Consider the following 121896-nt stretch of genomic DNA (forward strand, 5'->3'; position numbering starts at 1 on the left):
TCACATGCTTGTAATCCCAGTAGTTAGGAGGTTGAGATGGGAGGATTGTACAGGTTCGAAGCCAGCCTCATCTACTTAGTGAGGCTCTCAGTAACTTAGTGAGACCCTGTTTCCAAATAACATATAAAATAGGTCGGCGCTATAGCCCAGAGGTAGAAAGCCCCTGTGTTCCATCCCCAGTAACACACACACACACACACACACACACACACACGACTGGATCCAGTAGTAGACAAGTGTGGTGGAGCACGATAGTAATCCCAGTACTTGGGAGGCTGAGACAGGGGGATTGCAGGTTTGCGGCCAGCTTCAGCACTTAGTGAGGCCCTCTGCAACCTAGTGAGGCCCTGTTTCAAAATACAGAATAAAAAGAAAGGCTGGAGGTATAGCTCAGAGGTAGAATGTCCCTGGGTTCAATCTTTAGTACCTCAAAAATAAAAAAATGTGGGTCCCAGAGATGCAGACCCATGCAAAAGAAAGTAGGGTAATGACCTTCCTTGAATCGCACATTGCACCTAGCTCTACTTTGGGAATAAATGTTTGCATAGCTGGAAAATTCAGGGTCTATAAAAGAGCTGAAGAAGTAATTTCTTTTTCACAGTTGCTAAATTCAAATGTGAAGTCAACAAGCACCTCTCAAAAAAAAAAAAGTGTCTTGGAGGGTTTTTTTTTTTTTTTTTTTTTTTTTTTTGCAGGTCTGGGGATGAAACCCAGAGGCATTTGACCTCCGAGCTACACCCCCTGCCTTATTTTTTATTCTTTATTTTGAAACAGGGTCTCACTGAGTTACAAAGAGCCTCAAAGTAGCTGAGGCTGTCCGCAAACCGTGATCCTCCAGTCTCAGCCTCCCAAATGCTGGGATTACAAGCGTGCGCCACCATGCCCGGCTCAAGGGGGAGGGTACATTTTTTAAATGAACCACTGTCAATTATTAATTTCCCCTCTCAGAGTCTCACTCTCTTTCTTCTCTCTCTTCTTTTCTTTCTTTCCTTCTTTTTATCTTTCCTTCTTTCTGTACTGGGGAATGAACCCAGGGGCATCCTATCTCTGAGTTACACCCCCAGCCCTTTTATTATTTTCTTTGAAACGGTCACAGTAATTTGCAGAGTCTGGCCCCCAACCTGTAATACCACAATTCTCCTGGCTCAGCCCCCTAAGTATTGGGATTGTAGCTTCTTTTTAAATTTTATTTTAAGACGGGGTCTCCAGAAGTGTCCAGGCTGGCTTCAACTTGCCCTTGTCTTGCCTCAGCCTCCTAAATAGCTGGGATTATAGGCATGTGCCACCACACCTGGCTTTTTCCCGAGGTTTTCATAAGACTTCAAGCTATAATAAAAAATAAACTGTAACTAGAGTATACCTTTTCTTTTTCCAGGTCTGGGGATGGAACCCAGGGGCATTTGCCCTCCGAGCTACACCCCCTGCCCTATTTTTTATTCTTTATTTTGAAATAGGGTCTCACTAAGTTATGGGGGGGCTCACTAAGTAGCTGAGGCTGTCCACGAACCGCTATCCTCCTGTCTCAGCCTCCCGAATGCTGGGATTACAAGTGTGTGCCACCATGCCTAGCTAGAGTACACCTTTTCTACCAGTCAAGTAACCTTAAAAAGAAAATGATATATGAGCTAGGCGTGGTGGCGCACACTTGTAATCCCAGCATTTGGTACGCTGAGACAGGAGGATCCCAGTTCGCGAACAGCCTCAGCTACTACTTGGTGAGGCCCTCTGCAATTTAGTGAGACCCTGTTTCAAAATAAAGAATAAAAAATAGGGCTGGGGGTGTGTAGCTTGGAGTACCGCAAAAATAAATAAATAAATAAATAAATAAATAATAAAAAATAGGTCCAGAGAGCCGGGCGTGGTGGCACACGCTTGTAATCCCAGCATTCGGGAGGCTGAGACCAGAGGATCGCGGTTCGCAGACAGCCTCAGCTACTTAGTGAGGCCCTCTGCAACTCAGTGAGACCCGGTTTCAAAATAAAGAATAAAAAATAGGGCTGGGGGTGTAGCTCGGAGGTTGAATGTCGCTAAGTTCCATCCCCAGACCTGCAAAAAATAATAATAAAAATTAAAAAAAAGGTCCAGAGGTGTAGCTCAGAAGTCAAATGCCCCTGAGTTCAATCTCCAGTCACACACACACACACACACACACACACACACACACACTCACAAAAGAACATTACATAGTTCTTTAGGTCTTTGGTTTTCCAATGTGTAAAATAAAATGGCTGAATTAGACCATTTTTGTATGGCTCTTTATGATTTCTAGGGGGTGGTACTTGGCGCCTTATGATTTCTGGGGGCGGTACCAGGGGCATTCTACCTCTGAGTTACACCCTCAGCTCTATTTTATTTTTTAGTTCGAAACAGGCTCTTACTAGGTTTCTGAGAATCTAAGTTTCTGAGAATGTCCTTCAACCTGTGGTCCTCCTGTCTCAAGTACTGTAATCTCAGGTGTACACTACAATACCAGCCTCTCTTTTGATTTTAAAAGAATTAGAAGTAATCAAATTACTGGTTTATAGCTATAAACCTGTCTGAGAAAAGATACAACTAATTACTTCATACACACAAAAGTTATAAAGAAGACTATAAACTGGGCATGGGTAGACCTGTAATTTCAGTATTTGAGAGGCTGAGACAGGAGGATGCAGGTTTGAGGACAGCTTCAGCAAGTAGGGCTATTACAGTTGTAACAGTGCAGTGGGGTCTTTTCCTTGATTCAAATAGATATATGTTGAATCTGGACATTAATTAAAGAACTAATAGTTCAATTGCAGCTTCAATAAATCTTTATTACAAAGCCAATAGGAAATAGAAAGGGAAAAGAAGAAAGACAGTGTGCCTGAGAGACAACCTGGAGTTATCGAAAATGGAGCCCTGCCTCCCCTCTCCAACCCTGGCCTTTAAATAGTTTTCTTATTGGTACCAAGACACACAGGCTAGCAACTCCTTTTAGGCAGGGGTATTGTCTTGTCTCTGGTCAGTATACTTGTGAAGTGCATGTGGGTCTTTTTCTACCTTGACTATATGGATTTCCCACTATTAGGGCTTTGAAAGCAACATATGGAGCTTTCATCCTGCATATCGATGCCGGGTCACAGAAAAAAGGAGGAAAACAGGCACTGATTGCAGCCAGTGGAACTGTGTGTAATCTCCCAGAGAAAAGCGTAAGGCTCTTGCTATCTTTGTAGCTTTCAAGATGTGCCTGGCAGAGCTACTTGTGATCTTAGGAATTTTAATTGTGTGTATATGTATATATATATATATATGGCTAAAGGTTTTAATTGCCTCTACATTCTTACTATGGGTTAACATTATGGCAAGAGGGAGGGGGAGTCCTGAAACGTAACAGGAAAAGCTGTTGTTTTTTTTTATCCTGAGTGATAACCCAGCACCCAGGTTCTGACTACCTTTTACATTTTTATTGGGAACCAATATCAGGGAAATTTCCCAAGACTGGCACAATGAGACTCTCATCAACCTAGTGGCACTCTCTTTCAAAATAAAAATAAAAGTGCCACAAAAGAAAGAAAAGAAAAGAAGGCAGGTGTAGCGGCACATGCTTGTACTCCCGGTACCTGGGAGGCTGAGACAGGAGTATTGCAGGTTCACAGCCAGCCTCAGCTACTTAGTGAGGCCCTCTTCCACAACTTAGTGAGACCCTGTTTCAAAATAAAGAATAAAAAATAGGGCTGATGGTCTATCTCAGAGGGAGACTGACTGCTCCCAGGTTCAACCCTCAGTACCCCCCCCCCAGAAAAGAATAATATAACCTAGAAAGGCAGTGTATCTTTTGTCCATTTCTGCTATATTGAATTGTCTTTCTTTCTTTCTTTCTTTCTTTCTTTTTTCTTTCTTTTTGTGGTACTGGGAACCCAGGGGCATTTTACCAGCCCTATTTTTTAGTCTTTTTTTAATTTTTGAAATGGTCTCACTGAATTGTGAAGGGCCTCGCTAAGTACAGCGATCCTCCTGAATGCTGGGATTACAAGCATGTGCCACCACGTCCGGCTGCCAGACATCTTTTAGTGAAGTAAAATTCATTAATTAATTCTTCATGTTTTGTGACTGTGTGTGTGTGTGTGTGTGTGTGTATGTGTGTGTGTGTAGGAGGCACTGGGAATGAACTCAGGGTCCCTCTACCACTGACCTACATCTCCCATCTCCATTCCTCCAGTCCTTTTTTTTTTATTTTTTATTTTTTGGTGGTACTAGGGTTCCTGGAAGCCCTCTACCACCGGGCTACACTCCCAGACCTATTTTATATTTTTATTTGGAAACAGGGTCTCTTAAGCCAGCGCGATCCTCCTGTCTCCGCCTCCCAAGTGCGGGGATTACAAGCGTGAGCTACCACGCCCGGCACTTTATTTATTTATTTATTTATTTATTTATTTATTTATTTAACATTTGAGACAGGGTCTGCCAGATTGCCTTGGCTGGCCTTGACTTACTGTAAAAGGCAGCTACTGGGTGTGGTAGCACATGTCTGTAATAGCTGTACTTGAGAGGCTGAGACATCACAGGTTTCCAGCCAGCCTAAGCAACTTAGTGAGGTCCTCTGCAACTTAGTGAGGTCCTGTTTCAAAAACGGAGAGGGGGTACGGGGGAGAGGAAGGAGGGGAGGGCTGAGGATGTAGCTCAGGAGTAGAATGTTCCTGGGTTCAATCCCCAGTACCAAAACAAAACCCTGTATAACATTCCATATTAAGAGTAAGCCATAATTTATATAGCCATATATGTCAGGTCCAACTAAAATGTCATTAGTCAGAACTCTTTGCATCCCCGATTTTTTTTTTTTGGGGGGGGGGGACAAGTTCTTAAAAGTGGCACTGCTGAACCAAAACGATCGCTCCGAACACAGTTAAGGGTGGAATTAGGGGAACGCAACATCAACTAACAAAGATCCTTTAGTGTCCCATTCAAGGCTCTGCTGTGTGTAGTTCTTCACCCAGCTCCATTTGCAGAAAGAGGTGTGTAAGTTAAAGACGGCTGAGAAAGGCAAGCACAGCCAGCGCCGCGATCAATACCAGTTCTCCGCTGGTGTTCAGCTTTCCTGCTCCGGCCCAGGAGGGCTTCTGCCCCAGGGTCACTGCCGGTGACCTCCTCCGGGGTCTGCGCCGAGTTAAGTTACCTGGACCCCTTCTGGAGACCGACAACCGATCTCACTACCCCCAGCCCCACTCCCTTCGCCCAGTTTTTGCGCAACAGTTCAACCCAACAGCTTCAGAACAGCATATTTTTATTCTCTCTCAGACTATTTTTTGCCCTGTTCTTGGGTGAGTTTTAGCATTGATGTCCACTCTTATCTACAGTAAAATAGGACCTAAGTTTCTACACAGATCCAAGAAGCCTACCTACTAATGAGTACTAGGCACATAAATATCTTGCAGTTTTTAATTAGCTGGCAAGACTAGTGGAAGGGGCAGTTTGTGGTTCTGCTTTTCTTCTGTTTGAATTTCGAATTTGGGTGTTTAAAGCAATTTCGCAAAATGTAGGTTAGAAGCGACTGTACACGGTTGCTTATTCTTATGTAAGAGACTGTAGAAGAAGCCACTTCCTGTGAGAGCCCGGATAGCTCAGTCGGTAGAGCATCAGACTTTTAATCTGAGGGTCCAGGGTTCAAGTCCCTGTTCGGGCGCTCTAATTTTTCATTTCATGCTTCAGTAACAAAGACAAATCTGTGTTTACACCTCCACTTAACTAATTGCATACACATTTATCGTGGTGAAAACAAAGGATGATCTCTTTTAACACCCCCAATCCAAATCCCGCGGTTAACATATCCTTCCTTGCGAAGACCCACGGATCAAATCCTCGAGTATATTGATTTCTCAGTCATTCTTTCTTTCCCACCCTGAGAATAATTTGATCTAGCATATACTGAAATCAATGAAAATTGAGCCGAATGAGATTTAAATTAAAAGTACTTTCCTAAAGTGGAGCAAAACTTTTTTTTAGACGCCCGAACAGGGACTTGAACCCTGGACCCTCAGATTAAAAGTCTGATGCTCTACCGACTGAGCTATCCGGGCTCCCATGGTGAGCCCTTATTTTCTGTTTACTTGATATAATGTTCACGTGTTGTTTCACATGTTGAATTAAATTTAGGTTATGGTTAGATTTCAAGTTCGTGTCTTTATTATTTTCTTATTAGTGAAATCATTTGCTCCACTTACTTTGACATGTATTCTTAACAATTTTTATATTTTATGTTTCATAAATAATGGTAGGAAATTAAGAAGTGCAGCAAAAAAAAAAAAAAAAGGTGAATATTTAAGATCAATACAAGCTCCCGCTGCTGTGGTGCCTGTAGTTCAGACATAAGGTTATAACCTCTTTTTATTACACTTTTTCTCTCCTCTATCACTTCCCTGATAGAACCTCTTAATTTTAGTTATTCTGTTGAACCAGGTTATAGCAATCCTTTTCATTAATTAAAATAAATATTTGAATTCACCAGATGACATAGGTGTTAGAATAAGTATTCCTCAGCACAAAAGAAAAGAAACCGGTGATTCATAAAAAGAGGAGCTAACATTATGGGAAAACAGAAGTGAATGTGGGCATGGTGGGTCTGAATTTAGAATTTTAATTTAGATTTTTTGAGGAGTGCACTGGGGATTGAATTTAGGGGCATTCTACCTCTGGGCTACACTGTCACTTCTATTTTTTATGTTAAGACAGGGTCTTATTGAATTGCTGAGGGCCTAGCTAAATTACTGAAGCTGCCTTCAAATCTGCCATCCTGCACGCTTGTAATCCCCGCACTTAGGAGACTGAGACAGGAGGATTGCACAGGTTCAAAGCCAGCCTCAGCTACTTAGTGAGGCTCTCAGCAACTTAGTGAGACCCTGTTTCCAAATAAAATATAAAATAGGTCTGGGAGTATAGCCCAGAAGTAGAAAGCCTCTGAGTTCCACCCCCAGTACCACCAAAAAACAAAACAAAAACAAACAAATAAACAAAAATCTGCCATCCCCCGTACTGGAATTATAGGCCTGAGCTATCAGGCCCAGTTTAATTTATATATATATGTATAAATTTTTTTTGGGGGGGTGGTACTGGGGATTGAACCCGCAGGCATTCTACAAGAAGCATCCCCAACACTTTTTTTTTTTTTTTTTTGCGGGTTTGGATACGGAACCCAGGGATATTCGACTTCCAAGCTACACCCCCTGCACTATTTTTTATTCTTTATTTTGAAACAGGGTCTCACTGAGTTGCAAAGGGCCTCCCTTAGTAGCTGAGGCTGGCTGTGAACCGCTATCCTCCCGTCTCAGCCTCCCAAATACTGGGATTACAAGCATGGGCCACCACACTTAATTTAGATTTTGATTGAGTATTTCTTTTCCTTTCCTTCCAGGCAAATTGAAGTTTTTAAGATAGGCTCAAAAGATAAATTATTTCAGCTGGGCGTGGTGGCTCACACTTGTAAAATCTCAGCGTTTGAGAGGCTGACAAGAGGATCTCAGTTCCAGGACTAAGTGAGGCCTTTTGCAACTCAGTGAGACCATGTTTCAAAATAAAGAATAAAAAATAGGGCTTGGGGTGTGGCTTGGAGGTAGAATGCCCCTGGGTTCCATCCTAGTACCAATAAATAAATAAATAAATAAATCTTCTCACAGTAATATTTGTAGCCAGACGTGGAGGCATACTCTTATAATCCCATTACTTGGGAAGCTGAGACAGGAGAATCTCAGGTTTGCCATAAGCCTTAGCAACTTAGTGAGGCCCTCTGCAATTTAGTGAGACTGACACTAAAAAAAAAAAAAAAGTCCGGGCTGAGAGTGTGGCTCAGAGTTAGAATATCCCTGGAGTCAATCCCAGTGTCACACACACAAAAACCAGTACTATTTGTGTGTACCAAGGAAAGCAACCTGGATGTGGAGTACGAGGAATAAAAATCTGCCCATCAGCTGGGCGGCGGGAGGGTGGGGGGGTGCACCCTTGTAATCCCAGTATTTGAGAGGCTGAGACAGGAGGATCTGGGTTCACAGCCAGCCTCAGCTACTTAGTGAGGCCCTTTGCAACTCAGTGAGACCCTGTTTCAAAATAAAGAATAAAAATAGGGCTGGGGTTGTATCTTGGAGGTAAAATGCCTCTGGGTTCCATCTCCAGTGCCGCAAAAGAGAAAAAAATCTGCCCATCAGCCTAGTTTTTTGTAAAATCAGTTCATCAGTCCTGATGTGTAGGGTGTGGAACACAGAATTGTGAAATTTCAAGAGTGATAAGGGAATTCATTTTTGCTTCTGGGAACTTGAGCCTTCTGAACTCAATGAACAACAAAATAGCTCAGCCTCAGTGGGAGGAATTTTTCTTTCCTAGAATTGTCTGGTTCTTTTAGAACAAAGACCAACAGATTGTGTGATCCTGAATAGGCCTGAGTTTCCATGTATAAAATGGAAAATGATTAGATGACCTCAAAGATAACTTCTGAACCTAACCTTTTGCCGTTCTGTTACTTGTTCCATTGTGGATAAAATTAGAAGGAGCAAGGTCAAAATGTACCAAGAAGGCCAGGTGTGGTGGTTCATTGCTATAATTCTAGTAGTTAGAACAGAGGGATCACAGGTTTAAGCCAGCCTAAAAAAGATACCACGTTCCTTTTGCTTCAAGGCAATAAAGCCACGTGTTTAAAGTTAAATAGACAGCTGGGCATGGTGGTGCATGCTTGTAAGCTCAGTACTTGGGAGGCTGAGATAGGAGGATCACAGGTTTGAAGTCAGCTTCGGCAACTTAGTGAGCCCTCTGCAACTTAGTGAGACCCTGTTTCAAAATAAGAAATAACATTGGGTTGGAGGGAGAATGCCATCCCCAGTACCAAATAAATGAATAAAATTAAATAGACAAAATGGGACTGACTGATCAACACATTGCTTACTGAGTATCTACTACTTCTATGTGTGTGTGTGCATGTGCGTGCGTGCGTGTGTGTGTGTGCGTGCGTGCGTGTGTGTGTGTGTGTATGTGTGTGTGGGACTGGGGATTAAACCCAGGGGCATTCTATCTCCAGGCTACATCCCCAGCCTGATTTTATTTCTTATTTGGAGCCAGGATCTCACTGAGTTGCAGAGGGCCTTGCTAAGTTGCTAAGGCTGACTTCAGACCTGTGATCCTCTTGTCTCAGCTTCTCAAGTCCTGGGATTACAAGCGTGCACCACCACGCCCAGCTTAGTACCTACTATTTCTATGGGGGTGAGCTAACTAGGCACAAGAAGGGGGGAAAGAGTAAATCTGGAAGCAGTGTGCAGAGTGCTGGGTACATTTAGAAGATGATGAATTACTTGATTTGACCAGATTTCCACTAGGCTGTGGAGAATAATTTTATCTGACCGTCAATGGTGATCTAGTGAAAGTGTGGCTTGTTAACATTGTGAAATTTGCTGAAACTAGAATGAAATGCATCTGTTTCACCTATTTTATATTAAAAACCTATGTTATATGAAAAACCTATGTTCACCTATGTTATATGAAGAACCACCACAGGTGTCATCTTGTACCTTATTTAACATAAAATCTTCCTGGCGTGCATCTGGAAACTTACTTTACACAGATGTTGGACTTCATTTTCCCACTAGAGGGCAGGCTTAACCCACAAATTTTATATTTGGGTATTCCATGTCTTTGTGTGTGTGTGTGTGTGTGTGTGTGTGTGTGTGTGTGTGTGTGTGCTTACAGGGGATTGAACTCAAGGGATTCTACCTCTGAGCTACACCCTCAGCTTTTTTTTCTTTCTCTGAAACTGGGTCTCACTAGGTGCAGAGAGTCTTACTACTTGCTGAGATTGTTCTTGTGATCCTCCTGTCTCAGCCTCCCATGAACTGGGATTACAGGCATGTGCCACCATGCCTGGCTCCCCTAATACTGTGTGTGTTTTTGTGTGTGTGCATGTGTGAGTGCGTGTGTGTGTGTGTTGTTGGAGATAGAACCCAGGAGCATTCTACCTGTGAGCTACACTCTATATTAGTATTTTGAAGAACCTTCATACAGTTTTCCATAATGGCTGTATTAACTACATTTCCAGAAACAGTGTTCTGCACATCCTCACCAGTATTTCATTCTTTCTTTTTCTTCCCTCCTTCCATCTTTCTTTCCTTCCTTCCTTCCTTCGCAGTACTGGGGATGGATTCTACCTCTGAGCTACACTCCCAACCCTAGTTTTTTTGTTTTTTTTTTTTTTGGTGGTCCTGGGGTTCCTGGAAGCCCTTCTACCTCCGGGCTACACTCCCAGACCTATTTTTACATTTTTATTTTTGGAAACAGGGTCTCCTAAGCCAGTGCGCGGCTGGCTTCGAACCTGCGGGATCCTCCTGTCTCTGCCTCCCAAGCGTGGGGATTACAAGCCTGCTGCCACCACGCCCGGCCCAACCCTAGTTTTTATTCTATACTTTGAAACAAGGTAACAAGGTCTCACTAAATTGCAGTCTCACTAAGTAGCTGAGGCTGTACAGGAACCGCCATCCTCCTGTCTCAGCCTTCCAAGTACCGGGATTAAAAGCTTGCATCACCACGCCCTGCTTAGCCAGTATTTCTTGAAGAAAAGGTGTACTCAGATCTTTTCCCACCCTTACCCTTGGAGTACCCAGGATTGAACTCAGGGTCTCACATATGTTGGCAAGCACTCTACCACTGAACTACATACTCAGCCCTTTTCCTTCCTTCCTTCCTTCCTTCCTTCCTTCCTTCCTTCCTTCCTTCTCTCTCTTGAAATATTTTATTTTGAAATAGAGTCTTGCTAAGTTGCTCAGGCTGGCCTCAAATCTGCAATCCTGCCTCAGCCACTTGAGTTACTAGAATTACAAGAGTGAACCAGTGAGCCTGGAACCCACTTTTTTTTCTTTTCTTTTCTTTTCTTTTCTTTTCTTTTCTTTTTTTTTTTTCTTTTTTTTTTTTTTTTTTTTTTTTGCTACTGGGAATGGAACCAACCCTTCTACCTCCGGGCTACACTCCCAGACCTATTTTATATTTTTTATTTGGAAACAGGGTCTCTTAAGCCAGCGAGGCTGGCTTCGAACCAGCATGATCCTCCTGTCTCCCAAGTGCGGGGATTACAAGCGTGGACCACCATGCCCAGCGAACCCACTTATTTTTAAAGAGATGGTTTTTATTCTCCTATTCATTAGGCTTATCTGGTTGGGGGAAAAAATTACATCCAGCCATGGTAGCATGTGCATGTAATCCCAGTACATAGGAGGCTGAGATAGAAGGATCTTAGGTTCGAAGTCAGCCTCTACAATTTAGTGAGACTCTGTTTCAAAATAAAAAAATAAAATTTGGTTGGGGCTGTAGATCAGAGGTCGAACATCCCTGGGTTCAATCCTCATCACCACAAGTGATGGTGCGGAAGAGGCTCATCTTTGTGGTCCTCACACCCTTGTTGCCTCTCAGTGGCTCTACTGGTTGTCTGGATCATCACAGGGTACCCTCTGCCAGCTGGCAAGCATTGGCTTAAGTGGTGGCACCTTGGAGCAGCAGCTGTTCACAGGGACTCGGGCAGCTGCAGGGATGGCAAAGCCCTGTCGCTCTCATCCTGAGACTCTTCACAGTGGTGCACGGCTGGGTATTTGGCAGAGAGTTTTGAGTTAAATATAATTATATTGAGGAGGAATGCAATCTTTAAAGGAATTTTAGGGCAATGGGGAACTGTTCCAGGGGGCTTCCCAAGGCTCCCCAAATCAATACCAATTGTGGCTGCCTACTTGGAGACCTAATCTATCATCACCTGGTAGTATTTGGAGCTGAGGCCATTTACAAGGTACTGGAAGGATGCATGGTACAGAGATGTTGTTTCCAGAAATTTCCAATGGTGTATTTTTGACCTTATTCCTAAATGAGCAAGCCTGGGTGTCCGGTGAGCTGTCCAACCTCTCTCCTGTCACCCTTGTCTCTGTAAATACTGGGAGGCTAGCAGCCAAGAACCCCTCATAGCACCAAGAGCTCAGACACTGGGCTAAATAGCCCTGAACAATGCAGCCCTCAGATGTCACAGGCCAGTACAAAGGTATTAAGAAGCAGGACTGACTTCAAAGACAGCCAGAGTCAAGGCTTTAAAGAGGTCAATTGGGCTGGGAATGGGGCTCAGTGGTAAAGCATTTGCCTAGCATGTGTGAGACCCTGGCTTCAATCCCTAATACTGCCAAAGGGGGGAGGGAGTCAATCTATCAACAAAAATATTTGCAAAGGGGGAGGGCGCTCTGGCTTAGTGATACAGTACTTGCTCAGCATGTGCGAGGCCTTAGGTTCCATCTCCAGCACTGCAAAGAAGAAAAAGAACATTTCTATCCAATATCCACTCATCTCTCAAAGATATTTGAATCTTTTTCAAGAGTTTTTTAAAATAAAGGTGTTACAAAACACTGCCTTTTTCAATTTTAACTCAGGTTTGTTTTATAATAAAATTAGTTCTGTCTGAGAGAGGAGCCCTGAGAGAAAAAAGCAGATTGCAATCATCTTTCTGTTCCACTGACTTTAGCCACTTGCTTCTGACCAGTAACCTCTTCTTGTAATTGCTCCTGAAAAAAAATTAATTTTATATGGTATTGGAGGCTGAACCAAGAGCATTCTACCTCTGAGCTACACCTTAGCCCTTTATAATTTGTGTTGTGTGTGTGTGTGTGTGTGTGTGTGTGTGTGTGTGTGTGTGATACTGGATGTGGAACCCAGGGTCTTTTCTACCTCCGGGCTATACTCCCAGAACTATTTTATACTTTATTTGAAAACAGGTCCTCACTAAGTTGCTGAGAGCCTCACAAAGTAACTGAGGCAGCCTCCCAAGTGCTGGGATAAAAGGGTGCACCACCACGCCCGGCTATAATTTGTGTTTTGAGACAGGGTCTTGCTAGGCTGTCGAGAGTCTCCCTACATTGCCGAGGCTGATCTCAAATCTGAAATCCTCTGTCTCAGCCTGCCCAGTACTGGGATTACAGGCATATATCACCATACCCAGCTAAAAAGAAGTCACAAATTTATTATTTTACACTTCTGTAAATCGGAAGTCCACTGTGGATCTCACTGGGCTACAATCCAGGCAGGGCTGTGTCCTAAGGCTTTCCTAATCTCCAGAGGTGTTCAATCCTCGGCTCAGGACCTCCATCCCCATAACTTGAAAGTCAAACTCTTCCCTTTTCCTGGCCATTCTTCTACCATCACGTCTTCCTCTGACCCGCAACTGGGAAAGACACTCTTTCTAAGTAATTAGATTGGGCCTATCTGGATAATCCAGGATAATCTCTGGCTCTCCAGGTCCTTAACTTAATTACATCTGCAAAATACTTTCACTTTGTAAGATAACAATTCGTAGGTTCTAAGGATTAAGAAGTGGTCATTTTGTCCTTTGGGAGCCATTATTCTGCCTACCAGGTAGAGAGAAAACCATGGAAAAAGGAAAGAATAGAGGTGGGAATTGGAGATAAAAGACCCTTTCCAGACAGTGGGGAAAGCTTATGGAAAGGCTCCTATGTTGCAAACGACTACAAGGAGTTCAGAAAGCCCCACATATGAAGTTTGCATTGAAATGTAGGAGGTCATCCATTCAACACACATCCATGGAATACTTTGTGGCTGGTACTGTGCTGGAGAGAGAAGGATGAGAAAGACAAAGTCCTTGTCCTCTGAGGCTAGCGTGAAAAGTAAAGGCCAATAGTGATAGATCACACAGACCTTCAGGAATTTGAACTTTAAGAGGAAGAGCTGGGCGTGGTGGCGCACGCTTATAATCCCAGCTCTGGGGAGGCTGAGACTGGAGGATTGCTACTTAGGCTCTCAACAACTTAGTGAGACCCTGTTTCCAAATAAAACTTAAAATAGGGCTGGGAATAGTGTAGCTCAGAGGCACAATGCCCCTGGTTTTAATACCCAATACCAAAAAAAAAAAAAAAAAAAGGTTATAGGGAGCCATCCACTCATTCATTTGATAAATTTTATTGAGAACATTCACTGTTACGAGATATGGGTATATAAAAGTATATAAAAGGTTAAAAGTATATAAAAGATTAAAAACTACCTGGGCATGGTGGTGCACTCTTGTAATTCCAGTATGTGAGAGTCTGAGACTGGAGGATTGCAGGTTTGAAGCCAGCCTCAGCAAATCGTGAGACTCATTAACCTAGTGAGACCTTGTTTCAAAATAAAAATAAAATTAGGCTGGGGGGTGTAGCTCATAGGTAAAAATGACCCTGGGTCCAATCCCCAGTGGCAAAATATAATAATAATAATAATAATAATAATAATAATAACTAAATTAAAATTTTAATATCTTAAAAGCTAGTTGATTTATTTTTATTTTTATTTGGTACTGGAGGTTAAACCCAGGCACATTCTACCTTCAAACTACACCCAAGGCCCTTTTTATTTTGAAACAGGCTCTTGCTAAGTTGTGGAAGGTCTCTCTTAAATTGCTGAGGCTGGCTTCAAACCTGCAATTCTGGTGGTCTTAGCCTCCCAAGTGTTGGGATTATAGGTCCATGCCACCATGCCTGACCCGACATCTTTTTTTTTTTTTTTTTTTTAAACAGTACTTTGGATTGGACCCAGGGGCACTTTACCTCTGAGCTACACTCCCAGTCCTATTTTGTATTCTTTATTTTGAAACCGTCTCACTAAATTGCAAAGGGGCTCATTAAGTAGCTGAGGCTGGCCATGAACCCAGCTCCTCCCATCTCAGCCTCCCAAGTACTGGGATTACAAGCATGCGCCACCACCCCACATCTTTTTTGAAAGACCTTTCTGACTTTTTTTTTTTACTTTGTAGAACCCAGACACAGACTGAACTGGTGGCACCCAACAATTTCCTTGAGGCAGAGCAAGGGGAAGCTCAGCAACTGTTTCCATGGGAGACTTAGCTGGGGAACTGTGAGCATCTGCAGAAGGCCTGAGACCTGGACACCGAACAGACAGAGGAGGGAGGGATGCTGAGAGCCAGGGTTGATCTTCAAAGGGTGACTAGCAAGAAAGAAGAAAGGAAGGTGTTCAGAAGAGCGCACCAGATCCAGCTTTGAGGAAAAGCTACTTTTGAGGGAAAGCTTGTGTGTGTGTGTGTGTGTGTGTGTGTGTGTGTGTGTGTGTGTGTGTTACTGGGGATTGAACCCAGAGCTACACTCCCAGCCATATTCACTTTTTTAAAACCTGGAAACAGGATCTTACTAAATTGCAGAGGGCCTCACTAAATTGCCGAGGCTGGTCGCAAACTTTCGATCTTCCTGTCTCAGCCTCCCAAGTACTGGGATTACAGGTGTACACTACTATGCCTAGCTACAAAGGCTCCTTTAAAAAAAAAAAAAAAAAAAAAAAGACGGTCAACTCTGGGGTGGTTCCTTCAAGAAAACGTTTCTTGAGACCTCTGTTCAAAGACAGGTTCCCGGTAGGGTCAAAATTTCGAACACAGGGAAGGTTTGTTTGTTTGTTCTCTATCCTAGTTGGGTCGGGGGTCCTCTGCCTCCCCTCCCCCTCCTATCGGATGATCCACTCGGGCAAGTGGGAAAATAAATGAGGCTGGGTGTGTAAAGGGGGCAGACAGCTCCCCCCACAAACACCTGCACCTCCGCTCTCATAGGGGTTCTTCTGAGCATCGCTAGCAAAATTACACGGGAAATTCTGCACCTCCACACTGGGTCACTTCCTGCAGGGCGACCCGGCTTGCTTTCATCAGACCCCAAAGCCAAGGGGTTGCAGTAGGGAAAAGTAAGGATCAGCTGCAAAAACCCTCGCCGTGTGGGAAGCGGCAGCCTGGGCTCGGGGTTTGCAGCGCGATTCTCTCCCCCACGCGCTGGCTGGGAGGGAGGGAGGGCGGGCGGGCGGCGGGCGCAGGGAGGGGGCAGGGGCGGCCGGGGTTCCCGCCGGCGCCCCGCCCTCGGACCGCAGAGCTGCCGCTGCTGCTGCGGGCGCCCGGCTGCCTGTCCGGGCAGGGTCTGGCCGAGCCTCGCGTCGCCGTGCAGTGCTCCGGCCGTCCGGGAGATGGCTTCTCCCCTCTCGCCCGATGCTGTCGCTTTTGTCTCACCCGGGGTTGCCTGACTGCCAGCTCGCGCACGCCCTCGGCGGAGCGCACTCCCCCCTCCAGGCTGGTCCCTGCGCCCTTGGCGGCCGCCCCCCGGCTCCGGGACCCCAGAGCCACGCGAGGACCGAGCGGGAGCGGCCCGGGCGGCGGCGAGCGGCCACCCCACGGTGCGCGGTGCAGGGACGCGCCGAGCCCACGACACCTTTGGGTGTTGCGGCGGAGCCGGCAGCGAGCACAGGTAGGACCCGCACCCAGCCTGGAGCAGCGCCTCGGGGTCTGCAGAGTGCGCCCGGAACCGAGGCGGCCGAGGTCAAGGGGCGCCCCTCCAACATGGCAACAGCCGGGGTGCAACAATGGGAGCGGCGAGGCTGCCGGGCGGAGGGCTGCGCCGAGGACGCCGAGCGAGCCGGGGCTCCCGCCCGCGCCGCCCCGCAGGTGGATGCCCGGACCCACCGCGCGCCCGCAGCTTTGGGGCCTGGCGGGCCCGGGCCCGCACCCCACCCCCTGCTCTCCGAACACACTTTCTGGTTTCCAGCTGCAGGATGATCTGAACCAGCCAATGGCTTTGGGGTTGTTTGTTTAAGATGAGAAATAAAAAAGCAAAACCTGTCGGGGATTGGGGGTGAAGCGGGTTGTGCTTTCCCGTGCAGTGGGTGAAAAGTCAGATTCTAGCCTAGCGACTATATTCTTTTTTTTTTTAAACCAGGAGGAGAGAAGAATTGGCTTCTCCCTTATAAGGATACTGCAGCAAAAGGAGACCACTTGAAAGAGGGAGAGGGGCCCTTAGGCCTGAGGTCTTGGCCCTCTGGGAAAGCGCAGCTCTCCTGGCCTCTGCTTGTGGCTCATTTTATCAGCGGTGGCTTTGATGTTGGGGGTGCAATCGCGGTAGGAAGCTCAGGCAAGGCTGCCAAGCAGGGGTGGGTGGGGTGGGGAGCCTAGGGGATTGGCAAGCTCCTGGGTTGTGGAAAGAGGTTACTAAATGTATGAGGTTAGTGCACACACCCTAGTTGGCTGAGCTTGGAGAGAGAGAGAGAGAGAGAGAGAGAGAGAGAGAGAGAGAGAGAGAGTGTGTGTGTGTGTGTGTGTGTAATCTGCCCTTGCGCTTGCTCCTTCAAGCCAACCTTCAATCCCTCCATCTCCACCCCTTTTCCGGGTCTTTGTGGCTTGCCTGCCCCAATCCCACCAGTCCAGTCGTGCTGGGGATGGAATCTCTATTGTGTCTGGCCTCGGTGATGTTTTTTCTCAGCCGGTTGGGGAGTTCTGTACCCTGGGCTGGCTGGTCCCAGCACCAGCCAGAGGTCTTTAGTGCACAGCTATTCCTGCTCTCAGAAGTGGGCCAACACTGCCCCCTCCCTTCTTTCTCTAAACTACCTGGCTGTCTGGGACATGGCCAAGCAGATGTAAGCAATTTGTACTGAATTCCAACCCGGAATCAGTCCCTAATGAAAGCTTACTCTATTGCCCCACTAGGCCTTAGAAAGATATCAGGAAGAGAAATGGCCCCGGGGTGGCTACCCAGGCTCCCAAATACTTTCCCTGTCTCTAGCTTCGGCTGCAGATCCCAGTACACAGAGGCATAAGGCCTTTGGAATTGCAGTTCCTCCAGAGCCTGGCGGTCCTGTCTGGAGTTTTGTCCATGGAAAAATTAAGTCGAGGCACATTTTATAGCTCTGCTTGGCAGCCATCCTGTGGGAGACAGTGGCTCTGAGCCCGAGCCCTGGACCCAGCTGCTTCTCCTTTGGTCTTTGGGTGAGCCCAAGATTTGATTTCCATGGCTCTGAGCTTCTTGCTGAGCGTGCATGGGTGTGTATGTTTGAATGTGATCAAACTCTTGGGCCTGGCCAGAAGGTCACTAGTCCATTTTCTTCTCTGCTAAGAATGTGGGTGAGAGAGGGAGGTGTGTTGGGGTGAGGAAGGGCGAGCATACAAGGGCTCTGGACATCTTCGGGGGGCTCCTTTGGGCTTGCCCAGTGGTCTGGAATGCCTGTGATCATTGTCATGATCTAGCTGCGCTTTAAATGACGCTGCACACCCTTGAATTTTTGGTCCTTTCTGTGATGTCCCCACCCCACCTAGACCTGGTGTTTGTAGGTGTCTCAAGTCTATGGGTCTTTAGCTTAGACAGTTGTGTCTGGGCCAGGTGGGAGAAAAACGAGTTATGTGTGAGTGTGTGTGTGTATGTGTTCCCTTTGGGCATTTGTATTGGCCATAAACTTCAATTTCGTCTTGCTCCCAGGATGTGAACTTGGACATCATAATAAGGAGAAGTAGAGAAAATTGCGTTAGGAAGCCCAGTTTTGAGTCCTTGTGTGACTTGCTTCCTAGCAATAAAGGCAGAGGCAATTTATAAACCTGTCTAAAATTTAGTTTGCGGATTTATAAAATGGGGCCGAAGTATCAGTGGCTCATGGGATTGTTTTAAGAATAAAATACATTGTTTACCATGAACTGAATGAAAATGTGTATGTATGCCAAAAGCCCTCCAAGTGGGGCGTGGTGGCACATGCTTGTAATCCCTGGGCTCAATCCTCAGTATTACCAAAACAAACAAACAAAAAACAAAAAACACCACTTTGAAAATTGCAGAGTCCTATACAAATGTTGGTTATTCATCCTGAGCTTAGCTTCCCTCTTAAGAGTGGCTAGGGATGGGGATGGGTAGGGAAAGGGGGATATTGGAGTAAGAACTGTTAAGGGAAGAGTGATGTGACAGTATGAAGGTAACCATCTTTGTTTCTCTTTAAATAGAAATGGGATGGGAACTGGTATTTCTTTTTAAATCAAGATCGGGGCGTGGTGGCGCACACTTGTAATCCCTGCACTTGGGAGGCTGAGACAGGCGGATCTCTCAGGTTCAAGGCCAGCCTCTGCTGGTTTCAGAGACCCTGTTTCCAAATAAAATATAAAATAGGTATGGGAGTGTAGCCCTGAGGTAGAATGCCCCTGGGTTCCATCTCCAGTACCACCAAAAATAAATAAATAAATAAATAAATAAATAAATAAATAAATAAATAAATAAAGATAGGATGGGGACTGGTAGAGAAAGAAAGACTGGTTAATACCTGAAAGGAGTTGAGGAAGAACACATACCTTCTAAACACTGGCTACTGCCTATAGACAGGATAATGCTGAGCTGGCAAACAATCTAATAGCTAACACTGACGTCAACCAGCTAGTAAATGACAGAGATGGGACTTGAGGGGCAGTCTCCCTGCATGCCACTGTGCTCACAGCCTCTGTGCCAAATCAGAGATGTTGGGTCTTAGGAAAACAGAAAGGGGCAGAAGAATTGCAGAACTCATTTGTAGTAGATTCCTTGAATGCCTGTAGCATTCCACCAGACTGGGACTTAACCCCAGATGATAAATTTCTTAAGGACAGGAGCCCAGGAGTATGAGTTTCTTCCACCTAGCCCCTGCCCATCTGAGTACTCCCTTGATTTCTGATTGTTTGGGGGTTCAGGCATGTGCATGTAGTCAAGTGGGTTCCTGCCTTCCTGTTGTTATTTTATTATTATTATTATTATTATTATTATTATTATTATTATTTTCTTTTTGCGGGTCTTGGGGTGGAACCCAGGGGCATTCGACCTCCGAGCTACATCTCCTGCCCTATTTTTTTATTCTTTATTTTGAAACTGGGTCTCACTGAGTTGCAGAGGGCCTCACTAAGTAGCTGAGGGTGTTCGCAAACTGTGAACCGCGATCCTCGGGTCTCAGCCTCTCTAACGCTGGGATTACAAGCGTGTGCCACCACTCCCGGCATATTATTATTATTATTTACAGTACCAGGGATGGAACCCAGGGACATTCTACCTCCGAGCCACACACCCCCATCCCTATTTTTTATTCTTTATTTTTGAAACAAGGTCTCACTGAGTTGCAAAGGGCCTCACTAAGTAGCTAAGGCTGTCCGTGAACCACCATCCTCCCGACTCAGCCTCCCAAATGCTGGGATTACAAGCGTGGGCCACCATGCCCGGCTCCTGCTGTTGTTGGTTTTTTTTTTTTTTTAGCATGACTTTTTTTAGGTCTTTTTTTTTTTTTTTTTTTTTTTTTGGTGGTACTGGGGTTCCTGGAAGCCCTTCTACCTCTGGGCTACACTCCCAGACCTATTTTTACATTTTTATTTGGAAACAGGGTCTCCTAAGCCAGCACACGTGGCTGGCTTTGAACCTGCGCGATCCTCCTGTCTCTGCCTCCCAAGCGCGGGGATTACAAGCGTGCGCCACCACGCCCGGCTTTAGGTCTCTTTTGATGCTGGGGATGGAACCCAGGATGTTGTGCTTGCAGGGCAAGCACTTTACCCACTGAGCTACATCCCAGCCTTTTTCTCCCACTTTTTCATTTCCATCCCTACCTTTTGTGGGAGCAGAAGACTTGGGATAGTCAAATCAAGTAATTTTGCTACCTGCTGAGCGGTTCCTGTAGGAGGTTTGGAACTTGGGGGACCTGGTAGTATTAAGGCAGTTTTCTTGTTTTGATAGTTTCATATCTGCTTTTATTTTGCATCTGTTTTATAAAACGAAACTTACATTTCCTGTGACCACATAAAGCATTAGCATTGGTAAGGACCATGCTGGTGACCTCCGGGACAAGAGGCTCTTTCAAGTTTCTATGGTACCAGCAGTATCAGCACTTGTTCCACAGATCACAGTAGGATCATGGACAAGGAGACAGAGGAGTCTTCAGCCATTTACTCCTCCCTCTTCCTGAGAACTCCCCGTAGGAAGCATCGGATTTCAAAGAGAAGTCACAGATCAAACAATTACCCTCCCACCCACCCTGGCATCACCTCTGCTGCTACCTTTAAAATATTGCTCAACTCCCTTCTTTCAGGTCCTTCTTCTCCTCAGTTTAATCTTTGTGGTACTGGGGAAGAAACCCAGGGCCTCATCCCTGCAAGGCAAATGTTCTGCTACTGACCTTACTTTCCCAGCCCTAGGCAAGCCTAGTCACTGGGAAACCGAGTTGTGTCATCCCCACAGATTTTTCTGGGGCATTGGTTTCCCTTCTTGTTAGTTCTTACTGCTCTGCTTGGTGCTAGAGTCTGTAGTCTCTTGCCCAGTGGGGCCTGTCCTAGAGGTTGATTCTACTCCATTTTCTCCTGTTCCTGTAACCTGCCCAAGTAGAATTGAGTGCTGGGTACAAGAGCTGCTCCACACAAGTGATTCACTTTCCATCCCCATACCCAGCTAAGCCAGGCCCACCAGGGTTAAGCTTACATGGAAGTATTCTCTCCTGTCAAATCTCTCTCACCTTCTTAGACTGGTTGACACCCTCTGCAGCTAAGCCAGAGGCATGAGATGAGGGTAAAAGAGTAGCGGGCCAAAGAAATTCCATCATGAAATGCTGGGTGTGGTGATGCATGCCTGTAATCCTAGTACTTGGGAGGCTGAGTTAGGAGAATCACAGGTTTGACTCCAGCCTCAGTAACTTAGAGAGGCCCTTAGCAACTTAGCAAAACCCTCTTTCAAAATAAAAAATAAAAAGGACTGGGGGTGCAGCTCAGAGGTAGAATGCCTCTGGGTTCAACCTCCAGTACCAGAAAACAAAACAAAACAAAACAATTTCCCAAATAAAAATACTTGGTTCCCTTGCTAGGTAGAAGAAATAGGTACGAGCTCTTGTCTCAGTTGGCAAACTAGCCTCCAGTGCAGATCATAGTGATGTAATGGTGGAGCCTTCAGCCACCGTTGACATCTCCCAAGATGTCTGTTTTCTTCCCCCCACCCTCTCTTTTTGGTTCTGAAGGTTGAACTCAGGGACATTTTACCTCTGAACTACACTCCCAGTTCCCAGAGTACCTGCCACGTTCCTGACTTGCCATTCTGCGTGTCTTCTGGTGGCACATTGGAGCGTATGAGAGTAGATTTAATTCTAAGAAAGGAGAGGTTGTCTGCACATTGGATGTGGTGAGAACTTGGGAGAAAACAACGAGATGTTTCCAGAGGACACTGTAGCCAGGAATGTCAGATTTCTACTCTAGATCTTAAGAAGATAGATTCTTTTTTTTTATTATGATGAAAAAACAAACAAACAAACAAACAAGCAAGCAAAAAAACAGTCGCAGAGGTGTACATTTGTAATCCCAGTATTTGAGAGGCTGAGACAGAGGGATTGCAGGTTTGAGGACAGACTCCGCAAGGTATCACGACCTTGTTTTAAAGAAAAAAGGCTGAAGGTATAGCTCGGAGGCAAAATGAATGCCCCTGGGTTCAGTCCCTAGCAGAGAGGGGGGGGGGAGAGAAAGGAAATGAGTTAATTAATTAATAAGCTACTTAGAGCAGTGACTGATTCATATAAATGGTGGCTTAGTAGCTGATGGCCATTAGTCATTTTATCATCCTCAATAGCAGATTTATGCAAAATTTACAGATACAACCTCGAACCCAGTGTGGTTCCTGACCTTGAGAGAACCATATTGTACCCCTAAAATGCAGGTGAATGGATGAATTTCTTCATGGAGGTAGATGGTGACTGGATTGTGATATCATGCTCTGAAAATTAGTATAATCTAGGCAAATTTTCATACAAATATAGAAACTAGGACTAGCCAGAGTGTTAAAGACTGGAGATCTCTAAACTCTGAGAACCTAGTAAATGCTATGAGGTGTCTACGTGGAAAATACATTATGGCTGGGCGTGGTGTTACACTCCTGTAATCCCAGTACTTGGGAAGCTGAGACAGGAGGATGGCATGTTTGAGGCCCGCCTCAGCAATTTAGCCAGGAACCCCAGCAACTTAGTGAAACCCTCTTTCAAAATAAAAAATAAACTGAGCGTGGTGGCACATACTTGTATTTCCAGTACTTGGGAGGCTGAGATAGGAGGATCGCAGGTTCCTGGCTAGCCTCAGCTACTTAGTGAGACCCTATTTCAAAATAAAGGAATTTAATAGGGCCGCAGGTGTAGCTCAGAGGTAGAATGGCCCTGGGTTCTACCCCCAGTACAACACACAAACACAGAAAATAAATAATAAATAAATAAGCCAGGTGTGGTAGCACATGCTTGTAATCCCAGTACTAGGGAGACTAAGACAAGAAGGATCCCAAGTTCAAAGCCAGACTCAGAAATTTAGCAAGGCTTTCAGCAACCTAGTGAGACCTTGTTTCCAAATAAGAAATAAAAAATAGGGCTGGGGGTAGCTTGGAGGTAGAATGCTTCTGGGTTCAATCGTCAGCACTTAAAAAAAAATCAGGCTGGGGGTCTAGCTCAGAAGTAGAGTGCTGCCCCTGGGTTTAACCTCTAATACAAAAGGAAATAAAAAAGGTACTTTATAATTCTGCTTTCAGAACCTCTGATCCTGTGTTGGGAGGGGTTGGTCAGAACACAGTGTTCAACAATTCTGTACTGAGCAGGAACCTAGTATAAAACATTGTACTGGGAATGGGAATGTAGCTTGGTGGTGGTGTGCTTTCCTGGCTCCTGTAATGCCTTGGTTCAGGCCCCAGTACTGCAAAAAAAGAAAAATCACAATAACCCCAAAACCACTGTGGTAAGTGGGGGAGACCAAGACAAATTAGAGCTAAACTTAATTTTTTTTTTTTGGAGTGTTGGGATTGAACCCAGGGGCATTCTACCTCTGAGTTACACCCCCAGCCCAATTTTTTATTCTTTATTTTGAAATAAGGTCTCACTAAGCTGTGGAGTGCCTCACTAAGTAGCTGAGGCTGGCCACGAACCTGGATCCTCCTGTCTCAGCTTCCCAAGTCCTGGGATTATAAGCGTGCAACACCACACCTGGCTTAAACTTTAGTCTTAACATTAATAGACGATGACTAGGTGGGATGGCACATACCTATGATTCCAGTGCTTGGGAAGTTGAGACAGGAGGATTGAAGGTTCAAAGCCATGCTTAGCAACTCAGTGAGACTATTTCCAAATAAAAAGTAAAACAGGACTGGGGGTTAGCTCAGAATCAGAACACCCTTGGATTCAATCCCTAGTGCCCCCCCCCCAGAAAGACAGAAAGAAAGAAAAAGAAAAAAAAATAGTAGATTATAAAAGTACTTTGTAACTATAAATACCTACAGGAATAAAAGTTATTATTTGCCAGGCACAGTGGTACCTGGTTGTAATCCCAGTGCTTGGGAGGCTAAGGTAGAAGGATTGCAGCTTCTAGACCAACCTCAACAATTTAGTGAGAACCCGTTCCAGAACAAAAAGTATAAAGGGCTGGGGGTGTAGCTCTGAGGGAGTATGCCCCTGGGTTCAATCCAGTACCCCCCAAAAGTTATTATATTTATTCTAATCACCCGGCCAGGAGGGATAATGCAAACTATCTAAAAATGTAATAGGAAATGTTAAACATTTTAGAGCTGTTCCCAGAGCCAAAGGATTTGAGTGCAGGCAGGCTCTGGTCTAAGGACAGGCCTTTGTAGAAGGCAGAGTATTCCCCTGGAGGAGCAGCCTAGTGGAAGTTCATAGGAAAACTTGGGGCCCTGGAGAATAGCCCAGGCCCATCAACTTAGGGGAGCACACAGGGAACTGGGTGGTACTCCTGTGGAGCAGCTCTTGAGTGTCTGCTAAGGAAGGGAAGAGATGAGCTTTTCTCTGGTGCTGACCCTGACCCGCTTCCATTTGTGTTCATGGTCAGAGCTGCAGCAGTAGGAAGATGGTCCTGGCCTTTGAGAGCAGATACAATTTTGGGGGTAGGGGCGGTCTACCTAGTTAAGGGTCGCCTCAATCTTTCAGGTATGAGAGAGAAATATAACTTTTTTAATTTTAGGTACTGGGGATGGAACCCAGGGGCCTTGTACCTCCAAGCTACACCCCCAGCCCTATTTTATATTATTTATTTTGAAACAGGGTCTCACTGAGTTGCTGAGAGACTCACTAAGTAGCTGAGGCTGGCTTCGAACCTGTGCAATCCTCCTGTCTCAGCCTCCAAAGCTCTGGGATTACAAGTGTGCATCACCACGACTGGCTAAAGGGTTTTTTTGTTTTTTTAGTTTTTTAGTTTTTTTTTTAAAGCTGAGTATGGTGGCACTTGGCTGTAATGCTAGTACTTAGGAGGCTGAGACAGGATGATCCCAGGTTCCAGGAGAGCCTCAGTAAGTAGTGGTGAGACTCATCAACCTAGCCAGGCCCTGTTTCAAAACCAAAAAATTGCCGGGCGTGGTGGCGCACGCTTGTAATCCCAGCATTCAGGAGGCTGAGACCGGAGGATAGCAGTTCACGGACAGCCTCAGCTACTTAGTGAGGCCCTCTGCGACTCAGTGAGACCCTGTTTCAAAATAAAGAATAAAAAATTGGGCAGGGGGTGAATCTTGGAGGTCGAATGCCTCTGGGCTTCATCCCCAGACCCGTAAAAAAAAAAAAAAAAAAAAACCAAAAAATTGTTACCAGCTGGGTGTAGCTCAGAGGTAGAGTGCCCTGGGTTCAATCCCCAGTACTGAAGGAAAAAAAAAAAAAGAATGAGATGCAGGCACCTGAGATGGGTCAGGAAAAAGAGCAATGGGGTGGGAGTCCAGACACCTGGGCCCCACCCACCCCTAACTAGCTGTGTGAATGCAGAAGTCATTTCCCCATCTGATTATTGGTTCTCTTATCTAGAAAACCATGTTTATTTTGGCCTATTTGGGTTTTGGTGCTGCATTTAGAACCCTGGATGCTTGGCTTCTGTTCGTTTGAGTGCCTTGGGAGAGTGAAGCGCTCTGGAGTGTGGAGGGAGAACATGGGGGTGTTGATCAGGGTGAGCGTGGGGTCAGGTGGGGGGTGTTGATCAGGGTGAGCGTGGGGTCAGATGTGGCGTGCCTGCGTTTCTGTGGCAAGACAGGAGGAAGATGCCGAGACTGGGGGGTCACACGCGTGTTTCCATTTAATCTTGATTCAACCATTTCCGGGTTGCATGGCCTTGGGCACATTACTCAACAGTCCCTTTCCTGTTTTCTAGTTTCCTCATCCGTAAAACAAAGATAATAATATCCACACTTGAGGACTGTTGTGAGGATTAAATAAGACAATACCTGGCACAAGATCCTAGGGGAAATAAAAGGCCCGTTTCCTTCCTTCCATTTCTCTGATGGTCACGGCCATCCAGCCTCTCTCCCTTCTCTTTCTGTCTCACTGAAAGAAAGCGTAACACCCTGGCTCCAGTCGGGACCCTGGGCAAATCACTGGAGCTGCTCATTTGCAATGGAGGAAGTATAGACTTGGCAGTGGTATTTGCATAAGTTGTAAAGGTCTTTCAGGCTGGCCCCTGTGGATTGTTGGCTCAGAGTGCCAGTGCATCGACACCCTGGTTACACTCTTCCAGCTGCAAGCAATGCTGGCTACTTCCCACTGAGAGCCCTCTGACCCCGGCTGCCCTAGGAGACCCTGGGCAAGGGCCCCATGAAGAGGGGCTCCCACCGGAGCATGCCATGTGGTCCCCACTTCTGCCGAGTGTCCATTTGCTGGGTATAGACTAAGGCTCTTAGGGAGGCCTGTGTTTCCTTTGAGACCTTCCTGTGCAAATTGAGGATGGGCGATCAGAGGAGCCCTCAGGACCTTGTATAAGGCAGCACCAAACTGATTGCCAGGATCTCTTGCTGTCTTCCCTCTCCTGTCCCCCCAAAGACACTTTTTTTTTTTTCAGAACGGGGCCTTGAACCCAGGGTCATTCTACCTCCGAGCTAAGCTACACCCCAGACCTATTCTTTTATTCTTTTATTCTTGAAACAGGATCTCACTAAGTTGCGGAAGGCCTCACTAAATAGCTGAGGCTGGCTGCGAACCTGCGATCCTCCTGTCTCAGCCTCCCAAGTACCAGGATTACAAGGGTGGGCCACCACCACCACCACCACGTCTGACCCTGGCTCCCAAAGCCACTTTCTTCTTTGGAAATCTAAATGAGCTCTCTATTCACGGAGCTCTCTATTCATGCAAAACAGTCGCTTTGATACTATCTAAGGCAAGGAAACACTCTCCACTCCCAGACACCACGGCCACTATTTAAGTGGTGGCACCCACAGTGGCAGGGTAGTCAGGAGACAACCAGAGTAGGAGAGTGAGTGCAGAGAAGGGTTGGCAGGGAAGCTTCAGTTCTTGGGATGGAAAGCAGGCCTCAAGTGGAGGTGTAGCCAGGCAGTGTCTGGAGAAGGGAAGATAGGACTTGGGCAGGCCATGTCCTGCAGATAATGTCCCTGGCTGGCACCATTGGGACCCTGCACTGCCCTCTCCTCAGTCCCTCCTTTGGGGATCTCCTTCCTGTGGTTTCGGGGCTGGGGACACTGAGATACTCTCAGGAGAGTATCTCATTTCTCAGTCTTTCTTGGGGCCCCAGTGGGGTTTCTCCATTGTCCATTGAGAAAAGCATAATCCTCGGTCAGCCCTCTGGGTTCAGTGTCCTTGCCTGACCCTGGAGCAGGACATCTTTCCGGACTGGTACCAGGAAGAGTCGAGGCTTCCAGCTTGGAACTGCGGGGCTCCTGGGGAAGGCTGGTGGCCACTTGGATCAGGCTGGGCTAAGAGAAGCCAAGGCTGGGTCAAAGGGATAAGGGAAGCCGGGTGTGGTGGCGCACGCTTGTAATCCCAGCATTTGGGAGGCTGAGACAGAAGGATCGCAGGTTCACGGACAGCTTCAGCTACTTAGTGAGGCCCTTTGCAACTCAATGAGATCTTGTTTCAAAATAAAGAATAAAAAAATAGGGTTGGTGGTGTAGCTTGGAGGTAGAATGCCCCAGATTCTATCCCCAATACCACAAGGATCAGGGACTCTAAGGGACAGGCTGCCTGGTGGGCAGCTGGGGGAACTGTTCTAAAGAGGATCAAGAGAGTCCTGGGCTCTGGAGTGGAGGAGACCGAGGAGGCCTACACTAGAGGTCCATCTGCCCACCTCATAACCGATCATTCATTTTTTCCACTGAGATTTCCAGGGTCAGCTGGGGAGCACACTCCCTCCTCTCTTGGGGAGCACACTCCCTCTCTTGGGGAGCACACTCCCTCTCTTAGACTCCACCTGTGAAATGCAGATGTCCCTGGGAGGGACTCACACCTTGGCCTCTAACACCCCTGTGTAAATTAGTATCAGATGTGGCTGCTGTTGTGTTTTTATGTTTTCCTGTGGTCTGAGAGATGGGGGTGCTTGCAAAATGGTTCCTCTTTCCTTTCTCACCCTGGTTTGTGGGAACTCCAGTCTCCTTTCTTCCTTCCTTTCTTTCTTTTTCTCTCTTCTTTCTTCCTTTCTTTCTTTCTTTCTTTCTTTCTTTCTTTCTTTCTTTCCTTTTGTGTGTGTGGTACTGGGGATTAAACCCAGGGGGATTGTACCTCTGAGCTGCACCTCCGGCTTTATTTTTTTCTTTTATTTTTGAAACAGGATCTCACTAGGTTGCCAAGGACCTCTCTAAGTTGCCAAGGACCTAAAGTGGCTGAGGCTAGCCTTGAACCTTTGATCTTCCTGTCTCAGCCTCCTGAGTACTGGGATTACAGGCATGGCCACAATTCCTAGTTTCTCCACTCCTTTCTGATTTAGGACATCACTGGTCAGCCCTGGGGCCTGCCAGAGGCCTGGAAGCATTTGGGAAAAGGCCCTCTGGAGCTGAGTCCCCTTCCCTGGGACTCTCTCCTGGGGCCTGCTCCTGGCTGCTGGGAATAAGGACCGGGAAGAACCTGACTGTGGAAGGGCTGGAGTTACCCCTGGAGCCAAGAGATCCTGTTTTTCTTTTTTTTTTTTTTTTTTTCTGGGTTCAGCCTGCCATCTACTTGTCTCAGAGTTGTTGGCTGGTGACTCTAGGAACATATCCTCAGGAGCCTAAGCCAGTTCCCTCTCCTTTCCTCTGGAAGCTGGTGAGGGTGGGGAGAGCTGGGAGGGTGGGGTGGAGGGGGGTGGAGTGTGTAGGAAGAGGTAGCTGGTGTAGGGTTGGGAAGGTGGGGAGTTATAGACTGGGGTAGTTGTGAGAGCTACAAGGTATGAATGGGTTGGGAGTGAGCATGGAGTAGGGTGTGAGGAGGGTATGTAGGGAGTGTGGGAGGTGTTGGAGGGAGAGGAAGGGGTGTTTGGGGATGCATTCAGCTTGTGTGGTTCTCATAGCTTCGGGTCCCTGCGAATGGCAGTGGTCTAGAAAGCATCGTCTCCTTTGGGAAGTTAGCATTAAGTGAAGATACTCTGTTATGGGGTGGGACCACATGTCTGCACAGCCGGTGTAGGAATGCCATGGCTGCAGAGGGGCCACAGCTGGGCTTGGGGCCTGTAGGCAGAACTTCCCTGCCCAGAGGGAGCATGGTGTGGGGGCTGCTGCGTTCCACGGCTGGCTGGCTCCGCCCTCTTGGCCTTTTTCTGCTTGACTTCTTTTGGCCCTCCTCGGAGCCAAGCAGGTGGCAGTAGCCCACGCCCACACGCCTGTCCCTGCCCACTGGCTCCCACACCCAGGCCTCCAGGCGGCCACCCTGCCCTTCCCACAGAGAGCTCCTGCACCCCTAGGGGCTGCTAGCCGGCCTCCTTTACTCCGCACTTGATCACTCTGGGTACCATCCCTGGTCCTCTTGGTCCCAGGGCTCTGGCACATCTGTGCTGAGTTTATGGAGAGAGAGAAAGAACCCAGAGCTGGGGCTGAGTGTCACCCCCCAGGGTACCCCGGTATGAGATCCAGGGCCGTCACTTAGCCTTCATGGACCTCATTCTCCCCTGTAACAGAAAGGAGGAACTGTCACCCACCTTTCAGAGTCTAAGAAAATTGTTCTCAGAAAATACTCAAGTGCTGGTTGTGGTGGCGCACACCTGTAATCCCAGTACTTGGGAGGCTGAGACAGGAGGATCGCAGGTTTGTGGCCAGCCTTAGCTACTTAGTGAGGCCCTCTGCAACTTAGTGAGACCCTGTTTCCAAACAAAAGAATCAAATAGGACTGAGGGTGGGTGTGGCTCAGAGATAGAATGACCCTGGATTCCATCCCCCCAAAATAAGCTTTGCCCTCCCCCACCCCCAGCAAGGCAAACATGTCTTCCTTCTAGGGAGTGTTCTGGCTGGCTTTATTTGGTGTCCTCTGTTTAGTCCTGTGCCTCTGCAGTTATCCTGATGTCTACTTTCATCTGCTTGTCCATGGCTTAGGCCCTAATTAGATGCACCCCTCAGACTTGGCGCCACCCACGCTGTGCAGTGAGGTGGGTCCCAGGCCGCCTCTCATCTCTCCCCTCTGGTGAATCCTGTAGGCAGAGCCAGCCCTTGTTGGTCTGCTCTGTCCTCATTTTGCCGTTCTGGCTGGAGGGGAACAGCTGTGACCTGCTTTATGGACTCTTTCATGGTCTGGCCTCCTCTGGGGAGTTTTCCCTACCCAGGCAGGAATCCTGGAGAACTGGATTCCACAGGGCATGAGTCTGGGAAGCTGAACCTAGGCTGTAGGTGACAGGTGACAATCTGGGCTTTGTGGGAGCGGTTCAGTTTGCAAGAAACAAATGGTGTGTTGCAGCCAAGCTGAGGATAGAAGATGGGGAGGAGCCGGGCGTGGTGGTGCTCACGCTTGTAATCCCTGCGCTTGGGAGGCTGAGACAGGAGGATCACATGGGTTCGAAGCCAGCCTCAGCTACTTAGTGAGGCTTTCAGCAACTTAGTGAGACCGTTTCCAAATAAAATATAAAAAAAGGTCTGGGAGTATAGCCCGGAGGTAGAAAGCCTCTGGGTTCCACTCCCAGTACCACCAAAAAAAAAAAAAAAAAAAAAAAAAAAAAAAGAAGATGGGGGAGGAAGGGGCTAAAGAGAGCTGACCCCCATGCTACCCATTTTTGTTGTAGTTTTTTTTGTGTGTGGTACTGGGATTGAATCTAGGGGCACTCTACCTCTGAGTTACAGCCCTCTATTTTAATTTTGAAATAGGGTCTCACTACATTGCTGAGGGCCTCACTAAATTGTTGAGGCTGACCGCCAACCTGCCGTCCTCCTGTCTCAGCCTCCCAAGTACTGGGATTACAGGTGTGCGCCACCACGCCAGGCTGTGCTACCTGATTTCTCTGTCTGCCTGCAGGGGTCCTCCGCCTGTGCACTGTACAGTTCCCTAGTGCCTTCAGAGAGGCTGGAGTTGGGGGCGTCGCTGTTGGGAAATGTGGTCTTTGGGATCTGGGCTGGGGTGGGGTGGAAGTTGCCCCATGAGGAGCCTCAGGAGTCCCCTCTGAGGCCACGGTTTGCACTTGTCATGGGGGGCAGAGGAAGCAGGAGGAGTCCTTAATCCCTCTGCTCCTTGGCTGGACCCTGGGGTTCAGCTGGAGGAGAAGGCTGGTTCTTGGGGAGAAGGGAGAAAGGTGAAGGAAGGGGTGTGGGCCAGACAGAGATGTGGCTGCGCTGGCTCCCAGGATGATTTCTGGCTTAGGAGACCACAGGCTGCCAAGGCGTTTCCTCCCCTCCGCCAAACGTTCCATTCAGCCAATTGCCAGCTCCTGGTCCCTGGCCTTGCGATCTGCACTGCTGGCGCTCAAGGAAGGAACATTCCAAGCGGAGCCACGAGCAGCCTCACCGCTTCCATCCCTACTTCTCCTGCTCAGACCCAGAGTCTGTAGGAAGTATGGTGGTGTTCCTGGGCTGGGATCAAGGTCTCTGGGTCTGAACTGAAGCCAGCTATGTGTGTAAATCCACCATGTCCCAAAGATTCCTCTGCTTGTCTAGGCCCCAGAAAACCTTTTACTAAACTCTGTGTGTGTGTGTGTGTGTGTGTGTGTGTGTGTGTGTGTGTGTGTGATAGAGAGAGAGAGAGAGAGAGAGAGAGAGAGAGAGAGAGAGAGAGAAGGAAACCGGGAATTGAACCTGGGGGCACTCTCCCCTCCAGTCCTTTTTAATTTTTATTTTGAAACAGGGTCTTACTAAGTTGCTGAGGCTGGCTTTGAACCTGTGATCCTCCTGTCTCAGCCTCCCACGTGTACCGGGATTACAGAAGTGCTCCATGGCACCTCCTTTTACTGAACTCTAGATTCTACTTTGGCTTCAAATTAGCGGAGAGTCAGGGTACTCCCAGGGAACAGAGGTTTGGAGATTAAGGCCTGAAAGGAAACGATGAACCATGCGGGGCTGCTTAAATTTGGCTAAGAGGACCCTAGAGAGAGGGGATGGGTGAGTGGGAAGAAACCACAGCAGCTATTTTCCGTGTCCTCACATTTGGATCTAAATGGAGCTACACAGAGAGAACAAAGCCTGGATCGGAAAAGGACCTTGCTGGTGCATGTAGTTCAGAAATGGGCCGAATCAAACAGGCATAGGGAGCCCTATGAAACCTGTGGGTTTTACATAAGGAAGCTGGGATCAGATGTACTTGTGCTGGAGGCAGGGAGCTGGCCTACTTAACCTTATTGATACACTTCCTGCTGGAGGAGTCAGGTTCCTGGTGTGTGTCTTTTGTGTTGACGTTCCCTGCTAGGGCAGGGGTTGGGCAGGGACAGGTGGAACAGGCCAGCAGGTGTGTGGCGAGAGGTGTGGGGCATGGGTTCCTGGATGCAAAAACCAGTGGAATTTTTTTTGGTGGGAGATTACTGGGGATTTAATCCAGGGGCACTCTACTTCTGAGCCACACCCCAGCCCTTTTTATTTTTTATTATTTTGAAACAGGGTCTCATGATATTGTTGAGGGTCTTGCTAAATTGCTGAGGCTAGCCTCAAACCTGCAATTCTCCTATCTCCATCTCCCAAGTACTTAGATTACGGGCACATACCACCATGCTTGCTTTCAGTGGGATTTTGAGTGTGGATAAGTATAGATGTTTGGGGATGGACAGAGGCAGGAGAAAAGAAAAATCTGAAAGCTAAAAGTGTTAAGCCCTGATGGCGTCCAACTCCCTGAGCCCCGTCTGTCTTGAGGGGAGGTGCTGAGGGTCCAGCCCTAGAACTGAATTCTTTTCTTTGACTAAAAACTACTAAAAGTTGGGGTGCTCAAGGCTCCAGGGGCTCGAGACCCCCCATTTCCTCTGCCCAGTGTAGATGGGCCACAACATACAATAGCTCCCAGCTTTATGTCCTAAGGGCAGAGTGAATTATTTACTTGTACATTGTTCACATTTGCTGGATGGGAGGCTCCCTGGAACTGTGCCACTATCACCTGTCACGGCCGCTGGGATCCAGTTCTCTGGCCCAGGATGTGTGGAGGTGCTTGGGGGGATAACCCTGACCCTTTTGGTTCTCCCAGTCCCAGACTGAAGGACTCGGCCGGCCAGCAAGATAGCAGGAAGCCTCCCGCCCACACGGGCTCCAACAGTGCCCTGGGCGCCGCCCTCCCTGGCAGAGCTCTGAACAGCGTCAGCCCGGGAGGGCGGCCCTCTCTTCTCTCTCCTCCCTCTGCCTCTGCACAATTGTGCAGCTCTGCCCTGACCCCATTTCCTCCCTGCCAGCCCCGGCCATCTGGGGGCAGCTGTGTGGACCGAGCTTGGAGCCTGGTGCTGCCTAGACCCTGGCACCAACCTGCTCAGCCATGAGCATGCCTCTTCCTTCCCCTCAGACTGCCTGGGCTCTTTAGGGCTCTTTAGGGTCCCTTTACTCACTTCCTTCTGTCTTCTAGAGAGTTCTGAAGCCATGTTTGTGGGTTCAAAGCCGCTGCACATCCTAATCACCTGATTTGGAACATAGGGAGGCCCTGGACTTACACCACTGAATTAGAACCACACCTGGAGGGGCCAGGAGTGGTTGCGGTACTGGGAATGGACCCAGGGGCATTCTACCTCCAAGCTACACCCCCAGACCTATTTTTTTATTCTTTATTTTTGAAACAGGGCCCCACTAAGTTGCAGAGGGCCTCACTAAGTAGCTGAGGCTGGCCATCAACCTGCGATCCTCCTGTCTCAGCCTCCAAGTACTGGGATTACAAGCGTGGGCCACCGCGCCTGGCCAGCCAGGAAATGTTTGAACATTTCCAAGGTGATATTGCAGTAGTTGAGTGGGGACTCTCTACTAGATTGTTATTGTGTTGATGTTAAACACTGTGGGTGTGCCACAGGCACTGTGTTTATATAGGAGAGGCTCCTAGTTCTTAGGAGATTCAGGCTATTTAGAGGCTAGGGATTTGGTGAAACAGAGAGGGAGAGAGAGAGAGAGAGAGAGAGAGAGAGAGAGAGAGAGAGAGAGATGGATGGAGCTAGTGCCTGAGGGTGGGGAAAGAACGCTGGTTGCCGTTGACCTTTCTGCCCATTTCCATCTGCTTTCTTGAGAGATGGACACTAGGAGCGAATGCAGGTCACTGCCGACATGTACAACTCCAGGGGGCGCTGTTCACTTGGTTTCTTTGCTGTGGTCAGGAGGTGCCATTCACATAGAATACAATGTGGGGGGGGGCTCCCTGGAGTTGGGCGACAGAGTGGTGCTCGCCCCAGCCACTTCTTCCTGGCTGGGCTGTGGGGCAGCAAGAGCCAGTTACTCCCTCTCTCTGAAGACTTATTGGCTAGTTGCTTTTTTTTTTTTTTTTTTTTTTTTTTTTTGCGGTACTGGGGATGGAACCCAGGGGCATTCTACCTCTGAGCTACACCCCCAGCCCTATTTTTTATTCTTTATTTGAAACAGGGTCTTACTGAGTTGCAAAGAACCTCACTAAGTAGCTGAGGCTGGCTTCGAACCTGCGCAGTCCTCCTGTCTCAGCCTCCTAAATGCTGGGATTACAAGCATGCGCCACCACACCTGGCTTTTTTTTTTTTTAAAAAAACAGGATCCTTAGTAGCCCTTGAGGACTAAGGGACACAGCAATTTCTAGCGTGTCAACCCAGCAGAGGTTGGCTGAGAAGGAGGTGAATTAAAGGAGGGGAGAGGCAGGAAATAGGAGGCCCTGATTCCTAAAATACTTGGTTTCCACCCCCAGAAAATGCAGTTTGGACTGTCTCAAGGTCGTTGGGACTGGCTGCTGCCCCCTTTTCTCTTTCCCTCTCTGGATTTCCTCCTGTGCCTGGCTGCTGATCTCTGACGCCTAGCTTTACTTTGGAGGTGGCTCTCCCGGTCCTGCAGGGGATGCTGCTGGTACTGTCTCCTCACCGCTTCGGGGTGAGCGAGTGCTGAGCCTTTGAGAGGAGCAGCTGCCAGGGTGGCCCTGGTGTGAGATCTGGCAGCAGGCCAGGCTTCCTTCCCTGCATGGCCGAGACAGTCTAGTGGTGTCCTGGCCCAGAGCCAGGGGGACAGTGGTTAGAAAGGGTAGCTCGTCTTTCCTCTGTCTGAATTCCAGTCTGGGAAGAGCTGGGCCCTGCTTGGATCGCCGGCCTTTCCTTCTATTTCCTATGACTTTGGAGTCCTCTGAGAAATTTTACTTCAGGGAATCAGTAAATCTGAATCAAAGAATCTTACAGCTGGAAGGAATTTCCAGAGGTTTACGTGTTCATCCCCATACCTGTCTTGCAGGTGCCATACCCAGATCGGTTTTGAAAGCATGTCCTGTGTTTGAAGGTCCTTAAGGAAGGATACCACTGTTGTCCTTTACCCCATCTCACTACCAGAAAGCTCTGCTGGTTTTCTTTTTCTTTTTCTCTCCTTTCTTTCCTCTTTCTTTCTTTCTCTCTCCCTCATTTCTTCTCTTGGGTTTTTTTTTTTTTTTTCTTTTTGGTGGTACTGGGGTTCCTGGAAGCCTCTGTGCTACACTCCCAGACCTATTTTATACTTTTTTATTTTTTGGAAACAGGGTCTCTTAAGCCAGCGCGGCTGGCTTCAAACCTGCACGATCCTCCTGTCTCCGCCTCCCAAGCGCAGGGATTACAAGCCTGCGCCACCACGCCCGCCCTCTTGGGGCTTTTTACTTCTAAGCTATATCTCCAGCCCCTTCTGTTTAGTGTGTGTGTGTGTGTGTGTGTGTGTGTGTGTGTGTGTGTGTGTGTATACATGCACGTGCACACTGCTGGGGTTTGAACCCAGAGACATTCTACCTCTGAGCTATACCCCCACCCATTTTTTTTATTTGGAAATGGGGTCTCACCACATGGCTGTACCTCATGAAGTTGCTGAGCCATGTCTCCAACCTGTGATCCTCCTGCTCTGCCTCCCAAGTACTGGGATCACAGGCGGTCGCCATCACACCCAGCAGAAATCTTTACCTTTACATTTCTGTTCAAGTAGATTTTTCTCAGTGGAACTGAGGTGAATCTAGAACTTATTTTTTTTTTTTTTCTCTTTAGAACTGGGGATTGAACCCAGGGGTGTTCTACCTCTGAGCTACACCCTCAGCCCTATTTTCTTTAAAACAGGGTCTCTAAATTGTTGAGGTTCTTACTAAGTTGCTGAAACTGGCCTCAAGCCTGCAATCCTTCTGGCTCAGCCTCCCAAGTACTGATATCACAGACATGCACCTCTGTGCCTGGCCAAATTTGGAACTTGAGGAGCATAGTGGGGTGACAGATCCGTAAACATGTAATTTTGAGGAAAATGTTTTAAGTAAAGCCATGTTTGGGATATATACAGGGGACTCTTGGGAACAGAGAGAGGGGGTTCAGGGTGGGGCCTAGAGGTTTCCTGAAGAACACGATAGATAGCCACGTCTGAGAAGGGTAAGTGAGAGTCAAGCAGCACAGAGGACTGGGAGAAGGAAGCCCTGAACCAAATCGCCACCAGGTATCAAATGTGCAGTAATGAATGGAGGGAGGTGAGGGGAAGGTGGGGCAGATGATAAGGCCCTGGAGACAGCCACTGAGGGCTCACCAGGGAGCCAAATGATTAGATTTACACTTTAGACCAGTTCTTGGTTGCTCTCTGGAGAAAGCCTTGATGGAGAGATTAGTAGGAGGAAGGACTGTTTGGCTATTGTACCAGGCAGGGTGAGGGAAGATGGGATTGAACTGGGACAGCCACAGTGAGGAGAGAAGAGAGACTGGTTTGGGGACATTTTAGAGGAAAAGTTGTCAGGCCTTGGTGATTGAATGTGGGGTGAAAGGAGGGAGGACTCCAGGATGACAGGGTGATGGGGTGGTGCCGTTCAGGGGGTTAGGAAGGGAAAAAGTGATGGCTCAGTTTTGGCCACATGGATTTTCCTTTTTTTTTTTTTGTGGGTCTGGGGATGGAGCCCAGGGACTTTCGACCTCTGAGCCACACCTCCTGCCCTATTTTTTATTCTTTATTTTGAAACAGGGTCTCACTAAGTTGCGGAGGGCCACACTAAGTAGCTAAGGTGGCCGCAAACCGCGATCCTCTAGTCTCAGCCTCCCAAATGCTGGGATTACAAGTGTGCGCCACCACACCCGGCTCTGGCCACGTGGATTTTGAGTTGAAGAAGGGATGTACATTGGGAATCATCAACGCATAAGTGGTGGGAATAGGAAATGAGAATAGATGAGCTGGGCGTGGTGGTTCACGCTTATAATCCCAGTACTTGGGAGGCTGAGGCAGGAGGATCACAGGTTCAGTGCCAGCCTCAGCAATGTAGTAAGGCCCTCTGGCAACGTAGTGAGACCTTGTTTCCAAATAAAAGAAAAAATAGGACTGAGGATGTAGGTTAGAGGTAGAATTTCCCTGGGTCCCATCCCCAGTAACACACACACACACACACACACACACACACACACACACACCACACCATATCACACCACACCACACAGCACACAAGAAAGAAAGGAAGGAAGAAAGGAAGGAAGGAAAGAAGAAGGAAGGAAGGAAGGAAGGAAGGAAGGAAGGAAGGAAGGAAGAATAGACGAGCTGATGTGGTGGTGAAAACCTGTAATCCAGTACTTGGGAGGCTGAGACAGTTTTGCAGGCTCGAGGCCAGCCTAAACATTAGGGAGACTCAGCAACCTAGCAAGACCCTTTCAAAACAAAAAATATATATATTAGGCGTGTAGCTCAGAGGCAGAATGCCCCTGAGTTCAATCCACAGTGCCACAAAATAAATAAATAAATACAACTTATAAAAGAGGAGGAGGGGGAGAGGAGGAATGAGACTCCAGAGCAGAGGGGTAGAACATCAACAGTGGGCTGAGAATGGAAGCCCGAGCTCACCCCACCATTTCACAGGAGAACAGAGGAAGAGGAGGACGTCCATGGAGGTGGAAAACAAGAAAGAGTCGCATCATGAAAGCCGCAGGGGATGCAGAGGGTTTAGGGAAGGAGGGAAGGGCGTGTGGAGCCAAGTGCGGCAGCCCCGGCCCTGCAGGTGGGAATGCCCGCTGAGCTGGGGAGCAGTGTTAGTGGATGCTGGGGCCAGTGTGTTAGGGTGTATGTGAAAAGGGAGAGTCGGGGAACATCGGGTGTTGTCTGCCCTCTCCTGAAACTTGGCTGAGAAGGAAAGCCAAGGGAAGGTGTGCAGGGTGTAGGTCTTGTTTTGCTTTGGAGGCTGGAAGAGGCATATTTATGTACTGAAGAGTGAAGCCCAGGTAAGGAGAAGGGGTTGAAGATAAAGGGAAGGGAAATCCAGGGAACTTGATCTCGGAGAGGATCGAGTCCCCTGAGGCCACATGGAAGGCTGTGAGGCTGGGCGCACATGGAGATCAGGCCAGCTGGTGGTAGAAGAGAAGCCGCAAGTTGAGAGGTTTTCTTCTTTTTGGCAGTACTAGGGGGTTGAGCTGAGGACCAAGCGCTCTACCACTGAGCTACATCCCAAGCCTCCTTTTTATGTTTTATTTTGAGATAGGGTCCCACTAAGTTGTCCAGGCTGGCCTCAAACTTGCAATCCTCCTGCCTCGGCCTTCTTAGTAGCCGGGAGTATAGGTGTGCCCCACTGTGCCCAACTGAGAGATTATTTACTTATTTATTTGGCTACTCAGGATTGAATCCAAGGGTATTCTACCTCTGAGTTATACCTCTAGCCCTTTTTATTTTTTTTTTATCTTGAAACAGGGTCTTACTATATTGCTAAGGATTTCACTAAATTGCTAACACTGGTTTTGAGCCTGTCTCAGCCTCTCCGTACTAGGATTCTCCTGTCTCAGCCTCTCCGTACTAGGATTACAGGCATATGCTACTGTGCCAGACTGAGAGTTGTTTTGGTTTGGTCTGCTGGGACTGGGTATCAAACCCAAGGGCTTTCTATTTGTGAGCTACATCTCTAGCCTCCTTTCTAAAAAGTATGTATGTATGTATGTATGTATGTATGTATGTTTTTACAGTGGGGATAGAGTCCAGGAGCATTCTTCCTCTGAGCTACACCCAACCGTATTTTAATTTAATTAATTGTGTGTGTGTGTGTGTGTGTGTGTATGTGTATGTGTGTGTGTGTGTGTTTCTGGCTATTAAACCCAGGGGCATTCTACCTTTGAGCTATACCTTCAGCCCAATTTTTTATTCTTTACTTGGAAATAAGGTCTCACTAAGTTGCAAAGGGCCTCACTAAGTAGTTGAGGCTAGCCACCAACCCGGATCCTCCTGTCTCAGCCTCCCAAGTACTGAGATTACAAGCATGCACCACCACGCCCAGCTAATTAAATTAATTAATTAATTAATCTATTTTGTGGTACTGGGGATGAAACCCAAGGGTATTCTACCTCCAAGTTACACCCCCCAGCCCTGTTTTTTATTCTTTATTTTTTGAAACAGGATCTCACTAAGTTGCAGAGGGCCTCACTAAGTAGCTGAGGCTAGCCACCAACCTGCATCCTCCTGTCTCAGCCTTCCAAATGCTGGGATTACAAGCGTGCGCCACCACACCCAGCTTAATTTTATTTTTTTGAAACAGAGTCTCAGTAGGTTGATGAGAGTCTCACTGCTTGCTAAGGCTGTCCTCAAACCTGCAGTCCTCCAGTCTCAGCTTCTCAGTACTGGGATTACGGGCATGTGCCACCATGCCAGACTGAGAGTTGTTTTGTTTTGTTTTGTTTTGGTGAGACTAGAGATTAAACTCATAGGCATTCTACCTCGGAGCTATACGCCTAACCCTTTTTATTTTTTAAAATTTTTGTAGTACTGGGTATTGAGCCCAGGGGCATTCTACCTCTGAGCTACACCCCAGCTCTATTTTTATTTATTTATTTGTGAAACAAGGTCTTGCTAGGTGAATGAGTGTCTCACTACTTGCTGAGACTGTCCTCCAACCTGTGATCCTCCAGTCTCAGCCTCCCAAGTACTGGGATTACAGGTATGCCCCACCACGCCCAACTTTTTTTTTTTTTTTTTTTGAAACAGGTTCTGCTTACAGTCTCCTTATGTTGCTGCGGCTGTTTTTGAACCTGGGACTCCCAATACTGGGACTACAAGGAGATGATGTTGATGATTGTACTGGGGATGGAACCCAGGGGCATTCAACCTCTGAGCTACACCCCCAGCCTTATTTTTTATTCTTTATTTTGAAACGGGATCTCACTAAGTTGACGAGAGCCTCACTAAGTAGCTGAGGCTAGCTGTGAACCTGCCATCCTCCTGTCTCAGCCTCCCAAGTATTGAGATTACAAACGTGCACCACCACACGCGGCCAGGGAAATTATTTTTAATGACCTCAGTTTTCCTCCTCACAATGGTGCCTGGCTAAGGCAAATCTTAAAACTTTGCCTGTTCCAGCTCAGGGCTCAAAATATACATTCATCTGCTGAGTTGAAAGACTCAGTACTTTGAGCGTAGTTTTTCTTACTTATAAAGCACTAAGACTCCTTTTGCTAGGACCAGTTTCCAAGCTCTGGACAGCCAATTTCTATCTCCATCTGCTCATTCAGTTTTTTTGAATTTCAAATAGCAGGACGCTCTGGGATCCTCTGAGACTGAAAAGAAATCTGCAAGGAGCTGTGCAAGGGCAGAGAAACTCCACAGGCAGAGAAGTGAGCAGAGAGCTTCTCTGGGTGCTGGAGGCTGGGCTCCAGCTGGGCTATCTTGGGGGAATTGGCTTCCTAAGGGTAGTAGTTGTTGGATTCTCGGAGCCAGCCAGGGCTCAGACCAGGGTCCTCCTGCTCCTGTGCCTGTTAAGGTAGGGAGACCCTGACCGTGTGTGTGTGTGTGTGTGTGTGTGTGTGTGTGTGTGTGTGTTACTGAGGATGGACCCCAGGGACATTCTACCTCTGAGCTACATCCCCAGCCCTATTTTTTATTCTTTATTTTGAAACAGGGCCTCACTGAGTTGCAAAGGGCCTCATTAAGTAGCTGAGGCTGTATGAGAACCCTGATCCTCCTGTCTCCGCCTCCCAGATGCTGGGATTACAAACATGAACCACCACGCCCGGTTCTTATTATTTATGTATTTATTTTTGCAGGTCTGGGGATGGAACCCAGGGGCATCCTACCTCCGAGCTGCACCCCCTGCCCTATTTTTTATTTTTTATTTTGAAACAGGGTCTCACTGATTTGCAAAGGGCTTCACTAAGTAGCTGAAGCTGTGAACTGCAGTCCTCCTGTCTCAGCCCCCCAAATGCTAGGATTACAAGCATGTGCCACCACGCCTGGCTTATTTTTTATTTTGAAAGAGTCTCACTAAGTTGAGGAGGGCCTTGCTAAGTTAGTTGCTGAGGCTGGCCACGCATCTGCGATCCTCCTGTCTCCGCCTCCCATGTACTGGAATTATAGGTGTGCGCCACCACACCCAGTTTATGTTAATTTATCTTGAATCAAATGGAACTTGCCACTCAAGAATCTATCTGAACCTTTTCCTTGTTATTTTCCTCCCTCCCTCCCTTCCTTCCTTCCTGGGTTGAACCAGGGGCATTCTACCTCTGGGCTCCACCTTGAGCCTTTTCCCTTTTATTTTTTATTTTGGCACAGGGTCTTGCTAAGTTGTGAAGGCTGGCCTTGGACCTGCTAACCTGTCTCAGCCTCCCAAGTACTGGGGCAGGAGTGTGCCACCACGCCCAGTGTCCGTGTTTCTAACATGCAGCTGACTAACCTGCCCTCACTGCCGTGTGTGCAGTGCCTCTCCAGTTTTCTCATGTTGTGGCTTCTAAGCAGAGGTCCCTGCCCAACACTGGACTAAATGGAGAGGCCTGCTCACAGCTCCTCAGCTGGCCTGGGGTCCTGCCTGGCTCCCTGAGGGCAGGCGGATCAGCCTTTGGGTGGGTCTGTATGTCACCAGGCACCCCAGCCTCAATTGTTTGTTGGCTGGCTTTGTTTTATTGCATGTTTTGGTGTATTTGAGGAGGATTCTATTGCAGTCTTAGGCATTGCAAGGTTTGCTGAATAGGGCTCTATTGCATTTTCATTTACACTTTATTGAAGTATAATTGACATATAATAAATTGTTCATATTTGAAGCATACAGTTTGATAAGTGTGGGCAGATGGATATACTGGTGTAACCATCACCGCGATAAGATAATAAAGATATTCATCCCTCCCCAGAGTTTCCTTATGCCCCTTTGAAATAATTCTTTCTTCTCACCACTCCTTCCCCAGAAAGCCACTGATTTGCTTTTGGTCACTGAAGGTCAATTTGCATTTTCCGGCATTTTATGTAAATGAATTATACATACTCATGCTCTTTTGTTTGGCTTATTTTACTCAGCAGTTAATTTGAGATTCATCCTTGTTTTTGCATTTGTCAATAATTTGTTCCTTTTCATTTCTGAGTACTTTTCAATTATAACTATGTAGGCATATCGCCCTTTAAAAAATCCATTCACCTGTTAATGAATATTTGAATTATTTCTAGTTTGGGGGTCTGACAAAGTAAAGCTGCTGTGCCTATTTGTGTACAAGTCTGTGTGGGCATATGCATTCGTTTTTCTTGGGTAAGTAAGAGTAGGACGGTGGAGCCGTATGAGAGTTTGGTTTGGCTCTTGTTTTCTGCCTTCCATGGTTGGTAGGAGGGTACCAAGAGCCTGCGACTCTTACCCTCCTGTGGAATTGTCCCTCAGGACTTTTGCATTTAATCCAGGATGAGGAGGATTTAATGAGTGGTAGAGCAGGTGCCTAAAGAAAGCTGATCGACTCCTGGTATCTCTCTCCCAACTCCCTGAAAGAAAAAGTTGGTGGTCCCCACATCTTTTAGTGGCAGAGTGATTGAGACAGCATTTTTTATATACTCATACTTACCTCTTAGCATTCACTGACACTTGTCCCTCCCTTCCTCCCTCCCTTCCTTCCTTCCCCTCTTTCTTTCTTTCTTTCTTTCTTTCTTTCTTTCTTTCTTTCTTTCTTTCTTTCTTTCTTGTACTGGGGATGGAACCCAGGAGCATTCTACCTCTGAGCTATGCCCCCAGCCCTATTTTTTATTCTTTATTTTGAAACAGGGTTTCACTGAGTTGCAAAGGGCCTCACTAAGTAGCTGAGACTGTCCACAAACCTGGATCCTCCTGTGTTCAGCCTCCCAAATGCTGGGGTTATAAGCATGCACCATCACGCCCCGCTGAAACTTGTCACTACTTTAAAAATGGAAATTTAGCCGGGCGTGGTGGCGCACACTTGTAATCCCAGTACTGGGGAGGCTGAGACAGGAGGATCGCACAGGTTTGAAGTCAGCCTCAGCTACTTAGGGAGGCTCTCAGTAACTTAGTGAGACCATGTTTCCAAATAAAATATAAAATAGGTCTGGGAGTGTAGCCTGGAGGTAGAAAGCCTATGGATTCCATCCCCATCACCACACACACACACACACACACACACACACACACACACACACATACACACACACTGGAAATTTTAAAAATATATCACCCACTTAATTTGAATGGGTTTCTCCACAAAACCAGTGTCTTATGATTTTGAGACCCACTTCTCCAAGTGGTGTGAATTTATCCTGGGCAGAAGCTCTAAATCCTTCCTGAGACCCCAGGTGAATGTGTCTCACCCTAGTGTTGAGGATACATAAAGACATAAATTAATTGTGATTCTATCTGAGCTGACTTGAATTCTTACATCAGCATCACAAATCATTGATTATTTTGTTACTAATATTTTTGAAAATATATGTAAGGCCTATAATTTCCTCTGAATCTTTCTCTCTCTCTCTCTCTTTTTTTTTTTTTTTTTTTTTTGGCAGTACTGGGTATTGAACCCAGGGGCATTCTACCTCTGCCCTATACCCCCAGCCCTATTTTTAGCTTATTTTTTTTAAGGGTTTTTTTTTTTTTTTTTTTTTTTGTCTTTTTTGGAACCGGGGATCGAACCCAGAGCGCCACACCTGCAAAGCAGGCGCTTTTTAATTCTTTATTTTGAAATGGGGCCTCACTCGGTTTTAGAGGGCCTTACAAAGTTGCTGAGGCTGGCTGCGAAACTGTGATCTTCCTATCTCAGTCTCCCAAGTTTTGGGATTACAAGCGTGCACCAACTTCCTCCTGAATTCTATTTTTGCATTTTGTTCTCATGCATATAAGCATCACAGTGGTTACATCCTCTTATATATGCAAACCATATGTAAAACAAAACATATTAGTAGGGTACCCTAAATACATCTGTTTAAATAGATGTATACATCGTGTAATGTTTAAATTAAGTTATACATATTTATCTCCTCAGTTACTTCATTATGACGAATACTTCCATAATCCTTTTTTCTAGCTTTTTGAAAGGTACAGTTCATCACTTTTCCTAAATATCTTAGTGAGCTTTTCTGTTTTGTTTTGCAGTACTGGGGGTGGGGGTGGAATCCAGGGCATTGTACCTCTGAGCTACACCTCCATCCCTTTCTCTTTCTTTCTTTCTTTCTTTCTTTCTTTCTTTCTATTTTATTTTTATTTTTTGCGGTACTGGGGATGGAACCCAGCAGTATTCTACCTCTGAGCTATACTCACAGCCCTTTTTTTTAATTCTATATTTTGAATCAGGTTCTCACTGAGTTGCAAAGGGCCTCACTAAGTAGCTGAGGCTGTCCACGAACCCGGATCCTCCTGTCTCAGCCTCCCAAATGCTGAGATTACAAGCGTGCTCCACCATGCCCGGCTTTATTCTTTATTTTGAAATAGGGTCTACTGAGTTGCAAAGGGCCTTACTAAGTAGCTGAGGCTGTCTGCAAAACGCGATCCTCCTGTCTCAGCCTCCCAATTGCTGGGATTACAAGCGTGCGCCACCATACCTGGCATTTATAGATATTTTTCTACATGAATAATCACTTTTAGAAAATAATGGCAGTATTTATCATTCCTGTGCCTCCAATGTCTTTCTGCTTCTCAATGTGTGGAATGGGATATCCAGAACAAGTTTAAATTGGGGCAGTGACATGTTCTTGACTTGCTTTTCTTTTTTTTTGGGGGGGGAGGGACTGGGAATGGAACCCAGGGGCATTTTACCTCCAAGCTATATTTTTTAATCTTTATTTTGAAACAGGGTATCACTGAGTTGTGGAAGGCCTCACTAAGTAGCTGAGGCTGTCCGGGAATCACAATCCTCCTGTCTCAGCCTCCCAAATGCTGGGATTACAAGCATGCGCCACCATGCCCAGCTGCTTCTGATTTTCAAGCTAATGCTTTCTGGATTTGTAACCATGACAATTTTGCTGATATATATTTTCAAATTACATACAGAATTTGAAATAAATTATAGAATACTAAGACATTTTTTAAAAAAGAAGCTGTCTTTCCCAAGATATTGTTCCTTTTTACAGTTCTGCCTGCAGTGTATGAGAGCTGTTGTTTCATTTTATTGATAGAGTTTCTGGGGCTGGAACCCAGGGCCTCACAGATGATAGACAAGTGCTAATACCACTGAGCCATGCCCAGCCCTGGAGAGTCGTCCTCTTTAACACTGACTGAAGAAGTGTTACATCCATCTTTTTCTCTTGGCTGATGAGAGGCTGCTCTCTCTCCTTGGGGCACATGGGAGAGAGATGGACCAGAGATGGAGACATGTGTAGATGAATGGGTGGGTAGAGGGATACCATAGATGAAGTCGTCTTGCTATCTTTCTTTCTTTCTTTCTTTCTTTCTTTCTTTCTTTCTTTCTTTTCTCCATCTTTCCATTTCTTTCTATCTGTTGTAGGCATTAAAGAAACAGGCACTGGCCCAGATGATGTCACCTGAGTCCAATTTTTGATAAGTCCCTCTGTGTGACTGATATTTTTATCTCTTATCTGCAGGTGCCCAGACACCATGCCCCAGCCCTCCAGACCTGACATTGGCAGGAAGTAGAAAGCTTCCGCGTCTCCTGTACCCCTATCCTCACCATGTCTTCGACTCAGGGCAATGGGGAGCACTGGAAGTCCCTGGAGTCGGTGGGCATCAGCCGCAAAGAACTGGCCATGGCCGAGGCCCTGCAGATGGAATACGACGCACTGTCCCGGCTCCGGCATGACCAGGAGGAGAGCAAGGCCAAGCAGGACACAGAACCCTCTCTCATCAGCTGGGACGAGCCTGCCCTAGACTTCTACAGCAAGCCCACAGGAAGGCGGAACGACCTCAAGCTCTTACGCGGTCTCTCTGGCTCCGATCCTACCCTCAATTATAACTCGCTCTCCCCGCAGGAAAAGCCGCCTGACCACTCTACCTCCCAGGATGCCCAGCCTGGCCCTGATCCCTGGCCCAAAGGCTCCCTGTCTGGGGACTATCTCTACATTTTTGATGGCTCAGATGGGGGGCTCTCATTGTCCCCAGGACCAGGGGACATGGATGACTCTTGCAAAAAACTGTCCCCACCTCCCCTGCCTCCCCGAGTCTCTATCTGGGACACCCCTCCCCTGCCTCCCAGAAAGGGGTTCCCTTCATCCTCCAGGATCTCTCAGCCCAATGACATCAATACTTTTTCTTTGGTCGAACAACCTCCAAGCAAGCTGCTGGGGCCTCAGATCCTAGAAGAGGACGAGGTGCCAGGTAGCGGGGGGCAGGGGCGCCTGCTGGGATCTGTGGACTATGATTGCATCAATGACGCAATCACCAGGCTCAACTTGAAGTCCACCTATGATGCAGAGATGTTGCGGGATGCTACCCGGGGCTGGAAGGAGGGCCGGGGGCCCCTGGACTTCAGCAAGGACACCCCTGGGAAACCTGTGGCCCGGAGCAAGACCATGCCCCCCCAGGTTCCCCCCCGGACCTATGCCTCCCGCTATGCCAACCGAAAGAACACAACGCCTGGCAAGAACCGCCGGATTTCTGCAGCTCCGGTGAGGACCTTGTGTTTCCTCTGTCCCTCTTGTCCCATGGCGTTCAGAAACAAAGACTAGTCCCTCTTTCTTCTTTGCTGTTCCAAATCCAAATCTGCCAAGCACTCACCCTTCAGTTTTCCTTCCCCTCTTCTTCTGCCATCAGGACCCTGGGCCCTGGTGGAGGGGAGAGTTTCCAAGGTAGGCTTGATTATGGGGGGCTGGGGATGAGGGTTGGGTTATTAATAAAGTTGTGGCTCTTTTTCAGGGCCACATTTCATATACCTTGGCCAAAACAGCCCTCCCGGGGGCAGGTGTTTTGGAATGCTGGCTCCTAGCTGGTGCTTACTTCAGGATGTAAGGACTGGGTTGGGGGTTAAGGGATTGGTCTCTGACCCTGTGGAAGCATGGTCTTGAGCAAGTTGCTTCTGGTTCCTGAGGTTCTGCTCTGCCAAAGCAGTGTGCCGCCACGAGGACCATTCATGTCAGCTACATTCAGCGTTCACTGAGTGCCAGACCCGGGTCCACAGCTCTGCAACAACCCTGCCTGGTAGTCCAAGCCGCACAGTGAGAAATGACAGGGCTGGCATTCAATCCCGGTCTGGCTGCCCAAAGCCTTCTCTCTTTCTCTCTTGTTCTCTGTCTCTCACTCTCCCTACCTGCTTCTGTCTCCTTCTCTTCTCTCTCCTTCCCTATCTTCCTTTTTCCCTCCCTTTGTCCAGCCTACTTTTTTTTTATTTAAATTTTTCAGTACTGGGGATGGAACCCAGGGGCATTCTACCTCCGAGATACACTCCCAGCCCTATTTTTTTATTCTTTATTTTGAAACAGGGTCTCACTGAGTTGCAAAGGGCCTCACTAAGTAGCTGAGGCTGTACTGAGAACCCCAATCCTCCTGTCCCAGTCTCTGGAATGCTGGGATTAAAAGTGTGTGCCACCACGCCCGGCTCCCGCCTACTTTTTTTTTTTAATTTAAATTTCAGGGGTTTTTTTGGGGGAGGTACTGGAGGTCAGACCCAGAGACATTCTCCCCTGAGTTACATCCCTAACCCTATTTTATTTTGTATTTGGAAATAGGGTCTCACTAAGTTGCTAAAGGTCTTACTAAATTGCTGAGGCTGACCTCAAATGGTTACAGCCTCCCAAATACTGGGATTACAGGTGTGCACCACACCTGGCTTAATTCCCCCCCCTTTTTTTTTTCAGGGCTGGGGATGGAACCCAGGGGTATTTGACCTCCGAGCTACACGCCCTACCCTATTTTTTATTCTTTATTTTGAAACAGGGTCTCACTTAGTTGCAGAGGGCCTAAGTAGCTGAGGTTGTTGCAGAGGGCCTAAGTAGCTGAGGTTGTCCATGAACTGCGATCCTCTTGTCTCATCCTCCCAAATGCTGGTAATACAAGTGTGTGCCACCGTGCCCGGCTTTCAGTATTATATATATTTTTGAAACAAGGTCTTGCTAAGTTGCTAAAAGTCTCACTAAATTGCTGAAGCTTACCTTGAACCTGTGATCCTCTGGTCTTAGCCCCCAAGTACTGGCAATACAGGCATGTGCAACCATGCCCAGCTCATCCTACTTTTTTTTTTTTTTTTTTTTTTTTTTGTAGTACTGGAGATTGAACCCGGGGCATTCTACCTCCAAGCTACACCCCCCAGCTCTATTTTTTTTTTTTATTCTTTATTTTGAAATAGGGTTTCACTAAGTTGCGGAGGGCCTAAGTAGCTGAGGCTGGCCACAAACCTGAGATCCTCCTGTGTCAGCCTCCCAAGTACTGGGATTACAAGTGTGTGCCACCACACGAGCTTTAAGACAGCAAATTTTATGTTCCATATACGTGTGTGGGTGCATTTGGGTACACATGTTCATGTGTGGTGGCACACACCAGTAATCCCAGTACTTGGGAAGCTGAGACAAGAGGATTGCAGGTAGTGCGACTCTTCATTGACCTAGTGAGATCTTGTTTCAAAATAAAAAGTAAAATAGGGCTGTGGGGGCAGGGTTATAGCTCAGAGGTAGGATGCCTCTGGATTCAATTCCTAATACACCCCCCCCCCAAACACACACACAAAATTGCCATCTTAACCATTTGAAGAGTATAATTCATTAGGTACAGTTAAATTATTATGCGACCTTTGCCCATCTCTATCCATTTTTTTTTTTCACAGTGAAAATATTTTGGGGAAAATAGGCAGAATAATGACAGTAACTTGACTCATATCATTATCATTCCATAGTGTAGAGTGATGGAGTATCTCCATTTTGCTCCAGGTGGGCTCCAGGGCAACTTCATCCGTTCCTGCCTCAGGGGAGTGTCCACAGCACCTCCTCAGTGGCACCTTAAGACTGCCTTGTGCTTCACCCTCAGCCTCGAGAGGCTCCCCTGGGCTGACGACCTGTGAGGCAGCGTATTGGTCCACCTCATTCCATCCCTGTTTCCTCCTTATTCATTGTCTAAAGGACGCTGGGGCTTTCCCACCTCGGGTCCAGCCTTTGGGATCCATCCCAGCTCTGGACGGCTACACAATCCTTGCTTCTGCTGAGAGAATTCCCCCCAAACAGAATCAGCTCCTGAGATAAGCAGAGCTCAGGCCTTTTAAAGGCCCTGCTCTGAGAGGTGGGGCTCTCCCGCTATTTATAGGGACTGGGAGATTCCGGATGCTAGCCCAGTTCCTCGCACACACGGAGCGGGGCCTGCTCACCAAGTCAGGCCGCCCTGGTAGGTGGTCACCTCTGCTCTCCCTCTCTCTCCTGAGCTTCCTCCCCTCACCCATCCTGTGTGTCATCAGGGTTCTGAGTGGGGAGCCCGAGGTGGCGGCTCCTTGAAGAACCAAGGGCAAAGCACACAGCTCTTGCCAGTCCCCAGGGGGAATGAGACCTTGGTCCTCCCCGCCTCAGCTCGGTGCAGGGGCTCAGCCCACCAGCAGGGGGGACCCTTTGGGCCCGCGGCCTGTACCCCCACCCCGCCTTCGCCGGGCTTCCAGAAGGAGGGACCCTCCTTATCCCAGGCTGGCCGAGCCATCTCTGGAAATGACCGGCTCCCAGCACCAGCCTGGTACCCCCGCTGCCAGCCTCTGCCTGGTAGACTCCCCCAGTCAGCATCGGGCGATGCCACCAGGGCCTGCCAGCCGGGCAAACGTAAGTGGCTTTTGTTTTTTTACGGTGCCCGTGAGTGGTACAGAAAGGGCATGAACATGGCCTTCAGTAGCCATTCTGTTCTCTCTCTCTCTCTCTCTCTCTCTCTCTCTCTCTCTCTCTCTCTCCCCCTCCTCTCCTCTCCTCTCCTCTCCTCTCCTCTCCTCTCCTCTCCTCTCCTCTCCTCTCCTCTCCTCTCCTCTCCTCTCCTCTCCTCTCCTCTTCTCTCTCTCTCTCTCTCTCTCTCTCTCTCTCTCTCTCTCTCTCTCTGGCTTTCTCCCCCCACCCCCTCTGTCTCTCTCTCTCTTTTGTGGGTTAATTGCTGACAGTGGTACTATTGTTTTGAGCAGGACACAGGCATGCACTTGGCAAGCCAGGGCCTCACATGCCAACTGCTCCCACTGCCGCCCTCCCCTGCGTGTACCCCGCTGCACCCCACACACACCCAGGGAGCCAGGCTGAGCAAAGAGGGTTGTCCAGAGGAAAAGTCTGGATATTCGAGGGGTAGCCGCTCTGGCTGCTCTCTGCCCTAAGGGGCAGGGAGGAGAAGAACAGCAGCCGAGAGGGCCAGAGGCCAGCGGCAGCTGTCAGAACCTGCTGCCCTCACTGGAAGCAGCCTCATTGTCTAGTATGGCTGCCCTGGGCTGCCGCCGGTCAGCACCCTATCGGCCCCAGCTCTTGCATACTTACTCCTTCCTCAGCTCTTTTGAGGACTTCTTTAGGGCCCCTCCCTGGGTGACTGAGAGCAGCCTTGGGGTGAGAGACAGTTTGGGGCCTTGTCTGGGAACACTCGATCTGGGAGAGGAAGTGGTGCTGGAGCAGGCCCCTGAGAGTCCAGTCAGTCAGAACCAGCAGGCACAGGCTGCGCCCAGCCAGAGGCACGAGGCAGGAGCCGGGGGCAGGGGGCAGGAACCAGGAGCCAGGGGGCAGGAGCCAGGCTTCTATGGGGTTTTCTCTTGCCCAGACCTCAGCTTTGAAATGTTTTCCCTCAAATAGCACTTGCCAAAGAAGGTACCTGTGTTTGAGTCATGCTTTATCAAAGGGCCCTCAGGCCGTCAATAATTCAGATCCCTGGGGCTTGTTGTGGAGGACCAAGCCTCCCTGGGGACCATTTGGACACCCATTTGCCCTGGCCTCAGTGGAGGGGCTGGGTTAAACAGCCACCTGCCCTGCTTCCCCAGAAAGCCCTCACCCTGTATCCCTGTGCATGGCCTACAGGCTGGCCCGGGTGCTCACTTTCTCCTCGAAAAGCAAGTTGGCCATTCTGGTTTATACACCCTGCCTTCCATACTAAGCCCAAGCTTCAACTCCTCTTCCTGGGGATGGAGCCCAGGGGCATTCTATCTCCGAGTGACACCCCCAGTCCTATTTTTTTATTATTTATTTTGAAACAGGGTCTCACTGAATTGCAAAGGGCCTCACTAAGTAGTTGAGGCTGGCTTTGAACCTGCGCAATCCCCCTGTCTCAGCCTCCCAAATGCTGGAATTACAAGCCTGTGCCTCCATCCCTGGCTCAACTCCTCTCTTTGAACTTGGCTCTTGGCCTCCTGCAATGGCCGATCCATATATTCCTGGACCTTCCATATTGCCCTGTGTCCTTTCACATGTATTGAATAGCTAGAAAGTCTTTGCACCTGGAACTATGGGTTTAGACCTGGGAGAGCCTTCAGGGTGGGCTGCGGTGGGGCAAAAGGCACTGAGTGAACCTGTCTTCCCTTAAGGTGGGCTCCCGGCCCCACACCGTCACCAATGGCCACGAGCTGTTTGAGGTCTCAGAGGAGAGAGATGAGGAGGTTGCTGCCTTTTGCCACATGTTGGATATGTAAGAATTAAAGAATGGGCCAGGGACTTGGGGGGCTATGGGGGCTGGGAGGAGGGTCATCCATTTCTGAACTTTCTTTAAGAAAGAAGAAAAGCCATGTTAAATAACCCTCAGTTTGTGGTTATGGGATGCTTCCTACATCAGGTGTCTGCAGTTTTTTTAAATCTTAGAAAAAAGATTTTATGTATGTGTGTGTGGGGGGGTACTGGGGATTGAACTCAGTAGCTTTCTACCTCTGAGCCCCCAGCCTTTTTTATTTTTTGTAGTACTAGGAGTTGAACACAGGAGCATTCTGCCTCTGAACTACACCTCCAGTCCAGTCATATTTTTTATTCTTTATTTTGATACAGGATCTCACAAAGTTGTGGAGGACCTTACTAAGTAGCTGAGGTTGGCAATGAACCTGCAATCCTCCTCCTCCTATTATTATTATTATTATTATTATTATTACTATTATTATCATCATCATCATTTTATTTATTTATTTATTTATTTATTTATTTTGCGGTACTAGGGATGGAATCCAGAAGCATTCTACCCCCGAGCTACACCCCAAGCCCTATTGTTTATCTTTTTTTTTTTTTGTGATACTAGGGGAGGAACCCAGGGGCTTTTCTACCTCTGGGCTATACTCCCAGACTGATTTTATACTTTATTTGGAAACAGGGTCTCACTAAGTTGCTGAGAGCCTCACTAACTAGCTGAGGCTGACCTTGAACCTATGTGATCCTCCTGTCTCTGCCTCCCAAGTGCTGGGATTACAAACTGCACCACCACACCAGGCTCTATTCCTTATTTTGAAACAGTGTCTCACTGAGTTGCAAAGGGCCTAAGGAGCTGAGGCTGTCCATGAACCACAACTCTCCTGTCTCAGCCTCCCAAATGCTGGGATTACAAGTGTGCGCCACTGCTCCCGGCTTCTATTTATTATTTTTTTGAAATAGAGTCTGGCTAGGTTGCTGAGAGTCTGGCTAAATTGCTGAGGCTGATCTCAAACCTGTAATTCTCCTGTCTTAGCCTCCCAAATCCTGGTATTACAGGCGTGCACCACTACACCTGGCTTCCATATTTTTTAATAAAATTCATGAAACCTCCATCTAATAGCCCAGTTATCCTCATCGCTTTAGGCTGTGGTCCTCAGTTGTCCTTAGAAGCGAATGCATCCCAGATGGAGATAGGGTTTTTTTTTTTTTTTTTTTTTTTTTTTAGCTGGATGAGAAAGGAAATTTCTTCATAAAAATTTTCTGTTAAACTTCCCATGGAAAGCCCTGTCATTTTGGAACTTTCTCTACTGTTCCTCTGTGGGAAACATTTTGTAACTGTAGCTGAGATGAAGAACTCTGACGTTTCTTAGACTGCCTCCAACCTGGCTTGCAGACCCAGAGGGCTGGGCTGAGTGGGGACACAGAGCCCTTGGGACTCAGGGTCGGGAAGGCCGCCCGCAGACCTCCTGTGACTGCTCTTGGAAGGCACAGCGAGGGTCCTTCTCCCTTTTCCTGCACAGCCTTCGGTCCGGCTCTGACATCCAAGACTACTCCCTCACGGGATATGTCTGGAGCGCCGTCACCCCGAGCCCAGAGCACCTTGGGGATGAGGTCAACTTGAAGGTGACCGTGCTGTGTGACAGCCTTCGGGAGCCACTCACTTTCACCTGCAACTGTGAGTTAGGGAGGGAGGGAGGTGGGCATCCCTTGAGGTGGGGCAGGCATCTTACACCCGAGGACCCTTTCTTTATCCGTGCCTCTCCTTGTGGCTCGTGGGGATGTGGGCAGTGGGGAAGCTCCTCTGGGGGATAGGCTCTAGGGCCAGCTTCCTAGGTCCCCTTTCCCCAACCCCAAATGGTTTGCCTGCTTTCTCTGGTTGCTGCTGCTGCTGCAGAAGCTGCTGAGCCGGGGATGGGGATCAAGATGAGGAGGCTGAGCCCACCTGTCCATGCCCATTGTCACTGCTCCCCCCACCCCATCTTTTACAGGTTCCTCCACTGTAGACTTGCTCATCTACCAGACCCTGTGCTACACCCATGATGAACTGAGGGAAGTAGATGTGGGCGACTTTGTGCTAAAGCCCTGTGGGCTGGAGGAGTTCCTGCAAAAGTGAGTGAACAGTGGGAAGGGAGGGGGTGCGGGATGGAGGCAGCGCCTGCCTTCTGGGTGGGAGGATTGGAGGGGGTTTTGGGGGGTGGTGCTAGGCTCAGGGCTGGCAACTCCACTCCATCCCTGAAGTCAGGACTCCTGCTTTCTGGGCACACTCCCGGCCACGTTGCACTTTTCCCGGGAGTTCTGTCTTCCAGCAGGGTTGGCTAGATCCTGAGCCAAATCTGCTGTGGAAAGAGCTGGGAGCTGGGATTAGGCAAAGGTCATGTCTGCTTGCAGAGACTGCTTGTGGAGACCCGTGCGTGTCTCCTTGGCGGCAGGGGGCAGGGATGGGTTGTGGAAGGTTGTTCTTCTCTCTAGAGGATGTGTGGGGTCTTTATAACCGAGGACAACAGGAGGACTGGTTAGCAGTGCCCTTGTGGAACAGGAGGGAGAAATTACAATCACCCGCTCTCTCCCTTCCTCTGCCAACACGCCTTCCCTGGCCGGCCAGTGCAGCCGGTCATCCTCCTCCCCAAGCCTGGCTCCCCGCCCCTCTTCAGCCAGTGCAGAAGGCAGCCTCCCTGGGGAGTGTGATGTGGACCAGCTGAGGCAACCCCTTCCCCCTGCCTTGGGGCTCTGGAGGGCGGGGTGGAGGAGAGGCAGAGGCAGGCTCCCACCCCTCAGGACGCCGCTGTGTGGCTACTGCCCCCCACCTCTGGCCACTTGGAGGAAGCGGGCTGGACAGCAGGGACAGGTGAGAAGAGTCTCCCTCCTTGATGACTCCTGATGAGGCCTAGTGCAGATTTTCCTCTTGCATGCAAAGAGCATAGGGTTGACCTTCAAGACTGAAGCCTCATTCCTTGGCTGATTTCTTCAACCTTAGGGATATTTGGAGCCCTTTAGGGCTTCCATGGTCTCGTCTGGAAGCTGAGGAAAGGAAAGGCATGGGCCCTGTGTGGTACAACTCCAGGGGCACCTTCAAGCAGGTCCCCGCCGGGTGTGGCAGCACACACCTGTAATCCCAGTCTGTTGGGGGCTGAGACAGGAGGACTATAGTTTCAAGGCCAGCCTCAGTAATTTACCAAGACCCTGTTTCAAAATTTAAAGAAGGGGTCTGGGGGTGCCCCTCAAAGGTTCCACCCCTAATACAAAACAAACAAGCAAACAAATATGTCTCCTGTGGTTCTCACTTCCCCCTGATAACATGGGAAGAGTGATAACCAGGGAGCCTGGGCGCAGGCTGACTCCCATTCTGTCTCTTCTTAGTTGTCCCCTACAGCAGAGCTAAGGGAATGAGGTTTAAATAGCTGCCCTCTGGGACTCAGAGGCGGGGTCTTGAGGCAAAGAGAGCCTTAGGCAGGCTGCCACTATTGGGAATAAGGGAATAAGGCCTATAATAAGTAAATTTGATTCCTGGTAACACTGTTCCACTGGTTTGATTTTTTTTTTTTTTTTTTTTTTTTTTGGTAGTAGAGGTGGAACTTGGGGACTTTTCTACCTCAGATCTATACTCCCAGACCTATTTTATACTTTATTTGGAAACAGGGTCTCACTAAGTTGCTGAGGCTGACTTCGAACCTGTGCGATCCTCCTGTCTCAGCCTCCCAAGCGCTGGGATTACAAGCGTGCACCACAACGTCCGGCCTGTTACACTGGTTTGAAACTTACTAGTTGTGAAGCCTGACCCTCGGCTTTACGATTCTGTAAAGAATGGGGAGGGTTTGAGTTGGGGGTGTAGTTCAGTGGCAGAGCACTTACCAATCATGCATGAAGTCTTGGGTTCCAGCCCCAGCCCTGTTTAAAAGAAAGAAAAAGAAAAAAAAAAAAAAAGAGATGAGGGTTAAATGTAAGAAGGACCTAATGAACAGTCTGTTCATACCAGCAGGAAAGGACCAGCCCAAAGAGAGGACTCATGGGGCCTGGATTAGATGGACCCTGCCATTTGCCATGCAGTATCTTGGTCCTGGAGCCCTTGAGTCCAGAGGCAGGTGGGAGCTGTCAGGTTCTACCTTCCTGCCAACACCGCAGTGGAGTGCTCCCAGTGAGGTGGGACAGGGGATTACCTGTCCCCCAGGCGCCTCCCCCACACTCCGCCTTGCCACAGGAAGGCTTCCACAGAGAAGGTCCCGCAGGTGACGATGACTCCTGATTCCCTAACCCTCCCACCCCACATGCAAGCACAGAGCTGGTTCCCAGCCTAGCCCCCGGCCCCCTGACACAGCTGCCCTGCACTGAAGGTGGAAAGGACCTTCTTGGAAGGTGGGAGTGTGTTGGGGGATCCAGAAAACTGCTGGTTCCCAGGGACGCCCTCAGGATTGCTGCCTCTGCCTGTTCAGCGGCTGGTGCCTGCTGAGGGGAGTGTTGGTCCAGGATGCAGGCTGCTCTCAGATAAGAACTATGAGACAGTCCTGGGGGAGGGTTGGGTTTCCTGCCTCCTTCCCCACCCCCATTACACTCTTCCTTCCTCCTGGACCCTCCTGCCAGCCCTGCCTCACAGCCCAGCCTCTCCACCCTTAGCTTTCGGCCGTACCTCAACCTTAGCAGGTTGGGGTGCAGATTGGAGACCTGGCCTCTCAGGATGTGGAGATCCCCTTAAGATCTAGCTGGATCCGGATTAGCCTTGGGCCCTCACCTCCACCCGCTTCCGCACACCCCCTCCCGTTGGCTCTCCTTCCCTCTCCCCCGTTCCTGGCCTGGACTCAGCTCTGCCGAGGAAGGAAGTCCTTTTCCGGCTTCTGTTACCCAGCTGCTGGGACCTGGCCCAGCCAGAGGTGGGACTTGCTCTGCCCTCTTTCTGGGGCCTCCTTTCTGATTAAGATGTGATTTGGGGGTGATTCCTTAGGGCTCCTTCTCTGAAACGGGGGTCCCCTGTGTGGGCACCTAAGTAGTAAGAATGGTGTGCACTTTTTATTAAGTGCTCAGGCAGGACCTGTGGAAGGAGGGGACACACAGGACTTGGATGGGGATAACAGATCTGACATCTTGGTGGGTTTGCTTCGTTTGTTCTTAGCACTCTGGGTTATAACATGGAAAGGTGGTGGGAACAGGGGAGCCTGGGTGCAGGCCGACTCCCAGCCTGTCTCTTCTTAGTTGTCCCCTACACCAAAGCCAAGAGAATGGGGTTTAAATAGCTGACCCCTGGGAAGCCCTCTGTTCCTCACTCTCTGAAGTAGGTTCCACCCTGGGAATGAACCAGTAATAACACAGGTAATAAATACCTGGCAGCATCAATATTTGTATAGCCCAAGGGTTGAGTGTCATATGGAGCTTCTGTTTCAATAGATCCCTGTGCTTCCTGCAAGCTCTGCTAAGACATTTATTAGGATACCAGAGTAGGGGCTGCAACAGAGGGCCTCACTCCCTCCTTCCAGCTTCTTCCTGGTTTTCTCTCTCCATTGCTAAGGTGTCTCTCTCCCCTCTGAGTCCCCAGGACGCTAATGGTCTCTTTCCCCTACCCCACCAGCAAACATGCCTTGGGCAGCCATGAGTATATCCAATACTGCCGCAAGTTTGACATCGACATCCGGCTACAGCTGATGGAACAGAAGGCCGTACGCAGTGATCTGGCCCGGACGGTTCGTGTGGGGTGCAGTTGATGGTTGCACAGAAATAGGGAGGTGGCGTGGGAGGGTGAGAGGAAACGTGTTCAGTGGGAGAGGAGTAGGAGTGCTGGGCTGAGATAAGGGCACCACCCCTGCTGAATAGCACTTCCCACGCAGGTGAATGACGACCAGAGCCCCTCCACCTTGAACTACCTCATCCATCTACAAGAGAGGCCAGTCAAGCAGACCATCAGCAGGTGAGAAGTGGGTACCCCTGAGCGTGGCCCAAACGGGAACTGTGAGGGAGCTGAAAGATAGGTTTGCCTGGTCCTCTGCTAGAACCCAAGGATTCTTGTAGGTGTCAGGGTGGGGGCTCGGGAGTCTGCTCAGGGAAGATCCCCCCTCCAGACCATGTCTCATCTCTTCCCTCTAGTGCTTTGCTGTCATTCTCTAGGAGACTGATGTTGAAGCAGAAAGACTCCCTCCTTCCATCGTCATTGGACATGAAAAGAATGGTGGCCCTTTGCCACTGGGGTCTGAACCCTGAGCAGAGGAGAAGGAGGGAAAGAATGGGTCTTGCAGGACGCTGGGTCTTTTGTGACCTCTCCTGTGCTTTTTCTCTGCCCCCAACTCCCAGGCAGGCCTTGAGTCTTCTGTTTGACACATACCACAATGAGGTGGATGCCTTCCTGCTGGCTGATGTGAGTATGCGCGCTGGGGCCGGCTAGGGAAGCTGCTAGCGGCTCCCCCACCTCTTCCCCTGGGTTCCTGGGGAAGCACTGCAAGGGTCTGAGTGGAGTGGAAAACCTGTCCACCGAGTACCTCTTTCCAACCTGCTCGACGGCTTCACTACTGGCTGGCAAGTGTGTAGAGGGGAGTTCTGTTCTTCCATAGGAGAAGGAGGTCAGGAGGCGTCTGCTGATATCTGTCTCTGGAGTGTGGCATCTTCAGGCAAAGGGACCTGGACCTTTCTTTCCAGCTGCTGTCCTTGAGTGTGCATTGGAGTGAGCTTGCCATGGATCAAAGCCTAAGAACCTCTGGCTTGAGAGGTTCTGTTGAGTCGGTGTCATGGTAGAAAACTCTCAGGAGGCAGAGAGACCCAAATGTATGGAGGGTCCGGAGCCCTTTCGACTTGGACTCATGTTGAAGCTCAAGTCTCAAAACTATGACGATAATCATTGGCCCAAATGTAGGGAGGCTAAAGGCAAATCTATTTTTTTTGTTTTGTTTTTGCTGTACAGGGGATAGAACCCAGGGCCATTCTACCTCCGAGGTATACCCCCAGCCTATTTTTTATTCTTTATTTTGAAACAGAATCTCACTGAGTTGCAAAGGGCCTCACTAAGTAGCTGAGGCTGTCCGTGAACCATGATCCTACTGTCTCAGGCTCCCAAATGCTGGGATGACAAGTGTGCACCACCATGCCCAGCGGCAAGTCTATTTTGAAGTGACCTTCCAAAACAACCTCCACCTCATTGATCTGGTTTGTCATCACAGACTCTTCCCTTCTGGGGAGTTGGGCATTGTATCTAGCTCACCCTCTGCCACTGCCAGAATCCTTTCTCTAGTGGCTTCTGCTGGAGCATTTGCAGCGATGAGAAGCAAGGTCTCAGACCATCCATTCTGCGATAGTCTGCGGCCGCGCTGGCAGCTGCTGGGGTAGAGAAGTGTAATTGTCTTAGCCTTTAGGGAGCTTGCATGGTTAAAAGATGGAATAGTAACCTAAAGCTATTAGTAGCTAGAAGAGGCTGGCGGTCAGTTATGAAGGGCTCCAGGAGGGTGTTGGAGAGGACCCTGGTGGAGAAGGCTTTGTGAAGGAGCTAGCATTTTGCCTGGTCCCTGATCCAAATGTTTGTGGTTCATCAGAGCTGGACAGAGGAGGGGATTCCAAACCAGGGAGTTGCAGGAGCCAGTGTGCAGAGGGGAGGGACAAGTGAGCAGGGCTGTAGAAGTGAGGTGGGATTCTCTAAGAGATTCAAGGTAGGAGGAGCAGCCGGACTGGGACAGAGGGGTCTGTATTATCACTCTGGCTTCCTTGCTTTGCTATTCCCTACAGTTTTCTTTTTTTTTTAAGTTTTACCTTTTATTGTGTTCCGCTACACAGTCTTACATAGTACCATTATTCTTTTTATTTTTTTAAGATGGAAAGACTTGGAGAACGTTATGTTAAATGAGAATAGCCAAGAAAGAAAAGGGAAATATGTTTTTTTCTAATATGCTCAAGCTAGGGAGTATTAGGGATACCAGAGGGACTCCCGATAATGGAGGAGAAACCTTAGCAAAGCCAGAAAGGAAGGGTAGGGGAGGAAGAAGGCTGAGATTTATTAATGGAAAAGCTACATTCAATATGTGTATAAATGTGACTATAACATTGTTAACCTGGACACTCAGTATTGGGAGGGAGGGAGGGAGAAGGGGGAGCAGTGGGGGGGGCACCAAGTACTGTGTGAATATATGTCATTGTCAACATGATCCACATTATGATGTGAGACTATAGTAAACCAATAAAAACAAACAAACAAACAAAACCAGATTAGTTTTCTTAAAACCATTGGCCTCTGGGGAAGACCTGTATGTGTATAATAGAAATAGACTGACCGGGCTAGGCATGGTGGCACACGCTTGTAATCCCAGTACTTAGGAGGCTGAGATAGGAGGTTCACTGCCAGCCTCAACTACTAGTGAGACCTTGTTTCAAAATAAAGAATAAAAAATAGGGCAGAGCATGTAGGTCAGAGGTCTAATGCCCCTGGGTTCCATCCCCAGACCCACAAAAGAAAAAAAAATTAAAACAATAAAGAATAAAATAAATAGGGCTGGAGGTGTATCTTGGAAGTGGAATGCCCCTGGGTTCATTCCCCTGTTTCTCTCTCTCTCTCACACACACACGCACGCACGCACGCACGCACACATACCAAAAAATAAAAAAGGGCTGGGATGTAGCTTTGAGGTAGAATGCCCCTGTACAATGTACAGTGTACCCAGTACCATAAGAAAAGAAAGAAAGAAAGAAAGAAAGAAAGAAAGAAAGAAAGAGAAAGAAAGAAAGAAAGAAAGAAAGAAAGGAAGGAAGGAAGGAAGAAAGAAAGAAATAGACTGTCAGAGGATGGGAATAAGAGGAAATTCAGGGGAATGGCTGAAAGGATCTGGAATGTGTGCATGGTCTACTGAAGGTAGAGGGTGAGATTGTTGGCTGATGTTGGATATTTGAAAATAAAGCATTCCCTAGTCACCAGCACCCCCCACTTCCCAATTCATCCCCTTAGACTGGGGGTCTGAGGGTCCGGGGCCTGAGACAGAGCCAGCCACCCTCACTGTGTGGCTTCCCACAGGGGGACTTCCCGCTGAAGGCCGACAGGGTGGTCCAGTCCGTCAAGGCCATCTGTAACGCCCTTGCTGCTGTGGAAACCCCAGAGATCACCAGCGCTCTCAACCAGCTGCCCCCCTGCCCCTCCCGCATGCAGCCCAAAATCCAGAAGGTAAAGGGGCCCAGGTGGTGTATTAGCACTGGGGAGGGCAGAGGAGTGTTCATGGGTAACTGAGTTGCTGGTTGCTGGGGAGATCAAGCGGGCGCGTGCTCAAAGGGCGGCTCCTCTCCATCTCCACCTTTAGGGTTTTTTTGTTTGTTTTTGCAGTACTGGGAGTTGAACCCAGGGGCATTCTACCTCCCAAGTTACACCCCCTGCCCTATTTTTTATTCTTTATTTTGAAACAGAGTCTGGCTGAGTTGCAGAGAGCCTTGCTAAACTGCTGAGGCTGGCTGAGAACCTGCCATCCTTCTGTCTCAGCCTCCCAAGTACTGGGATTCCAAGTGTGCACCACCGTTTATGTTTAAGCAATTGGAACACAAGTATTTTTGGCAAATGGATGCCAAGTGTATCCCCTCTTCCCAAGGATGAGGGTGGAGAAGATGAGAGTGGCTTGTGTGAGCCCAAGCCAGGAAAGGCCTTATTCATAACTTCTCCATCAGAGTACACAACCAAACCCGGAAAGGAAATATCCCCAGAGCCGGGAGCTCCGTGATACCATGGCAGGGACTGTATGCACAGGGGGGATAGGCGCTGTGATCTGCAGCGGAACGGCCTTAGGGTTGGGCTGTTTCATTAGGGTGGACACAATGAGGATTTTTCTCCCCATCAGCTCACTCTGTCCAGCACAGGGCTCTGGTAGAAATCATTACTCCACCCTCCCTCAGGACTCTGCTCACACTTCAGCCTCGATTGCCCCAGATAAATGCAGCTTTGCAAGGCCCTTTTCTCCAGCTGTGACAAGAAAGACCTGGACCCTAAAGCTCACTCCTTCTTCTTTTTCCCCAACAGGATTCCAGCATCTTGGCTGTGAGGGAAAACCGAGGTAAGGGAACTCTTCTCCCTCTTTGTTGAGTAGGGTGAGCTGAAAATAGCCGGCTTTGCCCAGGTTCCTTGGCCTCCTTGATTTACGTGTCCAAGTTCCCCTGCTTTGTATGCACGTGTGTGTGTGTGTGTGTGTGTGTGTGTGTGTGTGTGTTTTCCTGGGAGGTGTGGACACAGCTGGAGCCCACATGTCTTTCCACAAATCGTTTTCTCATTATGTTTCCGAGTCATTCCTGCGGTATGCCTGGGAGGGGGTGATGGGGTGCCGGGAGTGTGGGAGGTGAGGAGCCAGGGCCAGCCCTCCTGGCATCGTGGGGAAGCCTGGCTCCTGCAGGTTGGGATTCTCCTCCAGGCGACTCCTGTGTTTCCCATTTAGAATGGGCCTTGGGAGAGGGTGAGAAATGACTTTTGCTAGGATTTCTCTAGTGTTTCTCTGTTGACATCTCTGAGCAGAGTTGCCCTAGAACTACCGTATCTCTGGTGTTCTTATAGTGATTCCCAGTCTCTAGAGTTTCATGGACCAGTAAAATATTCCCAAAAGTATTTGGGGAGGGGGCAACACAAACTTGCCAGCTTTTTTTTTTCCTAGTCCAGCCAGGAAATCAAATCCAGGGCCTTGTGCATGCTAGGCAAGTGTTCTACCTCTAAGCCATACCTCCCAGCCGTGTGTGTGTGTGTGTGTGTGTGTGTGTGTGTGTGTGTGTGTGTGTTACTAGGGATTGAACCCAAAGGCATTCTACTTCTGAGCTACACCCTCAGCTTTGCCTAGAGTGACTTTCTCTAAAGAACTGATAGTTTTTTATTACTATCTTTTCTATAAGAAAGAACACTTTAACACTAATTAATAAGTAGCAATATGTAAAAATCAGGACCTTGTTTAGAACTGAGTAACTGTCTCTTAATGAAAGGTTCAGGGCTTGTTCCTGCTTTTTTCCCATTTCACTGTAGATGGGTGAGCTTTGTCATGGCCATTAGAAACCAGCTGGCATTTGGGGAGCTGTCCCAGGCTGTCCCCTCCTGGCCAGTGCTGTGGCAACACAATGGTGCTCTCCGAGGCCTCACGAGCCCCCTTCTGATGCCTTCCTTTCACAGAGAAGGTGGTGGAAGCCCTGACGGCTGCCATCCTGGACCTGGTGGAACTGTACTGCAACACGTTCAACGCGGACTTCCAGCCCGCAGTGCCTGGGAGCCGCAAGCACGACCTGGTCCAGGAGGCCTGCCACTTCGCTGGGGCGCTGGTCTTCACAGTGTATGCCACCCACCGCATTCCCATCACCTGGGCGACCAGGTGAGCCAGAGTTGAGCGGCCTCTAGGGAGCCAGCTGAGCCTCTCGGGTGACCTCACTGACCCTGGTCTAGGGTGGGTGGCATGTGTGGCACTGTGGAGGACCAGGGTGAAGGGCTGAGCCTGGGCCGGGATGCCTCGGAGATGGAGAAGCACTTGCCGTCCCCTCTCTGCACTGGCGTCCTCCACATCCCTGCCCCCTCCGGATCCCAGGCCAGCTGAGGGGGACAAGCGACAGATGGCCAGTTCCCAGATAGAGTGCTGCCCCAGGCCAATGACTGCACTCCCCTGCAGATGCACAATGGGAGGGGCGGGGAGGTGGGGCATTACCCTTTGTCTGGGGTTCCCTAGGCCGCCAGGGGTGGGTGGGTGGAGGAGGGTCTTCATTTGGTAATCCTCTGCTCCTGTGCTTGGTCCCCAGCATCCCAGGACTGGGGGGAATAGGCATTCGGCCCCACCCCACTCTTGCAGCCCCTTCCCCTTGCCTCCCTTCTCCTTCTGTCTTTGTTCCTCACTTAATGTATTCCTCTGGGCGATTGGCAGAGAACAAAGGAGGCAGCCTGGGAAACCGGGGCCTTCTCTGACCTCTTCTGTCAGGCACCTGTCATGAGCCACAGGGACCCCCGTGTGTTGGCATTCATGGCGGCATATGTCGTTTTCCTCCCCCACCTTTCTTGCCTGCGCGCACGCATGTTGGGCATGTGCATGCGTGTGCACACACACACTTATGCAGAAACATGATGGACTGGAGCTGACTGTGAGGTCATTCTCATAAAGGAAGAAAAAGCCAGATGTGGTGGTGCACACCTGTAATCCCAGTACTTGGGAGGCCGACACAGGAAGATCACAGGTTCAAGGCCAGCCTCAGCAATTTAAGGAGGCCCTTAGCAACGTAACGAGATGCTCTTTCAAAAATAAAAGTTAACACCACTGGGCGTGATGGTGCACGCTTGTAATCCCAACATTTGGGAGGCTGAGACAGGATGATCCAGGTTCATGGACAGACTCAGCTACTTAGTGACGCCTTCTGCAACTTAGTGACACCCTGTTTCACAATAAAGAATAAAAAATAGGGCTAGGGGTGTAGCTCGGAGGTAGAATGCCCCTGGGTTCCATCCCCAGTACCACAAAACAAACAAACAAACAAACAAACAACTAAATAAAACTTAAGCCAGGAGTGGTGGCGCATGCTTGTAATCCCAGTACTTGCAAGGCTGAGACAGGAGGACTACAGGTTCAAAGACAGCCTCAACAAGTAGTGAAACTATCATCAACCTAATGAGACTTTATTCCCAAATAAGAAATAAAATTGGGCTGGGGCTATAATGCTAAGGTAGAATTCTGCCTCTAGGTTCTATCTCCAGTAAAACACACACACACACACACACACACACACACACACACACACACACACACTAAAATAAATAAATAAAAGTTAAACCAAATGTGGTAGCCCATGCTTGTAATCCCAGTACTTGGGAAGCTGAGACAGGAAAATTGCAGGTTTGAGGACACCCTCAGCAAGTAGTGAGATTCTCACCAACATAGTGAGACCCTGTTTTTTTTTTTTTTTTTTTTTGTGTGTGTGTGTGTGTGTGTGTTTTGCAGTACTGGGGATAGAACCCAGGAGCATTCTACCTCTGGGCTACACCCCCAGCCCTAATTTTTATTCTTTATTTTGAAACAGGGTCTCACTGAGTTGCAAAGGGCTTCTCTAAATAGTTGAGAATGTCCATGAACCCAGGTCCTCTTGTCTCAGCCTCCCAAATGCTGGGATTACAAGCATGTGCCACCACGCCCGGCTGAGACCCTGTTTTAAAAATAAATATAAAATAGGGCTGGGGTATAGCTTGGAGGAAGAATTCCCCTGAGTTTAATTCCTAGTACCAAAAAATAAATAAAATTAAAAAATTAAAAATAAGCCCAGTGTGATGGCACACACCTGTGATCCCAGTTCTTGGGAGGCTGCAAAAGGAGGCTCACATGTTCTAGGACAGCCTCCGTAAGTAGCAAGACTGTCATCAACTCAATGAGACCTTGATTCAAAATAAAAATAAAATGGGCTGGGGATGTAGCTCAGAGGTAAAATACCCCTGGGTTCCATCCCCAGTGCCACAAAAGAAAGAAAGAAAAGCTTCAGTGCACATCGGAGCCTGAACCAGCAAGGGATGTGGGGTGACTTCTCCCTGAGCACAGGTCCTTCAGTCCTCGTCAGCTGTCCTGTCTCTGACCCCATGTTACAGGCTCCAGGCTGTTCTGTCGGGGGAAGTGGGCATTAGGGGGATGGGGGTGGTTTTGGAGGCTGGTGTCCTGACCTGCCCCTTTCCTCTTGTAGCTATGAAGATTTCTACCTCTCCTGCTCTCTCAGCCATGGCGATAAGGAGCTGTGCAGCCCCCTGCAGACCCGAAGAGCTCACTTCTCCAAATACCTGTTCCACCTCATCATCTGGGACCAGCAGTAAGCCCTTCCCCAGGGCCCTGTGGCCCTGCTCATCCTTGGGAATGGCCCCTGGCATAAGCAGACCGAGACTGGGGGCAAGGGCCTGAATTGAACCAGGCTTCACTGCTATTCCTAACCAGACAGGTTGTTTAACCTCTTGAGTCTCCACTTCTCTGACTTTTCTTTGTGTGTGTGTGTGTGTGTGTGTGTGTGTGTGTGTGTGTGTGTGGTTGTGGTACTGTGGATTGAACCCAGGGACATCTACCTCTGAGCTACACCCCCAGCCATTTTTTATTTTTTATTTTTGGAAACAGAGTCTTGCTAAGTTGTTGAGGGACTCGCTAAGTTGCTGACAGTGGCCTCGAAACTGTGATCCTCCTGTCTCAGCCTCCTAAATTCTGGGATTACAGGTCTGTGCCACCATGCTCAGGTTTTCCTTGACTCTTAAATGGGGACAATTTTAACTTCTACCTCTCAAATTATTAGGAGGATCTAATGAAAAGTATCTATAAAGGTGCTTTATAATCTATAAAAGACCATGTAAATAAAAGTTGTTGATTTTATTTTTATTTTTATTTTATTTTTTATTGGTACATTATATTCATATATCATATTGGGATAAAAACATACATATACATGTAACATCACCGATTTAACCCCTCCCCAATTCCCACCCCATTCCCTCCCCATCCTTTCTTCCCTTGCTTGGTTTAGTGGTTGACTTTGATATGTTTAAGTACATTGCATGTTTTAGAGAATTTCCTTCTTCCCCCTCCCATCCCCTCATTTAGGTTGTCTTGTTTGCTCCTCTGTAGGATTTCCTTTTTCATCTAGAGTTCTTCCTATGACCCATTTCTCCTTAGCTTTCACATATTAGGGAAAGCATCTGATTTTTTATTTTTTGTAACTGACTAATCTCACTTAGCATAATGTCTCCAGTTCCATCCATTTCCCTAAAAATGATGTACTTGAGTTTTTTTAATGGCTGAGTAAAATTCCATTGTGTACATATCCCACAGTTTTGTAATCCATTCATCTGTTGATGGACATCTTGGCTGGTTCCATAGTTTGGCAATGGTGAATTGTGCAGCTATGAACATAGATACACATGCATTAGTTTGGTAGTTTGGTTTACTTTCTTTTGGGTAGATACCCAGAAGTGGTATTGCTGGATTGAATGGTAGATTTGTTCCCATTCTTCTGAGGATTCTCCATACTGTTTTCCAAAGTAGTTGCACTAATTTGCAATCCCACCAACAATGTTTTAGAGTTCCCACTTCTCCACATCCTCGCCAGCATCTGTTGTTGTTTGTGTTTTGAATGATTGCCATTCTATTTGGAGTTAGGTGAAATCTCAGGGTAGTTTTGATTTGCATCTCTCTGATTGCCAGTGATGTTGAGCATTTTTTCATGCATTTATTGGCCATTTGAATTTCTTCTTTTGTGAAGTGTCTATTTAGTTCACTTGCCCATTTTGTTATTGGATGCTTTGTTTTCTTAGTGTTGAGTTTCTTGAGTTCTCTGTATATTCTAGGTATTAGTCCTCTATCGGAGGTGTAGGTGGCAAAAATCTTCTCCCATTCTGTTGGCTCTCGATTGAGGTTCTTGACAGTTTCCTTTGCTGAACAGAAGCTCTTCAGTTTCATGCAATCCCATGTATTGATTCACCTTTTGGTTTGTTGTGCCTTTGGGGTCTTGTTGAGAAAGTGTTTATATGTGCCTTTGTGTTGCAGTATTAGACCTATGCCCTCTTCAAGGAGCTTCAAGGTCTCTAGTTTGATTTCCAAGTCTTTGATCCATCTTGAATGGACTCTTGTGCAGGGTGAGAAAGTGTGATTAATTTCCAATTTTCTGCATATGGTTAACCAGTTTTGCCAACACCATTTGTTGAACAGGCTCTCTTTTTTCCAGTGTAAGTTTTTGGCCCCTTTGTCAAAAATAATTGGCTGAAAGTGTGTGGACTTGTTTCTGGGTCTTCTATTCTGCTCCATTGGTCTATGTATCTGTCTTTGTGACAGTATCATGCTGTTTTATTACAATGGCTTTGTAGTATAGTTTAAAGTCAGGTATTGTGATTTCTCCTGCATGGTTTTTGTTGCTGAGAACTACTTTGACTATTCTGGGCTTTTTGTTATTCCAAATAATTTTTTTTTTTTTTTTGTGGTACTGGGATTCCTGGAAGCCCTTCTACCTCCGGGCTACACTCCCAGACCTATTTTTACATTTTTATTTGGAAACAGGGTCTCCTAAGCCAGCGCGCACGGCTGGCTTCGAACCTGCATGATCCTCCTGTCTCTGCCTCCCAAGTGCGGGGATTACAAGCGTGCGCTACCACGCCCGGCAATTCCAAATAAATTTAAGGACTGATTTTTCTTTCTTTTTTTTTTTTGGTGGTACTGGGGGTGGAACCCAGGGGCTTTCTACCTCCGGGCTACACTCCCAGACCTATATTTATATTTTATTTGGAAACAGGGTCTCACTAAGTTGCTGAGAGCCTCACTAAGTAGCTGAGGCTGGCTTCGAACCTGTGCGATCCTCCTGTCTCAGCCTCCCAAAGGCAGGGATTACAAGCGTGCGCCACCACGCCTGGCAAGGACTGATATTTTTATGGCTGTGAGGAATGATCTTGGTAGTTTAATGGGCATTGTGTTGAATCTGTAGATCACTTTTGGAAGGATGGCCATTTTAATTATATTTATTCTGCCAGTCCATGAACATGGAAGATCTTTCCATCTTCTAAGTTCTTCTTCGATTTCTTTTTTCAATGTTTTATAATTTTCTTTGTAGAGATCTTTTACCTTCTTGGTTAAGTTTATTCCTACGTATTTTATTTTTTTGTGGGAGATCCTTAGTGGAAGTGTTTTCTGAATATCTCTTTCAGTGGATTTATGGTTGGTGTACAGGAAAGCTTCTGATTTTTTAAGATTGATTTTGTATCCAGACACTTTGCTGAATTTGTTGATCAGTTCTATAAGCCTTTTGGTTGAGTTTGTTGGGTTTTCTAAATATAGTATCATGTCATTTGCAAATAGTGAAAGCTTAAGTTCTTCTTTTCCTATTTGTACTCCTTTGATTTCCTTTTCTTGCCTTATTGCTTTGGCTAGAGTCTCTAGTACTATATTGAAGAGAAGTGGTGATAGTGGACATCCTTGTCTCGTTCCAGTTTTTAGGGGGAATTCTTGAAGTTTTTCCCCATTTAATATGATGTTGGCAGTGGGCTTACTGTAGATTGCCTTAATAATGTTGAGATATGTTCCTTCTATTCCAATTCTCTGCAGTGTTTTTTATCATAAATGGACATTGGATATTATCAAATGCTTTTTCAGTGTCTATTGAAATGATCATGTGATTTTTGTCTTTGATTCTGTTTATATGATGAATTACATGGATTGATTTTCATATGTTGAACCAGCCTTGCATCCCTGGGATGAAGCCTATCTAGTCATGGTGTATGATTTTCTTTATGTGGTTTTGAATGCATGTTGCTAGTATTTTGTTTAATAGTTTTGCATCCAAGTTCATCAGAGATATAGGCCTGTAGTTTTCCTTCCTTGAACTGTCTTTTTTCGGTTTGGGTATTTGTGTGATGTTGGCTTCATAAAATGTATTTGGGAGAGTCTCAGTTGTTTTCTATTTCATGAAATAGTTTGAGGAGTATTGGGGTTAGCTCTTCTATAAAGGTTTTATAGAATTCACTTGGGAAACTATCTGGTCCTGGGCTTTTCTTTGATGGTAAGCTCTTTATTGCTGTTTCAATCTCTTTGATTGTTATTGGTTGGTTTACATGTTCTATATCTTCTTGACTCAGTTTAGGAAGGTTGTATTTATCTAGGAAGTTGTCAATTTCATCCAGATTTTCCATTTTGTTGGAGTATAGTTTTTCAAAGTAGTTTCTGATAATCCTCTGGATTTCTACACTGTCAGTAGTAATGTCTCCTTTTTCATATCTTATCTTCATAATTTGTGTTGATTCTCTCTTTTTTTTTAGTTATGTTGGCCGGTGGTTTATCTATCTTGTTAATTTTTTCAAGAAACCAGCTTTTGGTTTTGTTGATTTTCAGTGTGTTTTTTTTATTCTCTATTTTGTTAATTTCTGCTCTAATTTTAATAATTTCCTGTCTTCTACTGGCTTTGGGGTTCGAGCTTTACAAGGGGTTTGAGGTGTGTCATTAGGTTATTTATTTGAAGATTTTCTGTTTTTCTTATGTGAGCACTCAGTGCTATAAATTTTCCTCTTAATACTGCCTTCAAAGTGTCCCAGAGGTTTTGATATGTTTTATCTTTATTTTCATTTGTTTCTAGAAATTTCTTGATTTCACCTCTTACATCTTCTATGCGCATTCTTCATTCAGAAGTGTGGTGTTCAGCCGGGCGTGGTGGCGCACACTTTTAATCCCAGCACTTGGGAGGCTGAGGTAGGAGGATCACACAGGGTTCAAAGCCAGCCTCAGCTACTTAGTGAGGCTCTCAGCAACTTAGTGATACCGTTTCCAAATAAAGTATAAAATAGGTCTGGAATATAGTCCGGCGGTAGAAAAGCCCCTGGGTTCTGGTACCACAAAAAAAAAAAAAAAAAAAAAAAGAAGAAGTGTGGTGTTCAGTCTCCACATGTTTATGTTGTTTCTCTGGGTCTTCTTATAGTTGATTTCCAGTTTCATTCCATTATGGTCTGAAATGACACAGGGAAGTATGTAATATATTTTAAATTTGCTAGTGCTCATTTTGTGTCCCAGGATGTGAACTATTTTGGAGAAGGTTCCGTGAGCAGCTGAGAAAAATGTAAACTCCACTGTAGTTGGGTGAAATATTTTACATGTGTCCAACAGGTCCATTTGGTTAATGGTGTTCTTTAGTTCTGAAGCATCTTTACTGACCTTTTGTCTGGAAGATCGATCTAATGTTGTGAGAGGTAGGTTGAAGTCTCTCAGTATTATTATTATGTTGGAATTTATGTGTGACTTCATGTCACAAAGAGTTTGATTTATGAAAGTAGCTGCACCTATGTTTGGGGCATAGAAGTTGATTATTGTTATTTCCTCTTGCTAGATTATTCCTTTTACCAGTAAAATATGACCTTCTTTGTCTCTTCTAATAAGTTTGGGTTTGAAGTCTAACTTGTCTGATATCATAGTTGCTACTCCTGCTTGCCTTTGAGTTTCGTTAGCATGGATTACCTTGCTCCAACCCTTTACCTTGAGTTTGTTCCTATCTTTACTTGTAAGGTGTGTTTCTTGTAAGCAGCAGATGGATGGATTCTGGTTTTTAATCCATTTTGCCCCTTTATGTCTTTTTATTGGGGAGTTGAGGCCATTTACATTCAGTGTGATTATTGAGAGATAATTTTTAATTCCTAATATGTTAAGATTTTATTTCTCTTTGAGATACTGTTTATTCTTCTTTGCTTAGTTGTCTGCTGGATGGAAAACCTTGTTTCTTTGGTTCTGGTGTGTATTACCTATTTCTTCTTTGTAGTTAATCTACTTGAGTATTTTCTCTAGCGCTGGTTTTGAAGACATAAATTCCTTCAGTTTCTGTTTGTCACGGAAGCTTCTTATTTCCCCATCTAATTTGATAGATAGTTGTGCTGGGTAGAAAATTTTTGGCTTGAAATTGTTTTCTTTCAGAGTTTGGAATATGTTACTCCAAACCCTTCTGGCTTTCATGACTTAGTTTGGAAAGTCTGGAGTGATTCTAATTGGTTTGCCTCTGAATGTCAATTGGCCTTTTGTTTTTATTGTCTTTAGGATTCTCTCCTTGGCTTCCACATTGGTCAGTTTGACAATTATGTGGCGTGGGGAACCTCTTCTCTGATACTGTCTAAAGGGAGTTCTATAAGTTTCCTGGACCTGTGTATCGACCTCTTGCTCAGTGTTTGGAAAATCTTCTGCTATTACTTTCTTGAAGAGATTATTGATCCCTTTGGTTTCACCTTCTTTTCCCTCCTCTATTCCAATTATTCTTAGGTTAGCTTTCTTAAAATGGGCCCGTATTTCTTCAATGTCAGATTCCTGCTATCGGATTTTTTTTCTAAATTATAAACTATGCATTTGTTTTTGGAGTGATCGTCTTCTAGGAGCAAGATTATATTCTCCATGTGGTCTAATCAATTGTTTATACTTTGAATTGAGGCCTTTACTGCAATTATTGCATCCTTTATTTCTTTTAAACTCTCTCTAAATTCTTTTCGAAGGTCCTGTATTATTTCTATAGTTATATTCCGGATTTCATCTTCTGGAGATCTCTGAATTTCTGTTTTATCAGGTTCTGATGTTGTGGGGTTGTGGGTGTTCATTGCTCCATTGTTATTCCTCTTTCCCATGATTTCAGAAGTTTGTGCCTTCTCTGGGTTCTTCCCTGGATCACTACGATTTCACTTAGGTGTTCTGGATCTCGAGTCTGTGGTATCTCAGTCACCACTACTCCTTTACTGGGTTGTATCACAAAGTCTCAGACCCAGGGAGTTAATTGAGGCTGTGCTAGACCATGGGGGTACCAGGCTGGGTGTTTTCCCATGGGCAGCTGCGACTAGGGTGTGGTATCTCTGCCACCGCTACTCCTTCACTGGATTGGACTGCAAAATCTCAGACCCAGGGTGATTATCAAAGCTGCCTAAGTCCCTGGGGGTGCAGTCCTGGGATTTCTCCTTTAGGGGCCGCAACTTCATTTACGGTTATTGAGTGCGCTGATCTGGAGTTTTCGGGGAACTCGCCGCTGCCTCTGGCAATATGGCCCTGCTGCCACGCACTCAGCCACGAGTCTGGCATATTTCTTTTCTGGTTTTGAACCCCATTCTGAGTCCCTGGAGGGTGTGATGAGCTTGGCCACTGGGAGTTTTAGAAGTTCTTTGCACTGAAAAAACTGCTGAATTACACCCGAATGATCTGCAGCTGCTCACTTCAGCTCCTTATTTACCTTTCTTCTCTGGAGCCTGGTGGGTTGTTGAGTGCACTGATCTGGAGCTGTCTCGGGCACGGTGAACTCGCCGCCACTGCTGGCACTATGGTGCTGCTGTTGCGCCCTCGGCCGTGAGGCTGGCGTATTTCTTTTCTGGTTTTGAGCTCCATTCTGAGTCCCTTTCTTCTCTGGAACCTGGTGCTGTAATGCAAGATGGCGCCGGCGCAGTTCCGCTGCTGCAATGCGGGCTGGTTTCTTTTCTGGTCTCTGGTTGGTTGTTCTTCTAGTCTTCTTTTTCTCTGTCCCTTGTATTTATAGTTTTTATTTCTCTGCTGATGGTGTTTTCTGGCTATGAAAAGCACTGATTTTGTGGCAATAGAGAGTGATTGTTAGTGGGCCTCGTAAACGCTGCTTTTCTCAGTCACCATCTTCCCAGATGTCATCAGTTGTTAATTTAAATAGTACCTTGTTGTTTTGATCTGGCCTCTCTTTAAGAGTTTAACTAGTTTGGGATTCTCATTCTCTCCCTTTTTTCCAAAGTTCCCTTAAAATAGGTAGATCATAGCCAGGCTCAGTGGCACACATCTCAGCTACTCAGGAGGCTGAGGCAGGAGGACAGCAAGTTCAAGGCCAGGCTGGGTGACTTATTTTCAAAATAAAAAGAGTAAAAATAAATAGAGCTGAGGGTTCAGCTCAATGATAGAGAGCCCCTGGTTTCAATCCTTAGTACCATAAAAATGGATAGATAAATAGATAGATAGATGATAGAGTTAGGAATGTAGCTTAGTGGTAGAGTGCCCTGGGTTTAATTTCCAATATTGCAAACAATAGGGACAAAGAAAGAAAGAAGAAAAGACTAGGCAGAGGGCATCCTGAACTTTGTCCCTCACAAGTAGAGAAGGGAAGCTGTCTAGAAAAAGTACTTTGAGCCAAGGAGTATAGCAGTTTCTAGTTCTGTCTCTAATCCTTCATTCTCTCAAGCATATCTGTGCCTCTGTATCTCATTTTGAGAAACATTTGTTTAATTGGGATGCATTTGTAACACTGAAGTGAAATAGGCAGGTTACAAACAGGAAACTACAAGTACAAGATAGAATTAATCGCTGGGCACAGTGGTGCATGCCTGTTAACACAGTACTTGGGAGGCTGAGGCAGGAGGATCACAGGTCCACCGCTAGCCTTAGCTAGCAACTTAGTGAGTCCCTCTGTGACTTAATGAGACTCTAATTCCAAATAAAAAATAAAATAGAGCTAGGTGTATAGCTTGGAGGTAGAATGCCTGTGGGTTCAATCCCCAATATAACAAAAATAAATGAATGAATGAATAAATGAATAAATGGGCTGAAAAAAACTGCTGAATTACACCCGAATGATCTGCAGCTGCTCACTTCAGCTCCTTGTTTACCTTTCTTCTCTGGAGCCTGGTGGGTGTAGCTCAGAGGTAGAACACCTTTGGTTTCAGCCTCTAGTACCAAAAAAAGCATTAATCATCACCATTTATTAAGAATAATTTAGCTCAGCATGGTGGCACACGTTTGTAATCCTAGCATTTGGGAGGCTGAGATAGGAGGATCTCGGTTTGTAGCCAGCCTCAGCTACTTAGTAAGGCCCTTTGCAACTCAGTGAGACCCTATTTCAAGAACTGAAGGATAAAAAAATAGCGCTGAAGGTATAGCTTGGAGGTAGAATACCCCTAAGTTCCATCTCTAGTACCTTAAAAAAAGAAAGAGAGCGAGAATAATTTGATGTCAGCGAGCAGAGCAGGAGGGGGCCCTGAGTGGCGGCTTTGCAGTGGCCTCCTCGCCTTGCCGACCACACCCTCTTGTCTTCTAGGCAGCAGAAAACCCCTTGTTTGCTGCTGCCAGCTTTACTTCCCCAGGCCAATCATGTCTGAGTTTTTGTTTTCAGAGCAGCAGGTGCAACGTAAGTATTTGGAGTACAGATTAAAGAGACTAAGGAGGGTCTTTGGGAGGCCAAGGAAGCCCAACCAGGTAGAGTCTGGAAATGGAGGGAGGGTGGGTCCTTTTACACATGGACCACTGCAATGACAGACCCTTTCTCCTGCTCTTCATGCTTAGATAATTGTGTGTGTGTGTGTGTGTGTGTGTGTGTGTGTGTGTTACTGGGTATTAAACTTGGAGGCATTCTACCCCTGGCTACATCCTTAGCCCTATTTTATTTTTATTTTGAAATGAGGTTTCTCTGGGTTGATGAGAGTCTCACTACTTGCTGAGGCTGTACTCAAACCTGCAATCCTCCCATCTCAGCCTCTCGAGTACTGGAATTACAGGCCACTATGCACCACGGCTAAAATTGTGTGCTACTATGCACACATGGCTAAAATTTGTGTGTGTGTGTGTGTGTGTGTGTGTGTGTGTGCATGTGTATGTATGTGGTACTGGGGATTGAGCCCTAGGGCATTCTACTTCTGAGACACACCCCCAGCCCTATTTTTATTTTTTATTTGGAAACAGGTCTCAATAAATTACAGAGGGCCTCACTAAGTTGTTGATGCTGGCCAAGAACCTGTGATCCTCCTGTCTCCACCTCTCATGTACTGGGATTACAAACGTGTGCCACCACACCACCCTGCACACTTAGGTAATTCTTAGAGCAGTAACAGTGTGTAGTTGCCAATCATGCAAACAGTTCCCAGGGCAAGAGAGATTCTGTAGGGACAGAGAATTGCTACATTAAACAGCTCCTGAGTTTCACTATCCCTCTGGGATTCTCTGAGCTCTGTTACTGCTACCATGAGGGTGGGGGGTGCTATATGGTGTTTTGGGTCGGGAAGACCACAAGAAATTGACCTCAGATTCTTATCCCACACAGAATCAGAGGTGTAGAAGCAGCCCAGCCTGCCTCGTGGATCTCATTCTGCTCCTGGTCTGATGAGATCCTAGTGGATCTCAACCTTGAATCCACAGGGCCAGTTCCCTGGAGATCACATGGGGGCTGTGATTCTCAACGCTGCCCACCTAGATGCCCAAGCTGTTACCTCTCAGCCCTTCTCAGTCACAGTCAAGAAGTTTGGGAGAAGGCACCACACCACGGGGTCAGAGTACATGCTTCAGGCCAGCAGAGCCCCCCTCACTATAGACATGATCTTGGGCAGTCATCCAACCTAGAACAGGGGTAATGCCAGGACTGTTGGAGGAGCAGGCAGGACAGGCTAAGTACTTGGCCCGGCGTCGGGTGCCTGGCAGAGACTTTCTTCTTCCTTTGTCGTCTTAGCCGGGGGCCTCTCAGTTCTGGTTTTTCTGTTCCAGGTGACTGACAAAGTGGCTGATACAGGGGGATATTTGTGCATGAAAATACTATTAGCACAGCCCAGCTTCAGAGCAGTAACCACAGTGTCACATAGCAAACGGTACATGGATGGTGTGTGCACACATCACACCAGGAAGCAGTGCGTCCCCCTCCTCCCACCAAGGTGCAGGCGGGAGCTCAGTTACCCAGTCTTGCTAGTGGCTGAACCAGGACTGGAACCCACAGGCATTCCCAGAATTCCCCTTGGAGGAGGCAGCCCCTGTGGTGTGAGGTTGAGGAATGGGTTTCCGGAAGGAGAGTGGTTTCCCAGGCAGGAAGGAAATTCAGGTCTGCAGCTAACGTGGTTTTTCTGACCCACCAGAGTGAAGTTCCTTTAGAGAAGCCCTGGAGGAGGAGGGTGCCTTGGTTGCTTCTAGTGGTGTGGTCTCAGCTAGAAAGTCTAATCACTCCACCTTTCTTTTCTTTTCTTTTTTCTTTTCTTTCTTTTCTTCCCTCCCTCCCTCCCTCCCTTCCTTCCTCTTTCCTGTTTTCTTTTTCTTTGTGGCATTGGGGATTGAACCCAAAAGTATTCTACCTGTGAGCTATGCCCCCAGCCTTATTTTAATTTTTACTTTGAAACAGGATCTCAACTGGTTTAAGTCTCACTACATGTGGAGGCCGTCCCGAACCTCCTGTCTCAGCCTCTCAAGTTCTGGGATTACAGGAGTACACCATCACACTCACCTTCCTGTTATGGTGAAATATGTTGTGGTGTGTGAGGGGAGAAATAATTCCCCCAACACAACCACACAAACAGAAAAAAAAAAAAAAACCACGGGTTCTTGTCCTGAGCTAAGGATAAGTATACATAGCTCGGACACTTGCTGAAGATTTAAAGAAGTTTTTTAAAAAGATAGAAATACAGAAGATAATTATAGCCCCATGCCATTCTGGCATGGGGGGCTGGTGGTCCGAGCCAATTCACCACCCCAAAGATACAGCACGTGGACCAGACTTTTTATACCCATGACCTCCATCTTGTTTAAGTAAAGGTTCCTCCCCCAGCAAGGTGTGGCAAGGTGTCTCCTTTCACAAAGGTTGACTCCTCCTCCCATCCTAGCTAGCTTATCTAATCATGTAGATCTGTCTTTAGACAGAGAAAGTCCTAGTTCCCCTCCCCTATTAACTTGCTAATTACTTTTAGCTAAGTCAATCTAAGTTTCATAGCTGTTTGCTTCCTGACCACAGCCAAGCCTTTCTCTCTCCAGGTCTGCCATTTTGACACAATTATTTCCGAAATATATCTATTAATAATCAGAGCTTTCTCAAATCTTCCTAAGCCATTCCCAGTACTGGTACACTTCCACTTAACTTTTCTTTAAGCATGATTCTGGAAGCTTCTTCCTTCTTGGGAGGGAAGAAAGGGCTTAGGACCAGCTCCCTCCCCCTGGGCTGTGGGGTCAGCGGGTTCTCACTCCCACTGTAGCAGTACAGGGATCAGCTAACTCTGAAAATAGGCCCATGCTCTGTCACCTCCAGCCAAGCCCTGGCCTGGCATGTCCTCTGGCTGCTGGAGGGGCCCTAATTATAGCTGCGGGCCCCCCCAGGGCTGAGGCAGCTGGGTGGAGCAGGGCTGTGCCAGGGCTGGCTGTGCCAGTGTGGTGGCGGGCGGAGGAGCACCTTACCTAGGTGGAGATTCCCCTGGAGGAGCGTGGGGCAGCCTGCAGGAAAGCTGTTTTATCTGGAACTGCTGACCTTGGGGATGGTGGGCAGCCTCTTTGCCCAGGGGTGTGGAAGCTTCTGGGTCAGAGTCCACCAGGAGGGTGTGGCTGTGTGGACTTTGGCCCAGGGACAGCTTCCCGGAAAGGTATAGCAGGTCCTCCCTCTCTTTCCTCCACTGGCTCCCCCCCATCCCAGCTGGGCTCTTCCTCCTGAACTTGGAGGGTGTGGCTGGGCGTGATGGGTGAGCTGTCCAGGAGGGAACCTCTGGGCTTGGGGAGTGGTGGGTGGGCTGTGTGTCTGGGATCTTTCACCCTGCCTGTTGGCTTTCTTACTGCTCAGGGACTTTGAGAAGCCCCTTCTCTTTATCCCTTTGGCTTTAAATGTTTTGAGGGCAAGAACAAGCCATTCAGTGCCTGTGGGCGAGGAGAAGGGACACGGACAGGTGGCAGGGCGGTGGGGGGTGAACTGAGGGTAAAATCATGATGCTTCTTCCTGGTGGCTCTCAGCAAGGGGACCTGGGAGAGGGATGGGGACTGTGGAAAAGGAGGGCCAGAGGGGCGGCCTTGCTGACTGAAAGGCCTGTCTGTCTGCGACACAGCTGAACGGAGGAAGAGGCCTGGACTCTGAGTTGACTGTGGCCGACCAGCTCTGTCTGGGCAGTGGGCAGTGGGCATATCTGTAACATCAGGGGAGGTTCGTGTGGATCTACAGAAGGCCCTTGGACACCTTGCTATACTTCTGGGAGCACCCAGTGGAAGTTCTGCCTAGTTTGGGACCTGCCCTGGCTCTACAAGGAGGTCTCCCCAGAGAACACAGCTGGGGGAGGCCAGATTCTCTGCCTCTGCTTGATGTCCCCATGAACCCTCCTGATGTGGCTTCCTGTCCTCCCCAGGATCTGCTTCCCAGTGCAGGTGAACCGGCTGCCGCGGGAGACCCTGCTGTGTGCCACCCTCTATGCCCTGCCCATCCCCCCGCCCGGGAGCTCTTCTGAGGCCAATAAGCAGCGGCGGGTGCCCGAAGCACTGGGCTGGGTCACCACACCACTCTTCAACTTCAGGCAGTATGTGAGCCCCGGGGAAGTGGCTTTTTGGTTTGGGGAGGGAATGAAAGGGACAGAGAAAGGGGTTGATTATTGCATTGGCCAGTGACCTTCAGGAGAGTTGGCCAGGTGGGGCTCCCAGGTGAAGTCTAGAGATCCCAGCCCCAGGAGAGGAGCCAAAGCCCAGGACTAGAAACCAGGATTAATGATGTAGCCAAGAGGCACTGGGTAGGACTGGTGGCACAGGACTGGGAGGTATGGTGTGGGGGAGGGGGCATGCCTGGAAGAGCAATGTTTGGGTGACATGTCATCTGGTCTTGCCACTGGCAGGACCTTAGAAGTTCTCTGGTCCAGCGGGTACTAGCCGCCAGGTCACCCAGGCCAAGAAGTGGTCAGCTCAGGGGGCCTCCTGGAGGGTTGAGCTTTGCTAGGACTTGGAAGAAGGAAGAGGCCACGGGCTGTGGGGGACAATGAAAGGGACAGGGTTAGATGGTGGCTTTAGGTGAAAAGGCAGATTTTTTGGACTGGAGGAGCGAGAGGGAGAGCCGTTCACCTCACCAGTGGGCCTGTTGGCCATCTCACGCTCCTTCTGCTGTAGAGTCCTGACCTGTGGCCGGAAGCTTCTGGGCTTATGGCCAGCAACACAGGAGAACCCCAGCGCCCGCTGGACTGCACCTAATTTCCACCAGCCAGACAGTGTTATCCTGCAGGTGAGACCCCAGCCCTTCCCGCACCCCACCGACCAACCCCAGGACCAGCTCCAAGTTTCTCCCCTGGAGGTTTGATCTGGGGCAGTAGGAGAAGGTGCTGGAACTTGGCTTGTGACCGAAGCAACTGGGCGAATGTGGTTAGACCCAGAGTGGGAGGGTGAGCTCTGGTTTCTGTCTCCCATCTCCTGGAGGTACACTTTGATTTCCAGGAGCCTGAAGATGGCGTCTGAGACTCCCATCCATGGCTCAGCTTCTTGGACTCCCTTGTGTTGAGCCTTCTAAGTCTGATAAAATCTGAGCGGTGTTCTGTTAGGTTGCTCCAGTTAGCCCTGCCTGCTACCCAGCACTACTGCAGGGCAGACCTCATCTCCAGGTGGAGGGAGAGGAGCTGGTTACGTCCTGCTGTGGCTACTGGTTCCCAGTTCCCCTTTCTTGTGGCCATGATATGCTTTGGTATGGAATAACCAAGGTAACAGAGTGAAATACAATGATACAAGCCAGGTGTGGTGGTGCAAGCTTTTAATCCCAGTACTTGGGAGGCTGAGACAGGATAAGCACAGGTTTGCAGCCAGCCTTAGCTACTTAGGTCCTCCACAACTTAATGAAACCCTGTTTCAAAATAAACAATAGGGCTCTGGGGTGTAGCTCAGAGGTAGAATGCTCCTGGGTTCAATCCCTAGTATCACAAAAAGAAAAGAAAAAAAAAATAGGATGAAGAATGAATGCTCCAGGAGGCAGGCTGTATTTGTTCCTTTTTACTGCTTTATACCCAGGAGTTGAATGAGCACTTCTTAAATGAAGGAAAGGAGCCTGTGTGGTGGCTCACGCTTGTAATCCCAGTACTCAGGAGGCTGAGACAGGAGGATCACAAGTTCATGGCCAGCGTCAGGTACTTAGTGAGGCCCTTTGCAACTTAGTGAGACCCTGTTTCAAAATAAAGAATAAAAACTAGGACTGGGGGTAAAGCTCGGAGGTAGAATGCCCCTGGGTTTAATTTCCAGTACTACAATATATATAATAAGCTGTGCGTAGTGGTGCATGCTTGTTATCCCAGCAGTTGGGAGGCTGAGACAGGAGGAGCGTAGGTTTTTGGCCAGCCTTCCCCTGGGTTCAGTCCCCAGTACTGCAAAATCAACCAACCAACCAACCAGTCAATAAGCTGGTTGTGGTGGGCACTTGTAAGTACTTGGGAGGCTGAGACAGGAAGATTCGAGGACAACCTCAGCAACCTACTGTTTCAAAACAAAAATAAAATAGGGCTGGGGGTGTAGCTGAGAGACAGAATGCCCTTAGGTTTAATTCCCAATAACACACACACACACACACACACACACACACACACACACACAAATAAATAAATAAATAAGTAAAAATAAAATAGGGCTGCAAGTATAGCTCAGAGGTAGAACGCCCCTGAGTTCAATCTCTAGGAACACACACACACACACACACACACACACACACACACACACCTTGCTTACCCAGCTCTGATAGACAGTTCAGGAACTTGGACTTATGGCATAGAGCAAGGGGACCTAGTGTCACTGGCCCTGGGGTTGGTGAGGCTCTGGCCCCAAGTGTGGTCCCAGCTCCCAGCAGGCTGCAGCGCCTCCAGGCCCACACTGAGGGTCTCAGCGTGTCTTAGCCTGGGGCCACTTCTTCAGAGACCCAGCTCATCTCAGTTCAACCTCTTACTTTGCTCATATTTTTATCTTTTTGTTTCCTTCTATTTTATTATTTATTTATTTATTTATTTATTTATTTATTTTTACTGAAAATGACAACTGCAAGGAACTTTGACCAATGAGTTATTTTACAAAGTACCTGAAGGAAAGGGGAGGAGGGAGCACGGAGGGTGTGAGTGGCAGCCTCCACTCTCTTCACCTCTGGAATCCTGTCCCCTAGATTGACTTCCCCACCTCGGCCTTCGATGTCAAGTTCACCAGCCCCACTGGAGACAAGTTCAGCCCCCGCTATGAGTTTAGCAGCCTCCGAGAGGAAGACCAACGCAAGCTTAAAGACATCATGCAGAAGGAGTCCCTGCACTGGTGAGGCGCCGGGGTCCCCTGTAGGGGCCCAGGCTTCCTGCTGAGCCCGTGGTGTTCTGTCTGACCTTCTCTTGCCTCTCAGCACCCGGGTCCCTGTCCTGCCTTGGGAGGGGAGGTGGGGTGTGGGACAGGACAGACATTGCCACGTAGGCAGGAAGTGGTGGCCACCCCAGGCCTTCCTTGGAGAGCTGACACTAGGAAGAGGAAGCTGGATCTGAGGACAACCATCTCCACTTGGGGCCCGGCCCACACTCAGCTACCAAGAGGACCAGAGCTCTGCCCCCTTCCGCAATATGCTGTCTACCACCGAGGTCTACTGGGGCAGCTGGCTGCTGTCCTCGCTCCCTGCCTGCTGCCTTCCACGACAACAGCCTTTGCATTTTTCTGGCCCTGTCACTTTCCAAAAAGGATCAGGTGTCAAGGCAAGCTGGCAGCTCTCAGGGGTAAAGGAGTCCAGGCTGATCTCATCCTTGGGGCTGCTGCCTCCACGGGGACTGGAGAAGGAGGGGTGTAAACTGAGAGCTGGAGGAGCTGCTGGGGCCAGACTCCTCCCCTGCCTGCTCTCCACTGACCCCCCCCCCCCAGCTCCGTGCACCTGCCAGGTGGGGGAACAAGAGGGGCAGAGGCTCATCCCTCTCCCTTATGTCCACCCCAGGGTGCCACTGTTGCCCAGTGACTGCAGATCTTACTTCTGCTGACCCCTTACTTCATTAGCCCCTTGCCTCTCCTCTCCCATTAGACACCTGATCTCAGGCAAGGCCCAATTAGCTGCAAGGCCTGTAAACCGACAGCTGGCCCAGGAGGCCCCAGGAGGCCTCTCAGCTGCCCAGGCCTGGACTTGTGGGGTCTGCTGCCCTCTGGTGGTTCTACTTGGGAGTGGTGCCCTCAGGGCATCCCAGAAGGGAACACTGACTTGGTGGCCTTGGCTCATGATAGGACCTTAGTGTGAGATGTCCCTGAGTGGGGGGTCAAAGAAGAGATTTGGACACTGAGTTCCAAACTTTGCTTCTCATTGGAATCACCTGATAATCTTTTTATTTATTTATTTTTATTTTTTTGGTGGTACTGGGGTTCCTGGAAGCCCTTCTATCTCCGGACTACACTCCCAGACCTATTTTTACATTTTTATTTGGAAACAGGGTCTCTTAAGCCAGCCCGCGAGGCTGGCTTCGAACCTGCGCGATCCTCCTGTCTCTGCCTCCCAAGCGCGGGGATTACAAGCGTGCGCCACCACGCCCGGCATACTGATAATCTTTTTAAAGTACCTGATGCCAGCCGGGCATCGTGGCCATGCTTGTAATCCCAGCATTTGGGAGGCTGAAGACAGGAGGATCCGGGTTTGTGGCCAGCCTAAGCTACTTAGTGAGGCCCTCCACAACTTAGTGAGACCCTGTTTCAAAGTAAAGAATAAACTGGGCATGGTGGCACATGCTTGTAATCCCCACGCTTGGGAGGCGGATACAGGAGGTTCGAAGCCAGCCTTGCTGGCTTAAGGGACCCTGTTTCTAAATAAAAAGTATAAAAATAGGTCTGGGAGTGTAGCCCGGAGGTAGAAGGGTTTCCAGGAACCCCCGTACCACCAAAAATAAAATAAAACAAAATAAAGAAATAAAAAATAAAAAATAGGGCTGGGGGTGTAGCTTGGAGGTAGAATGCCCCTAGGTTCAATTCCCAGTATCACAAAAAATAAAAGAATAAATAAATTAATTAATTAAATTACATTAAAAAAATAAAAGTACCTGATACCAGCTGGGTGTGGTGGCACACACTTGTAATCCCAGTACTTGGGAAGCTGAGACAGGAAGATCACAGGTTCATAGCCAGCCTCAGCTACTTAGTGAGGCCTTTTGTGAGATCCTGTTTCACATAGAATAAAAATAGGGCTGCAAGTGTAGCTCGGAGGTAGAACGCTTCTGGGTTCCATCCCCAGTGCCATTACCGAAAAGAAAAGAAAAGTATCTGCTGTCTCGCTTCCTCATTCTGACCAAGTGGCTTTGGGGGGTGACCCCTGAGGTGGTTATCAGGAGCATTAAGTTGGGAGAGCTCTGAACGACTGTGTGTGCCGCATCCCCATGGAGCCGAGCTTCCCCACACCCTGACTCTTCCCCCAGGCTCACTGATGCCGACAAGAAGCGCCTGTGGGAGAAGCGGTATTACTGCCACTCAGAGGTGAGCTCGCTGCCCCTGGTGCTCGCCAGCGCCCCCAGCTGGGAGTGGGCTTGCCTGCCCGACATCTATGCGCTGCTGCAGCAGTGGACCCCCATGAACCACCAGGACGCCCTGGGGCTGCTGCATGCCACGTGAGTTGAAGCATGCCCCGTCCCAGCCTGCGCTGCCCACCACTGCCCCGGGGCAGCCCTGGGAGAGTGGGGACGGCGGTGTGGGCAGCCAGGGCTTTCCCACTTTCCTTTCTGGTTTTTTTTTTTATTCATTTCCCCCCAATATTGTATTATAAGCATCTTCTAACATTCAACAAAATAGAAAATTGAGCAGTGAACTCCATATGCCTCCCGCCTATATTCCCCCGTTAGTGTTTATTCTGCATGCTTTATCACATGTCTGTCCATCTGCTCATCTGTCCATCAGCCCACTTTATTTTTTATGTATTTTGTGGGTTCTTTTCTTTTCTTTTTCTTTTTCTTTTTCTTTTTCTTTTTCTTTTTTTCTTTCTTTCTTTCTTTCTTTCTTTTTTTTTTTTTTTTTGCGGTACTGAGGATTGAATCCAGGGGAAGTCTACCTCTGAGCTACATGACCCAGCCCTAGTTTTTACTTATTTTGAAACAGGGTCTCACTAAGTTGCAGAGGGCCTCACTGAGTAGCTGAGGCTGGCCTCAAACCTGCAATCCTCATGTCTCAGCCTCTCAAGTACTGGGATTACAAGCGTGCGCCACCACACCAGGCTATTTTTATGTGGTGTGTGTGTGTGTGTGTGTGTGTGTGTGTGTGTGTGTGATACTAGGGGTGGAACCCAGAGGATTTCTACCTCCGGGCTATACTCCCAGCCCTATTTTATATTTTATATTTTATTTGGAATGGGGTCTCACTAAGTTGCTGAGAGCCTAAGTAGCTGAGGCTGGCTTCAAACCTGCATGATCTTCCTGTCTCAGCCTCCAAAGCACAGGGGTTACAAGCGTGCGCCACCACGCCTGGCTATGGTGTGTTTGTGTGTGTGTGGTACTGGGGATGGAACCCAGGGGCATTCTACCTCTGAGCCTCACCCCCAGCCCTATTTTTTATTCTTTATTTTGAAACAGAGTCCACTGAGTTGCAAAGGGCCCAAGTAGCTGAGGCTGTCTGAGAACTGTGATCCTCCTGTCTCAGTCTCCCAAATGCTGGGATTGCAAGCATGTGTCACCACACCCAACAATTTTTTTATGTATTTTGAAGTGAATTGCAAACATCATTAAATTCCTTCTAGGTAACTTAGCACATCATTAGCAGGAGCTCCATGTTCTCTTTTTATTTTTTTTTCCTTGAGTCAACATTAACAAATAACCTGTACATTGGCAGAGTTTTGACAGATGCATATACCTGTGAGGCCCAACAGTAATTCCTTAGTTCCATGTTAGCAGTCCTGGATTCCTACTTCCCCTGAAGAGTTCTCTAGCACAGCTTCCAAACTCCGACTCCTGGGCTGCCTTTCCTAGTTGGTATTTAGGATCCCTAGCTTAATTCTTGCTGCTTTCAGTAATCAAATCCATCCTCCCTATGACCTGCCTTTAGGACTTTTTGAGCCAATCTATTTTAAACTTATTCTAGCAGATACCAAGTATTGGCTTGCATAAAATCCTGCAGTTGTCTCTGATTTGCCTGATGAGCTCTGTATTTAAAAAAAAGAAAGAAAGAAAAAGAAAAGAAAAGGAAAAAGGAAAAAAATGTTACCATGCCAGGCATGGTGGTGCACACTTGTAATCCCAGCATTTTGGAGGCTGAGATAGGAAGATTGTGGTTCGTGGACAGCCTCAGCTACTTAGTGAGGCCCTTTGCAAATCAGTGAGACCCTGTTTCAAAAAAAGAATAAAAAATGGGGCTGGGGATGTAGCCTGGAGGTAGAATGCCTCTGAGTTCCATCCCCCATACTGCAAGCAAAAAAAAAAAAAAAAAAAAAAAATTAAAACAAAAAAAATAAGTTACCCTGACAGGATAATGCCTTGCCCCACACGAGGATTCTTTGGTGACAGAGTTTCTGGAAGAGGTCTTTGGGAGTAGGGTGGAGAGCTTTGTCCCTGCTGTTTCCTTTAAATCAACCAAAGAGTGAGAGCCACCACCTTCCTGCTCCTCCCTGGCTCATGGTGGACTCTGATCTTGGCGAGGACCGTTCCCAAGGCTATTCAAAGAAAGTGCCCATTCTTCCAGTGGCTTTGCCAGGTCCCGGCAGACATGGCGTTTTCCCCATCCATGCCTCTGAAGCCCAGGTGTGAAGGCACTTGCTCACACCTCTGCTGGGTTGTCAGGGTCCTGGGCTCTGTTTTGCAGCTTCCCGGATCAGGAGGTGCGCCGTATGGCCGTCCAGTGGATCGGCTCGCTCTCAGATGCTGAGCTGCTTGACTACCTGCCCCAGCTGGTGCAGGTGGGTGGACTGGCCTTCCCTCCAGCTGATGGTCCCATCCCAGGCCCCCAAGGCAGTCTGCATTCTGCCTCTGGCAACCCAGAGTATCCAGTGGGACTAGCCATAGGGGTAGGTTTCAGGCACTTAATAAAGTCGCCTATTTGCTTTCTCCTTAACAGGCCCTGAAATATGAGTGCTACCTGGACAGCCCCTTGGTTCGCTTCCTCCTGAAACGCGCCATCTCCGATCTGAGAGTGACTCACTATTTCTTCTGGTAAAAGCGTGTGCAGAAAGGTGGGAGGTGGATGTGTCCTTAGTGTGGGAATGTGTTACCCCTGTGCACGCGGGGCGGGGAGCTGAGCTGCCTGGCTTGCAGAATGCCGTTGATCTGCCACGTGGCTGTGGACTGGCCTCTCTCCTCAGAGGGTCTCAGTTCGCCCGCTGGTCTCAGACTCAGTGAGGACCACAGCTGCTGCCCCTCCTCTCCACCCACCAGGGAGAGAAATGAGCTGCAGAGGGCCTTCGCGCTCTGCTCAGACAGGGTGGGCACAGATGAGCACGTCTGGGTGAGCGCTGCATTCAGAGTGTTTCCCCTCCCAGGTGTGGGTGGGTTTTCTGGAGAGCTCGTCGTGGGAGAAGAGATAGCTCCAGAAGAGGGTTCAAGAAGTTCCCACACAAAGGGAAACTGGACTCATGACCAGTAGGATCCTTGACATAGATGACAGAAAAGAATTTCAGCTCCCTTCAGCAGAGGCACAGAGGTTTATCTAAGAAAGCAAGGACTATGTGTTCAAGGGAGAAAGCGGCCACCTCAAGGGGGAAAGACCACTGCCAGTAGAGCAAAGAATCCACAGCTCGGGGAGAGCTCAGGGAGAGCTCGGGCCCTCCCCACAGGGAAGGATGCATTTTGGGGGTTCATGGATCCTCTTTTAAAGGAAACTTGGCAAAGGGCGGCTATGGGAAGGTATGTGAAGATGTCACAATCCATGATCGCAGATGGCTTATGATGCTCTGGTCATTTCCTGGGTCCTTGATGTGGTTGTCTCATCAACAGATAATGCTGGAAAGTCCCCTAAATGAGCATTTTCTCAAGATATTTTATGAGTCTTGCTTAAACTACTTATTGGGAAGGTTCATTAGGTGCACAAGTAATTATAGTTTGGGTTTAATTTTAAGATTTATAGATTTTCCAGGAATTTGGGAGTAATAGACTTAGGAGAAAGACCGGCTTAGGGAATATATTGTAATCCCAGTACTTGGGAGGCTGAGACAGGAGGATCACAGACCTGGAAAGTGTGCAGAAATTCTGAATTAAAATTTTATTTCCTGTCCTGTGTGGTGGCGCACGCTTGTAATTTCAGTACTTGGGAGGCTCAGATGCAGGTTTGCAGCCAGCCTCAGCTACTCAGTGAGGTACTCTGCAACTTAGTGAGACCCTCTTTCAAAATAAAGGATAAAGCCGGGCGTGGTGGCGCACGCTTGTAATCCCCGCGCTTGGGAGGCTGAGACAGGAGGATCGCACAGGTTCGAAGCCAGCCTCAGCTACTTAGTGAGGCTCTCAGCAACTTAGTGAGACCCTGTTTCCAAATAAAATATAAAATGGGTCTGGGAGTATAGCCCAGAAGTAGAAAGCCTCTGGGTTCCACCCCCAGTACCACCAAAAAAAAAAAAAAAAAAGGATAAAAAATAAGACTGTGGGTATAGCTCAGCGATAGATTGCCCTTAGGTTCAATCCTTAGTAATGCCCCCCCCAAAAAAAAATCCTAACTTGGCGTAGTGGAGCACACCTGTAATCCCAGTACTTGGGCTGAGGTAGGAAGATTGCAGGTTTAAGGACAGTCTCAGCCACTCAGTGAGACCCTCAGCAACTCAGTGAGACCTGTTTCAAAATAAAAAATAAAAAGTGTTGGAGGTCGCCGGGCGTGGTGGCGCACGCTTGTAATCCCCGCGCTTGGGAGACAGAGACAGGAGGATCGCGCAGGTTCGAAGCCAGCCCCGCGCGCTGGCTTAGGAGACCCTGTTTCCAAATAAAAAAAATGCAAAAATAGGTCTGGGAGTGTAGCCCGGAGGTAGAAGGGCTTCCAGGAACCCCAGTACCACAAAAAAAAAAAAAGTGTTGGAGGTGGAGCTCAGAGGTAAGATGCCCCTGGGTTCAATCCCTAATACCAAAAACAAATTTTTTTGGTTTCCTTTCTTTATGTCTCCTTTCTACCCATTTCTTTTATTTCTTCTATCCTACCTCAAGTTGGAGCAGAGTCTGACCCCTTCTCCCTCTACCCCCCTGCCTGGGATTCCTTGAGTGGCCTGACCCGCACTTCCCCCACCTTGCAGGTTGCTGAAGGACAGCCTCAAGGACTCTCAGTTCAGCATCCGCTACCAGTACCTGCTGGCAGCCTTGTTGTGCTGCTGCGGCAAGGGGCTGAGGGAGGAGTTTAACCGCCAGTGCTGGCTTGTCAACACCCTGGCCAAACTGGCCCAGCAGGTCCGGGAGGCCACGCCATCCTCAAGACAAGTGAGTGATCATGGCTGCCTCCGCCTGCCTGTGTTCCTGGTCAGGGCTCTGAGGCCAGTCGTTTAGGGTGGCATTTGGCCATCTCTGATTTCAGAGCTACAAGGAGGTGACTCTGTAATCTGCAGACCACAGACAGTCCACCAGCCGGATGCAGCCCATGAATGTGTTTTGTTTGACCTGCAAAATGTTGAGGTTTTTACTTAGCTGTTTGCCTTAAGGCCAAGCACAGTGGTGCCAATCATTCACTGCATAAGAGCACCCCGCTGGAAGGGGCAAATGGGAGATGGAACCTGGGCCTGTGTATTCACCGTCTATGAGCCACGGCTCAGGGCCAGACAAGCTGGGCACGAGGGAGTGTTAGGCCAACCGTGTTCTTGTTTGCTAACATTTTAACTTATCTGGCTTTTCTATTAAAGTCTAGATTGACCTGGTGCAGTAGCACATGCTGCAATCCTAGTGCTTGGAAGAATGAGACAGGAGGTGTGAAGGTGTGAGGTCAGCCGAGGCACCTTAGCAAGACCGTGATTAAAAAGAAAAAAGAAAAAGAAGCCGGGGGTGGTGGCACACACTTGTAATACTAGTGCTTGGGAGGCTGAGATAGGAGGATATGAGTTCACAGCCAGCCTCAGCTTCTTAGTGAGGCCCTCTGCAACTTAGTGAGACCCTGTTTCAAATAAAGAATAAAAAAATAAAGCCGGGCGTGGTGGCGCACGCTTGTAATCCCTGCGCTTGGGAGGCTGAGACAGGAGGATCGCGCAGGTTCGAAGCCAGCCTCAGATGGCTTAAGAGACCGGTTCCAAGTAAAATATAAAATAGGTCTGTGAGTGTAGCCCAGAAGTAAAAGGCTCCTGGGTTCCATCCCCAGTACAACAACAACAACAACAACAACAAAAAGCTGGGGGTGTAACTCGGAGGTAGAATGCTCCTGGGTTCCAATCATAGTACCGCAAAAATAAAATAAAATAAAAAACAAACAAGAGCTGGGTGTGGTGGTGCACGCTTGTAATCCCAGTACTTGGGAGGCTGAGACAGGAGGATCACTGGTTTGCGGCCAGCCTCAGCTACTTAGTGAGGCCCTCTGCAACTTAGTGAGACTCTGTTTCAAATACAGAATAAAAAACTAGGGCTGGGTGTGTAGCTTAGTACCACAAAAAAAAAAAAAAAAAAAAAAGGATGTGGATGTAGCTCAGTGCCTCTGGGTTCAATTCTCAGTACCACAAAATTCTAGATTATAAGTATTTCTTGTAAAAGCCTGGGCAGTACTCCTTCTTGAAGCATCACCTGGCCTGTCAGTTCTGGGGCCTGCTTCTTACTCTGCCGCCACCCTCCCCTCTGGGCTTGCTGCTCCTCCACCGGGCAGCCTGAGGCTCAGGTGGAGCGGTTTTGCTCTCCAGGGTCTCCTGGAGGCTATATTTCTGGGTGCAACCCCAGTGCCCCTGCCCCAGCCCTGGGAGAGGCCCGGCTCTGTGTGGAGCCTGTGGGGCCTCACCACAGCCCTCCGCTCCCTCCCCTCTCTGCCAGGGAATCCTCCGCACCGGCCTGGAGGAAGTAAAGCAGTTCTTTTCTCTCAATGGCTCCTGCCGCCTGCCGCTCAGTCCCAGTCTGCTGGTGAAGGGGATCGTGCCCAGGGTGAGTGAGTGACTGGGGGTTCTGGTGCTCTCAGAGGGGCCAGCTCAGCGGTAGGAAGGCAGATGAGTGGCCTTTTCCCAACACGACTGTGTGTGGACTTGGGCAGGGTAAGTGTGTCCCTGTGATGCTGGCGGGGAGGTTGGCGTAGGCCATGAGGGTGGCTGCTCTCGGCTGGCATTTCCCGCCTCTCTCTCTGCCTGACACTGTTCTGTGTGTTCCGTACTTACTGCTTTTCATTCTTACAACCCTAGGGAGACGGGGCTGTTGCAGAGCCGTTTTCTAGAGGAGCACACTGCGGTGTTCACAGTTGTGTGCAGAATGAAGGGGAGGGGCGAGGCGAGGTCCCAACACACTGGGACGGGGCGGTGAGGAGAAGGGAAGGACTTGGGTTCCTGCGGAATCTGGAAGAAACACTAAGCAGGCCTAGGGACCACCGCAGAGGCGGGGCAGCATCTCCACCCAACGGGGAGAGATGATTTCTCTCCCTGGGCCTGGGCCGCGGCCCCGAACATGACCACTGCCCTCTCCGCCGTGCAGGACTGTTCCTATTTCAACTCCAACGCCGTCCCCCTCAAGCTTGCCTTCCAGAATGTGGATCCGCTGGGTGAGAACATCCGAGTCATCTTCAAGGTGAGAAATTCTTTCTCCAGGCCTGGTGGGGTGAAGGTGGTAGAGAGAAGGAGGGGACTCAGTGTTCTTTCCACTGCTCCCTGCTGCCTTTAGTGTGTGTGTGTGTGTGTGGGGGGGTACTTGGGGTGGAACCCAGGGCCCTGAGCATAGCAGGCAAGTGCTCAACCCCTGAGCCACATCCCCAGCCAACCAGGCTGTCTTTTTAATATAGGAAAGACTAGCTGGCCGTGGTGGCTCATGCCTGTAATCCCAGTACTTGGGAGGCTGAGACAGCAGGATCGCAGGTCCGAGGACAGCCTCAGCAATGTTAGAAGACTCTCAGCAATCTAACAAGACCCTGTTTCAGAAACAAAATATAAAAAAGGATGAAGGAATAACTCAGAGGTGGAACGGTCCTGGGTTCAATTCCCAGTAACCCCTCTCCCCAAATATATCAGGGAGATATAAAAGAGATTTTTATCAAATATAAAAAAATTTAGATGAATTCTACGTGGCCAGAGAGAGCTAAGGATAGAGTGTTAGGAGCTAAAGAGGCAACTAATAGCTCAGGATACAGGAGACTTTCTAAGACGCAGAGCTACCTACCCATCAGTGGGATGGGTGAGGTGATGGTCTGCTTTTCCCTGGGGTGTTTAAACAGAGGCTGACTGATCACATGGCAGGAATATTGAAGTGGAAACTAATATATCAGGTACAGATAAACTGATACTTCTCAGATTCAGAGAAGTGAACCTTAGTCTCAGAGCATATGACCTAGTGGGGGATGTAGCTCTGTGGTAGAGCATGCGCTAGGCTCCGGGTTCAAGCCTTAGTACCTCATAATAAAAAAAAAAAAATGCTCTTGCTGGGAGTGATGGCTCATGCTTGTAATCCCTGCGCTTGGGAGGCTGAGACAGGAGGATCGCACAGGTTCGAAGCCAGCCTCAGCTACTTAGTGAGGCTCTTAGCAACTCAGTGAGACCATGTTTCTAAATAAAGTATAAAATAGATCTGGGAGTATAGCCTGGAGGTAGAAAGCCCCTGGGTTCCACCTCCAGTACCACACACACACACACATACACACACACACACACACACACTGCTCTTATGTGGTTTAGGTCACAGGTTCATGGCCAGCCTCAGCAACTTAGTGAGACCCTGTTTCAAAATAAAAATTAAAAAGGGCTGAGGGGCTGAGGGTATAGCTCAGAGGTAGAACGACCCTGGGTTCAGTCCCTGGTGTATCTCCATCTCTCTCTCTCTCTCTCTCTCTCTCTCTCTCTCTCTCTCTCTCTCTCTCACACACACACACACACACACACACACACACACACACACACACACACGGAAAATAAATGCCTGATGGTCAGGAGGTCTGCGTGTAGAAAAGGAACTCTGAATATAATTCAGATGGGAATGCCTTACGGGCAAGTGTGAGGGCTGCTGGCCTCTGCTGTGAGCCGCAGGAGCCGGTCAGAGTGCGAGGAGGGGGCGGTGGGCCGGGGCAAGGGTGGGGCGAGGTGGTGGAGATGGGCTTTGGTCACTCTCTTCCTTCGTCCAGTGCGGGGACGACCTTCGCCAGGACATGCTCACCCTGCAGATGATTCGCATCATGAGCAAGATCTGGGTCCAGGAGGGGCTGGACATGCGCATGGTTATCTTCCGTTGCTTCTCCACTGGCCGGGGCAAAGGTGAGTCAGGAGTAGGGTGGGGGCTGGGCAGACGGGGGGGGGGGGACTCCTTTGCTTATTCCACCTGTGTGTGTTCTCCAACATGAACCATGCACTTCTCCAGGAAATCAAAAAGGGCAAGCTTGTTTCAGTGAAAGCTGTGGAGTGGCATTAAAAAAAAAAAAAAAAGAAGAGCTGGGCTGGGCATGGTGACACACTCCTGTAATCCCAGTACTTAGAGGATCACAAGTTCCAGGATAGCCTCAGCAAGTAGTGAGAATCTCATCAGCCTAGTGAGACCTATTTAAAAAAAAATAGGGCTGGGGGTGTAGCTTGGAGGTAGGGTTCAATCCCCTGCACCGCAAAAAAAAAAAAAAAAAAAAAAAAAAAAAAAAAGGAGGCAGGGAACTAGGGTTCCCTGCAATCCCAGTACTTATGAGGCTAAAACAAGAGGATCACAGGTTTGAGGACAGCCTCAGCAATCTAGTGAGACCCTCCCTGTTTCAAAATAAAAAATAAAATAGGACTGGGGGGTGTAGCTCAAAAATAGAATGTCCCTGGATTCAATCTCTAGTAAAAGAGAATTAAAGAAGGAGACAGAGAAGAAGAAGGAGGAAGAGGAGACGGAGGAGGAGGAGGAGAAAAAAATACTATTATAAAATAAAACAAACCTGGAGACATAACAACCTAATGTGTTGTATAGACTTTGGATCCTGATGCAAACAAACCAACCAGAAAGTATTTTTGAGACAAGTGGAAGAAATCAGAATTCAAACTGAGTTCAAGACCGATTGTTAATATTTTGGTTGTGATGATGACCTGGTAGTTATGCCTTTATAAATTGCACTTGAAATATTCGTAAATAAAATGGCATGTCTGGGCCGTACCTTAAAGTACTCCAGCCCAAGTGGTAGGAAGTGGGGAGACATGAAACAAAATTAGCAAAATGTTAATAAGCTTTGAGACTAGGTGATGGTACCATGTGAATTGATGAAACCATTCTTTTTATTCTTATATATATTTGAAGATTTCACAGTAAGAGCTGAAAACCAAAAATGGAGCTGGGCATGGTGGCACATACCTGTGATCCCAGTACTTGAGAGGCTGAGACAGGAAGATCTCAGGTTCAAGGCCAGCCTCAGTGGTACCCTCAGCAACTTTTGAAACCCTGTTTCAAAATAAATGAAAAGGGTTGAGGGCACCCCAGGTTGAATCCTCAGTACAAAAATAAAAAGGTGCCGCCACCACGAACTGGAGAGACAGAACGAGGAGTCACGGGCGAGGTAGCTCAGGAGATGTGGGATGACCTCCCTTTCTACCATCACACCCTTGTCCCATTAGCAGACTGTGTCCAAGTCCCTGGAGTGAGACCTCAATTCCTTCTTTCACAGGGATGGTGGAGATGATCCCCAATGCCGAGACCCTACGCAAGATCCAGGTGGAGCATGGGGTAACTGGCTCTTTCAAGGACCGGCCCCTGGCCGACTGGCTGCAGAAACACAACCCTGGGGAAGACGAGTACGAGAAGGTAGGACTGGAAGGCCCAGTGAGTGTGCCTGGCTCAGGCACATGGCAGTTATCACAGCTCTGCAAGGGTGTAGAAGAGACAGCTGAAGCTGGGCGCGGTGGCGCAGGCCTGTGATCCCAGGACTTGGGAGGCTGAGACAAGAGGATCACAGATTCACAGCTGGCCTCAGCAATTTAGTGAGGCCCTTTGCAAGTTAGCGAGACCATGTTTCAAAAGAAAAACTAAAAGTGTGGTTTGGTAGTGCATGCCTGCAACCCAGTACTTGGGAAACTGAGACAGGAGGATCACAGATTAGAAGACAGCCTCCGCAAGTAGTGAGACTTTCATCAACCTAGCGAGATCCTGTTTCAAGATAAAAATAAAATAGGACTGGGGTACAGCTCAGAGGTAGAATGTCCCTGGGTTCAATCTCCAGTACCAAGGATGGATAATGGATGGATGGATAGATAGATAGATAGATAGATAGACAGACAGACAGACAGACAGACAGACAGGCCTGGGGGTATAGCTTGGAGGTAGAATCCCCCTGGGTTCAATCCCCAGTACCACACAGTCACACAAAAGAAGATAGCTGAGCATTGTTGTGGAAGGACATGTTCTTTCACTTTTAAAAACCTGCCTTGCGGGCGTGGTGGCGCATGCTTGTAATCCCAGCAATCAGGAGGCTGAGACTGGAGGATCATGGTTCGTGGACAGCCTCAGCTACTCAGTGAGGCCCTCTGCAACTCAGTGAGACCCTGTTTCAAAATAAAGAATAGGGCAGGGGGTGTAGCTGGGAGGTCAAATGCCTCTGGGTTCCATTCCCAGACCCGCAAAAAAAAAAAAAAAAAAAAAAAAAAACCAACAACACCTGCCTTTATCCTTCCTAATCATGGATCCCAGTTGGTTCCTTTTGGACTCTCAACAGGCTTCTGTGATACAGAGTAAGACTTGGCTGGGAGAGGTTTTAGGGATCATTTTAATCCAATGCCTTCTTTTCATGAATATGAATTAAGGCTCACAAATTTCTCCCTAGTTGTGGAGTTGGTTTCTGCAAAGTTGTATCTTGAAGCCAGGATTAAGGTTAAGTATGAGACTGAGATGATAGAAAAGAGGCCTGACTTGTTCCTGATTAGATGAAAGAAGATATTAGAAATGGATTTTTTGAGCCGGGTGTGGTGGTGCACACTTATAATCCCTGCGCTTGGGAGGCAGAGACAGGAGGGTCGTGCAGGTTCGAAGCCAGCCTCTCTGGCTTAAGACATTCTATTTCCAAATAAAATACAAGGTAGATCTGGGAGTGTAGCCCGGAGGTAGAAGGGTTCCAATCTACAGTACCACCAAAAAAAAAAAAAAAAAAAAGAAATGGATGTGTGTGTGTGTGTGAGTGTGTGTGTGTGTGTAGTGCTGGGGACTGAACCCAGGGGCATTCTACCTCTGAGCTACACCCCCAGCCCTATTTTTTTTTTTTTTGAAACAGTGTCTCACTGAGTTGTGGCGGGCCTCACTAAGTAGCTGAGGCTGGCTGTGAACTTGCGATCTTCCTGGCTCAGCATCCCAAGTACTGGGATTAAAAGTGTGTTCCACACATCCAAAAAGAAGTAGAGTTTTAAGCTGGATTTGACAATGCAGGCTTGTCATCTCAACCACTTGGGAAGCTGAGATAGGAAGATTGCAAGTGCGAGGTCAGCCTTGTCTACACAGCAAGACTCCATCTCTCCTACACACACACACACACACACACGCACACACACACACACACACACACACACAATGGTAGGATCTTGGTGGCCTGCTGTGGCCTGCACACGCACACATGCGCACACACACACACACACACACACACACACACACAGTGGTAGGATCTTGGTGGCCTGCTGTGGCCTGCACATGCACACACACACACACACACGCGCACACACACACACACACACACACACACACACACAATGGTAGGACCTTGGTGGCCTGTTGCAAGTGCAAGGTCAGCCTTGTCTACACAGCAAGGCTCCATCTCTCCTGCACACTCACTCTCAGATGGTAGGATGCTGGTGGCCTGCTGCGGTCCATGACCATTCCATACCATCACCATTCTCACTTCTGGGTTAATGAAGGTGGAAGGGAGGGCGGGAGGGAACAAGTCACAGTAGAAATGCCAGAATGCCAATTCATATAAATTTTACTTTAAGGGAATCCAAATATTAATTTATATCGATCAGTGCATTTTATTCCCGAGAGAACACACGCGCGCGTGCACACACACACCACAGGTGGCCAAATTATAATCAGAATGTTGTGTCGTGAATGTGTAATTAGATGATCTTAAGTGGCCCTAAGTGTTCGCACTCCCCAGGGCTTAGTCCCTGGCAGGCTGCGCAGGCTCTAACTTCTTCTGCCCGCACCCGTGCGCTGATGACTTCCAGAGCCCTTCCTCGGGCCCTGCCCCTGCCTCCACCTCTATTCTCTGCAGCCTCTGGCTTGCTGTGCTTTTCCACTGTGTTCCTCAAACTCAGCTTGGGTAAAGGCAAGTATTCTGTCTTTCTTCACCTCCGCCAGCTTTTGTGTTTATCAGTAAATATAGGACTCTCCCTGAAGCCACCCAAGCCAGGGCCAGGGCTTCCTCTGCTTAGCTTCTGCTGGACCAAGCCCTGCTGATTCTCCCTCCCCACTCTCTCTCCAGTCTTTCTTTTTCTTTCCATTTCCTTTTCTTTTGGCACTGGGAATGGAACCCAGAGGCATTCTACCTCTGAGTTATACCCTCACTCCTTTTTATTTTTTATCTTGAAACAGGGTCTTACTAAATTGCTGAGGGTGTTTCAAAGTTGCTGAGGCTGGCCTTGAACCTGAAATCCTCCTGTCTCAGCCTCCCAAATTCTAGATTTATAGGTGTGCACCATCAGGCCCGACTTCTTTCCATTTCTTCATTATCACTTTTGTTCAGTTTTCTATTCCTGGAACCCTTAGAAAGCCTCTCGTCTTTCTGTCACTATCCTCTGCTGTGACTTGGGGGGCAGGAGTTAAGAGCAAACCTATTCATGCCACTCCTTTGCTCTGAGTTTTCCAAAGGCTCCTAAGAGGTAAGTCCAACATCCACAGCACTGCACTCGAAGCCCTTGGTGGTCCAGCCCTCCCCGCTGCAGGCACGTCTGCTGTATCTCTTCACCTTATGCTCACTTAGGCTCCATCCTAGGGGCTGCTTGCATGTCCTCGACACCTTGAGACACTAGTACTCTCTTACCTGGAAATAGCACCTCTCTTTCCTTCTTTGCTATGCAAAACCTACTTCCTCTACATTGTAAACTTCAAGGCCCTCTAGCCTCCTTGGAGAGGACTAATGTCGACTCCTCCCTTCCTCCTCCACCTCCGTATGCTATTTATATGAACATGGATTTTTCAGGTGTTAAACACCCACTATAAAGAGGTGCTGTGCAAGGTGCTGGGGCTGTGATGACGCCCTACCGATGTACTGAAGAGTCATAATAAATGTGATAGGCGTATGTACAAGCATCTGCTCACGCAAAAACTAACTCTTGCATTGATGATCCATCTCCGTCTTTTGAAGGGAGCTGCTTGGCTCTTCTGGCCTTTTGACTGGAATGAGGCTGGTAGTATCTTATGGTAAATTCCAGAAAAAAAGAACTAGAGATGTTTTTATTTTGGCCATCTACTCAGCCAAAAGAGCACCCCAGATCCTGCAAGAGAAACCCTGAAGTCAGGAAGCTGCCCCTTTATAGAGTGCCCCTTTATATTTACTTCTTTCTAGTAAGCTGCTACAACCCTGCTTAATCTGGGAAGTGGTAAGAGTTTGGTCATTTGCTGAGAGGTACACAGCTCTTTTGTAAGCCAGCACAGGACTCACTCTACTTATTTATTTATTTATTTATTTATTTATTTATTTATTTATTTATACTGGGAAACCCAGAGGCATTCTACCTCCAAGCTACAACCCCCATATCGATTTTCTTATTTGGAAACAGGGTCTCACTAGGTTGCTGAAAGTCAACTGTCTTTGAACCTGCAATCCTCCTGTCTCAGCCTCCCAGTACTAGGATTACAAGTGTGTGCCACCGTGCCTGGCTTCACAGACACATTTAAGGCAGAAAGAATACCTGCAGAAAGGAAAGTCTGGGTGGAGATGGAGGTGCACACTGGGGTTGATAGATTTGCTTCTAACTGAATGTCTGTCTCTTTTTCATTCATGGAATTTCCCTTTCTTAGAAATGGTCTTTTTCTTCCAGAAGGCAGATTCTGTGATGTCTTTATAAACTTTCTATTCTTAGTTTCCAGTGGATTAGTCATCTGGTTGTAATTGGACAGTAGCCAGGAGGGGGAATCTGTGTAGCTAGTTCGACAGCAGGTCCAGGAAGCTGTTGGGAGATCAGGATGCTAAGGGCCAGGGGCGGGGGACTGAAAGGCCAGGTAGTCCCTTGAGTGAGTGGTGGTGGCAATGGGGTGGGGGCTCCAAGGCGAGCCAGTGTGAGTCAGAAAGGGTCCCATAGCATCCTCGAAGGATGGGTGGGAACTTGCAGAGAGTCTGTGGGAGGTGGGGGGCGTTCTGTCTGGTAGACTTTCTCTCCTTCCCGATTTCATACATTCCTAGTTGGCTACCGCCCTCTGCTGTAAGTCTTTCTTGAGTTTTTAAAAATAGTTCCAAATCTCACTATCTAAAATATTTCCAAGCTGGGTGTAGTGGTGCACGCTTGTAATCCCAGCATCTGGAGGCTGAAACAGGAGGATCTTGGTTCACGGACAGCCTCGGCTACTTAGTGAGGCCCTTTCCAACTCAGAGTGACCCTGTTTCAAAATAAAGAATAAAAAATAGGGCTGGGGGTGTAGCTAGGAGGTAGAATGCCCCTGGATTCCATCCTCAGTACTACAAATAATAAATAAATAAATAAATAAATAAATAAATAAATAAATAAATAAAATATTTCAAAATCTCACAAGGAGGCTTTAGAAGGTAAAACAGGGACGGGCATGGTGGTACACACTTATAATCCCAGTGTTTGGGAGGTTGAGACAGGAAGATGGCAGTTTGCAGACAGAAGCTTCAGCTACTTAGTAAGGTCCTTTGCAATGCAGTAAGACCCTGCTTCAAAATAAAGATTAAAAAATAGGGCTGGGAGCCGGGTGTGGTGGCGCACTCTTGTAATCCCAGCATTTGGGAGGCTGAGACAAAAGGATGCGGTTTGTGGACAGCCTCAGCTGCTACTTAGGCCCTTTGCAACTCAGTGAGACCCTGTTTCAAAATAAAAGAATAAAAAATAGGTCTGGAGGTATAGCTCAGAGATAAAATGCCCCTGGGTTCTATCCCTAGTACTGAAAAAAAAAAAAAAAAAGGTCTGGAGGCGTAGCTCAGAGGTAGAATGCACCTGGTTTCCATCTCCAGTACTGCCCCCCCAAAAAGAAGGTGAAAGAGATTCACCTGCCTCTTCCACAGGTTTCTACTTCCCTGCTACTGTGGAGACTGAGGCAGGATGATCTTAAGTTTGAGGCCAGCCTGGGAAACTTAGCAAGACCTATCTTTTGTGTGTGTGTGGTGCTAAGATTGAACCCAGAGGCATTCTTTCTTTGAGCTATACACCCCAGTCCGATTTTATTTCTTATTTGGAAACAGAGTCTTGCTAAGTTGATGAGAGTCTCACTATTTGCTGAGGCTATCTTATAGGCATGCGCCACCACACTTGGCTCTAGCAAAACCCTATTTAAAAATCTAAAAAATAGAGCCGGACATGGTGGCGCACGCTTGTAATCCCCATGCTTGGGAGGCTGAGACAGGAGGATCACACAGGTTCGAAGCCAGCCTCAGCTACTTTGTGAGGCTCTCAGCAACTTAGTGAGACACTGTTTCCAAATAAAATATAAAATGGGGGTGTATTCATTTCGAATCACCCCTCCATGCCAGTCTGGTATGGAGCTGTATTTCTATTTTCTATCTTTCTAATAAACTTCTTTAAATCATATATATATATATATATATATATATATATATATATATATAGGGTCTGGGAGTGTAGCCCAGAGGTAGAAAGCCTCTGGGTTCCACCCCCAGTACCACCAAATAAATAAATAAATTAATTAATTAAAAATCTAAAAAATAAATGAATTAATGAATGAATAAATAAAGGATTGGGGATAGGCCAGGCATAGTGGTGTGTGCCTGTAATCTCAGTACTTGGGAGGCTGAAATACTCAGTACTTGGAAGGTCTGTGGCCAGCTTCAGCAACTTAAAAAGACCCTGTTTCAAAATAAAAATTAAAAAAAAAATAGGACTGGAGGTATAGCTCAGTGGTAGAGTGTCTCTGGGTTCAATTCCCAGCATCATAAAATAAATAAATTAATTAGTAATTAAAAATAATGAGCCAGGCATGGTGGTACACACTTGTGATTCCAGTACTTGGGAGGCTGAGACAGGAGGGCTCAGCTACTCAGTGAGGCCCTCCACAACTTAGTGAGACTCTGTTTCCAAATAAAGAATAAAACATAGGGCTGAGGATGTAGCCCGGAGGTAGAATGCCCCTGGGTTCAACCTTCAGTACCACAAGAAGGAAAGATAGACAGATAGATGGGTAGGTAGATAGGTAGGTAGGTAGGTAGATGGATGGATGGATGGATGGATGGATGGATAGACAGACAGACAGAAAGACAGAAAGACAGACGGAAGGAGGGAGGGAGGGAGGGGGGAAAAAGGTCTGGGGATATAGCTCAATGGTAGAGCACTTGCCTAACATGTGCAAGGCCCTGGGTTCAAAACACACACACACACACACACACACACACACACACACACACCCCAACCAGACAAAATAAGATAGAGCCATCTTCACTATCCTGCTCCTTTAAACTCAAAAATATCTCCAACACATTTCACCAACTAGAGTTGCCTGATTTCCAAGTGCAAAATACCCTGTAGAAGCGTGAGCTGCCTCAGCTTTTCTGTGCAGCGCAGTGACTTTAATTAGATAAGCATTTAGCTGTTACCAGGGCTCTGGGGATGGGACTTTATTTGGGGCAGGAAGAAGGAGGGAGGACTTCTGAGCAGGGTCAAGAAATCATCTTTGGGTCTGCTGCCTCGGTGACTGTGGTTGGGTTCAGGTCATCAGGACCTGCTGGGAAAGTTGTCAATGTCAGTTTTTCTGTCTGTTAAGGTCTCCCCAATCTGGGATGCTCAAGATGGGCCTCGGGGATCAGTCCACTGTCTTTCCAGCCAGCCTTCTAGGAGAAAATGATGTTTAGTCTCTTTCTACTCCAGAATACATAGGAGAGGTGTGTGTGTGTGTGTGTGTGTGTGTGTGTGTGTGTGTGTGTGTGTTAGTGCCTGATAAAGGAGGATGAACATGCAGATACGGGTTGCTGTTGGGGTTCGTAAGAGAGAACGAGGCTGCAGCTGACTGAATTTGGTCTGCCTGGGACCCTGGAGTCCCCCCAAGCCAGCTTCCTCTCCTCTCACCTGCTTCCTCTGACTCAGGCTGTGGAGAACTTCATCTATTCCTGTGCCGGCTGCTGTGTGGCCACGTATGTCTTGGGCATCTGTGACCGTCACAATGACAACATCATGCTGAAAACCACTGGGCACATGTTTCACATAGATTTTGGGCGCTTCCTGGGCCATGCCCAGATGTTTGGCAATATCAAGCGGTAAGTGATGTTCTGACACCAGATGTGTGTGTGTCAGTGTGGGGGGTGGGAAGTCTGCAGGAATGGCTCCTAGGTGGGACATGAGCCCATTGACAGAAGGAACTGGGCCTCAGAGCCTTGTCCCTGGGCTGAATAGCTTTGGAGAAAACTAGTGAGAAAGTCAAGTCCTGCAGGGCCTCGCAGAAGGAGGAGGGGACCAGATGTTCTCTCTCCTTAAGGAGGACTGACTGAGCAAAGTGAGATGAGCACAGACTCAGCAAAAAAGAATATAATTAGATAACCAGAAAACACTGCCAGCTCACAGATGAGGAACCAGGGGAGGTTGTGGGATATTCATCTTTGGGATCTTAGGGGGCAAAAGAGAGTTACAGCCCCATCTATCCAGGTTCGTACACCGTGAGGGATGAGAGGAGCTGCCCCTGATGCAGCCCACCAGGTGGGCTTCCTTTTCCACGTTCACCTTCTACCTGTATGTTCCCCTTGGCCCAGGGACCGCGCCCCATTTGTCTTCACCTCGGACATGGCGTATGTCATCAACGGGGGGGACAAGCCTTCCAGCCGCTTCCATGATTTTGTTGATCTTTGCTGCCAAGCCTACAACCTCATTCGCAAGCACACCCACCTCTTCCTCAACCTTCTGGGCCTGGTGAGGAGCAGCAAACCTTCCCCAAAACCTCCTTCTCTTTATCTAGTGCCATCTTTAAGACTGCCCGGGCTCGTTTCCGAGGATTCCTGGAGATCTGCCTCTCTGGGCCCCAGCTGAGTTCCTGTCTGCGTTAGATAAAGGCTGGGACCCAGACTCCCTGGGGTCAGTGGTATCTGACCCCTGTCCCAGACCCTCAGTTCCTGTGACCCTTTTAGCCACTGTCCACAGCTTCTATCTGCTACCTTCTAGCAGGGTCAGGGAGCCTGGCTATAGAGAATTTTGCCTTAGAGTGGAGAAGAAGCAAGATTAACTGTTGTTAAGCCAGGTGTAGTGGTGCACACCTGTAATCCCAGTACCGGGGACGCAGAGACAGGAGGATCACAGGTTCAAGGACAGCCTCGGCAAGCAGTAAGATTCTCATCAACCTAGTGAGACCCTGTTTCAAAATAAAAATAACATAAGCCTGGGGGTGTAGCTCAGAGGTACCTCTGGGCTCAATCCCTGGAACTGAAAAAGAAAAAGGTTTCCTGATGTTACAAGTACCTTCTCTCCTTTCTCCTCCTAGATGTTGTCCTGTGGGATCCCTGAGCTCTCGGACCTGGAGGACCTCAAGTATGTGTACGATGCCCTGAGGCCTCAGGATACAGAGGCCAACGCCACTACGTACTTCACAAGGTAACGCCTGCTCCATCCAGCGCTGATCTCCCAGGGTCACGCGCAGGCTGCCTGGTGGCAGAAGCAGGCAAGGGGGGCAAGAAGAACTTCTTAGCTCAGTGGTAGAATCTTAAGTTGGATCCATGCTCCTAACTGTGCCTCTGACTTAGGCAAAGCACTTGGGTTCTCCTGGCCTCAGTGTCCCACCTGCATTTTGGTGCTGACCTTTGTACTTAGGGGTATTTTTTTTTCCATACCAGGGATTGAACCCTAAGGCATTCTGTCTCCAAGCTATACTGCCAGTCTGTTTTATTTATTGTTTTAAACAGGTTGTTTGAAAAATAACTAAGTTGATGAGGGTCTCAGTAAGTTGCTAAGCCTGGCTGCGAACCTGTGAGCTTTCTTTCTCAGCCTTCCAAGTACTGGGATTACAAGTGTGGGCCACCATGTCTGGCTATTTAGGGATATTGTCATCACTCCTAGCTACATTCTCACCAGGTCTCAGCAAAAGACTTTAATCTATGGAGAGTGTATAATGTGGATTTTGTAAGAGTTTCTAGCCCTCTTGGACAGACCTGTCTTCTTTCACAGGGTCTCACTTTTAAATTAAAATCTATGGATTGCCAGGTGTGATGGCACATACCTGTAATCCCAGTACTTGGGAGACTAAGACAGAAGGATATTAGGTTCAAGGCCAGCCTCAGCAGTTTAGAAAGACTCTCCGCAGAGCCTTGCTAGTATCTCTAGGTTGAGATTCTGAGACCTGTTTTAAAATAAAAAGCAGGGTGCAGCTTGGAGGTAGAATATCCATGGCTTCAATCCCCAGTACCAAATCAATAAATAAAATAAAATTAGGCTGCCAGGCCTGGTGGTGCATACCTGTAATCCCAGCATTTGGAAGGCTGAGACAAGAGGAGCATGGTTTGCAGACAGCCTCAGCTACTTAGTGAGACCCTTTGCAACTCAGTGAGACCCTGTTTCAAAATAAAAGAATAAAAAATAGGGCTGGGGGTATAGCTCAGTGGTAGAATGCCCTGGGTTCCATCCCCAGTACCACACACACACAAAATAAATATATAAAATAAAATCAAGCTGGGAGTATAGCTCAAAGATAAAATGCCCTTGGATTCAATACCCAGTGCTTCTTTAAAAAAAATCTCTGGATTAATTAGAATTTATTTAGGTCCCATTGTGCTGGACCTTGAGTTCAGTTTGACAACACCATTTAGACATTTATAAGATAATTGTACAATGGTATCCCTAATTCCTTCTGCCTTGGTTTGACTAACTTTTGTCCTGGGTGGGCAGGGAGGGGACATAAGGCTCAGAATTCACATGAACATACTTCCTGAGATGACCGTATGCCACTCATGAGCCCCATAAGGATATTACACAGGTGAAGTGATCTGACCTGGCTGTTAATCTCAGGAGTCAGAGAATATCCCTTTGGATAGTTCCACCGTGGCAGAGGGAATTCGAGGCCACAGGTACATTGTTTTCTTCCCATCCTCCTTTACCGACAGGTTGATTGAGTCCAGCCTGGGCAGTGTGGCCACAAAGCTTAATTTTTTCATCCATAACCTGGCTCAGATGAAGTTCACGGGCTCAGATGACCGGCTGACCCTTTCTTTTGCACCCCGAACGCACACTCTCAAGAGCTCTGGCCGCATCAGCGATGTTTTTCTCTGCCGACACGAGAAGATCTTTCACCCCAGCAAGGGCTATGTACGTGCTTTCTCCCTGCCTGCTCCCCACTGACCCTGGCTTAAATGGGGCTCTGATTCTTCATACCCGCACAGTGGACACTGGGCTTCCCAGACCCCCCTGTGCTGGGAGCAGTCCCAGCCCACTTCACTCTCTTGCTCAAGTGACCGCCTAGAATCAGAGCTGAACTGGCTGGTAACTCCCTCTGAGTCAAAGGTTTGCAAAACGTGTACAGGGAAATCGTGGCTTTCAGACTCCTGCTCATGTGCCTCTGTTGTCTTCTTGGAGACTCTTACTTTCTTCCTTCTGCAGAGTGCGCCCTAACACACACACACACACACACACACACACACACACACTCTCTCTCTCTCTCTCTCTCTCTCTCTCTCTCTCTCTCTCTCTCTCTCTGCCCCTTTCCCTCTCCACTTAATTGGGGCCAGTGGGTCTGGCGCTGTGCTCAGAGAGTTGAACCTTTGCAGATATACGTGGTCAAGGTGATGCGAGAGAATGCTCATGAAGCCACCTACATCCAGCGGACGTTTGAGGAGTTCCAGGAATTGCACAATAAGCTGCGGCTGCTCTTCCCTTCTTCCCTCTTGCCCAGGTAGCTTCTCCTTTACTCTTTGTATAGAGGGATATTGAGGAGGGAGAAAGGAAGGGCTGGCAGGACTGCATCTGCAGAAAGGATGCTTTATTTTATTTTTCATTTATTTATTTTTTGCGGGACTAGGGATGGAACCCAGGGGTATTACACCTGTGAGCTACATCCCCAGCCCTATTTTTTATTCTTTATTCTGAAACAGGGTCTCACTAAGTTGCAAAGGCTTGGTCCGTGAACCAAGATCCTCCTGTCTCAGCCTTCCAAATGCTGGAATTACAAGCATGTGCCACCATGCCTGACTTACTCTTTATTTTGAAACAGGCTCTCACTACATTGAAGAAGGCCTCACAAGGTGGCTGAGGCTGGCCACGAACCTGCAATCTTCCTGTCTCAGCCTCTTAAGTACCGGGATTAGAAGCATGTGCCACCATGCCTATCTAGAAAGGACCCTCTTAGGCCAACAATTAATGGGCATGTTGGTGCAGGCCTGTAATCCCATTACTTAGGAGGCTGAAACAGGAGGATTACAAATTCAAAGCCAGCCTCAGAAATTTAACAAGGTCCTTAGCAACTTAGCGAGACTGTTTCAAAATAAAAAGTAAAATGGAGCCAGGCTTGGTGACCCATGCTTGGGAGGCTGAGACAAGAGGATTGCAGGTTTGTAGTCAACCTCAGCAACTTAATGAGGTCTTCTGTAATTTAGTGAGACTTTGAGACGTTGTTTCAAAATAGAAAAAATAAAATAGGGCTGGGGGTGTTGTTCAGAGGCCTCTGGATTCAATCCCCAGTATCCAAAGTGAATGAATGAATGAATGAATGAATGCATGAATGATTCCTTGCCTTACTAGGCCTGAGTTTGGTGACAAGTGCTCCCCCTGCTGGCGAAACTTTCTTGACACGCCTGTGATCATGGGCTAGCCTTGAAAATTAACCTGTTGGGGCTTTAGTTGAATCTGAAGGTGTTTCAGGGTTTCCATGTTATTAAAAAGTTAGGTTGGGCGTGGTCACGCTTATAATCCCAGCGCTTGAGAGGCTGAGACAGGAGGATCGCGCAGGTTCGAAGCCAGCCTCAGCTACTGAGTGAGGCTGTCAGCAACTTAGTGAGACCCTGTTTCCAAATAAAATATAAAATAGGTCTGGAAGTATAGCCCTGAGGTAAAAAAAAAAAACCCTGTGTTCCACCCTCACTACCACAAAAATAAATAAATAAATAAATGAATAAATAAAGTGGTTAAAATGCTCAATTTTACATCCTGTGTATTTTTTTTACAAAAAATTTAAAAAACTTTTCTGAAAGAATTTTTATACCAACCAGAGATAGGAATCTCTCTCCCATGCCCTAGAGGCTCTTCTTAGGAGCCACAGGACTCTGACTCTTATCTGGTCCTTGAAAGTGTGCTGGGCTAGAGCCTGTATCTGGGCACAGACTAGGGAGCCAGGGAGGAGTCAAGAGTGGAGGGAGGGACCCTGGAAATAAATGTCAGATTGCCAGAAGTGCGGACGGACAAAATAAAGCCCTGGCCTCATTTTCTTTCCCCTTCTAACCCCTGCGGCCCACCCGCCTGGTCAGCTTCCCCAGTCGCTTCGTGATAGGCCGCTCCAGGGGAGAGGCGGTGGCCGAGCGCCGCAGGGAAGAGCTAAACCGCTACATCTGGCACTTGATCCACGCGGCGCCCGAGGTGGTCGAGGTGGGTCTGCTCCTCTGTCCCGGGGGTGTGTGTGTCTAGGGCGAGAGGGTCTCGAACCTGGGATCCTCCTATCTCAGCGTCCCCAGTACTGGAATCACAGGTGTGTGCCACCACACCTGGCTTAATATGAAAACTGTGAACTTACAGAAAAGTAGAGACAATATAATTCGTTCCTATACATCCATCACTTATCATCCATTGGTTCCTATATTTTTCTGTGTTTGCTTCATCTATTTTTATCAGGAAGCAAATTACAGACATCGTGATATTGAACCTTTAAATACTGTGTCTCTCTAAAAAATAAAAAGGTATTCTAACACAACTGTAGTGGCATGGCATCACCCAGTACAGAGCCCATAGTGAACATTTTCCTATTGCCTCCAAATTCTTTTTACGTTTGTTTTGTTGGCGCCACCATCCAAACAAGAACATAGCACACTCTGTTGTCGTGTTCCACTCGTCTCTTTTCACCTGGAGTCCTTCCTTCTCTACCGGGCTGTTGTCTTACTGAAGAATGGCCATTTTCTGATTCTGTTCCAGTGTGATCTGGTATATACCTTCTTTCACCCCCTGCCCCGGGACGAGAAGGCTGCGGGCACCAGCCCGGCTCCTAAGTCCTCAGGTACAGTACCTGCCCAGACATGTCCCCCCAGCCTGGGAGCCCGAGGGTCACTTCTCCTGTCCCCAGCTTTTCCCCAGGCTCTTTCCTGGTGTGTCTGCTGGCCTTTTTCTTACTGGCTATGGTCTGTCTTCCTACTCAGACTGTGGGTCTAAAGCTCCTTGGCCGGTTGCCCAGAGGGTGGATGTTTGGCTAGTGATTACCACCTCATGTTGGGGAGACCCTCTCCAATCCAGCTGTGAATCATGTTCCACATCCCACTTCTGTAGATGTCCCATGGAGACCAGAAACCTGACGTGGAGGGACTGGGACCAGGGGTTGAGAAAGAAAGCAGAAACATCTGCCTGGCATCAGCCAGGGGCACAGCTGACCTGTCGACCTTTCTTGGTTTCCTTTGTCCCTGCAGATGGCACGTGGGCACGGCCTATCGGGAAGGTGGGAGGGGAGGTGAAGCTATCCATCTCTTACAAAAACAACAAACTCTTCATCATGGTGATGCACATTCGGGGCCTGGTAAGTGCACCCCCAGCCTTCCTTTGGTTTGTTATCCTTCTTCTGGTACTTTTTGGACTAGTCAGACCTCCTCTACCCCAATGTCATAAGAGTATGAACAAAGGTTTGCTGAGCATCCACAATGGGCCTGCCGTGCCAGACTCATAGAATGACCAGGCAGTTCAGGACGCGGGTGCTTGCCAGGACTCTGAGCCTTCTTATGAGGGGGATAATGTTAGTACCTATCCATAGGGATTAAATGAGATAATGCATGGAGAACATTTACCTTTTGGAATATTTTTATTGTTATGGTAATTATGGCAGTTATTATAAAGGAAAAGCCCAAGGGACTTGTTATCTTATTATGGTAGTAAGACAGCCAGATACTTGACACTCTACAGATATAATCAAGGCAGTATGTAATGACTAAATTTTTGTTACAGATCCTAAGAACATTATGAATGAAAGGGAAAGGGAAGAGCCAGTGTGGTGGCACACGCCTATAATCCCAGTACTTGGGAGGCTGAGATAGGAGAATTGCAGGTTCAAGACCAGCCTCAGGAATCTAGTGAGACTCAGTTTCAAAACAAAAAATATAAAGGGTTGAGGGTATAGCTTGAATAATACCTCTGAGTTCAATCTCCAGCACAAGAAAGGAAATTAAAAGAAAGGAAAGAAGAAAGAAAGAAAGAAAGAAAGAAAGAAAGAAAGAAAGAAAGAAAGGAAGGAAGAAAAGAAAGAAAGGAAGAAAAGAAAGAAAGGGAAGGGAGGGGGCGGGGAAGGGAAGAGGGGAGGAAATTTGACAAAATTCTGCTCCCAGGGAGCTTATATTCTAAAAGAGGGACAGATGAACAGACAAATGAAATAGATGGCATGTATGGTAGTGGTAAGAGGCTGGACATGGTAGTATATGCTTGTAATCCCAGTACTGTGGAGGCTGAGCTAGGAAGATCACAGAGTTGCAGCCAGCCTCAGCAACTTAGTAAGGACCCTCGGAACTTAGTGAGACATGTTTCAAAATGAAATAAGCCTGGGGGTGTAGCTCAAAGACAGAAAGCCCTTGGGTTCAATCCCCAGAACAAAAATAAAATAAAATAAAATAAATACAGTAGTGGTAAGAGCTAAGCAAGACACAAAGCAGGGACGGAATCCAGAGTAGAATTAGGTTACTGGCAATGTACTTGGCGCTGTCTTAGAAGGTGCCATTGACAAGAAATGTCTTAGCAAAGATGAAAGGAACTGAGAGAGGGAGCCTTGCGTCTGGGAGAGAATGTATAACCTCCAGCCCCGACTGGGCAGCCTGGGGAGCCTGCATGGCCCAGTGGTGAAGCTGATGTGCACAGGTCAGAGGAGAAGATGGTGAGGTTGGAGAAGGCATGGTGGACAAGAGCCTGCTGGACAAGAGCCTGGCCGGCCCACGCTAAGGACCCTGGCTTCTACCCTGAATGAGATGGGATTTGTTGAAGAGCTTTGGGCAGAGATGTGACATGATCTGGCTTCAGCTATAAAAGGATCAGCTGGAAGGGGGGTTGTTAGCTCAGTGATAAGCACATGCTTAGCATGCTCAAAGCCCTGAGTTCAATCTCAATCTCCCTCTCTCTCTCTCTCTCTCTCTCTCTCTCTATCTATCTCTCTATCTCTCTATCTCTCTATCTCTCTATCACACACACACACACACACACACACACACACACACACACACACACAGAGAAATGATATGGGTGAATCACTAGCTGGCTGACCTTGAATAAGGATTTAATCTCTCTGACTCATAGCTCCACCCCTTAGTGGTTGAATGGACCAAATTACAAAACAGCATGGCAGGAGATGCTGGAGTTGGGGGGTGAGCAGGTAATGATCACTCAAAACGGACCACATTATGGGATGCCCTGCGCATTTAGATAAAATGTATAGGCTTAGTGTCAGCTAGTGTGGTGGCTCACACCTGTAACCCCAGTATTTAGGAGTCTGAGACAGGAGGATCATGGGTTCAAGGCCAGCATGTACCTTAGTTATACACTGTTTCAAAATAAAAAATGAGCGGAGTGTGGTGGCATATAATTATAATCCCAGGACTTGTGCTAAGATAGGAGGACCACAAGTTTGAGGCTAGCCTCAGCAAACAGTGAGATTCTCAGCAATGTAATGAGATCTTGTTTCAAAACAAAACAAAAAGAGTTAGGAGTATAGCTTGGAAGTAGAATGCTCTTGGGTTCCATCCCTAGTACCACAGAATAATAATAATAAAATAATAAAAAGACTGGGGTTTAACTCAGAGGCAAACTGTCCCTGGTTCAATCCCCAGTACCACACCCACAAAAATAAATATAGACTTGGTATAATAGATGATCTGATTGATGTTTTAGTAGGATACCTAACATAATCACAGTAGATATTTTTATCAGAATGGAGTGAGCTGGGAAGCAGACAAATTAGGTGACACCGCAGGAAGCCAGGTGTGGGAGAGGAGAATCTGACTCAGGTATGATCAAAGGAATTGTGACAGAGAGAAAGAGGCTGTAATAATCATCTTTTTTTTTTTTTTTTCATTTTCATTCTGTTGCAGCAACTGCTCCAGGATGGGAATGATCCTGACCCATATGTGAAGATTTACCTCCTTCCTGACCCTCAGAAAACCACTAAGAGAAAAACCAAAGTGGCTCGGAAAACCTGCAACCCTACCTACAATGAGATGGTGTGTGGAGAACTTGGGGGGGAAGGTTTGGCAAATTATGGCTGTTCTAATAGAGGATCAGGTGCGGTGGCACATGCCAGTAGGAGGCCGAGGCAGGAGGATCATAAGTTCAAGGCCAGCCTCAGTAACTAAGCAAGACCCTGTTTCAAATTTTAAAATAAAAAGGGCTTGGGATGTAGGTCAGAGGTAGAATGCCCCTGGGTTCAATCCTGAGTAACACACACACAGACACACAGACACACACACATGGCTGAAAGTGTAGCCTGGAGGTAGAATGCTCTTGGGTTCAATCCCCAGTTCCAAGAAAAAAAAAAAAGTTATATTGAAATGTGCTATAATTGCTGATTTAGGTATTTTGCCAATGTCTGCTTTCATGGAATATGTCAGGCTTGAGTTGTTTTGGCATACTTATACTTAGAAAGCCTAGAGAGATTTACTGTCTCTCCCTTTCTGCTGGGTGAGGTGGTGCATTCCTGTAATCCTAGTGTTGGGAGGCTGATGCAGGGAGATCCCAGGTTCAAGATCAACTTAGTGAGATCCTGTCTCCAAAAAAAAAAAAAAAAAAAAAAAAAAGGGGGCAGGCCAGCAGGCACACACTTATGATCCCAGTACTTGGGAAACTGAGACAGGAGGATCACAGGTTTGGGTCGGCCTCAGTTACTTAGTCAGGCCCTGTACAACTTGGTGAGACCTTGCTTCAGAATAAAGAATAAAAAAAATAGGGCTGGGGGTATAGCTTGGAGGTAGAATACCCCTGTGTTCCATCCCCAGTACCACAGTACTAAAATAAATAAATAAAGGCAGGAGGGTTAGAACTCAGTGGTACAGTGCTTCTGAATTCAATCCCCAGTACCACAAACAAAACAAAACAAACACACGTACAATAAGCCAGCTTTCTGACTCGTAGGGTTGGAATTCTAAAGGTGAAGCCTGGCTAATGCAGCCGGCAGGCAGAGTCTGCCCTTTCTGTGTTGTAAATGAAGGTAGCACCAAAAAAAAAAAAAAAGTCCCACCTGTTTGAACTCTGAGCGGAGAACAAAGTTCTTGAAGCCTCTTGGATGCTGGGTGCCTCTGTGCTCCTTGGACTCTGCAGGGTGGGAGAGAGGAAGCCATCAAACCACCACAGAGCCCATGTGCCTGTGAACTCTTCACCTCCCTCTCTTACCACGTCCCTCTCTCCCCCTTGTCTGCAGTTGGTGTACGATGGGATCCCCAAGGGAGACCTGCAGCAGCGAGAGCTCCAGCTGAGCGTGCTGAGCGAGCAGGGATTCTGGGAGAACGTCCTCCTTGGGGAGGTGCACATCCGCCTGCGCGAGCTGGACCTGACTCAGGAGAAGACGGGCTGGTTCGCGCTGGGGTCTCGCAGTCAGGGGACCTTGTAGCTGAACAGGAACACGGCCCAGGACCTCCAGCTGGCGGGCGAGCTGGGGCTGCGCACTCTGCCCAGCCGCAGGCTCTTTTCCTGGGGAAGAGGCAGGCCCTCATCGGGCTCCGGTATGGTCCAGGTGGACCTGGCCTTCAGAGCGGCGGCAGGGAGAGTGGGTCCTCTGCTGCCCCTTCCTCGACAGACTGAACTTGAGTTGGTTGTGTGCTGCGCAGCCCCTCGGGACTGGGAGATTGCAGCAAAGTTTTAAGTTTACCTTGTGTCAAGGGAACAAAAGCCTGGTTTGGGGTGTGTGCGGGGTGGGCTGTCGGAAGTAGCATTGGAGGGGAGGGTGGGCGGATATCTTTATTTTTATTTTTAAAAAATGAAATAGTAATGTTGTCCTAACTGGGACAGGAAGCCTCGCGAGAAGGGACGGACCTATGCCTCAGAAGGCAAGAGACAAGACTGTTGGGACTTTTTGTATGACTAAGGTTCTTATTGGACTTTCCCCTAGGAATTGTTTTGAGTTTTGTTTTCTAGCTATAGGAATTAGCTGGGGAGGGGCCCAGTGGGGCTCGGTCAGAGCCCTGCCTCCAAAGGCGGCCAGCGGAGAGGGCCTGGGAGTGGACTGAGCCCTCCAGCAGCACCACAGGGCTGTTCTGATTTTGCCTCCAAAGGAGAGCCACGAGATGCCTCGGTGTGTAAGGAAAGGCCTTCCGCATAGGGCTCCGCCAAGGACTTGTGTTCAGGGACCCGTGCTCTTTAAGGGAGAGTTCTTCCTCTCGGCTTGGCCTGAATCCTGTCTTCTGCTCCCTACCCTCCATTCCCTTCTCCCTCTGGGCCATCCAGCCCCTGTGGATACGCTGGGGTGCTCCCCCTAGCCTCTTTCTCATTAACTTTTCTGGGGGTATGAAATGCCGTGATTTCGATCCACCCAAGGGCATCATGGCCCTGGACTGGGGCCTCTAGGCAACTGGGGCTGTCTGTGGCTGCCTGTTCAGTAGTTTCTGGAAAGCATTCCCCACCTCCCTCCACTTTTTTTTAGTTATGCCAATTCTCTCCCAAACTCCGTTTCTGTCACTCTTTTTCTAAGAATTTCCCTCATTCTGTGGGGCCATAAATCTATTTAATCTGGAGCCAAAGGGATGCCCAGTCTGGGGCAAAGGGGCACGGGGTTGGGGGTCCTGGCAACACTCTTGTTGTTCCCAGTGGGTTTTTTTGGTCCGGAGGAAGCTGAAGTGGAGCAAGGATTACTACCCTGGAGCGGATCTCAGGAGCTGGAAAGGAGACATGGGCTCTTATCTCCTCATACTCTATTCCCTACCATATGGCTTTAAAATTCACTCTTGCTATTTCTCTCTAAAGGGTTGTCTTCCTTAAAAGAAAAAGAAAAAAGGAAAAGAAAAAAAAGGAAGTTGGGTGAATGCCAGTAATCTCAGTGCTTGGGAGGTTAAGACAGGAGGATCACATGCAGGTTCACCGCGAGCCTCGGCAACTTAGACCCCCGTTTCCAAAAAGAAAAAAAAAAAGGGCTGGGAGTATAGCTCAGAGGTAAAATGTCCCTAGGTTCCCCAGTACCCACCTCCCCCAAAAAGTGAGAGAGACTTTTAATTCAATATTAACTTTTTAAACCACTATTGGCAGCCGGGCATGGTGGCGCACGCTTGTAATCCCCACGCTTGGGAGGCGGAGACAGGAGGATCGTGCAGGTTGGAAGCCAGCTGTGCTGTTTTAAAAGAGACCCTGTTTCCAAATTTTTAAAAAAGTATAAAAATAGGTCTGGGAGTGTAGCCCAAAGGTAGAAGGGTTTCCAGGAACCCCAGTGCCACAAAAAATAAAATAAAATAAAAAATAAACCACTGTTGGCTAAATGTGTCCCATGTGTGACCAGGAGAAGTTTTGTAGACTCTTCCCTACCAGCATCCTCCCCAGCGACAAGGGTCAGAAATTCTCTTTTTTGCTGACTTATTCCATTACTGAGGAAGGAAGAAGCTCCGTTCAATGAAGCCACAGGGCATCAAGTCAAGGAAGTTTGAATTTTTCTTTGAAATTATCAAGGATAAAGCTGGCTTCTGAGGGGAGGGGCCGGGAGAGTGGGGAAGGGGTGGAATGTTCTAGATGTATGGACCATAAATGTGTTACTGGCCTTTTGCCTGTAGCTCATTTTATTTTGACCCTCTGTGCTCCTGATTTAAAGAGGTCTGTGTACTGTACCCACTTCCAAGCCCCTTGGATCTTCTACTTTCTCTGGAATTGTATTTTCTAATAAATGACATTTGAGAAAAACAAAACTATGATTTTAAAGATTGATGTGTAAATATTTTTTTTTACTTATTTATTTATTTTGATGGTACTGGGGGTGGAACCCAGAGGCTTTCTACCTCTGACTATACTCCCAGACCTTTTTTATATTTTATTTGAAAACAGGGTCTCACCAAGTTGCTGAGAGCCTCACTCAGTAGCTGAGGCTGGCTTCGAACCCGCGCAATCCTCCTGTCTCCGCCTCCCAAGCGTGGGGATTACAAGCTGCGCCACCACGCCCGGCTGATGTGTAAATGTTTAGAGTATCTGATGTATGAAGATGAATCGTGTTTTAATTAGCTTTTGAGTCACGATCACCAAAATGCCTGATGAGATCGAGGAGGAACAGTTTATTTGGACTCCTGGTTTCAGAGGCTCAGTCCACAGTTGGCCAGCTCTAAGGCAGAAACATCATGGCAGCCAGGCATGGTGAAGGGAAGATGCCCAACCCGTGGGAGCCACAAGCAGAGAGAGAAAGAGGGAGAGGAGGGGGCCAGGGACCAGTGTAGTCCGAGTGACCTGCCTCCTCCAACCACATCCCACCTTTCAACCTTGATGTATTACCAGCACATGAGTGTCTCTGGACCATAACAAACAGTAACATTTATATCCCCTAGTATCCTGCAGTCTTACATTTGTCAACTGAATCTAGCCTCAGAATAACTGTATCAAGTGAGTATTACCTTTATTTTTCAGATGAAGACACTGAAGCTCAGAGAGATGAATCTGCCTATGGGCACATAGCCAGGCAGATCTTGGAATTTGAACCCTGATTTGACTCCAAACCTGAGGTTAGCTCTCCTAGGCACTATATAATACAGCCCCTCACTTGGCATAATATTTGATAGTTCTCAGTGTGTTTTAATGTACATGATATCAGCCGGGCGTGGTGGCGCACTGCCAAGACTTTGCTGCCCACTCCATCTCGGCATCTACATGTGTGAGAATCCATGTAGTCATCGGCGATTAGCCCCGAGAGAGGGCATCGTCTCTGGCCAAAAAACTCCTCCACTCTTAGATATTCTTTCATAACTATTATTCTTTTAGTAATGATTCTTTTAACTTTCCACATGAAATTGCTCCGGTGGGAAAAAGATTAGGACGGTGGCGAAAGAAATTGAATTCATGTAAAATAATCCTTCCAGTAAACTTTCAGCCTTGCTCAAATGGTAATTAGATGAGCCTTGTTCAAATGGTAATTAGAAGCAGCATTCCAGTCCACCTTTGACCTTCAATACAGCGACACCACCTGGTTAAAAATAGCTATGTCAAAACAAAGGACAGATAAAATAGATGTGTAAAGGTGAAAGAAAGAGAATATGGTGAGAATGAGAAAGTATTTTTGTATGAAGAAGAGCTTATCCTAAGATTGGCCCGAATGGGAAAGAGAGAATTAGGGTAATCAGAAAAGAAAAGAAAGTTGCAGAGGGTTAGTGATAGGAATATGGATTATTAAAAGAGGAAAAATGCTCAGCTGCTAGAGAAATATATCTGACAACTAAATCTAAAGACCTCATGTTATTTCTTGGTGTTTACCTGCTAAACTGTGTCATGAGTTTGTTTAAGTTTTCAGACAGCGGATAGTATTGCAGACAAAATCCAGCAGACATTCATCGAAGTTCCTTAAATCATCAAAAAGGAACACGGATTTTCCTTACGATAACTATATGAAAGCTGGAATCTCAGACTTCGTCCCCCATTATATATAAAGGAGGACATTGGACTAAGCCCTAGGAATGAGAGCTCCGAAAGGGTTAAAGAAAACTCTTAAAAAACACTGGACTCTTCAAGTGATTTTGGGTGTGACTTTTAGCCAAATAGAAGCCTCTGCAGCTGCAAGGTCAGAAGGGGCTGGGCTCCAGAGCACAAGACCCACCTGAGATAATGGGACTGATTTCAATCAAAAAGACCTGGGATATCCCATGCCTTACTTTTGTCTTGTTCAGGGTTGGTAATTTGCATGTGTATTTCTCTTTTGTACCTTGGGTGTTTTGCCCTTCTTTTTACTAGAAATTCACTGGGAGAGGGGAATATATAAAAAATCTTGTGTCCAAAATAAAGTGTTCGATTGCACAAGAAGCATCGATCCATGTCAGGTTCTTTTTAAAGTGCTGATCATAGGATTATTTTCCTAGGAAAGAACCGCCAAAGATAAAAATCTGTGGTAAAATCACTCTATCCTTCCCCACCTTTACTGAGACCCTCGACCGAGCAAACTCGCGCCCCATTGGACTAGCTGGCTTTCGACAGCGCACGCTTGTAATCCCTGCGCTTGGGAGGCTGAGACAGGAGGATCGCACAGGTTCGAAGCCAGCCTCAGCTACTTAGTGAGACCCTGTTTCCAAATAAAATATAAAATAGGTCTGGGAGTATAGTCCGGAGGTAGAAAGCCTCTGGGTTCCACCCCTAGTACCACTAAAAAAAAAAAAAAAAGACCTAATGTACATGATACCATTTTTTTTTTTTTTTTGTAGAAGCTAACGCTTTATTTAAAAAATCTTTTGGAGGATTTTTGTTTTCTTGGAAAGAAAAAAATGCTTTTGAGGAATTCGTTTCTTCTACATCTCTATCTGCATGCAAACAAAACTATCATTCTTATATCAGCTGAAATTCCCCATCCAGTACTTGTTGGCTAGAACTTTGAGAAATTTCTAGACCACTGAGAAGTCACCCAGACACGAATAAGATAAAAACCCACTCACTGGCCCATCTATTTTGTGTTATTGCTGTTTAGTGATGGCTCCTTGTTGGTTTTCAAATAAACAACCATTATTGAGATGACTCCACTGCAGTCTAGTAAGCCAGTGGAAAGGAATACCACTCTAAAAAGCAAATAGTTGGAAAAGAAGCAAGCTGCATTTCCTATAAAGGCAGACAAGCTGACTTTTATTACAGCCACTTTGGGAAGTAGATCTGACTCATTCAGTCTGTCAGCAAACGTTTGTTTTATGTACCAGTGCTCCGTGGTGGTATGCCTTCATTCACAAAGAATTCACTTTGGAGGAAGCTTCTGAAATTGTGCAGTGGGTTCTGTAGCAAGTGCCACCTGGGGGTTACAGAAATAAGACAATAATCTGATTTTGATTTTATTTTTGGTATTAAGGATTGAACCCTGGACATTCTACCTCTGATCTACACCCCTAGTCCTTTTTTTTTTTTTCTTTTTTCTTTTGAAATAGGGTCTCCCTAGGTTGAGAATCTTGTGGAGTTGCTAAGGCTAGTTTTGAACCTCTGATCTTCCTGTCTCAGCTTCCCAAATGCTGAGATTACAGGTGTGCTCTGCCACACCCACCTCAATTTTCTGAATTTAAGAAGTATACTGCCTAGTGATATGTAACCAACACCACTTTATACAGGAAGAAACAGAACTTCTTGAGGGACCTGTCAACTATCAACGTCTGAAAGCAGACTTGTAGCTGAGAAGTAAGCCCTGGGCGAAGGGTGCAGGTGATGTGACCTTTGTTCAACTGTTTCACCCAGAAGCTGTTAACATTCTCAGTGGGGAATCATATTTCATGTTGGGAATTTTCTGTGGCTCCCAAGGGATTTTTCAACAGTAAAATAGAAAGTGTCACCTGTTCCGCGTGTGTGTGTGTGTGGGGGGGGGGGGTGAGGGGTGTGGGAGTGCTAGGGATTGAACCCAGGAGCATTCTACCTTTGAGCTACACCCCCAGCCCTATTTTATTTTTTATTTGAAAACAAGGTCTTGCTAAGTTGATGTGAGTGAGCCTCACTAAGTTGCTGAGGCTTTTTGAATCTGCTATTCTTCTGTCTTAACCTCCCAAGCATTGAGATTTCAGGTATGTACCACCTCGCCTGGCCTTTATTTTTTACTTTTTAATTTAATTTTATTTTATTTTTGCGGTACTGGGGATGGAATACAGGAGCATCCTACCCAGCCGTATATTTTATTCTTTTTCTTTTCTTTTTTTTTTTTTTTTTTTTTTTTTTGAAACAGGGTCTCACTGAGTTGCAAAGGATCTCACTAAGTAGCTGAGGCTGGCCACAAACTGCGATCCTCCTGTCTCAGCCTCCTGAATGTTGGCATTACAAGCGTGCACCACCATGCCCAGCTTATTTTTTTATTTTGAACCAGGGTCCCACTAAGCTGCCAAGGCCCTCGCTAAGTTGCTGAGGCTGGCCTCAAACCTGCATTCCTCTTGTCTCAGCCTGCCAGGTTCAGGGATTACAGGAGTCCATCATGACCCATGGCTTTCCCTGCTTTCTTTCTAAGTGGTTTTGGGGTGTTCCTGCTGTTCTGGACTAGTCCCTGGAGATCTTTTAAAAGTTAGGACTTGAATCTGGCAAGACTGTCAGTTAAGGATACTTCTTGGCCAAATGGGGTAGAAATCTGAACCTCCAGAGGGACAGGAATGAGAATGAGACCACTGGGGAGGGGGAAGGAGGGCGCCCAGGGCGAAGAGAAACAGAAACCCAGGAGGCCAGGTTTTCCAGGCTCAAAGAGGGAGCAAAAATGAAGCTACTGAATTTGCTGGAATTTTAAGGGGCAAAAATAAGACAGGATTTGTTTTGTTTTTATGGTACTGGGGACTGGACCCAGGGACATCTACCAGCCTCAACAGTGTAGCAAGACTCTCAGTAACCTAGCAAGGCCCTGTTTCAAAACAAAAAATAAAAAAGGGCTGGGGGTGAAGCCCAGAGGTAGAATGCCCCTGGGTTCAATCTCCAGAACCACTAACTACATAAATAGAATAAAATAAAAACCTGCATCTGTACCTTTCTGTCACGTGTCCTTAACTACACAGTATAGCAATTATTAATAAAACATTGACTTACACTATAGTAGGCAATAAAAGTAATCTGAAGATGATTTATTTATTTATTTTTATTTTATTTTATTTTTTTGTGGTGCTGGGTAGAACCCAGGGCCTTTTTACCTTCGGGCTATACTCCCAGACTTATTTTAATGTTTTATTTGGAAACAGGGTCTCACTAATTTGCTGAGAGCCTCACTAAGTAGCTGAGGTTGGCTTCAAACCTGAATGATCCTCCTGTCTCAGCCTCCCAAGCACAAGGATTATAAGTGTGCACCGCCACACCCGGCTAGAGGTGATTTAAAGTACGTGATTTAACTGGGTGTAGAGACTCACACCTGTAATCCCAGTACTTGGGAGGCTAAGACAGGAGGATTGTGGGTTCAAGAGCAGCCTTAGTGAGATTTTCAGACACCTAGCAAGACCCTCTTTCAATATAAAAAGGGCTGGGAATGTAGTTCAGAGGTAGAAGGCCTGTGGGTTCAACCCCTAGTACTACAAGAAAATAATAAAGAATGTTATTTAAAGGCTGTGTGTAGTCATGTGTGGTGATACATGCTTGTAATCCTAGTACTTGGGAGGCTGAGATTAGAGGAACTTGGGTTAGAAGTCAGCCTTAGAAGTGTAGTGAGGCCCTGTTTCAAGGTAAAAAATAAAACAGGTCTGGGGGTGTAGCTCAGGTAGAATGCCCCTGGGTTCAGTCCTCAGTACCACAAATAAAAAATAAATAAAGGCTGTGTATAGGTTATGTGCAATGACAACACCATTTTATATAAAAGACTTGAGCATCCATGGATTTTTGCATTTTCAGGAACTCCTGGAACCAACCCTCCAACAGGCTGAGAGACAGGGCAGTCATGGTGCTACATGGCTGGGGAGATGCAAGATGGGGAGACACAGGATGGGGAGACGCGGGATGGGCACACTGGACTTCACCAAGGAGATTATTTGAACTGAACTTTAAAAAATTATTTTTATTTATTTATTTTTGTAGCATTCAACTCCTGAGCTATATTCCCAGTACTTCTTATTTTGAGACAGGGTCTCACTAAGTTGTTGAGGTTTGCTTTGAGTTTGCCATCCTCCTACCTACGTCTCCTGAGTAGCCGGGATTACAGGTGTGGTTACAACCAGGCAAAATTTCTACTTTAAAAGATCATTCTGAGCTAGGTGTGGTGACATATGCCTATAACCCCAATTCTTGGGAGGCTGAAAAAGGAGGATTGCAGGTTCAAGGACAGCCTCAGTAATCTATTGAGACCTATTTCAAAACAAAAAATAAAAAGCTGGGGGTGTAGCTCAGAGATAGAATGTCCCTTGGTTGAATACCCAGTACAATAATAAAGAAATAAATAATCATTCTGAGGCTGAGAGTATATCTCTATGGTGGAGCACTTCCCTAGCATGTGTGAGGGCCTGTTTCCATCCACCAGTACTGCAAAACAAAAAGGAAAAAAAAAAAAAAAAAAGGTGTGCGTGTGTGCGCATGCACGTGCACGTGCTGGGGCTGGGAGCTTAGCTCAGGTAGAGCACTTGCCTGGCATATGCAAGGTTCTTCTGTTCAGTTCCCAAAAGGGAAAGAGTTAAGGATGAACGTTGAGGCTGGACATGTATTTCAGGGGTAGAGCATGTGCTCAGAGTTGGCAAGGGGTCTAGTGAAGACTTTGTTTTGATCGTGGTAAGTCTGAGAGGCCTAATGGATCTGTATTCAAGTGGAGGGAGGAGCAGTAGAATGGGATCTGAGGCTCCAGGGAGCGCTCAGTCTGCAGGGTTGACATGGCGGCCATCAGTGTTTAGGTGTTTAATTCTGTGAAACTGGATGAGCTCACCTGGGTTAGACAAGCCAGGAAAAGTTACTGTGGGAGGACTGAGACCAGTACTTAGAGGAGGAGAGAGAAGGACAGTCACTGAAATGACAGGAAAGAAGGTGAATCGTGTTATGGCCAAGAGGATAGAAGAAGCCAAAGAAATAAAAAGGAGACATAATGGAAGGACAAAGAAAATGTAACTTTAACATGAAAACTTGTCCTCAAGTTCCTCAGACCTTCACTCCCCAAGCCAGTTCTCTCTCAGGCCTACCGTTCCCAAATTCCTGGAAAATATGTTTTTGGGTTTTTTTTTTTTTTTTTTTTTTTTTTTGTGGTACTGGGGGGGTGGAACTCAGAGGCTTTCTACCTCCAGGCTATACTCCCAGACCTATTTCCTAATTTTTTTTGTTGTTGTTGTTGTTTTGGTGGTACTGGGGTTCCTGGAAGCCCTTCTACCTCCAGGCTACACTCCCAGACCTATTTTTTATTATTTTTGGAAACAGGGTCTCTTACGCCAGCGCGGCTGGCTTCGAACCTGCGTGATCCTCCTGTCTCCACCTCCCAAGCGCGGGGATTACAAGCGTGCGCCACCACGCCCGGCTCTGTTTTCTATTTTATTTGGAAACAGGGTCTCACTAAGTTGCTGTGGGCCTCACTAAGTAGCTGAGGCTGGCTTCGAACCTGTGCGATCCTCCTGTCTCAGCCTCCCAAGAGCGGGGATTACAAGCGTGCGCCACCACGCCCGGCTATGTTTTGGGGGTTTTTGTTTTTGGTACTAGGGATTAAGCCCAAGGGCACTCTACCTCCAAGCTATATCCCCAGACTTTTTTATTTGGAAACAGGGTCCGCTAAATTACAAGGCTGGCTTTGAACCTGTGATCCTCTTATCTCAGTCTCCCAAGTATTGGGATGACAGGTATGCATGTCAGGCCTGAAGAATCTTAAGACTAACCAAAAGCCAGGAGTGGTGGTGCAGATCTATAATCCCAGTACTTAGGAGGCTGAGATGGGAGGACTGCAGGTTCAAGGACAGTCTTCAGCAAGTAACCTAGTGAGATCCTATTTTGTTGTTTTTGTTTTTTGTTTTTTTGGTGGTACTGGGGTTCCTGGAAACCCTTCGACCTCTGGGCTACACTCCCAGACCTATTTTTTAATATTTTTATTTGGAAATAGGGTCTCTTAATAGGGTCTCGCTGGCTTCCAACCTGCGTGATCCTCCTGTCTCCACCTCCCAAGCGCAGGGATTATAAGCATGCACCACCACGCCCCGCAGCCCTGTTTTAAAAATAAAAATAAGCTGGGCATGGTGGCACATGCTTATAATCCCAGTACTTGGGAGGTTGCAGGTTCACAGCCAGCCTC

At 47.5% G+C, this 121896-nt stretch overlaps 1 protein-coding gene across 2 annotated transcripts; it reads left to right on the forward strand.

Annotated features, from left to right (window-relative positions):
• Window positions 1-45845: 45845 nt before the first annotated feature.
• On the forward strand, window positions 45846-111666 carry PIK3C2B (phosphatidylinositol-4-phosphate 3-kinase catalytic subunit type 2 beta; the record flags this gene model as incomplete). 2 transcript variants are annotated; one of them, XM_080699075.1, is made up of 33 exons in its annotated part: window positions 45846-46778; window positions 51614-51714; window positions 53219-53373; window positions 53687-53807; window positions 57253-57364; window positions 57509-57588; window positions 57969-58032; window positions 60664-60810; window positions 61651-61684; window positions 62776-62971; window positions 65304-65426; window positions 78166-78333; window positions 78911-79022; window positions 80928-81070; window positions 83182-83239; window positions 83324-83370; window positions 85547-85640; window positions 85799-85893; window positions 87951-88131; window positions 89653-89760; window positions 90298-90390; window positions 91931-92060; window positions 93431-93567; window positions 101016-101185; window positions 101675-101831; window positions 102397-102506; window positions 104009-104210; window positions 104669-104793; window positions 106361-106478; window positions 107019-107100; window positions 107504-107610; window positions 110156-110284; window positions 111478-111666. In XM_080699075.1, 33 exons carry the CDS (start codon window positions 45846-45848, stop codon window positions 111664-111666), a joined length of 4821 nt encoding a protein of 1606 aa, XP_080555201.1. The 2 variants fall into 2 exon arrangements, with proteins under 2 accessions (XP_080555201.1, XP_080555200.1); XM_080699074.1 differs by having other exon boundaries at window positions 83182-83370.
• Between the last annotated feature and the right edge of the window lie 10230 nt (window positions 111667-121896).

This window comes from Muscardinus avellanarius, assembly GCF_963383645.1.
Source record: "Muscardinus avellanarius genome assembly, chromosome: 7".
In the NCBI taxonomy this organism is placed as follows: domain Eukaryota; kingdom Metazoa; phylum Chordata; class Mammalia; order Rodentia; family Gliridae; genus Muscardinus; species Muscardinus avellanarius.